Source organism: Macaca mulatta, chromosome 6 (genome assembly GCF_049350105.2).
Source record: "Macaca mulatta isolate MMU2019108-1 chromosome 6, T2T-MMU8v2.0, whole genome shotgun sequence".
Classification (NCBI taxonomy): domain Eukaryota; kingdom Metazoa; phylum Chordata; class Mammalia; order Primates; family Cercopithecidae; genus Macaca; species Macaca mulatta.
In genome coordinates, this window is record NC_133411.1 from 159,869,961 (window position 1) to 160,000,741 (window position 130,781).

The 130,781-nt window shown below is 47.0% G+C and overlaps 2 protein-coding genes across 28 annotated transcripts; one reads left to right on the forward strand and one right to left on the reverse strand.

Annotated features, from left to right (window-relative positions):
- The first annotated feature begins 53,467 nt into the window (after positions 1 to 53,467).
- GPX3 (glutathione peroxidase 3) lies at positions 53,468 to 62,048 on the forward strand. Its single transcript, NM_001159300.2, is given in 5 exon segments — positions 53,468 to 53,796; positions 58,385 to 58,538; positions 59,945 to 60,062; positions 60,483 to 60,582; positions 60,961 to 62,048. Coding segments are annotated over 5 exon segments (681 nt in total). The 5' UTR covers positions 53,468 to 53,709; the 3' UTR covers positions 61,183 to 62,048.
- Positions 62,049 to 62,963: 915 nt separating this feature from the next.
- Positions 62,964 to 121,013, reverse strand: TNIP1 (TNFAIP3 interacting protein 1). Of its 27 annotated transcripts, none has more exons than XR_013394958.1 (18): positions 120,756 to 120,999; positions 98,086 to 98,257; positions 96,747 to 96,881; positions 95,253 to 95,338; positions 93,444 to 93,524; positions 89,624 to 89,815; positions 85,045 to 85,139; positions 82,706 to 82,829; positions 78,723 to 78,812; positions 75,764 to 75,829; positions 75,405 to 75,536; positions 71,956 to 72,084; positions 69,607 to 69,738; positions 68,388 to 68,513; positions 67,812 to 67,877; positions 66,711 to 66,902; positions 65,331 to 66,156; positions 62,964 to 63,761 (listed from the first exon to the last, which is right to left on the reverse strand). XR_013394958.1 is itself a non-coding variant. In XM_002804583.4 (18 exons), the coding sequence occupies exons 2-18, from the start codon at positions 98,219 to 98,221 to the stop codon at positions 63,656 to 63,658; spliced, it is 1,911 nt and encodes a 636-aa protein (XP_002804629.2). In that variant the 5' UTR covers positions 98,222 to 98,257; positions 120,756 to 120,999; the 3' UTR covers positions 62,964 to 63,655. The 27 variants fall into 27 exon arrangements, 22 of the variants coding, with proteins under 22 accessions (XP_002804629.2, XP_014996730.3, XP_077793478.1 ...); XR_013394957.1 differs by lacking the exon at positions 120,756 to 120,999 and adding an exon at positions 114,553 to 114,757 and having other exon boundaries at positions 62,964 to 63,687; XR_013394956.1 differs by lacking the exon at positions 120,756 to 120,999 and adding an exon at positions 114,553 to 114,757.
- Between the last annotated feature and the right edge of the window lie 9,768 nt (positions 121,014 to 130,781).

Below are 130,781 nucleotides of genomic sequence, written 5' to 3' on the forward strand. Positions count from 1 at the left end.
TTTTGTTTAAAAAAAAATTTAAGTGCACTGTAAAAGCATCACATGGTCTAGCTTCATACTACTTCTCCCTTTTTGAAAACCCAGGATTCAGTGTGGGCTCTGCCCAAAGGTTAGAGATCTCAGTTAAAAGATAGGTAGTCCCTATCTAAATAAGATTGGTCTCCTTATAGAATCCTGTGATTGATTTCTATAATTTTATGTTTGATTTGGCATACATCTTTAATCTCCCTCTAGCACCACGAGACTTTCTCTCTGTACCTTGAGATGCAGATTTTGCTATCTGATTGTTCACCTGAAGGTAGTTTCCTTCAATATGCAGATTTAGGGCTATTTATCTGACAACTTCCAGGGTAATGAAACAGGTTATCAAGAGTTTGCAAGTCTATGGAGAAAAAAAAGTAGGTCTTATGAATCTATAAGTTGTACTTCTATCAGTATGCCTAATACGTCTATGTATTTATGTGTTGTATATATAGTTTCACTATTAAAAATATATAAAAGAGTTCCAGTTAGCTTAAAGAAAAATAAAAATGCTTAAATCAAATACTTTATCAGAAGAAGACTAGTCAAATGCTTTTTCAAGTTAATGTACCTTAAGAAAAATCTTTAATTAATAAGCTAGCTTTAAAATTATTGGTAAAGTAATATGAGAAATGTCTTAATAATTGCCTGTATAGATTTTTTTGTTTGCATTCATTGATCAAGCAATTTTATACTTATCCTTGCCAAATACTATAAAGTATCAAAATTTGGCATAGGGGTTACAAAACTATACACCTAGCTCAAAACAGAATATTTGCTTGTGTAATTTTTAATAAATAAGACATTGATATTGGTTTAATGAATGTAGTTAAATCTTGAATTATTTAGTAAAATAACCATAACTTCTAATCCTGAGGCTTTAGGCAGTGTAGTCCACAGGCAGGAAGGGGGTTTATTTTGGGAAAGGACTGTTATCATCTTTGTTTCAAAGCTAAACTATAAACTACGTTCCTCTCAAAGTTAGTATGGCGTACACCCAGGAATGAACAATGACACCTTGGAGGTTAGAAGCAAGATGGAGTCAGTTAGGTCAGAGCTTTTTCACTGTCTCAGTTATGATTTTGCAATGGTGGTTTCAAAATGATGATGACTTAAATGATGACTATAGCAGTTTTCATAAATAATATAGGTAAACAAAATAGGTAAATGTAATGGGATAAATACTTGTAGATAAACTTGTCATAATTTAGAATCTAAAGTTATATTAAATTAAGTAATAGATATTTCATTATTGAGTATTTTCAATAAAAATATATTGTAGGGAAACATTTTTTAAAAATATGTCATTTTTTAAAAGGTGAATTTTTGTCTAATTGAACGTTTTTTTAAAGGTTATATGTAAAACAATGCAAAAGGAACCAGGAAATAAGAGAGATGTAAAGAAAGGTGTAGAAATAAAAAAGTATTTTTTGGTAAGAAAGTTTAAAGAAAAATAATTTTATATTAGAAAGAATCTTGTATGGGAAATTCTGACCTAGAATAAAATGACTGGTTGTTTAAGAAAGAGGGATGTTCAGGGCCAACCAGAAAGTCCAAGCATGTCATAAATGGTCTGTGTAAGTCATAATAAGAGGATTTATTTTTAAAATATTTATGTGATCAAGTTGTCTATAATTAAACAGAGATTATAATGGTCTTTCTAGAAATTGGGTTTTGAGTAGAAAAGCATACACTAAGTAATTGGTTCAAACTATGAAAATTTCTTAAGGTATTGCTTTACTCTTAATAAGTTGCAAGACATTATAATTTATTTTATGCAAAGTTCAACTTTTGCTGCATCTCACTGTTTTCAGCTTTCTCTCCCCTCTTAAAAGGCCTGAAATAATAACTCTGTCCTGCAACTCATTTTCAGATCCTGTAAGTTTTTTTCTTCAGGTTCTAATTTGGGTCTGACACTTTAAAAAAATTTTTATATTAAAGCTCTAAAGGAAATGTTTCCTTCTAACATAATATTCCCCATAAGAAACAGCAGTCACCCTGCAGAAGGTCTTTTCTCTTGCCTTGAGTGACTGGCCTAATAAACAGATCTTAATCTTTATCTAAATAATTTCTATATCACTGCTACTAAGTTGGGTTTGCTTAGAAAAAACTGAGATAAAAATTTTTTTAATTAAAGTTATTATATTCCTATAACTTTCTACATGTCCATTTAAAGTCCTGTGCCATTAAGTTAAAGGGCTTTGACAACCTGGGTCTAAAAGCACACCAAGTCCTGCTAAATCTTAATACTGACAGCAGTTAAAGCCTCATCTTCAGACCCCATAGACGATGCCAATCAAAGTACACTGTGTTCATGAGACACAGAGCCAGAAATTAAAGCTATTCAACTCCTCCAAGGCCCAGAGACTATCACAGAAGAGGTGGGCAGATGAGATTGTAAGGGCTGATTTTGAGAGATAAAGTAACTTCAGTTTCTATATAAATTAACCATTAATATCAAAGGCACACTGATGCAACACTGGAATATTGGCCCTTGTGTCAGATTAACAAGGTTTTCTTGAAGTATTAACCAACTCCTTAATAAAGGTTATAAAGGTTTAAAAGGCTTATGGAAATTACATCTTATGGCCAAGATGATTAAAATTCTATAGATCATTTATAAAATTTTGAAAAACAAATTTAATTGGCTTCATGCTGTCTTAATTAGGGCTTATTTTTTGGAAAATTAAGTCTCCTCTCTCAAACAATGAAGGCTTTTTGCCTTTTTCGAAATCCTTGAGTTATCACTTTGGTTAAATAAATGACTTATTTTACAATGACCTGTGATCTCATTTTGTGATATCAAGTGTTTTAAACATTTGATATTTGACAAACTTCCCAAATCATGTCTTTTTCTGACGTAATTAATCCTTTAAGATTTAGGTTCTATAAAGTCCAAAAATTACATGTTTGGCTTATTTAGTATCAAAATCATACAGGAAGCATTGCCACATATGAAATGGTATTTGGCTTTCTTTGGGCTGTATTTGTATACATACATTATACATTTATATAATTTCTATACAATTATAGGAAACTCCTATAATTCTGATATGACTTTTAGTGTATGTTATCAGATATAATTGTCATGTTAAATTATTGTTTGCCACAGAGGTAACAGATTTCCTTGTCAATCGTTTCTTTGACTATGGTTGCCTAAAACTTTTTGTCATTCATGAACAATTGTTGTCTTGTTTTGGTCCTCTTTAGAAGGTGGTTTTATAATCACCTATAAAATTCTAACAGGTGTTCTTGAATGCAGGGTTCTGATAACTTTGGAGATTGTGACATGAGAATAGAGGAAAACCTTTCAGGACTCATGGGGAGCTGAAATGTTCATGACTATCAAGCAGAACAGGAATTAACTGCATAGACTGAACTAACAGAAGACCGAAGTAATCTTTTTTACTTTTTGCCTAAAATGTTGCTGATCCTTTGTTTTGTTTTTTCAGAGTTGAGGAAACTTTTTTTAAGCTATTGATAGCTTTTAACAACTTAATATACTCCTAAGAACAAAATGTGGAGCATATTTCTCTTTACCTGATTTCTCCAGAATTTGGAAACTATTTGTCAGTATTCCTAACTTATAACAATTTAGTTATTTGCACAAGCACAGTAAGAATGCTTTCTTTTGCAACAGGACACTATTGGAGAAACTTTATTTTACCAAGGCTTTGACTGGAATGGTTTGCTTTCATTTAAGGACTCAAACTTGATTTATAGAGCCAATAAAAGCCCCTTGGGAAAATTAGCCTCATACCTTACCTATACAGTTCCTCTACAGGGTTCCTGATTTGTGGTAAGTAAAGAATGTCACTTTCTGACAGGCTAAGGAGCCCCAAGTTATCATAGGACCTCAAAAGGAGAGGAATTTACCCAACTCATAGGTATTTGATGGTATAAATCCATGGCTGGGCTCAGCTTTAAAAAAAGTCTTATCTGAGATTCCTTCTATGGAACAAAGTTCCATCAAAGGCAATTTTAAAAACCTATATGAAAAATAATTATTCTTGCTACACCTTATACAAATATTCTGGCCAAGTATAATAAAGCAAGTTCGTCCTACCATGATTTGTCTTTAGAAAAAATGGGAAACTGGAGAGAGAAAAATTATGTTTCAAAAACTACAGTATACCTGTTGTTAGATTCTGGTCTTGCCTAATGTTTTTCTGTTTTTATTATTTTCTACAGTTTGGACTGAATTCTAACTTTTCCTGGCCATAAGTCTCCAAAATAATGTTTTCAATTTTTTTCCTTCTTTTCTTCTTATATTTTTTCTAATTTGAAATCACTGAAAACTAAGCTGTGTTTTCTTAAAGACCTGTGAACTGAAACTAGACAACTTATATGTCAGAAGAAAATAACAGCAACCTATTTATATACATAAGCCACTTTTATACCTGCCTACTGATGTATGGACCTAAGAGTAATATTACCTATGTTGATTTTCCAGAAGTGTTCTTTTTTTGTTGTTATTTTTCTCCCTTCCTCTCCTGTTTTTTTTTTATCTTCATAGAGCATGAGACTTCACAACCTGCTAAAAATGAGCTTTCCTAATAATGTGGGACCTACTCATCTAGGAATAAACCATCCTAGCTATAAGAGATGAGACAAAACCTGAAACCAGAGACTTGTTTTCTTCTAAAATGCTTTTTCCAAAAGATTTTCAAAAGAAAAGTGGGGAACGTGAAAGGAAAATAAATTTTGGGGCCCCCAAATCTCTATGCTAAAGGGAAAAATCAAGCTTGGAACTGCTTAGGGCAAACCTGCCTCCCATTCTATTCAAAGTCATCCCTTTGTTCACTGAGATAAATGCATATCTGATTGCCTTCTTTGGAGAGGCTAATCAGAAATTCAGAAGAATGCAAACCATTTGTCTCTTACCTATGACCTGGAAACCCCCTCCCCACTTTGAGTTGTCCTGTGTTTGCTTCTAATTGTCCTGCCTTTTCAGACCAAGACAATGTTCATCTTATATATATTGATTGATGTTTCATGTCTCCCTAAAATGTATAAATTCAAGCTGTGCTTGGACAACCTTGGGCACGTGTCATCAGGACCTCCTAAGGCTGTGTTATGGGCACGTGTCTTTCACTTTGGCAAAATGAACTTTCCAAATTGACTGAGATCTGTCTCAGATATTTGTGGTTCACAGGGTTAAGACTTTAACATACGAATTTTGTTGGGGAGAGTACAATTTAATCCATAGAAGTCAGGATGAAGCTACAGATTTTTCCATGGTGTTTCACTGCAGTACAGCAGTTATTTTTTATGAATTTTTTAAAGTTTTCTCTAGCTAAAGCAACAAGGCTTTTGAGAGGTGAGTTGGGGGTAGGACTTTTTAGTCTGCGTCAATTGATGTTTCTAGGTTACCATATTTTTCAACTCCAGGCCTGGGATATATAAGCCAAAAAGAAAACCTAGGAAACTCAGCACGTTGAATCCCAAAGTCCCTAACTAGTGTGCCTTCTCTTTACCTTTTGGAGTATTCTTTTGTTTGTTTCATCTGTGAAACACAGGGGACATGGGGGTTTAAGGAACTCCACAGACCTTCTCTTTCCAAAAAACTACCATAAATGGTAAGTAGAAAAAAATATAAAAAACAAACAACAACCAAAAAACATTTCAAAGCTCTGTAAATTGTCCTAAGGATCACTGAAAATGAAAAAAAAAATTATTTAAGAAAATCCAATAAATCTTGGTAAGAACTTTGAGATTCTGTGGCATTTAAGCCACAATCTCCTCTTCCCCTACCCATAGCTCAGCAAGATGAAAGCTTCATTCCAAGGAGATGTGGCCAAGAAACAGGGCTTCTTCTTTCTCATTTTCCAGTCTAGAACTGTGGCATCTCTCCATGATGGGCAGGCCTCCAACTTTTCTCATTCTCTTAGCTCTGTGTTACAGAAGCTTTATTGTAGGCAAGAATAGGGCTCTCACAAAGCACAATGTCTTACACCTATAATCCCAGCACTTTGGAAGGCCAAGGTGAAGGATTGCTTGAGCACAGGAGTTCAAGACCAGCTCTGGTAACATAGCCAGACTTTGTCTCTACAAAAGTAAAAAAAAAAAAAAAATTATCCAGGTATGGAGGTGTACACCTATAGTCCCAGCTACTTGTGAGGCTGAGGAGGGAGGACTGCTTGAGCCCAGGAGGTCAAGGCTGCAGTGAGTTGAGATGATGCCACTACACTCCAGCTTGGGCAACAGAATGAGACCCTGTCTCAGAAATAAAAAAACAATGGGGCTGTTTCTCCTCCCAGCCTCCACTCCTAAAGCAGAGGCTTTACCCCATGTGTTACAAGCCAAGAATACTGGAGACCTACTTGCCTTAGCTCACTGTTAGGGCAGAGTTTTCATGCCAGGAGAAGCAAGTCAAGAAGACCAGAGGCTATTGCCCCCATCCAGTGCTCTGCTAGTAAAGCAGAGGTATCATGCCAAGAGAAGGGGGCCACTGTCCCTGACTCCATCTCCAGAGAAGTGGCATGTAGGTTTGCCCAGACAGAGAGAGGAAGACTATAAGAACAGAGAGGAACTTTGAAGCTTTCCCCAAGGAACTGATTGTATTTGGAACAGTTGAGTGGGGAAGTTCAAGCATGAGGGTACTTTCAAATATAATAGGTATTTTAATTGTAAGCAATTAAGAGGAAGCTGATAGTGTTATGAGAGCAAGCTAAAGCCCAGATAGAAGTTTACCAGACAGATTGAGGGGGTAAGGGAAACATCTAAGCCCTCCTGGAATCAGAACAAATCTCAAGGAGGGGCCTCAAAGACTACTCTTGTAAGAACCTGAATTTAATTATATCAAACTGTGGAACACTTTGTGCCTTAGGGCACTGACAAAAACAATGAGGCAATGATCAAACAATTAGTGGAAGCCAAAAGCTAGGTGTGATACCAAGAGATGCAGATAGCTTAACAGGGAGATCAGGGAAAGAGATAGAGAGAGCTCTATTAAAAGTTGCTATCATTCACAGGATAACTCTGTCAATGCCCAAGGCTGCACTATCGGAAAAGTAACAGAAGTATAAAAGATGCTGTATACTACAGGGAAACAAACATTATTAAAATAGTCCAGCCAAGCCACTAAACACATATACAAGTAAAAAATAAAAACACCAAGCTCCTAGGGGAGAGAATCAGTATCCAGACTGCTACAACACATTATCTAAAATGTCTGGTTTTCAACAAAAATAAACATGAAATATGTGAAGAGACAGAAAAGTGTGATTCCTATACAGGAGAAAAAGGAGACAACAGAAAATGCCTTTGAAAGAGTCTATATTTTGAACACAGCAGACAAACACTTCAAAGCAGCTGTTATATACAGGAGCAGTAGCATGCACCTTTAGTTCCAGCTACTTGGAAGGGTAAGGTGGGATGATTGCTTGAGCCCAGGAGTTTGAGTCCAGCTTGGACAACATAGTGAGACCTCATCTCTACTGATTAATAATAATAATAATTCAGCTAGTATAAATATATTCAGATAATTCAATAAAATCATGATTAAACAAACAAGTGAAGGAACCCAACAAAAAAAGTCTGATGACAATGTGACATTAAATAGAGAATATCAACAAAGAAATAGAAATTATTTTTAAAAATGGGCCGGGCACAGTGGCTCACCCCTGTAATCCCAGCACTTTGGGAGGCCAAGGTGGGTAGATCACGAGGTCAGGAGATCGAGACCATCCTGGCTAACACGGTGAAACCCCGTCTCTAATAAAAACATAGGCTCAAAATAAAGGGATGGAAGAATATTTACCAAGCAAATGGAAAGCAAAAAAAAAGCAGGGGTTGCAATCCTAGTCTCTGATAAAACAGACTTTAAACCAACAAAGATCAAAAGAGACAAAGAAAGGCATTACATAATGGTAAAGGGATCAATGCAACAAGAAGAGCTAACTATCCTAAATATATATGCACCCAATACAGGAGCACCCAGATTCATAAAGCAAATTCTTAAAGACCTACAAACAGACTTAGACTCCCACATAATAATTGTGGGAGACTTTAACACCCCACTGTCAATATTAGACAGACCATCAAGACAGAAAATTAACAAGGATATTCAGGACTTGAACTCAGCTCTGGACCAAGCAGGCCTAATAGACATCTACAGCTTTCATGAGAACTCACTATCATGATGATAGGACCAAGTGTGGTGGTGTTAAACTATGAGAAACTGCCCCTCTGATCCAATCACCTCCCACCAGGCCCCACCTCCAACATTGAGGATTACAACTGGACATGACATTTGGCTGGACACATAGATCCAAACCATATCAGCATCTTTGAGAAATATTCTACAGGACTTTTTTAAAGGCCTTGGACCTTTGGGAATAATTGTCAATATTTGACATAACTCCTTATCTACTTGAGCACCATTGCCCTGAATTGGCTTCCCACATGAATGCTCTTCCTTGCATGGCTTTTAGAGAGTGAAACTGGCCTCTTTAGGTGTATTCTGTCCATGATGCCTATCAGTTTCATTTAGGACATTGAGAGGAGTCATCAAGGCCATGCTCCCCCTGAAAGCTCTAAGAAAGAATACTCGTCCTCTTCCAGCTTCTGGTGGCCCCAGGCATGTCTTAGCTTGTAGCTGCATAATTTCAATCTCTGCTTCAGTTTATATATGGCCATTTTCTCTGAGCCTCTGCATCCTCTCCCCCTTTTTATAAGGACACAAATAATTGTTTTTAGGTCCCACCCTAAACCCAGGATGATTTCATCTCAAGATCCTTAACGAATAACATCTGCAAAGACCCTATTTTCAAACAAGGTCATATTCTGAGGTTTTGAATAAACCTGAATATTTGGGGGAGGCTATTCAATCCACTACAAACAAAGCCAATTTCAAACATATACCTAAGCCTACAAAGGAGTAGGATAAACCTCTGTGTGCCCGTCACTCTGCTTCAACAACTATCAACCTAAGGCCAATATTTCATCTGTTCTCCACTCACTTACTCTCCTTTCTTTTCACATCATTTTGAAGCAAATTCCTGAGATCTTATTCCATCAATAAATATTAGTATAAATCTCTAATAGGTAATGGTATCTTTTAAATAGGGTCCTTGTCACCCCCAAAACAATTTAACATCATTATTTAATATCCTCAAGTATTTGGTAAATATATCTCCAAATCTTAGACCCTATATTTGTTGGAGCCATCATTTTATTCTAATTTATTATCCTCTATTTTATTTCTTGTAAAGTGCTTCAGATAATTAATTTCTACTCAACAATCACACTTCCCATTCTCTCCTTAATTCCTGCAGACAGTATTCTACCTTGCCCTCTGTTCCTACCGATATTGACCAAAACCAAGCCTCCACTCATACTTCTAAGTAATTACCTACATCCTGATGTACTTTCTGGTAACTATACTAGTGTATTACATAGTAGTTAAGAGCACAGACTCAAATCAGACTGCCTGGTTTAAATATCAGCTCCAGCACTATTCACACAATAGATGTATGAATTTTGGTAGGTTACTAACATTTATACCTCAGTTCCTCATCTATAAAACAAGAATAAAAGTAGTATCTAACTCATAAGGTTCCAATGAGATTTAAAAGAATTTATATGTAAAACATTTATGTGCCTAGCACATAATTAACACCATAAAAAGATTAGCAATAATTATTATATTTATTGTCATCTGTCCTAAAATTTGCCCCTACTTGAACTTGGGCAACCCCACACTCACATGGTCTCATTTCCGTTTCCTCATCACTTTTCTAATTTCACTGGATTGTCTCATTTTCCTTTGAGGGTATTCTGCTTTCTGACTTTCTCTGTGTTGGGTAACTCAGCAGGTTCATCAAGCTTCTTACCATGGAAGTCTCAATAATACACTCCAGATATGATCACCATTCACTTCCTCTACAGATTCCACCTATTCTAAGCCATCATCAGCTCTTGAATGAATGAGTGCAACAGATTACTAACTAGTCTCCCTGCTTTTCAAATATGTTCTCCAAAAGCCCATTTCCCACATAACATCTAGAGGAATCCTGTTAATTTTCAAGTTAACTTATGTCATTTCCCTAAATAAAATATTCCAGTAGCTTATTTCTCCCTAGTTTGTTTTTCCTTAACATTTGAAAAATGTTTTTATATTTATTTTTCTCTGTTCCCACTGACGTTAGCCAAAATGAGGCCAACGTTCTCTCTTCTTCTATTGTTCCAGTTGGATTTATTGATTTGATTCTGTAGATCTTCTTAAATGTTTCTGCCAGATATTTTTACCTAAAGCATTCTATTTATCCTATCAAGACCTTGATAAAATAAATCTGCAATTGTTCTCCATTATGTAACATATTTTTGTTTTGTTTTGTTTTGTTTTGAGATGGAGTTTCGCTCTTGTTGCCCAGTCTGGAGTGCAATGATACAATCTCTGCTCACCACAACCTCCGCGTCCCGAGTTCAAGGAATTCTCCTGCCTCAGCCTTCTGAGTAGCTGGGATTATAGGCATGCGCCACCATGCCTGGCTAATTTTGTATTTTTAGCAGAGACGGAGTTTCTCCATGTTGGTCAGGCTGGTCTTGAACTCCCGACCTCAAGTGATCTGCCTGCCTCAGCCTCCCAAAGTGCTGGGATTACAGGCGTTAGCCACCGTGCCCGGCCTATCTAACATACGGTTTTTAAATTATTCTTAAGTCCTTCAACTAACTAGCCTCTTTAATGTTACTTCTCCATCTCCCCCAAACTTAGCCTTACTCCTTTTGAAAATACAACTAATGGCCTAAAAGGGACAAAAGTTGTGTTGAGGCCTCTGAGGAACCAACACTGGATACAGAGTGTAAATCTATTCATATAAGCTAATGACTTACATGTTGGTAACTGGACCAGGAAGCTCAGTAGAATTGTAGAATGCTGAGCCAAGGAGTGACTTTATTGCTCTGGATGTAGATAGCACAAGTGTAACAGTAGTCAGGTACAGTCAGAAGTTTATAAAACAGGTGAAAATGAAGGTTGATAAGAATTTAGATCTACACTGAGAAATCTGCTACTTAAGGGCCCACATTGATGATATCCAGAAGTTGGGAAATCATGATATAAAGCAGAATTTAAAAAGTGAGAAGGGCTGGCCACAATGGCTCATGTCTGTAATCCCAGCATTGTGGGAGGCCGAAGCAGGCAGATCACTTGAGATCAGGAGTTTGAGACCAGCCTGGCCAACATGGTGAAACCCTGTCTCTACAAAAATATACAAAAATTAGCCAGGGGTGGTGGTACACAAGAGGCATAGGTGGAAGAATCGCTTGAACCCAGGAGGCAGAGGTTTCAGTGAGCCAAGATTACCCCAATGCACTCCAGCCTGGGTGATAGGGTGAGGCCGTGTCTCAAAAAAAAGAGGAAGGAAGGAAGGAGGGAGGGAGGGAGGGAGAAGGAAGTGAGGGAGGGAGGGAGGGAGGAAGGAAGGGGCACATACTTGTCTGAGGATCAGTAATAATACATGTAATAATAACACCTGACTTCCATTGAAAACATACTATGTGCCAGGTACTATTTTGAGTGCTTTAAATCTATTGACTCATTCTATCCTCACAATACTACAAGTAGTCACTGTTACTATTCTTTTTTATAGAAGAGGAAAGTGAGGCCCGAAGAGATCAAATAACTTACCCTGTCCCTAATTAGCAATGGAGCTAGGACTCAGACCATGGTATTCTGGATTCAGAGCCTTTGTACTTAATTGCAATGCCTCTTCCATATGTGCTAGGTAGGGAACAAGGTGATGGCAGAATTTAATAGTCAGGATTGATGCAGTATTCCTGAACTATTATAGAATGAGATAGATGATAAACTCAGCAATTAGAATTCAGTAGTGAAATCCTGAGATAAGTAGGATTTGACTTATCCTGTGGCCAATTTTCCTCTTATTAAACATCTAAATTCATGGGCCTTCACAGCCATAAAAGAACAAATTAGTATTTTAATTTTTACAGTTTGATTAAAATTAGTGCTTATTGAAGTATTGGTTAGGTGTTTCTTTTTGCAAAGATAATTTATGGTTTTGTAAAATTAGTTTAATGTTGATGGTGGAATAGACAAGACCCAAAAGAGACTAGAAGCAAACAGAAAATGAAGATTAAATTATAGCAATCCAGCAGCTAGTTAATAAGGCTGCAGCTCAGATATTTCTGTTCCTCATCCAGTCCTTACTTTATTTCTCTAATCACCTTTATCACCCTGCTCACTTTTAATTCTGCTAAATAAGCTCTCCCCACTGACCCTGTTGCAATTGTCCTTCTTTGTTCCTTTTTACTATTCCTCAAGATTATTTAGTGTTTCTGCCCAGTTTGCAAAATCCTATTTGTATATAGCCACATATACTTGTGTTCATTGTCATATTATGTTTCTGTTTCTACTACTGCAATTTTTTAAAAATGTGGCTTTCTTTCTTGCAGTGCTCAGGGAGATACACTCCATTTCTTGTGGGCCATATGTATATTATGCATGAAAGTAAAGATTCAATCTCATAATATGACAAAAAGTTATAAGTCATAATACATTAGCAGATATATTTACCAGTATATAGTTAATTGTGCTTCTTTCTAGAAGTCTGGCAAGACTTCCAACCACATGCAGAGGCACCAGGAGAACCAATAAACACTTTTGAGGCATGCTTCATTAATGGACCAGGGAACTGAGACCGAGGAAAGGGGTGACAACTGTAATGCTCTTGAAAATACATTTCATCTGAGCCCAGACTTTATTTCTTCAAAACAAAAATCCCAAAAATGTGGCTGTTATGGTAGTAATTTGAACTATTTGGATTTATTTAGCAGCAATAGAAGATATGTAAAAAAAGAGTGTAGTGAATGTGAAAAAGCCTCCTTCCAGAAGTCAGACCTCATTATGCAAAAGAGAATTCATACGAGAGAAAAGCCCTTAATACGTACTGAGTGTGGGAAAGCCTTCAGCAGGAAATCAAATCTCATTATACACCTGAGAATCCATACTCAAGAGAAAACCTGAATGTGTTGAATATAGAAAAGCTTTCTCCCATAAGTCACATCCATCGAACATTAGAGAATTCACACCAGGGAGAAACCCTATGAGTGTGATGAGTGTGGGAAAGCCTTTTTCCAAGACTTATACCTCAGCATTTACAGGAGAACTCATACTGGAGAAAAGCCCTATGTGTGTGATGAATGTGGGAGAGCCTTCAGCCTGAAGTCACACCTCTTTGTACATCAGAGAATACACACAAGAGAGAAATCTTCTGTGTGAACTAAGTGTGAGAGAGTTTTCAGTGTCATGCCTTATTAGACATCAGAAAATTTACACTAGAGAGAAACCATATAAATGTAATGAGTGTTAAAAAGTATTTTCTCAAAAGCCTGACCTCATACATTACAGAACTCACACAGGGAAAAAAAATCATGTAAATGCAGTCAATGTGTAAAAGCCTTCAGACATAGCTCAGCCCTCTGTCAACATAAGAGGACTCATAAAGAAAAAAATCCCTGAACAAGAAATTAATATGGGAATATCTTCAACTAGAACTTGTAGTGACAGCCTTCAGTCAAAAGCACATGTATCAAGAAATTATGTAGTTATTTATTATGTATGAAGAAATCTTACTGAGGATAAGCCTATTTAATATATTTATAAAAGTATATAGCTATGTCTCTATGGAAATCAAATTCCAGATGTGATTCCTAAATATTTCTAGATGATATTACAGAAAATACACTTTTTATTAGAGAATAACTGTTCACGGTGGACCACAAAAGCTTTTAAAATATTAATAAGTGAACGAGTCAGAAGAAACTTAGAAAACTATATGTGGACAATCCACAAAGTATGAATGTTACTATATGTGCCACTCCTTATTGCTATAAGTCCTGGCTGCACTACATTTTGTTATGCATCACATAAAATAAGTTGTATGTGTTAGAACTGCATATGTGAATCTAAAAATTTGTAAATGTAAAATAAGTACTATATATAGAATGCCATTTACTAAGATTTTCTACATTAAATATTACCATTTTTCCCCTAAAGAAAATATAAATTGTAACCAAAAATACAGTGTTCAGTAAGAGTTCTAAAGGGTAAAATAAACTTTTTTCTGTTGCTTGCTGGTATATATGACTTCTGCTGCTTCTTGATCAATGAGTAGTATATAAAGGTATTAATTACATAAAATATATAAATATAAGCTAGATATCATGTAAGTCTCAGTAGCAAAAGAAAATAGTCATGGCCTCTTACAAGACTCACTGCAATTTACAAAGGAGTTCTTGATGGGTACAATTACCCTTTTTACATACTGTTATGGACTGAATTGTACCCTCCCACCAAATTCATATGTTGAAGCCCTAATTGCCAGTACCTCAGAATATGACTGTATTTGGACATAGTGCCTCTAAAGACTAATTGAAATAAAACCATTAGGATGTGTCCTAATCTAATGCGACTGGTGTTCTTATAAGACCTAGAGAGTAGGACACACGAGGAGACATCAGGGGCAGGTGTATATAGAGAAATGACCATGTGAAGAGGCAGCAAGAGGGTTGCCATCTGCTAGACAAGAAGAGAGGCCCCCAAGGAAACCAACCCTGCTGCACATTAATCTCAGGCTTCCAGCCTCCAGAATTGTGAGAAAATAAATTTCTGTCATTTAAGCCACCCAGTCTAATATTTTGTAAGGCAGCCCTAGGAAACAAATACAAACACTACTGCTGTTTTTCCCTGGAGTACTTTGTAAGCTTGAGTATACAAATTATAAGTACTACATAAGCCAGTAATATGATAGAGTGCTTGCTACACTTCACGCCATCTCTATTTGGCATTTTCTAATTCACGTGACAGATTAGTAAAAGAGATATTTTCATAAGGATTTTACAATTCGCCAATATTATAAAGACTTGCAGAGAGAATTGTTCATTTTAAAAATTCCATTTAACAGTGGGGGTAGGTATTCTGTAAATTTCCATGTGAGTATCCATGCCATTAAAAATCAACCTGTTCCTTATTTATAAATTGAAAGTGGGGCTCTTCTAAAGCAAATGTTGACAGGGAGTTAAGATTACAAGGAAGAAACATACAAGAAGTGTTAAGAGCTCTCATTCTGGATTTAGACAGATGTAGATTCTGGATCTGCTCTGAGCCTCAATAGCACCTAGTCTGTTGGGTCATTGCAAGGATTATACAATATCATGTATGTATGGTGCTCATAAGATGTTAGCTATTTTATATTATTTAAAGATATAATTCCCATTATAGTTACGAAGACAGACAAGGAAACAACTCTAATTAGTATTATATTAGAACTGTAGGGAGTCGTGTGCATCATTCTGTTTCATTCTCACAATGATGTCAATCTTTCAGACTCAGGTGTGGGCCTGGAACCACTGCCCTGCACTGCCCCTCTACACCTATCCTATAATTGCTTGTTCAGAAGCAATACCATTTGCTGACACTCCAAACTCCTTGTCTTTATCTCATCTACTGATGAGACCCATTGCTTGGAGGGTAGTTACATGGAAAGCCATTCACAAAACACCTTATTAACTTTGTGGGTGAAAAAAAAGTGTATCTTCATTGTATTAAGCCATTGAGATTTAGGGATTGATTATTAATAGCAAATAGCAATCATTTTCTAGTACAAAGAAATTGATCCTGGAAGTGTCCTGCTAATATAATAAAAACCTAAAATATGGCATAGGCCCAGTAGTTGAGCAGTGAGAAAACTGATGTCAGAAGTGGAAAGATGTTTATCTATGTTTTGTACTAGCCAAACATTTGGTTTGGGCCAGGCGTGGTGGCTCATGCCTGTAATTCCAGCACTTTGGGTGGCCAAGGTAGGTGGATTGCTTGAGCCCAGGAGTTCAAGACCAGCCTAGGCAACATGATGAAACCCTGTCTCTATAAAAAATAAAAAATTAGCCAGATGTGGTCGTGCACACCCATAGTCCCAGTTACTCAAGAGTCTGAGGCGAGAGGATTTCTTGAGCCCAGGAGTTCAAGGCTACAATGAGCTGTGATTTTGTCGCTATACTCCAGCCTAGGTAACAGAGCAAGACCGTCTCAAAAAAAAACAAAACAAAACATTTGGTTTGATTTTCTCCTCTACACATGCTTACTTTGTTGACAGCTGCAGAAGATAATTAGAAAACAGAATATTAGTAATATTTGCTGTTTTATTGGCTATATTTGGAAGCCATTGTAAGAAAAAGATAAACTCAGAGAAAATTAGTGGTTTATAAGCAAAAATGAAAGAAAATAGAGTCCTGAAATTTGAGGCCTCATGAAGTTTTAAAAATTTGATTTCTAGACTTCAAATGGTAGGAGAATAATTTAAATGGCTTTGAGTGTATTAAAGACCTAATAAACATTTTCTAGTGAAATAAAGTGACTCAGAAGAAAGATTATATTAAGAAGCTAAAACCTTCTCATTCAGGCTTGATAACCTTACAGTAGTCTGTTATTCACCTATCCTCGCTCCATGATAGAGAAGTTCAATTTTAGGCAGCTACAGCCAAGAAGACTGGGGTTCCCATGCCCAACCTACCTCCCACTTGTAGAGCAGAGGCTCTTGCCAAGGTAAGAGAGGCTAAGAATATTGGGACCTCAATTGTTCTCCTCCTCAGCTTTTCTCTATAGAGTAGATGTTTCATGCCAAGAAAGGAAAGCCAAAAAAAAAGATCATTCTCCCAGCTCCCACTAATAGGACAGAGGTTCCAGGCTGGCAGGAGTACATTAAAAAGACCTCAGGCCTTCATCTTCCTACCAAGATCTCACTTGTAGGAAGGAGTATCCCTGCTAAGAAGCTTCCCCAGATCCCACTGGTAGGACAGAGATGTCACTTCAGGAAAATCAGGCTTTCCTCCTTTGTCCTCAGCTTCTGTGCAACAGTGTGGATGTTATACCCAGGGAAAGAAGCAAGATGGGAGGGCCAGAAGCTCCTCAACTCAGCTAGGGGGCTGACTGTATTTGATGCATAACATGAAGGGATGTATGAATTAAGGCATTGTTGAAAATAGAGATCTCAGTGGCAAGCACTTAAGAGAATTCTAATAGTTTCATAAAACAAAGTAGCAACAAATGAAACAGCAAGTCACCCAGCGTAACAGAGTGAACAAGAGAAAGAGCTAAAAAGTGCTAAGATTATAATAATCTCTATCTGTAAGGCTGTGTCTATGTCTGTTTCACACATTCAGTACCAACCATAACAGGTACTAGGTGAACTTGAGAGGAATTGAAAGAATTTCCCAAGCCACACACTGACATATTAGCAAAGGGTGGAAGTCTTACTAGCTCAAGGAGTATAAGCACAACCTCTAACCAAATACTGGCTAAATGTTAAGATATTTTGACCCAACAGTGACTTCTAGGAAGTCAGGCTTGGGGTAAAGGCTACACACTGTGTGTGTGTGGCGGGCGGTGGGGAGGAATAGAGTTTACAAAGTTGGTGCAGGTAAGCCACTAAACTAACAAAACAGAGCCACATCAATAATCCCTAAAGGGGATGTGTCAGAACCCAGAGTTGCTATAATATGTTATTTCAAAAACTATGAACACTTAAACTATAATTGATGAATTGCTAGAGACTAGCAATAAAGGTGCCAGCATTCTAGTTGATGAAAATGTTGTGACCAGAGGCTTACATGAACCTAACCCTGTATTCTTCTTGGAGCAGTTACTCAGTATTTACTAACACAGTGTTTGTGGTGGATTTATATAACATAAGTATTGTGAATAATGGAATCAACTGTATATGAAATCTTGGCTATCCATTTACATGTGGGAGAATCAACAAATGGTGTTCTCCACAAATGGAATCAACCCCCAGAAGTTCCTGAGAAGTCCCTGTTGAGTGGGAAAAGACCTAGAGCCAAGGAGACAAGGTTGGAGGTGACTGGTCCTCTCCCTTTGTTCTTCCATTGAAATTACTTGAGAAGCATCATGATACCTCCTTATACACAGGGTATGGTGGAAAAATAATTGGCAGCGTTGAAAAGACAAGTGTATGAAGCATTAAGCATGACACACATGGAGAAGGTGATGGTGTAAAGAATGATAATGGCATCTGAATAACATTCTGAAGAAGGAGGGAAGTTCAAAAGGTGGGATGATGTGCCTGGATGAGAGACATAAGGCAGAAAGATTTTCTACGGTGCTTCTGTTAGTTTAGCAGGTAGAATGCACCTGTGAGGGGTGCAGGAAGCATGTGGCAGAGTGGGTACATAAGTGTGGGTTTAGGGAGTCTTTAGAAAAAATTGAAATGCAGGGTCTTACCCTCTGTTCACCTCAGAGAACAGTAAAATCCCTTGGATCAGGCAAACCCTGATGAAAAACCCAGACCACCATCTCTTTCTCTCCCAGATGGCCAGTTTTCCTTCTGGTGCTGGCGAATGATGAAGTTGTCTTCAGGAGGGCAGAATTCTGCTGGGTGCTCTCCTCTTCTGAGGAGTTATACCACCACACAGCTTTTGCTCCCAGAAAGAGTCACCATCTTGTGTTCTAACGTGGATCCGTTGTAAGGCCATACAAACCACTCCATCCATACTTACAGCTTTCTCCACAAAGGCAGCTGAGTCTAGGAGCCAATGAACTATCTCACCTTATTTTTTAAAACTTACCCAGGGCACTGTTTCATGTTCTTTCTTCTCACTGGAACTTACCAGCCTTATGGAACACAAGGATGTGTTTGTGGTTGTCTTCTCTTTACAAGATAGGTCACATAGACCCACAAGTAGGCTGTGTATACTTTTCTTAAAAAGGAGGTGTCACTTACCTTGGGAATATCAGCCAGCCATATATGACATCCCAGACACAGGAGACCCCTAAGAAAAAGGCAAAGCTGTCTGTAACTGCCTTAGCAACTGAGCCACCAGTGGATTAGACTCCTAAAGTTATAGCACCATGGAAACACAGAATTTTGGATTTGGGTAACACTAGAGAGCTCACATAATTCAACACCTTAACAGAAAATTCTCATTTACTAATTAGAAGTTTTTAACCAGGTAGCGTAACTATGTATATACTATTCTCAAGGAGAGAGAATGGGAATATTTTCTTCAGTTACTTAACGAAAACATACAAGGAATCTGAAACCCTAACATACCAGAATCTATGGGACAAAAGGAAAATTATTTGATCATGAGACTCAGAAGCATTTACTGGATCAGGGTTTAGAGACGCTGAAAGTAGAGAATCAAAGTGTTAGGTTTTGGAGGGAAGGCAAGGGTTAAAGAAAGACAGAGAAAGACAGCGACTTAACAGCAAACACAGGTATATTGCAGACACCTGTGGAAGCGGGAGACCTGCCTAATGCCAGAGCCCACCACCACTTACAAGCAGGGGTACTTACAGGTATGGCTGGGAGAAGTCTGAATAGTATGGCTTGCTGCCCAGCAGGATATCGATAAGATGTGCCCATGAGAAGGCAGTTTGGCCCTTTTACTGGTGTGATGTCATCATGGTGTTCCTTGGGTCTTTGCCCAGTAAGATATGATAGGGAGGTTTCTTTAGTTGGGCCTTGGCCCAGTAAGGTATAATAAGAATTTTTTTTATTGGGCCTTTGTCTTCCTTGTGGTCAGGTGGCCAGATAGGATGTTTCTTATGGCCCAAACCCCCGTGGAATGTTTCACTTTGACCAAGGTCTGCAATAGCAGGGGACTTACAAAATGGTGCAGTTTGCACTAATGCAAAGGTGAATGGGATGGGGAACGGTAGGTCAAGAAAGCTGCTTCCTTTATTTATCCCTTCTCTTGAAATGGCTTCATTATTAAGACTTTCATTCTTCTGCCTTTGGAGTTAAAATATAAAATATGAATTTTAACACAGAAGTATGAATGCTGGTATTTCTGAAATCAAATTCTTATAATCCCCAGGCTAGTGACAGCTTGACTGGGCAACCAAGTAACTTAAGTTCATAAGTAAACACTGACTCTGCTGAAACTAAATAACTCATTTTAACTTCTGAACACTTTAAGCATTTCTCATTCTGGGTAAGAAAGAGAAATGCTGAAGCAGAATTTATTCCATCTGCTTTAGATGAATTTAGGAATTCCTTGCAAGGCATAAAATTAATTTTGTGATCCTTTGACTAATATGGATTTCTGAAGAAATTCTAGATTCAGAGACGGGCTGGCCCAGATTTTGGTTAAGGCAATGACACAGAAAGATTTTTCAAAGAAGAGGTAAAAAAAAGTAGTGGAGTTTTTTTTTCATAATCAGGAGTTTGAGAGGGTATAATGGAAGTTGTTAGGTTTTGACGGGAAGGCAAGGGTTAAAGAAAGAAAGGGAGAGAGAGTTGGCAGCTCTACAGCAAACACAAATTTTATGTCTAGCACGAGACCTGTGGAGGTTGGGGACCAGCTTAATGCCAGAACCCACTGCCGCGTACAGGTTGGGAGGGGTCTGGGCAGTATGGCTTGCTGCCTGGCAGGATGTTGATAAAATGTTCCCATGATGAGACGGTTTGGTCTTTGTCCTGGCAGAATGTGATAGTGATGTTCCTTGGACTTTTTCCCAGCAGAATATGGTAAGAAATTCAGGTGGTTGGGCAAAATGTTTCTCATGGCCCAAACCCCCATGCAATGTTTCACTTTGACCAATGTCTGCGAAATGATGGGGGGCTTACAAAGTGGTACAGTTTGGATTAACATTCTTGCCTTCTACTTTCGTCTAAAAGGAAGAGGGGCATTGTTGATTCCCCTGCTGAATAGGGGCACTGTAATCAGGGCTTGGGTTTTGAAGCAGTGGGTGTCCAACTTCAGAGCTGTTTTCCTGGAGGTGCTGATACGGGACTTGGTGGAGGAGAAGGATGGTATCACTGTGTTTCTGGGTGGCTGCCTGGACAAGGGAGTTCTGCCTTTGGGAGATAAAGCGGGATATGAAGGGAAGTATACATGGGCCAATTGTTAGTATTAGGAGGAAGATTAGGGGCCCTAAGAAAAGGGCAACAGGATTTCCCCATGCCACTTGGTGTGTATGGAGGAAATAGGGATTACTAAAGGAACCTGAATGGTTTGATTGTTAGGCAAAATGTTAACGTTCGGAGATGGAAACACCAGGGTGCATGTTCCTGACCAACTTGCAGGTAGGCAAAGAAGAGAGTTTGTTCTACACAGAAAGAAAAGACCAGGGGTTGACAGGCAAAGTTGTAGGTAAAGGTAGTGAGCTGTGAGAAGGTGGGGGTTGAATCCTGAACCAACTTTTGTCCCAACTTTTTTGTTTTTCCAGGTTGAATAAGGGTAGTCTTTGTTAGGGCCTGATAAGGATGTTGGTGGTGAAGGCTGTTTGGTTTTGGAGAGAGAAAGAGAAATGGGTTTTTGTTAACTAACAGCCATTGTGGTCCTGATAGGGAAGAAGGATAAAGGTTGCAGTTGAGGGAATTGTCTGTGCATTGTTATAGGGAGTTCCCTTAAGTTGGATACATGGAGAGCAGTGCCGGCAGAGAGGGGAGGGGTTGGGAAGGGATGTTTTACGGAATTCGGTTTGAAACATGTTTAGTTTACAGGCTATGAGGTGAAGGAGGGCGCCAGCCCTGCATGTGATGGTGCAGGTGGATTTGATGGATTGCAGGGAAAGGTGTTTCACCAAGCAAGATTATAAACAGGTTTTGGGAAGGGACTGGTTGAGTAGGTAAGATGCAGGTTTACTTTGGATCAAGTTTCTGTGGTTAGGTTAACAGGAAGGGCTGTGAACTGCTGGATTTGTGTGGACAAACAAATTTAACAATTGGAAGCAAGAGGAGAGTGTGACTGATTTAAGAGGTAATGTGTGAGGTTAACAAAGGAAGCCCAACTGCCAGAGGTTGTGGGACTTAGGTTGTGGGAGTATCCCACAGCAAAGAAGACAAAAGGGGAAAAAGGAGATTTGAGTAAGAGTGAAATTTTGGAAGGTGCCCTGTAGCCATAGCCCCTGGGTTAATGTGAGGAATTGGACTGGACTATCCAGGGACGTGGGGAGGGAATACCAGGAAAGATCTGAAACAAAGTGTGAGATAACAGATTTGAAATTGGAGGCAGAGAGTGTAATGGACCAGGGCCTTCTGGATTGGCAACTTCTGGAATTCCTGTTCAGCATAGTGAGGTTGGTCCTATGATGGAGGAAGAATATTTTGGGGGTGAGAAAATTTCTGGATGTAAGTCTGGTGGTGTTTTCAGTTTGGAATGGTGGATTTAGTGTGGAAAGGATGTTAGTTTTGTTGCCACAGGAGTAGTTAGGATAACCTGGTGAGGACCCGTCCACTTAGGTTGGAGAGGGGAGAAGGAATTGGTGATTTAGACCCAGTTCCCTCGTTGTAGAGGCAGGGAGGAGTGTTAGGAGGATGGACTTTTAGGCTGGGGCAAGTAAGTGTTTGCATACTGTCTTATTAGATGTTGAGTGAGGTATAATGCCAGCCAAGTATCCTGCATAGAAGCGGCGGAGGGGCAGGATGGGGGCAGATACAGGGAGATTCTGGAGGATAAAGGGGCATTGGTACATGAATTCAAATGGGCTTAGGCTGAGGGGCTTGTGAGCAACAGCTTGTGAATGCATGAGTGCCATTGGAAGACGTGAAATTCAGGCCATTTTAACCTCTAGGAAGTTTGGTTAGTTGTTGTTTTAAAAAGGCATTGACCCATTTAATTTTACCTGAAGACTGGGGGCAGTAAGGAACATGAAAGACCCATTTAATGTTTAGAGCCTCCACCAGCTGTTGGTTAACCTGTGAAACAAATGCTGGCCCATTGTCTAACTGGATAGAGGAGGGGAGTCCAAACCAGGGGATAATGTGGGTGAGGAGAATAGAAGTGACAGTGTGTGCCTTTTCGGTGGTGGTAGGAAAATCTTCTATCCATCCAGAGAATGTATCTACAATTGTCAGAAGGTACCAGGCCCATTTTATGGGGAGCATGAGGGAGAAGTTGATCTGCCAGTCCTGCCTTGGCAGGTGTCCTTGGGCTAGTGTGTGGAGAAAGGAGGTGGTTTGATAGCTCCCTGAGGGGAAGTTGTTTGAGTACAAATGGAATATGCCTTAGTAATACCTATGAGATTGGCAGCCATGGTGGGAAAATATATTTATATCTAGCTTTTAAGAGCTAGAGTAGGGGGCAGTAACCGGCATAGGAATGGTTGTGCATGTATGAAAGCACAGAAAGTTCCTGGGACTTGGGCAAGACAATTTTATTATTGAGGTAGAACCATCCTCCTCCCCAAATAGCACCAGCCCGGGTGAGTGAGGTTTGTTCCTCCTGGGTATACACAGGGTGTATGCTGGGAAAGATGGGCAATAGTGGTGAAGTTTTAAGAGCTGCCTGCTGGGCTGCTGAGTTTGCTGAGAGGTTGTCCTTGGTTATGGCATCTGTAGCCTTTTGATGTCCCTTACAATGGATAAAGGTGGCCTTTAGTGGTAGTTTAGCTGCCTTCAGCAGTTTGTGTATGAGTTTGCCATTTACTATGGGGGTTCCTTTTGTAGTTAGAATACCCCTTTCCTGCCAGATTAAGGCATGAGAGTGTAGGATGTGGTATGCATGTTTGGAATCGGTGGAAATGTTAACCCTCTTTCCCTTTTTTAGGGTGAGGGCCCTGGTTAAGACAACTAGCTCCACCTGTTGAGAGGTAGCATGGAGTGGGAGGAGTGCTGGATTCTAGGAGTGTATTTTCAGCAATGATAGCAGAGCCAGCTGCTGGACATGGCTCCCTAAAAGAGCTAAAAAGATCTTCCATTAATGAATCATGTGGCTGTTCCCTGCAAAGGGGCTTTTGAAATGTGTTGGAAGGGGGAGAAGAGGGAGTTTAAGAGGTCCAGGCAGGAGTGAGAGAGCTTAGAGTCAGAGATGTTTAAAGGGAAGAGGGTGGCCGGGTTGAGAGCTTTACATTTTTAGAAGGTGATTAGAGGGTTACCTATGAATAAGGCATCCTGTAAGCAGGACGGTGGGAGGGATAGAAGAGATCAATGGCTCATGAGATCCTATAGGTTATGGGAAGATGCAGTAGTAATGTGTTGGTAGAGAGTGAGTTTCTGTGCCTCTGAGGCCAGCAATGTGGCTGCACCCAAGATTTTTGGGCAGGGTGGCCAGCCTTGGATGACAGTCCACTTGTTTTGAGAGGTATGCAATGGCTGGTGGAGCACTGCCATATGTTTGGCAGAGTAGTCCAAGAGCAAGGCTTGGTCAGAATGTACATACAGTGAAGGGGGCCAGCCCCTCCACACCTGTGGGTATTTCTTGTCAGGTGGGACAAGAGACTGAGAAAAGCAACAAGACATAGAGACAAAATATAAAGAAAGAAAAGTGGGCCCAGGGGACGAGCACTCAGCATACGGAGGACCCGCACCGGCCCGGTCTCTGAGTTCCCTCAGTATTTATTAATTACTGTTTTCACTATCTCAGCAAGAGGAATGCGGCAGGAGAGCAGGGTGATAGTGGGGAGAAGGTCAGCAAGAAAACATGTGAGCAAAGGAATCTGTGTCACAAATAAGTTCAAGGGAAGGTACTATGCCTGGATGTGCACGTAGGCCAGATTTATGCTTTTCTCCACCCAAACATCTCAGTGGAGTAAAGAGTAACAGAGCAGCATTGCTGCCAACATGTCTCGCCTCCCACCACAGGGCGGCTTTTCTCCTATCTCAGAACTGAACAAATGTACAATCGGGTTTTATCCCTAGACATTCAGTTCCCAGGGGCAGGCAGGAGACAGTGGCCTTCCTCTGTCTCAACTGCAAGAGGCCGTCCTCTTTTACTAATCCTCCTCAGCACAGACCCTTCACAGGTGTCGGGCTGGGGAACGGTCAGGTCTTTCCCATCCCACAAGGCCATATTTCAGACTATCACATGGGGAGAAACTTTAGACAATACCCGGCTTTCCAGGGCAGAGGTCCCTGCGGCTCTCCACAGTGCATTGTGCCCCTGGTTTATGGAGACTGGAGAATGGCGATGACTTTTACCAAGCATGCTGTCTGTAAGCATTTTGTTAACAAGGCACATTTTGCACAGCCCTAGATCCCTTAAACCTTGATTCCATACAACACATGTTTTTGTGAGCTCAAGGTTGGGGCAAAGTTACAGATTAATAGCATCTCAGGGCAAAGCAATTGTTCAGGGTACAGGTCAAAATGGAGTTTCTTATGTCTTCCCTTTCTACATAGACACAGTAACAGTCTGATCTCTCTTTTCCCTACAATATAGAGTGAAAGGCTTGGTGGAGTTGGGCAGGCCCAGTGCTGGGGCCATTAAAAAGGGCATTTTTTAGTTTTTTAAAATGGGAGTTGATGGGGCAAGCTGGGTTGAGGGGTTTTAGAATGAGCCCATGTGAGGCCATATAGAACAGCTTGGCCAGCAAGCCAAAATTGGGAATCCGCAGATGGAAGTATCCCTTGGAGCCCGAGAAGCAGAGGAGGTTCTTTTTGGTGTGGGGAAGAGGCATGTCCCAAATTAGCTCCTTTCATTGGGTTGGAATGGCCTGAGAATTAGGAGTTAGGACAAGCCCAAGGTAAGTGACCTGCATTTGGGCTAACCTGAGCCTTGGGTGTCCCACCCCAAGATAGGGGTAGGGCACTGATGGATAACCAGGAAAGAGTGGGTGAAGAGGGTGATGAATAGGTTGCATAATAGAGAACCAGTCTGTTTGTGCCTAGAGGGGATTCTATCGACTCCCACAATAGAGATAGAAGAACTGAGGAGGGGCTCAGAATATTCTGGTAAAATTGAATAACTAGCCCCATATTTAATGGGAAAGACATGGGCTTAGCAGAGACTGACAGCGTTACTCTTGGTTCCAAGGTGGTGATGGTAGTGGGAGTGGTGGATTCTGGGCCCTATCAGTCTTCAGGTAGAGGTGGTGAAGTGGGATAAAGGGTTTTGCTGAGCACAGTCTGAGATGTGCTCCCTGTCCTCCAGGGTGAGGGAGGAGGAGAGGATGACATAAGTGTCATGCCAGGTAATTTATAAGATTGAGTGACATACAGAAATTTCTTGTGGAAGGAGGTGGGATCCATGGAAAAGAAGCCAAGTCTTTTTTCAAGCTGGAAGAGGTCAGCTAGGGAGAAGGAAACATAAACTCAGATTATACCTTCAGCCCCTACAACTCCCCGCAAGGGGAGGACTTTGGAAGGCCTTTGGGCGTATGCCTGGTTTTCAGCGGAAGGGGGTTAAGTGTGAGACTGGGTAAGTGGTGGAGAAGAAAGAGGGAACAGAGGGCAACAATAAGGGAGTGAAGGAGCCGGAGCCGAAGGAGGAGGAGGGGATAGTGGTGGGAGAGGGACTGAAGGAGGGGTTTTGTTGGCCAGGTTGAAATTAGAAGAGGAAGGCTTGTCTGAAGGAAGGGGCATTTTTGGGCTTGGAGGTTCCAGATTAGACATCTAAGAGTGGTGTCTGGAGGAAGTTTTGAGGAGCCTTGCCCCATACTGGTGGCTGGAAGGGTGAGAAATATAGAGGAGGGGTATGAGTACCCTGGAGGGGAGTTAAGTACCCTGATTTCTCTTGAGAGGAGGGACATAAGAAAGCCAGGGCATCCCTGCAGCTCTTCGTGGTCCCCTGGAGATCAGAGTGACTGGAGTGGCGAGCATTCTGAGGGCGACCCCTGAGAAGGCAGACCATGGTTACCTGGTGACCAGGGAGACCTCTCACCCAGCACTGGGATTTTCTGGTGAACCAGTAGAAGCATGAGAGGAATCTGGAGAGGAGGAAAAGGGAGACTCACCCACTAATTGGAGACTGGTGTTGGATGTGATGTTCTGCAATGGGGGATCCTTGCCCAAGCCACCCAGAAAGGGGGAGAAAGAAAAAAGAGGATAGAGAGTTTGAGCAGGATCTGGAGGTCAGCCCAGGGCCAAAGAAAAGAGAATAATAGAAACAGGGCTGCGAACAGGGAGTTCACTCAGGATCTGGAAGCAGGCCTCGGTCTCTAATTTTTGCTGCTTGCTGCTTTCCAGGTTGCAAGAGAAGACTTACCTGTTTAGAACCCAATCTATGTCCTGGGTTTCTGTGCCAAAATGTAGTGGAGTTTTTTTCATCATCAGGAATTTGAGAGGATACAGTGGAAGTTGTTAGGTTTTGAAGGGAAGGTGAGGGTTAAAGAAAGAGAGCTGGATGCTCTACAGCAAATGCAGGTTTTATGTCTAGCCGAAGACCTGTGGAGATGGGGGACCAGGTTAATGCCCGAGCCCACTGCCACTTACAGGCTGGTGTACTTACAGGTATGGGAGGGAGGGGTCTGGGCAGTATGGCTTGCTGCCCAACAGGCTATTGATAAGATGTTCCCATGATTAGGTGACTTGGTCCTTGTTCCAGCAGAGTGTGACAGTGATGTTCCTTGGACTTTTTCCCCGCAGAATGTGATCAGAAAGTCAGGTGGTCAGGCCAATGTTTCTCACACAGAGAACCACTTCTGCTAGATTAATTTCTACACTCCTTCCACCACTTGTTTGAACCTTCAGCTTTACCCTATTAAATTCAAAACAATCTTTTAACCCTACGCAAAAATTTACATTTCCATGCCTTCTTATAACCTTTTAGTAAAACACACACACACACAGACATTTTTCCTAATACACCTTGCATGTAAAAATACTTTTAGTAGTATCAATTACATGTTATAATGATGACTCTTAGCAATCTTACTTATAATGTAAACCTGGTAAGTTATGTTAATTATGTACTAGGTGCTGATAAAGTCTTACTATTCCAGCATAGCTAGGGGTGTGGCCACCTCCACATGTCCCCAGGCCTTACCTAGCTGTAAAGCAGGCAAGTCAATTTTCAAAAGCCAAAGCAGCAGTTTATGACCTTAAGGCATTTAGCAAACCTAATATTTGAACATAATTTAGACCACATGTTTATATTTTGAAGACATTTGTGAAAACTTTACGGAGGAGATAAACAGTGACTTTTACGTCTCATTTAACAAGTTTGCACAGAGAGAAAGAGGCCAGAGTCTGACTGGTAGGAAGTTCTTACCCTTTTGCCAGTAGGCCAGGTTTCTGGGTTCTCTCTCCCTGAGCAGCCCTAGCGACCCTGCCCAACTGTATGCAAACAAACACACTACCATGAATTAAGAACATTTACAAATAGCTTACAAATTTTGGAGAAATTAGGCAGAGAGAGAAATATGACTTAAATTCTGTTTACAAAAGTATACTCAACATACTTAAAGTATCAAGAAGCCTAAACTTCAAGAAGTTAAAGTTTAAAAAGCTGGTGTGTTCCATTAATTCCTGTGGGTCCAACAAATGGAAGGCTAGGAATTCCAGATAAATGGAACAAATGATGACTTGCTAGAAATGCACAGGAAACTAAATAACTATCCACAAAACCAAATAAAAGCTTTCTAGAAGCAAAAACAAATAAACAGGAAACCAACCCTAATTTTTTCTTACTCAATTTACCCTGGAGGCTAAAGTGTTGCTCAGAGCCCCAAAAGAGCCACATAATAAATATTTTATTCCTGATACACAATTCAATATCCTTAAGTTCACCAATATCATCATGACACATCCTGTGCAATCAAGAAGTTCATTTTAGGCACAAGACCAATAAGCACTCCAGTGCCAGCACTATCCACACAAAACAGTAAACATAGTGTGAAGCAATACAAGCATGTATGTGAAATTTGGCTCCACACTAAATCCAGCTTCAAGCTTTACTATATAAAAGAAAGAATTGCCAAACTGCCAATGCATTTCTTTACAATACTTATTATTTTACTTTAATCAAGACTAAGAGCTTTAACTATGAAAATGTTAACTAGCCAAATGTCTCCAGTTCTTTATCATGTTTTAAAGAATATTTTATTACCTAAACTTTTTCCACATCTTTCTCCCCTAATCACTGGTTCCTTACTACATTGGTTCATAAATAATTTTTTCAAATCTGTAATTTGAACTAACTTTTAGATAACTTATTAATTAGATAAAATTATTCTTTTTCTCACTAATAACACAACCTTTTTGGCACATTTTGTATACAGAACTCTGTGTTAACTAGAAGTATTATTCTTAGTAACCTAAAATTTTAGTGAAACCCTAAAAAGAAATCCTGAACTATCAGATATGGGCATTTATAGATAAGAAAAATTCCACAATTTTTAGAAACATATTTCCTCATATCACAACCCTTCCTTAATTGGAAATGACCCAAATATTCAATGAGCATCAAAATTAATTTTAAGCTTTTAATTCACACAAAAAGTTTACCTAAAACATTCATCCCATTTACTGTACTCAATTATTTCATTTTTAACAGTTTATCTAGATTACTTCTGTAAACTGAGATATTAGACACTATCATTTAAAGTTAGTTATTTTCTTGCTAACCATGTTTTTAATAGCCAGTGAACATCAAGTGCTCACCTAAACCTAAGAGTCTCAGAGTTAAATACATAAGTATTTTGCCAATAACTCAGAAGACGTAGCTAACATTAAATTACTCTTATTTTTCAAAAAAAAAGGCACACAAACCAAGATCATTTTGTTTTGGCTGGGTTTGTAGTTTTATAACCTTCTATGCCAAACAGTGACATCCAAAATATCTAGCAAAGACAAACATAAAATTCAGACAAAATGTACGATGACAATTCTGAAGGCATTTCTATTTTTAGTCTACCAATAATTTTAAAGCCAGCTTGTTTAGTATAAAGTTATACTTAAGTCACTTGAACTTGAAAATTGCTTAGACTTATTAATTTATGAGCGCTCTGTGACTTATAAGCCAATTTGGCAAACATAACATACAACAATAAGTGTACATACAAATAAACACATCTAGACATGTATACACACACACAAATGAAGATCTAATAGCTTGAAACCCTGGCCATGAGATAGCAACACAAGCTTACCCGTTTTACTTTGTTTGCCCCAATAGGTAATCCAATGAAGGCTGTGAACCAAAATTTTGGGCAAAGCAATTTCCATGGCAGTTTGATTTTTTTTTCTTTTTTTCTTTTTTTTTTTTCCTTTTGAGACGGAGTCTTGCTCTGTAGCCCAGGCTGGAGTGCAGTGGTGCAATCTCGGCTCTCTGCAACCTCTGCCTCCCAGGTCCCGGTTCAAGCAATTCTCCTGCCTCAGCCACCCAAGAAGCTGGGATTACAGGCACACACCACCACGCCCAGCTAATTTTTGTATTTTTAGCAGAGATGGGGTTTTACCATGTTGGCCAAGCTGACCTCGTGATCCGCCTGCCTCAGCCTCCCAAAGTGCAGGGATTACAGACGTGAGCCACCTTGCCCAGATGGCAGTTTGATTGTTTTTGTTTTTGAGACAGAGTTTCGCTCTGTTGCCCAGGCTGGAGTGCAGTGGTGTGATCTCAGCTCACTGCAGTCTCCGCCTCCCAGGTTCAAGCGATTCTCCTGCCTCAGCCTCCTGAGTAGCTGGGACTATAGGCACGTGCCACCAGGCCCGGCTAATTCTTTGTATTTTTAGTAGAGATGGGATTTCACCATGTTGGCCAGGATGGTCTCAATCTCCTGACCTAGTGATCCACCCACCTCGGCCTCCCAAAGTGCTGGGATTATAGGTATGGGCCACCATGCCCGGCCCGGCCAGTTTGATTTATAAAGATCAAACCTCCCCAGACTCCAAAGAACACTGGGACCAAACAGTACCAAAGGAGAGCATCACTCTTTAACCAGGCCCTCTGCTTAGAACAGCAGCACCAAAGCCTGGATATATGCAATGCCATCCCAGTTTTCCATTCAACAGTAAACTCCACGTTCCAAACAATATTGGGGCCAAACAGCATTGCAACTGCGAGATAAAATTCTAAGGACGGTTTTGTACTAGACCTCAGAACCTCTGCCAAGGGCATCCTCTTTGGAGAGGTTGAGGTCTGGAGGATTCCCCTCTGGGGCTTCCCCTAGTGGGGTCCAATCTTAGAATGTCAGGTGTCTCCGACCTTAGGCGGGCACCGGTGACGTTTGCATGTTTTCCCTCCAGAGGCAATGGCCTACTATGAGCTTTCATTTTGTCCCTGGATGAAGGCTTTGACTTTTAGCATCCTTATAATTTGATAAGGCCACACTTTCCCAAGCTTCCCATTCCATGAACTTAATAACTGGAGGCTGGATGTGTTTCTTTGGTCCCGAGCCAATTGAGTAGGGAAATAGAAGAATTTAGCATCAGAAAAGAAGGTGTAAGTTGCCTGAAACACAGGCAAATTTGCTCTGAGCTGTGCCACACATAGGGATCAGGGACCACACCCAGAAAAGATTAAAAAAAGAGTCCTTGCCCCCTCTGGGCAAGGCAATTATCCCCATTCACTCTGTGGTCTTCAAATACTGGGGTTTGACCCCAGCCAATTGCCCTCAACTTCCAACGAGCTACTAGGAAACAGCTGCTGAAAGACTAATAAAGAAGAAAGGGGGAAAAAATGAAAAAGACCCAGGTCCTTTAGGGAAACCAGGTGGTGGCGGTTAGGCTTCCTCACATGAAAACCCCTTAGTATTCATCAGCCACAGCCAGAAACCTGCAGTTACCTCCATGTTTACACACTGCCTACCAAGGGTCCCGAGTTGGAAAGGAAAAGTGAGAGAGAGACAGATTTCCCTGTATGTAAAAGGGGAAAGGAGAAAAATAAATCCCAAACTCTGGGCCTACCTTCTCCTGGCTGGCTCACCAAAATATGTTACCGGTGGAGGGTGTCCAGGTTCTTGGCATTTTGAACAAAGAATTGGACAAAATGCACAAACAAAGTAAGGAAAGAATAAAGTAACAAAAGCAGAGATTTACTGAGTACACTCCACAGTGGGAGCAGGCCCAAGCAGCCACTCCAGAGCTGGGATACAGGATCTTCTTGGGTCCAAATACCGGCTAGAGGTTTCCCATTGGCCACTTGGTGTTCACCCCACGTAAATAAAGTGGTAGCCCCCAATCAGTCTGATTGTTTGCAGATGGCAACCAATCAGAGGCTGAAGTGAAGTTACAAAGTTACACTCTTATGCAAACGTCTAGTTGCCAAAAGCAACCAATCAGAGGTACTTTCAATTAACCAACTGCCACGCAGAAAAGGTGGGAGTTTGCAAAGGGAGTAGCCTCTGGTCCTTTTTTTACTTAGGCATGGAAAGTTAGGGTTTTCCTTTCCATTTAGCTCTACGAAGTCAGCGTGAAATGGCCTTAGGTTTCCTGCCTCCAGACCCTATTCTCCTGCCTCACTGTTATCCAAGGGACTCTGCCATTAGGCTAGCTGTGGAGGGATGGAGAGAGAGCTGAGGCCTCAAATGCCAGTATTCCTTCCTTCCAGATTTACGTTTAAGACCAGATAAGCTTCCAGACCAAACAGTATCTGTTGATGAATATCAGGCGAGAATGAGGAGGGAGAAGTGGAGCCCTGGATTGAAGAGAAAGCAAAAAACCTTCCTAGATCAACAAGGAAATAGCCTCTTCTAGAATCCAGACAGGGCCCTGGACTCCTGTGGGATAATGTAGTGTGTGAGAAAATTGGTAATGAAGTCCTTGGATATGGGGATGCACTTGGAAGTCTTGGGAACAAGGAAGAGAGATATCCTGTGGTGGTGATTTTTAGATCCAACACCCAGGGGCTTGGGTGTCTTTTGGGGGGATTAGTAGGAGAGATTGACACATTGAGGGAGGTTCAGGGTAACTGTCTGAAAATGAGAGATTTTTATTGCTTCTACTGATGTCCCAATAGGGTCTGTATGTGGTTCAAATAGGTAGAAAAGAATGAAGTCCGAGGCTGAAGATAACATTATCAGTCAGAATTTTAGGATTGTGAATACCTGTCCACAGAAATAGCTGGGCCCTGAGCCTCTACTGATGATGTAGGAATGGAGGCAGTTAATAGGCTTTAAGGTCATAGGGTCTCAGGGTTGGGGTATGGTGAGGACACTTTGCCACCCCTAAGGTTCAAAGCCTCTTGGACTGGAGGAGGTTGTTAACAGATATCCTAGGCAGAAAAGCTGTGTCAGGTTGTGGTGTAAGAAGAGGGAGAATTTGACACCAAATGGTCAGCGGGTCATCTGCTCACCTGTTCCCCTGTGCTCCCTAACCCCACAGGGTCTGCTTACAGAACAAGGCACAGCAAGGACACAAGACACAAGCAGAAAATGTGCTTGATGTTACCCACTACAGTCCTTCCACTCCGGGAGATCCTGAAGACTCAGAAGAGGGACAGGCAATGGATTCTGTCTAAACCCCAAGGCCAGGACACTACCTCAGCTTCGAAGCCTGGATGCGATGCTCCAGGGTATAACCACTGCCCAGAAGCACAGCTGGTACAAGCTGCAGCCTCAATCCAGGCAAGGAGCCAGCTCCAATCAGGTCAGGCCCCAAGGGATGAAGACTGAAAACATGAATGTGTTGTGCCACTAACTCTAGTGTTTGCTTTTCCCTGTGTTTTTGCATGCATTGTAGACCTTGGCATCAGCATTTGGCTGGCTTTAAGACAGAAACGAGAAGCCTTTTGTGTTTTATGTGTCAACTTGACTGGGTCACAGCATACCCAAATATTTGGTTAAACACGATTTCTAGGTGCATCTGTGAGGATGTCTCTGGATGAGACTAATATTTGAGTTTGAATCAGTGGACTCAGTAAGGCAGACTGCCCTCCCCAGTGTGGGTGGTCCTCATCCTTCTCTCTGCCTGGCACTCTTCTAGCTGGAACATTTGTCTTCTTCTGCCTTCGGACTCAGACTATGAGTGGAATTGATATCATTGACTCTCCTAGTTCTTCAGACTCAGATTGCTCTCCTAGGTCTAGACTTCTCAGCTTCCAAATCACATGAACCAATTTGTTACAGAAAATTTTTTTTATATATCCTATTAATTCTGTTTCTCTGGAGAACCCTGATTAATACAGATTTATTTTCCTGCATTCCAATAACTCCTCTACTCCCTCAACCCCTGGTAACTATCCTACTTTCTGTTTCTATAAATTTGACTATTCTCAGTACCTCATATAAGTGGAATCATGTAATGTTGTCCTTTTGTGACTGGCTTATTTCATTAGCATAATGTTTTCAAGGTTTATTCATGTTGTAGCACATATCCAAATTTAATTCCTTTTTGAGGCTGAATGATATTCCATTGTATTATACATACTTTGTATGTATAATGTTTTGTTTATTAATTCTTATTTTGTTTATTCATTCATCCATTGATAAACATGTTGTTCCCAGATCTTGGCTATTATGAAGAATGTTGCTGTGAACATGGGTGTACAAATATCTGAGTCCTTGCTTTTTTTTTTTTTTGGACACAGACTGGCTCTGTCGCCCAGGCTGGAGTGAAGTGGTGCGATTTTCGGCTCACAGCAACCTCCGCCTCCCGGGTTCAAGTGATTCTCGTGCCTCAGCCTCCCCAGTAGGTGGGATTACAGGGGCGTGCCACCACGCCTGGCTAATTTTTTGTATTTTTAATAGAGATGGGATTCGTCATGTTGCCTAGGCTGGTCTCAAACTCCTGAGGTCAGGCAATTCACCCACCTTGACCTCCTAAGGTGCTAGGATTACAGGCGTGAGCCACCATGCCTGGATCCTTGCTTTTCATTATTTTGGATATATACCTAGAAGTGGGATTGCTGGATCATAACATCATTCTAATTTTTTCAGGAACCATCATACTGTTCTCCACAGTGTCTGATGACCTACAGTTTTGAGCTCAGACTTTCTAAAATAGCAGGAAATAAATGAAAAGAAAACAAATAGAAGTGGAAGTAATTTGTCCTTCATTAAGCCAAATATACCCACCCTGATTGAAGCTTGAAAACAATATCACCTCTTTCGCTGATATGTAAGTACCTTTTTATCATTTAAATTTTAAGGTGTGATTAATTAAAAACTTAAAATGTATAGTCTTTATATGCATTGGATGTCCATAAGGTGACCCTTGGTTGCCAAATCTTTGAGAAAGGCTGAGTAGACACTGAACGAATGTATATCCAACTTACTTGTCAACTCCTCCAAGAATATTCCCCACCCGCTGACCCAAGACCTGCTTTCTGTGAGCTCCAGCAGTGCTCCTAGTCTTCAACAGCTACCGCATCTGTGCTCTTCACACTCTTGTCCTTCCCCAGTCTCAACTGTGAGCCATGAATGGCAGAGGCCGGTTTTTACCCTTCAGGTCTCCAGTTAGGCCTGTGATGGTTCTAGGGTTTTGTCTAGGCTGCGAGTCTGATTGGGGGCTAGGACAAAGGGTCAAATTCAGGACGAAAATCAGCCTGGCCAAGAGCAGTGGATATATAGCCCCCATCATCCCACTTCTCAGATGCTCCTAGAACTCCAGCCCAGGATCCTTTATTCTCTGTACACTCCACCTTCTCCCCACACAAGACCCTCTGCAGAGAGCAGGCACAGAGAGCAGATAAATGATGGTCGATGCTGCCTCTCAATTCAGATGGGTCTGGCATAACAGTTAACTAATGGGTTTCTTGTTTTATTGATAGGTTCTCCCAAAACTAAAGGAGTTAAATTTCTTTAATAGCAATACATGCTCATTGTTAAAAACTCAGATCAACTGCATTTCCCTTGAACACTATTAACATTTAGCTTATTATCCTTTCACGTTTGTATAGATATTTAGAACAATGGGATGTAGTTTATACGTTTATACATTTTGGCTTAGCAGTACATCACAGACATCTATTTCATTATATCCAAATGGCTCAATAATATTCCCCTGTGTAACTGTGCCATCATCCAGCCAAACTCCTAGTGGGGGCCTGGTTTGTTTTTGATTTCTCAGTAATATAAACAATGCTGAGATAAACCTCTGGCTATCAGCTCGATGATTTCTAGTGACTGATTTTAATACGTGATTGGAATGTTAACCACAAGGGGGAAGCAGGCAACCATGGGAAGACAGGCTAAGATTTAGAAAAAAGAAAAAGAGGCTGGGTGCAGTGGCTCACGCCTATAATCCCAGCACTTTGGGAGGCTGAGGCAGGAGGACAGCTCAAGCCTAGGAGTTTGAGGTTACACAGAGCTATAATCACGCCACTGCACTCCAGCCTGGGTGACAGAGCAAAGCCCTCTTTCAAAAATAAAAACAAAAACAAAAAACCTATTTAGAAAGTTCCCATATCTCACATACATAAGCTCACCCCAACCTTGTGAGCAGGTAGTAGCATTAGTATTAGCCCCGTTTTTTGGATGTGAAGCCGTCTTCTGATTTCATTATCAGGCGCTCTTCTCTTCACAGTATTTCTGAATAAACTGACAGCAGTACAATATTCTGCCTACATTCAAGTCCAGGCGCTGTGCTGGGGACACTATGAGGCATGCAGAAATAAAGAAGACAATCCCTGCCCCTCGGGGGGGTCATTATCAGGTGTGAGGACAGACACACCTAAATAACCAAGTGCCCACCGTAACAGAGAGGAGAGCCCAGGAAGGCAGGAAATTCACTTCGACAGTGAGGCTGGGCACAGCTTTATGGAAGAGATATGCTAACAATAAGAGGTAAGGTGTATTTAGCCTTTACTCTGTGCATGCCACTGTGCTAAGTGCTTTACCTGCATAATCTCATTAAAACCAAAACAAGAGGATCAAAGGCCTCTTGTTTAACAAGAGGATCGCTTAAGCCCAAGAGTTTGCAACCAGCATGGGCAACATAGCAAGGCCCTGTCTCTTAAAAAACAAACAAACAAAAAAATCCCCATAGACCTGAAAGGTTTCATACCCATTTTTAGAGAGAAGAAAACCGATGGTCAGAGAGGTAAAGAAACCGACTACTGTGGCACAACACTGGAACGCACGTCCTTAATGTGAATTCAGGGGGCCCTAGAAGGGTTGGTAGACTTTCAACAGGCAGGGCTGGGAGAGAGACTTCTAAGAGAGGAAACACAGAAACGAAGCCTTAGAGGCAAGAAATACAGGCACATCTGGGAATGGCAAGGGGATCAGCGTGCCTGGTGTGTGAAAAAGGAGGAATCTGAAGAGAACAAAACTAGAGAAATAAAACTGAGAGTGGTGAAGACCGCGAGTAGCAAGTGAAGGAGATCCTACTGTATTTTGTATTCAGGGGAAACCAACTGAAGAGAATGACATCATGTGTGCTTTATGAGGATTAATTTGGTGCACTGCATAAGAGAACAAGGAGACTAGTTAGGGGCTTGTTAAAATAGTCCTGACCAAAGATAACTAGCGAAGGAATGAGAACCAGAAGACATTACAGAGATAAAATCCACGAGATCTTATTAGATGCTGGGGAAAAAGAGGAAAGAATCGTGATTAAGATTTTCATGTTTGGGCAACGAGAATGTGAGTGTGTACACGAGGAGAGGAACTGGACAGAAGGGACAGGCGAGTTCACTTTTATGAGCTGGAGGGACCTCAGGGACCTTTGATTGGAGATGTTTAGTGGAGAGTTAGAAACAGGAAGCTGGTGATTTAGACATGGTACCTGAGAATCAGAAGAAACGACCCAGGGTATGGTGTCTCACGCCTGTAATCCTAGCACTTTGGGAGGCTAAGATGGGAGGGTTGCTTGAGGCCAGGAGTTCAAGACCAGCCTGGTCAACATAGTAAGACCCTCTCTCTATAGAATAAAATAAAATTTAAAAAAAGAAGAAGGCTGGGTGCAGTGGCTCACATCTGTAATCCCAACACTTTAGGAGGTCGAGGCAGATGGATCACCTGAGGTCAGGAGTTCAAGACCAGCCTGACCAACGTGGTGAAACCCCGTCTCTACTAAAATACAAAAATTAGTGGGGTGTAGTTGCAGGTGTCTGTAATCCCAGCTACTCGGGAGGCTGAGGCAGGAGAATCACTTGAACCCAGGAGACAGTGAGCCAAGATTGCGCCATTGCATTCTAGCCTGGGTGACAGAACGAGACTCTGTCTCAAAAAAAAAAAGAAGAAGAAATGACCAAGGGAGCCGGCCAGGGAAAAACCTATACTTAAGATTCAGCAAGGCATGTTAGATCCTGATAACCAGCAATTCCACAGCCAGGTTTCTATCCCAGAGAAACAAAATCACACGTGCACAAGAAAGCGTATGAAGGGTGTTCACAGCAGCATTGTCTGTCTTGGTGAAAGGCTGGGTCGGGGAGGAGCAGGCAAATAAACCATTAAACATCCACATTGTGCAATAGTTACAAATTAAGTAGATCAAAGGTATTGACATGACAGATCTGCAGAATATACAGTGGATGAGAAAAACAACTTGTAGCCAGGCACGGTGGCTTACGCCTATAATCCCAGCACTTTGGGGGGCTGAGGTGGGCGGATCACCAGAGGGCAGGAGTTCGAGACCAACCTGCCAAATATGGTGAAACCCCGTCTCTACTAAAAATACAAAAATTAGCTGGGCACGGTGGCAGGTGCCTGTAATCCCAGCTACATGGGAGGCTGAGGCAGGAGAATCGCTTGAACTCAGGAGGCAGAGGTTACAGTGAGCCGAGATCGCGCCATTGCACTCCATCCTGGGTGACAGAGCGAGACGCCATCTCAAAAAAAAAAAAAAGAAAGAAAGAAAAGAAAAACAACTTGTAATAATAATGTATAACAATACTTATGAAAAAAGAAGAAAAGCCAAACAATGCTGTCACATATATATTTTAAATGATGTATGTGTAGGCATAGAGAAAATTCTAGAAGGCTAAACCCATGCTAATTGTGATAAAGGGGAGGAGTTGGGACAAACATGGAGAGCAGAAGGGATTAAATGGGGTTTTAGCATAGTTGTCAGGTATGTAAGAAAAATGTAATCATCTATAACTTACGTGAATAAAAATTCTCAAACTTTTTTTAAAAAGAAAGATTCAATGGGAAGAGGAAGCAATTGAATAGACAGGAATATATTCCGAGACTCTAGGTAGGACACTGTTACTGGGAACACTGGGAGAAGTTTCTGGAATGCAAGATGAAGGATCCACTGCACTCAGCAATGCTGCGGAGACAGCAGCCAGCAGGATGAGTCCTGTGAGCTTGACTGGTTGTCAACACCTTTTGCTTACAGCCGCTAGCTCCTGTGTCCTTGAAAGATCGCCATGTCCCACCACTGCCCTTGAATGAGATGGAGATTTTCTGTTCTTTTTTGAGTTGTAAACATCATAAAGTATTTCGTCAATTTCTTGTATTTAGACATTCCCTTCCTTTCCCAGAAATTCCACAGCGATATTCTCAGTGTTCTCTTTCCAGTCCTTCAAGCTGTGTATGAAATCTACTTCTTCCCAGTCCAGATCCTGCAAATACCTGCCTCCTCTCCTGTTCTCCATTCAAAAAACTTCCAATTTGAGGTCATTTTTAAGAGCATTAACTGTGGTGGTGGTGGTGGTGGTGGTGGAGTTTATAGAATTTCTCATGGGACCCACAGCATAGATGTGGCAAACACTGACTGAGCACACAAAGGTGCCAGGCACTGTGCTAACTTCATAGGAAGTAACTCGGTTAATCCTTTCAGCAACCCCAGTAGGTCACTACTATTATAACCTTCATTTCACAGCTGGGACTTAGTGTGGCTGAGTGACCTAAGGTAGTAAGTGGCGGTAAGCTTGTGGTGGGTGACTCTGTGTTTGTCTCACTATGTGAGTCTGTCCTAAGTGATCAACAGGGGTGGGGACTGGACTAGGAACAAGGTCTCAGGTATACAAGGGGGTTCAGTTTGCCAAATGCCTTTATGACCATTAATTCATTTGATGTCACCACAGTGCTTTAATGACATGGGTCATTAGGGAAAATAATGAGATGAATCAAGCTTTGTAATTCCCTTAAAGTGGTCAAGTCTGGGTTAAGGGCTTTTAGGGCGCATTAACTCACTATGTGGTCTTGAGCAACTCTGCAAGGGGTAGGAGAAGAGGGGGCCCCCTTTGGCCATGCTCTCTACAGATCATCGAGTTCCTAGCAGCCACTCCTCCTGGTCTGCAAATTCTTGGCAAGGCACCCTCCTGCTCTCCAAACCCACCCATTCCAGGCAATCCCTTAAGTGGCAGAGGAGCCAGGTTCCTGGGGTTAATAAGCAGGCTGTTTATAGCCAGCAGCAGTCACGGGACAGCCAGCTGGAAGGTCATGCTCCTTCTGAATGTTGAGGTTTCTCATAAACATTTCCCCAGTAAGCCTTCTGGGAGATGAGGATGACTCTGGGTCCATTGCCCTTGCTGGGGCAGAGCGCCAAGGCCCCATACTCACTTTCTTCTCCTTTCTCCTGAATCTGGCTCTCTTCCTCTTTCCTCCTTCCTCTCCTGCTCTGCTGTCATTCCTTCCCTTTCTTCAGTGGCAAGAGGATACGTTTCACAGTAGACACACAGGATCACTCATCCTTCTGAGTCTCAGTTTCCTTCTTTGTAAAATGGGGTAACAATGGGGCCATCATCTCAGGATGTACGGGAAAGTGCCTAGCACTGTGTTAGGCACACACAGTGGACATTTAAAACATATTGGTCATCCCTTTCCCCCTCCACCCTATCCTTTTGCCCTAATCCGGGCTACTGCCCTGTTTTCGTTCTATTTTCCTGCTCCAGCCCTGCTCCCATCTCTACCCTGGACACTTCCACCCCACTGACTGCGGTGCTGCTGCCTGGGAGGGTGAACGAAGAAGCCAGCTTTTATTCAGAGGAGGGCTGACCACCTCGGGGCCCGCCTGTCCTTGGCACTTCCCCACAAGACCACACCCTAGGCCTCTCTGCTTTTAGTAAATAGCCCATGGGAACTGGGAGTGGAAGGAGGATGTAGAATGGGTGAGGCCAAGATGTTTTAACCTTTGGCTTATATTTGCCCTTAATCTGGCTCTTCCAATGGCTTAATGGTCAGAGATCACTGTGTAAATTGCTGTGTGACTTCGGGCAAGTCCCCTTCACTCTCTGGGCTTCAGTGAAGTGTGGGAAGGAAACGAAGAGCAGAAGTTGGGTAGAAGTGCAGGTCCTGGAACCAGACCATCTCCACCACTTACTAGCTTGGATTACATAACTCCTCTGTGCCTCAGTTTCCTCAACCATAAAATGGAATTTATAGTATATCTAATTTATAAAAGCACTTTTATAAATAGCATACCTAATTTATAAAAGCACTTTTAAAAGTACTTAGAATAGTGCCTAGCTCATAGTTGGTACTAAATTAATCTCAGCTATGATACGCAAATGGAGAGGTAGAACAGGGGTATGCGTGCATGAGAGGAGAGCTGGACCTTCTCTGAAGGTATTCTAAAGTCCTGAAAACCCACATTCCTCCTTTTCGGATAAGAACAAGACAGAATCTTGAACACAAAGTACTTCTCCCAGGGAGACCACAGGAAACTTGTCAAAGGCTTTCAAAGCCAGATGGACCCCTTAGAGGTCATCTGGTCCAACTTGTCATGCTACAGTAAGAACAGGGCAGACCAGAGAGATTCGGATTTATCTGGTACCATAGAGCTTTTGACGAGTTATAGAACTGCAAGTGGTGCATTGCAGGGAAGGGAGGCACTTTAAGGGGACAGTGAGATGGGCTGCCAGAGGGCTGGTGGGATGCTGGAGGTCAGATTCCCAGGCTCCATGACCTCCAGGATTCTTAATTCAGGCACTTCCCCATGACTAAAGCACTGATGTCACCACTGGCATCTTTAATAATTATAACCCTGTAATGAGAAGGGACTATATCCCAAGCACTGCACCAGATGCTTTCACATGCATTACTTAGTCCATACAAAATCCCCTTGACAAATGAGGAACCATACCTTGCCCAAGCTGCAACAATTAGAAGGGAGCAGAGCTGGGCTTTGAATCCAGGTTTCTCTGATGCCAAAACCAGGGTTCTCATGCAACACTCTTTTCATGTTTCCCAGAGCCTAGTTTGAGGTTTGAGCCTCAATAAATAAGGATCTTGTATTTGTCTGACTGGGCTGGCCAAGCAGATAACACTAATGAATCAGCCTGGGTCCTAGTCACCTTTCCAGCCCTTTCCACCCTGGCCCACAAGCCACGATGAGAGACCAGACCCTGTGTAGGAGATCTTTCTTCCAGGGGCCCTGCCTCTGTGTTATCTGTCCCCACTGTCAATGGGAGAAGCAGTGGCTGCTTTCAGAACAGGCAGGGGAGGAGGGCTTAGAGCCTGGGGTGACGCTTCTGGCTGCTAGGCCTGACCCCCCCCAGACTTCAGCCAGGGCCCTGACTTGAATGGGAGGAGCAGGAACAAACAGAAGGTGGTAGGAGAAGCAAGAAACCAGGTAAGGTGAAAAAGAACTTTTCCCCTCCCCAAATATGAAGTTTATAGTTGACATGAATTTGTCAACTTAATATAGTGTAAGAAGCATAGGGTTTAATACAGTCTTCTTCCCCAAGACTGCAGGAACCACATCTGTTGTATTCACTACCACATGCTTAGTGCTCCACCCAAGGCCTGACTAGAGTCAGTGCTCAATAAATAAATACATGGAAAATGAACGAAAAGAAATGGAAGGACATAAGGAAAAGCACTGAAACATGGGTCAGAAAACCTGCATTACAGTTTTTAGCTTCATGGCTCACTGCAACCCTTGGACAAGTCACTTTGGCTCTGTAAACCTTGGTTTCCACATGTGTAAAATAGATACCATGGCAATTCCTACCGCACAGGGCTTTGAAATCAGACTTCCATAGGAGTCATGTTCCATAAACCCTGAATGTCAAGTTGAAAATTCTATTTCTTCAGAGTGAGGCTGGCTTTAGCAATCTATGCAAGGGGTCTTGCTGAACCAGGGCCAGGGGAAGGCCAGAGGTATGGTTCTAAGAATGAGGATTAATGAGAGAGACTATAAATCTGCTTGGAGAACCACAGCATTAGGAGGGTACAGTGGACCAGGCAGGCATCACAGATACTCTCTGCCCTGGAGAGTCTACAGCCCTGCCCATGCAAGGTGTCATTAGTATCAGCGGGAGCACAGATGGGCTTAAATCAGAAGATGTTACAGATTATCTAGTACACACTGAGGGGTTAAAGGCTGAGAGACAAAGACCCAGATATTCTAATTCCCAGCTCAATGCTACTCCTCCCACGCCACCATCAAAGGAGGTGGGGTGGTGTGAGGGGGAATTTGAAGAGAAACAGATTGGACCAAGGAATGAATGCCTCCATGTAGCAACAGCTTCAAAGGGGTTTCAAAATAGGAGATATCTTGTTAAAGAAGGAGGAACAAGAGGGGGAAATGGTTAAAAATAATGTCTTCCATCTATGTGGATTATGTTTCCAACTATATCATGTGTAATAGCTTATTGCATGTTGTGAGGTACTGTGGTGGAGAGTTACTGATGCGGCATCAGAAAGCCCATTTCATTACCCAGCCCTGCCATGTATAAGCTCTGTGACCTCGGGCAAATCCTCTCTCTGATCCTCAAATTTTCATGTGAAGCATGAGGCAATAGTGCCTACCCCATAGACCTATCCTGGGGACCAGGTTAGGAAAGGGAAGTGGAGGGAGGTTGTATCCTCTCGAAAGTGCTCTGCAAATGGGCAACATGGCAAAGTGGTCACAAGCAAGCGTGTGAGGTAGACCATCACTTAGCCTTTCTTTTTTTTTTTTTTCTTTTTTTTCTTTTTGAGATGGAGTTTTGCTCTTGTCATCCAGGCTGGCTGCAATGGTGTCATTTCGGCTCACTGCAACCTCCGCCTCCTGGGTTCAAGCAATTCTCCTGCCTCAGTCCCTTGAGTAGCTGGGATTACAAGCGCATGCCACCACACCTGAGTAATTTTTGTATTTTTAGTAAAGACGGGGTTTCACCATGTTGGCCAGGCTGGTCTCGAACTCCTGACCTCAGGTGATCCACCTCCCTCAGCCTCCCAGAGTGCTGGGATTACAGGCATGAGCCACTGCGCCTGGCCCCACTTAGCCTTTCTATGAATTTGGATCCTCATCTGTAAAATGGATGTGGTGGGAATCAAATATAATGCTTCTGCAGCCTTTAGCACAGTCCTTGACACATACAAAGCCTGCAACATACTGTTAGTTACTATCACTAGTTGGGTTTAAGGAATTTTCTCATGTAATCTTCACAATAATCCTATGAGGTAGGATTATTATTAGTCTCATATTGCAGATGGGGAAACCAAGACCTAAAGAGAATTGCTTACCCAAATCAATAGCTAATTAGTAGACAGCAAAACCAACTAGAACCCAGATGCCCTGACTGTCAGACCAGGCAGGCAAAGATCAGAATTAGTGAGTAGGGCAGGCAACAGTGGAAATGTCTATCTGTGGAGTCCAGACAGTAATGCAGCCACAAAGCCAGAGTTCTGGTAGCTGCAGAGACATTTCCAATTTTAAACTCCAATCAGTCTGGAGCTCAGTCAGAACAAACCTTGTTTCATCTTTGATTTAAGGAGCTGAGGAAAAATAAGCTCTGGAAAGAGAAGAGGGGACCCTGTGTTCCACCATCATCTGAGTTATTTATTCACTAGGCTAATTGCTTCTCCTCTCTGGGCCTCAGTTTCCCCAGCTGTATATGAAAGATTGAACAAGATTAATGCTTCTCAAACTTGAATGAGGCTCTGAGTCACCTGATGATCTTGTTCGAATGGAGATTCTGATTCTCAGTAGGTCTGGGAAAGAGCCTGAGATTCTGAATGTCTGACAAGCTCCCAGGCCATGCCAGTCCGCAGAGCTAAGGATCACTCTCTGAGGAGCAAGGAACTAGATCAGCTCGAAGGACATTTCTGGTAATGATAATGCCTATGAGCACGATACAACCAAAGACTGAGAAGTAGAGCAAAAACAAATTCTGCCCCAGGTGTCCCACAGTATTTGGGGGTCCAGTGTGAGGGCCAGGCTATTTCCCATGAACCACAGATCCCTTTAAAAAGGAGCTTGATGTGCACAACTCAGTCAGGCATTCAGCCGCAGAGCCAGCTCCCTGGACTCTTCTTCCCAGCCCATCTCCCACCCTCACCTGCACTTCCCCTCCTGAAACGGAAGAGACAAAATTTTCTAAGCCACTTCCCTAGCCTATCAGGGCTGGGGAGGGAGAAGCTTGTTCCTAATCAAGACAAAGAACAAGGCTTAAGAGACACTTGAGAATCTTTTTCTGTCCTTCCTTTCTCTCACTCATTCATTCATTAGTCATGATTCAACTATTTACTGAGTACTCTCTGTGTGCCTGGTATTCTCCTAGGGGCTGAGGTTACAGCAGAGAAAATAAGACAGATGGGGTCTCTAACCTCATGTTGCTTACATTCTAATTGGGAGGAAAATGGGACAGGTCATACATAAATAGGTAGATTTTAAAAATGAATGAGATCATCTAAAATCACAAAAAGCAATGAAAGAATAATGAAACAAAGTGGTGGGGTAGGGGGGCTTCCTCTGTCTATTGTTCTCAGGACAAAGTCCAAGGCTGGAAAAGCTCATCTCCACTTGCCCTTGTTTGCTTCTCCAGCCTTATCTCCTGTCACTTTTTACCTTGAACTTTCCATTCCAGCCACACAGGACATGGAGTATCAAGGCTGGAAGAGGCCAAACAGCCTTTGATGCAGTGGTTCTCTCAGCCCCAATCACTCTTTCTCTTTGTCCCTACCTCCTCCTCTTTTTCCCTCTTTCTCACCCAACTAACCCCTCCTGCTCTTTCCCAGCTTACTCGCCACTCCCACTGGAAGCTGGCCCTGCTGCCACTGATCTGGGCTAGGAATCCCTCTGTGCCACCTTCCCCTATGACAGCATCCATCACCTGTGAAGTCATGTTAGTTGGCTGTGTTTCCCCTACCAGACTGTAAGCTCCTCAAGGGCAGGAGTCCTGTCTTATTCACTCTGAATCCTGAATCCTCAGCAGTTGCTGCAATGCATAGCACAGAGCAGGTGCTTAAGGAATACCTGTTGAATTAACTGACACTAAGTTTAGTACATTTAAGAGCTCAGTAATGGGCTGGGTATGGTGGCTCATGCTTGTAATCACAGCACTTTGGGAGGCCAAGGCAGGCAGATCACCTGAGGTCAGGAGTTCAAGACCAGCCTGGTTAACATGGTGAAACCCCGTCTCTATTAAAAATACAAAAAATTAGCTTGGTGTGGTGGCAGGTACCTGTAATCCCAGCTACTCGGGAGGCTGAGGCAGGAGAATCGCTTAAACCCAGGAAGCGGAGGTTGCAGTGAGCTGAGATAGCACCACTGCACTCCAGCCTGGGCTACAAGAGCAAAACTCCATCTCAAAAAAAAAAAAAAAAAAAAAAAATGCTCAGTAATATAAGACAAAGGCATCTACAAGACATGGCTTTGGAGACAAAGAATAAATTGATAAATTGGAAGGAAAAGAATATAACAATTCCTCAGTCCTTTCTGGAGTCCACATTCTAGTGACTTTCAGCTCTACACTGTATTGGGCCTCCTACAAGGCTTAGCAGGCAGACTGGGGAGAAATTATTGACCTCCATTCAACAGCTGGGGAAGGTCATGCCTCAGAGAGGTGAACCTACTTCAGCTGAAGTTACCCAGCCAGGTGGTGGCAAAGCATGTCCGAAGAAAGTTAGGGACCAGAGACATCAGATCCAACTCCTCCCTCTTGTAGGGGATGGGGTGGGGGTGGTCACCAGCAGACTCTGAACTAAGTGCTCTAGCTCATTTCAAACTCAAAATAACCATTTGAGGTAAATAGTAGCTATTGCCACAAAAAAAGTAGACACATGATTTGCCCATCGTCCACCTTCCCCCTCTAGCCCAACTGCTCCTGGGCAGACTGTGCAGAGTACCACCCCATTCGTCCTCAAGGACTCCCCGCCCGGGGGCAACTCATGAGAAACTCTCCACCCATAGATTGACTGGGACAGACAAAATCCTAGACTTCTAATTTCCTTATTTCACAGTTGGGGGCAATCCAAAGTTTAGACAGAAGGAACTAGTCTATGGCACATACTGAGATAGGCTCAGAACTCCAGCGTCAGAACTTTCTGAAGTAAGTCTCACAAGTGCCCTTGACACGAACCTTCTAAGTTGGGAAAGGGCTAAGAATGATGTGGACATGACCTAACCATTTGTTAGCTGTAGTCAGGCTGGGCGAAGAGAGGCAGCTCCTCTGGTAGTTTACTCTAGAACTCATTAGTTCCCTCTACTCCTCAATGGTTTGTGCATTGGTAGGTAGCCCACGGGAAGTAGGATGTGGGTCGCTTACTACTTAGTGACTGTTTATGAAGATTATTATTGCTACTATAGCAGTATAGTCTCCCAGCTGAACAATAACCTAGAAAGTATGGAGAGTGGCCAGGCGCGGTGGCTCACGCCTGTAATCCCAGCACTTTGGGAGGCCGAGGCGGGTGAATCACAAAGTCAGGAGTTTGAGACCAGCCTGGCCAACATGGTGAAACCCCATCTCTACTAAAAATACAAAAAAATTAGCTGGGCATGGTGGGGGGCACCTATAATCCCAGCTACTCAAAGGGCTTGGGCAGGAGAATTGCTTGAACCTGGGAGGCACAGGTTGCAGGGAGCTGAGATCACACCATTGCACTCCAGTGTGGGAGACAGTGTGAGACTCCGTTGCCCCCCCCCCCAAAAAAAAGTATGGAGAGTAGGTGGAGTAGGGCTAGCAGAAATAAATGTGTTATTTACATGCCACCCAGTTTATAGAATTGTATTATAGCAGCCCAAACGGATTAGGACAACTCCATCTCAGGTAAGCCCAACAAACCTAGTATTTGCCAGGCCAGGTCCTGTTGAGGCCTCATTGGGAAATCTGTAGCAAATTGTTGGTAGTACAGGCCCGAGACTGTGATCCTTAGAAAGACCACTACGCTTGGCCTGGGGTCAGCACTTGGGAACTTCTATTTCAGAAGGATTTCCACCATTCCCCAAACTAATAAGAGTAGCTCATTATGCCTAAACTGTACAAACAATGCAGTTTCTGTTGACTGCCTACGTTTCTTCTGGGAGTTTGGAATTCTGGTATGTGCTTAGCCAAGGATGCCTATGTGACCAGCCCCTAATAAAAACCCTGGCATTGAGTCTCCAGTGAACTTCCTTGGTAAACAACATTTTTACACATGCTGTTACAGTTCATTGACAAAGGAATTAAGCACATCCTGTGTGCTTAATTCAGCTGGGGGATGATTCTTGGAATCTCGTGGCTATTTTCCTCCAGACTTTGTCCCATGCACCTTTTCCCTTTGCTGATTTTGTAACCTTGTGCTATAATAAATCATAGTGTCAGTATAATTATATGCTGAGTGCTGTGAGTCCTCCTCGCAAATCACTGAACCTAGAGGTGATCTGGGGACCCCCAACAGGAGATAAGCCTAGATTTCACAGAGTCAATCATAATCCTGTGCCAATCCCTTAAGAGTATACAGCTTAAGCCAGCGCTATCCAACAGAGATATAATGTGAGTCACATGTAATTTTAAATTTTCTGGTGGCTATATTTTCAAAAGCAAAAAGAAACAGGCAAAAATAATTTTAAGCATATGTTTTCTTTAACCCAATGCATTATTATTTTTTTATTTTTATTTTTGAGACAGAGTCTCACTCTGTCACCCAGGCTGGAGTACAGTGGTACAATCACCACTCACTGCAACCTCAATTTCTTGGGCTCCAGTGATTCGCTAATTTTTAAAATTTTTGTAGAGATGTGGTCTCACTATGTTGCCCAGGCTGGTCTCAAACCCCTGGGCTCAAGGTATCCTCTCACTTCGGCCTCCCAAAGCGTTGAGATTATAGGCATGAGCCACTGTGCTCAGCTAATCCATTATATTAAAAATATGTTTTAAATATTTCCATATGTAATTTTATTAAAATTATTGAGATATTTTATATTCTTTTATCAAACTAAGTCTTCAGAGAACACTGTGTGTTTTATACTCACAGCACAGATCAGTTTGTACTAGCCCCGCTCCCAGCACGCAATAGCCACACACCGCTACGGCCTGCCTGCTATATTGGCTCAGAGGTTAATGGCAAGGGCTCTGGAGACAGTATATGCGGAGACTAAAGACACTCTGTCTGGGATGCCGATTCAACCATGTTGATTTCTGACTAACTCCAGTTCCAGAAAAGCCTCTAAGATTGTCAGTTTATCTACTGTTCCTTGTGTAAGAGCATGTCCTTATCAAAAATATTCTCCTTAGGTGAAAACAACCTTAATATTATCACACTTTGGTTGGCCTGCACATCCCTTCGATAGGGAGATCACCCCTTCCCTATGCTATATAAGCCCTGGGCTGGGAAGGGGTAAATAGCTCGGGGATCCACTATCTCACTTCACAGTCACCTAAGACTTCTGTGGCTTCTGTCTGTAAGTGCCTAATAAATGCTTCTTTCTGAGGAACTGGGTATGTCAGCTTCTTTCTTCAGCTTCTCAGCCTCCTCTGACTTTGGCGGGGGCCAGGGGTAGGGTAGGTTTACAGAGACCTGCTCACAGCAGAATAGTATGTGTGGGTCAGAAGCCTGGTTCTGTGACTTACCAACTGCATAACCCTAAGCAAAGTTGCTTAATCTCTCTATGTATTAGTTTCCTCATTTGCAAAATGGGGATAATAATGTTGGCTACCTCATGAGGTTGCAGAGATTAATTAAGGCAGTACCTGGTATGGATAGGATATTGAGTGAATGCTGGCTGCTACTCTCTTTATGCTAAAGCCTGGCCCTTTGAGACCAACTTGTCTAACACCTTATCCCATAAATGAGAAAACTGCAGCCCAGAGTTTGGAAGGCACTAGTTTCACAAGCAAAGACTACAGCCGCCCATCTCTCCTCTTGATGAACTCCCTGTCTTCTGGCTGGCCCTCAGATCAAATTTGCTAATTGTTTAGGAAACTGGCAGCTCCAGGGCCCCAGCTCAGTTCTGCAATTTCTTCTTGACTGCAAAACAAGGGCTACTGTTGGAAGTTGGCACTGAATTGACGCAGGCTGGGCCTCATTTCTGCTTCCACCTAGGCTCATCAGTTAGAGTGGCTGATCCCATCTTTGAGTCCAGAACCTGAAGTGTTTACTAAGCAATAATAAGGCTGGCTTTCATTGTTTTAACTTTTTACAATCCTTTGAGTTTATTAACTTGTGTTCTATCTTCCTCGAAGACACAGTGCATCAGCACTTTTTGTGAAACCTCCTTTTAAGTCATCTTCAGTCTCTGTTCACCTACCAAGTAGGTAAGTAGTGAGCTCCCTGTAGAGGTCTCTAACAAATAGGATGAAGAGGTTCCGAGTGCTCACTTGTCTGGGTTGTGGAAGACGTGTTCTCAGAATGGAAGCAAAACTAGCTTACGATTCTTCTACAGCTTCTCTTTCTATCCCTCCCTTCTCATTTTGCCCAATGCAAATCATCCACTCTCCTCTGACAAGCCTACTCAGCATAATCCACACGTCTTGACTCTTCCTAGAAGATGAAATCAGACCAGTCTTGCGGGCTCTACATGGTTAGAACTTGCTGACTTGAAGCTCTCCTTATTCTGTATGCCAAATATTGTTTTATCTGACATTAATTTATTTGATAGATATGTATCAAGCAACTACTATGTATTAGGCTCTGTGCTGGTGCTGGTGCCTTTTTGGATCTTATAATTTAGTGCAGAAAACAGACAAACAAGACATGATGATAAAGTACAACAAAGGGTTGATGTAGAAAGTGTCACATACTCTAGGAACTATAGGAAGACAAGGGGACCACCACGAAACTCCTTTCTTAAGACGTGACATTAGTGGAGACATGAAAAATGAGTAGGATAGAACCAGTTGAAGGGAGATAACCTCTGTTCCGAGCAGAGGGAACAGCAGAGATGAAACCTGGAAGTGAGGGAGAATGGCAGACTGCAAGAACTGAAAAATGTCCAGTATAGCGGAGGCAGAGAGAATATGGAGAGTGTGGCAAAAGATGAAGAAGCAGATGGATTTTGAGGGTACTGTCTGAAGTGCTAAGGAATTTAGACTTTAACCTGAGGGCAGTCGGAAGCAGCCTGGTGGAGAACGACGTATTTCAAAACATAGGGTCCTTGAGAACAAGTCAACCAAATGTATTTAAAAGGCTGCTGATGAAAATATTGGGAAGTATTGTTTTCATTCTCATTGTTTTCATTGTCATGCTCTTTGTGCCAATGGTTAGACCTCCTTTAAAAGCTGACTGCAGCATAAAGGCCCTTCTTAATGCCAGGGCAGGCTCCCCCACCCTCCCCACCCCACTGTCCATGTCATCAGTTTTGTACTCCTGTTCTGTATGGCTCAGGCTATCCTTATACCCTTAGGAATGAAGAGCCACAGACACCACCACTGAGAGACTGTCAAAGATCCTTGATAGATAGGTGGACAACTGAGATCAGAGAAGGAAAGTAACTTTATTACCTTCCGTAGCAATCCAGGGGTAGCATCTCAGGTATCTGGCTCCTTCTTGTCTCCCCCAAAGAAAGAGACCACCAGGGCTGGGATTAAGGTGAGACAAGTGAGACACAGAAGATGCAAAATGTAGAGAGATGCCCGCTGCCAGGTGCCAGCCTGCGCTTGTGTGACCCTAGGTACCTTCCCTTCCCTCACCCTGCTGGTCTCTGCTGGAAACACCTTTAAGGGCAGGGACTTTGGCTTCTAGACAACTCTTTAGCATCTCTCATGGTGTTAACATGTTGCTAGGTGACATGTTGAGGGTCACTAGATGCCAACTGATGCTAATGAACAATGGATTTCTGACAAACTGATGTGTACACAGATGTTTATAATTTTGGGTAAATACAAACCTCAAAAGACAACAGAACAACATGGAGAGGGCCTGAGACTGAGTCTAGAGACCTGGATTCTGATTCCCTCCCTGCCATCAGTTGGTTATGGGAACTTGGGTAAATTGCTCCTCGTCTCTAGGATTCAGTGAAGTGAGGTGGTTAAATAAAACGTATTGGCCGGGCGCGGTGGCTCAAGCCTGTAATCCCAGCACTTTGGGAGGCCGAGACGGGCGGATCACGAGGTCAGGAGCTCGAGACCATCCTGGCTAACACAGTGAAACCCCGTCTCTACTAAAAAATACAAAAAACTAGCCGGGCGAGGTGGCGGGCGCCTGTAGTCCCGGCTATTCGGGAGGCTGAGGCAGGAGAATGGCGTAAACCCAGGAGGCGGAGCTTGCAGTGAGCTGAGATCCGGCCACTGCACTCCAGCCTGGGCGACAGAGCAAGACTCCGTCTCAAAAAATAATAATAATAAAAATAAAAATAAAAAATAAATAAAACGTATTGAGCACTTACTGTGTGTCAGCCATTGTTCATATGCTCCCAGGCTGTAACTCAGCTAAAGACTTCCTGGCCTCTGAGGTTCCTTCCACTTCAACAGGCTGTGGTTCGAGGTGGGAAGACTTCACAGAGAAGGCAAAACTTGAGAGACATCTTCCAAATTCCAATGGGGATGTTAATACCTTTAATCATAGTAAAGGCATGGTTTCTCAAGGCATTTCTTGGTCAGAAGAAAGTTCTAGAAGGCACTTAATCCTAGGACTCACACTATCAAGGCTACAGCCAGGCCAACTGCCTCACAATAACCTTTAGAACATGTCTGAAGGCAGATTCTCAGCTTCTGCCCCTAGAGATTCTAATGCAATGACTCCAAAGTGGGGTCCAGGAATCTGTATTAAAGGCTTCCCAGTTGACTCTGGTGGTCAGATTTGAGACTGATTCCAAACACATTCCCCATCTGTGGACAGGATCATACCTAGACAGCCCAGCCCTAGAACTGCCTGGCCTGATCATAAGTGTTCCATGGAGATTTTGTTTTTTAATGTAATGAATGATTAAGTCAGCAAATATTTTACATCTGTTGTGTGCTAGGTCCTGTGCCAGGTAGTGATTATGGGCTCTATTCTCAAAGGACTGCCGGTCTCGGTCTGTCACTTACTTTAGAAACAAGTCATCTAGTCAGAGTCAGAAGGGCACTGGAGATCACAAATCTATCCTATCATTACACAGCTGAGGAAACTGAGGCCCAGAGAGGAACTGCCACATGTTAAAGACTACACAGGGAGCAAATTTATTTTCTGCTTCTAAACCAGGTGGTTTAGCCACAGATAGGCCAAGAATACAAACAGACAAGCCTTGCTGGGTTTCCCACTCAGTTGATTACTATTAGACCATTCCCTTTTTCTCCACTCACATTTCTGCGCATTTCCATGGTCTTCATAGAATTTAAGCCTAAAAATAAACAGTTTTCCTTGAGTTTTTGGGTCTTCATTTCTGAAGACTCTCATGTCACAGAAACCTTTAATTAAATAAATCTGTTATGCTTTTTTCTTGCTAACCTGTCTTTTGCTACAGGTGTGTCAGCTGTGACCCTTATGATGGGGAGGAAAGGCACCCCACCTTCTCTGTCCCTACAGTCCCAGTGCCCTAACCAGACTGGGGTTTTCAAAATCCCGGGACACCCACTCTTTGTTTCTTAAGCACTAAACCTATATATAGTAAATGTTTCTGGAAGTTTAACTTCAGATCTTGCTGAAATTTTAAACCCTCAATTTCCAGAGGACCATCGCAAGGTGTTTTTAAAGCCTGGATAGGAATAAGGAATGCTTCCCAGAATGGAGACTTCCAGCAGTTCTTGGGTGCTATTAGCCCCCTTGCCTTCGCTGTAACGGAGACCGCTGTGCCTGCCTCCATTCGCACTTTGGAGCCAAAAGAGGAAGGGACTGCCTCCCACGTCCACAGGGACCTGACTTCCACCTCTCTGCCCAGATTTGCTTATGTCACTGTCGCCCCGGGCCGGGGAAGGGGGAGCTGAGGGCAAGTCGCGCCCGCCCCTGAAATCCCAGCCGCCTAGCGATTGGCTGCAAGGGCCCCGGCTTGGCCGCGGATTGGTCACACCCGAGGGCTTGAAAGGTGGCTGGGAGCGCCGGACACCTCAGACGGACGGTGGCCAGGGATCAGGCAGCGACTCAGGCGCCCCTGAGTGTGCCCCCAGCCCGCCATGGCCCGGCTGCTGCAGGCGTCCTGCCTGCTCTCCCTGCTCCTGGCCGGCTTCCTCCCGCAGAGCCGGGGACAAGATAAGTCGAAGGTGAGTGAGCCTCCGGGCGGGGGGCCAGGAGAACAAACCTAGCCCCTCGGTGTCCAGCGCTTAGTGCAATGCACCCCTTTTCCCAGGCTCCCCGCCAGATGGGCGATCCCCAGGTGCGAGGGACCCCCTGAACCCCTTTTGCCGCCGCGACCCCGCCCCCGACCGTCGTCGTCTTGTAGTTCCATCTGTTGGAGAGCTGAAACCTGGTGCTTCAGGCGGGCAGAATGACTAAGGGAGGAAGGTCTCTTTCCCCCGAGCTCGCACTTTCTCCCCACTGCCACCTCGGGGATCGCCTTGCTACATCTATGTCACCTCCGTGCCTGAGCTGCTCCCCTTCAGTAGGACCTGAGAGGGAGGGCGTCACAGAAAAAATGCCTGGCGTCTGGGTGGGCTGTGCAAGTTCCAAGGGAGACAGACAACGAGAAAGGGGAGAGGCAGCTGGGTGAGCCTGGTCCTGAAGAACTGCTGTGGGGGCTCTTCTAGTCCAGGAATGATACAGGCGGGTAGAAATGGCCACTTGGATTCAGGGCATTGGTAGAAGAGGCAGAGATCAGTGCTAGAAAGAGCTCTGGAGTGGCAGTGCCGAACATTCAGGACCCTGAGTCCTTACCTGTTCCTGGACCCCCGTTTCTCCATCTGCAGGGGGGAGTTTGGGGGTGGGAGTGCATGGGGCACAATGAAGCTGAGGGCCTCAGAGGGGATGCTTGGAGAAGCTGAAAAATCCACAAGCTGTTCTCTGCAATTTCCTCCTCTGGGGCAGCCTCACTACCCAGGACCCACTGTCATTAGCCTGAGGAAACCTGGTAGTTGGAGAAAGCTGGGGACTGCTAATTCAGAAGGAGAGGTAGAATTCTCTGGAGCCTCGGTCTATTTCCAGCAGGTGTGTGGCCCATACCTGGAGTGGGGATATTGAGGCCAAGAGCGGGAAGAGCCAGCATGCTGATCTCCTTGGACAGTGTGTGCCGGGGTGGGCTCTGTAGACCTCTCCTCTACCCACTGAGTGGGAGTGGGTGGGGAAGGAGGCAGAAACCAGGTGTAGGGATAGACTCAAAGAGAGCAATTTCTGTCTCCAACCTCCCAACACGCATAACTCACATTTTTGCAAGCTCTGAGCTTGTGTTTCTAAAATCCTCTGGGCCTTCACTTTAATTAAGATCTTACGAGTCTAGGAGTCCGTTTCCAAAATTCTATCCACTTCTCAGGAAGCCCATTGCAAGCACAGGCTTCCTTCCATGTTACTCACCCCCTTTCTGTCCTCAGCCTAAATCCCATTAATCAGCCTCTCCTTGGAGTCAGTCTAAATGGATGTGAAGCCACTTTGTCCAAGCCCCCTCCTTTTTTATCCATCCCTGTTCATAATCCCCAACTCAGAAGGCATTTTCCAGGTCAGGAATGGGGTCAATTTTCAACACTGATGTTGGGGGTGGGCCATAGACAGGCCAGCACCATGGAGTGAGTCCCAACCTCTCAGACTGGGGAGGGTCAAAGAAGGTACGAATTGGGCCCTGCCTCAAGAAGGCTAGCGGGGAGAACCTGGACTCTATGAATAACTCATCATAGCTATGTCTTCTCTGCAGAACTCTGGGGAGGGATAAATGGACTCAGAGAGAATAGGATGGGGATGGTCTAGAAAAGTTTTAGGGTGAGGTATAATCATATCACATACAACTAGTCAGGACTTGCTGGCTAATGAAAGCCTGGACATGCCCATCTCTGCTCCCAAGTTCTTACAGTTGAGATGTCTTAGCTCTGGGTTAGGACCCAACCACTCATTTCACCCCCAACCCCAGGGTAAAGGGATAGGGTTATGGGGCATGTGGAGAATGGAATGGATGAAAGGGGACTCAGCCCCAGAGAGGTGTTTGCCTCCTACCAATTCAAAGGAAGAGGCTAGGGAACAGATGGGGTCCTCCTCTTCTTGCTGCATCCCCTCCCCAGTCCAACTTCAGGCTGCCCAGGCTCCTTGTCTCTACAAAAGGACTGCAGAAGCCGGAAAGAGTGACAACTGCTGACGTGCATGGGATCCTAGTAACCGCTGGTTTCTAGGTGACTAAACCTGACAGAGAGAATCATGGAACCACAGGCTGACAGAGTTAAAGGGCCTTTAAGACAGCCCTGAACCTGACTCCATCTTACAATGGAGGAGCCGGAGCCCCAGGAAAGGGGGTCACATGGCATCAGAGACACAGCAAAGCCCAGCACTCAGGTCTCCAGCCTCCCAGACCACTTCTCACAGATCATATTGATAGCAGTGGTAAGACAGGAGAGGAGAAAGACACAAGACCAGCAGCCCCAGCCAGCCAGAGTCCTGGCTGAGTCCCATCATCCAACTTTCAAGCCACCAGAACCCTCCTCTCTTGCCCAGCTATGGGAGGATTGAGGCACTGTCATGGCCTCTCCCCGTTATCTCCTTCAGCCACTGTTTCAGATGCAGTGCTCTGGGATTCCATGTGCCCAGAGAAGGGAAGGGGACTCATAGAGGACTGAGTTGCAGTGGTCAGTGGGGAGCACAGCTGTGGCTTCTCCACCCGTGGGCCACCTTCTGACCCCCACTATCCCTTGACATGGGATTTTGTCCCAAGAGATTCTATGCCTGTTTTGTTCTGCCAATAGATTCTCCCAACCGTTCTGGGCAGCAGCATGCTTATCTCCCTGGACATTATATGCCCGGACAGTGAAAGTGACTTGCTCAGAGCCACGCAGCCAGCAAAAACCAGAAGCGAATGAAATAGGGTTCTCCTTGCCACACCCCCAAACTGAAACTGTGCCCAGAAGCTGGTCCTTCTGTTTACAAGCTCCCATTATTAGGACAACCTGTCATCTCTTTTTCTTCCATGTCTCGGAGTTCATTTTTGGGTCATGGCAGAGTTAAAAAAGTGAACAGGCTATAGAGATGCCCGGCTTTCTGGCCACTAGACCTTTGTGGCGGTCTAGGGTATATGTGTTGTGCCCCAGTCTGTCTGCATTTTAAGGTGGAAATGGCCCCAGCTGGAACGAGGAGCTCCAGGAGCAGGAGGAATGTTGATCTTAGGTCTTGGGCCTGCCTCCAGCACCCACCAAAAGTCACAGGGTGTGGAATATTAGACTCATGTAAAGCAGGAAGTTTGCACCAGTGCCAAGAAGAGAGCTTGCAGCTGCCAGGGAATGGCCTGGCGGAGGAAGCGCAGCCTCGCCCGGCTCAGCAGGCCTGCTTCATGACAGAGGTATCTCTTCTGCATCCTGTGCAGGGGCCACACCCTGCCAGCATGGATCACTCCCTTCACCTGGTCAGGCCCAGGTTCCTTGCCTCAACAGCAAGTTCTCCAGAACTGAGGGGAAGAGAGGGAGTGAATTTGCTGTTCTAACTCCAGCCACCTGTCTCTGCCCTCTCGTGGTCTATAATGCTGCTTTGCATTCCATTTGTTTATTGTCTGCCCACCTTTCAAAGGATATCAAGGCCACAAAGGACCTTAAAGATCACCTTATACAATGGTTTCAAGGTTTTTCCTTTCCCATCACGACCAGCCCACCTGCCAAATTATGTCAATGATGCAATGACAGACATCCTTTCAAGGGTAGTCTCAGAGTTTTGTTGTCTGTGTCAGGGATGAGGTAGAGGCAGAGTAGGCTCATAAGCCACATCCTACTAGCCAGCAGCGAGCCCAGTCCCCCCTTTCCCACTGATCATGATCCTATCAAGCCATCATGGTTGACCTGGTTGAAGAGTTGGTTCGGTTCAAGGTTCTCATTTTATAAACGAGGAAACTCAGGTCCGAAGAAAAGAAAGGGTCAGTCCAAGACCACACAGGGAGTTAATGGCAGACGGACGTGGAGCCCAGGTCTCCCAGCCCACAGTCCACTGTACTCTGTCCCTCCTTGTCCTGGAGGCTGACTGTGAGCAGCAGCTGGGGAGGGAGGAAGGCATAAGGGTCATCACCAGCCTGCTCAGGCCCGGAACATTAACACCTGCAGGTATTGTTGCTTTTCCCTACCTTGCCCAGCCCTTTCCCCCATGCCTGGCTCTCAGTCCTGCTTCCCTATTTGGTAACAACAGCCTCATCTTTCCTGTCCTCCAGATTGGGAGCCTCTGAATGACCATGTCCATACTGCCTCTGCCTCCTTTCTGTTCAGTTTTTCCTTCACACTGGCCTAGTTCAGGCTCTCATCCTCAATGGCCTGGAGTATCCCAACAGCCACCCGACCAGTCTCCATCAGCCCGTCCAGGAACCCAGCCATCAGCTTTAGGGCAGTCTCCCTAAATAACTTCAGTAAATATTCTGAAGTTGACATGTGATGTGGAAGTAATTAGCAAAGTAAGTCATTCTCTAGGGTTCCATAGCACTCACTTATTAAGTGCTTATTAAGCACTTAAGCACTCACGTATTAAGCACTTAATAGTAAGCACCTAATAAGCACTTATTAAGTGCTTTCAAAATCATTATCTTACACAAGGAATTAGGAGACCTCAGTGCTAGTCCAGTTCCAATTCTCGGGGATGATTTTGAGAAAGTCACTTTCCCTGTTGGGATCTTTCATTCTTTTGAAAATGGAGATGTCCAAGTTCCCTTCCAGCTCTAACTGCTCCTTTTATGGCCTTTCTGTGTTCCAGATGGACTGCCATGGTGGCGTGAGCGGCACCATTTACGAGTACGGAGCCCTCACCATTGATGGGGAGGAGTACATCCCCTTCAAGCAGTACATTGGCAAATACGTCCTCTTTGTCAACGTGGCCAGCTACTGAGGCCTGACGGGCCAATACATTGGTAAGAGCCCACCCTTCCTCCCTGCTTTATTTGGGGCTGTATGGCATATTTCAATCACAGGATCTTTTCTGGTGCACAGGGGGAAGGGTGATGGCAATCATGAGAGTCCAAGCCCCTTTTCCCAGCTCCACCGTGTTCTGTGGTTTTGTGAAGATGATTATATAAGCCTGAGGTCTGATTGCCTCTGGACATGTTCTAGGAGATTCCCAGTTATCTGTCTTCATCTCTGGGCACCTCAACCACCCTAAAGGCAGAGGGATGGAGATTCGGTTTGTGATTAGAGCTCCCTTTGGCTGGAGCATGAGATGGTAACTGGAGCTCCATCTTGCTGAGAATGTCTCATTTTCCCTCAGCCCCATCTGCTTTGGTGCTTCTCTTGGCAGCTCTCTGGAACTCTGGCCTCTGGCAAATTGCCTTGAGGCCCCAGAGTGTATGCATGGTGTAGTGGGATGAAGGGGCAGGCTACATTTCTAATGCCCATTCTAAAATAAACTTTGAAGATGATCTAGTTTAGCCTTCCCCCCTTCTCAATTTACAGATAGGAGACCAAGACTCAGAGTGAAACACAACTTAAGCAGAGTCACAAAGCTATTAGTGGCGGAATGGGGCATTTGGCCCAGGTTTCATGATCTCCTCATATGCTTACTCCTTTCTCCCTAGCTGGGGTAGAATACAGAGGCTAGGGGAACAGGCAACCAAAGGCAAGCGACAGCACCCAGGGGAAAACGCTCTGGGGCTGAGCAGTCTGCTGGCAGGGGGTCAGGGAGGCAAGGACAATTTGACCCTCTATGCTCTGCCTGGCAATCAGGCGAATTCCCGTAAGCGGAAGGACGGTGGTCGCGTGGTCCAGTGGCTGTGAGTGCTCTGTCTGGGATGCTTCTCTCTAGCCTTGGACCAGAGCACAGTGTGTTTGGGCAAGAGATGGGCTGGGTGCTGCTGCAAAAGAGACCAGGGGACACTGAGGAAACTGGGGAGCTGGGCCAGGGCCTCATCTGTGTTCCTGATTTGCCAAAGATTATGGGAGGGTTGTAACCTCACCCCAAAGGTCTCTGCCTTGTATCCAGGGATGGATAGTTCTTGTTCCAGGAAACTCAATCCTGAGGGCCCTGAATGAGTGCTCCAATTGGCCCAGGTGGAGGGCCTTGGCAATGGGCAGGTGACTGACAGCTGATTTGAGGAAGGGTATTCTTTTCCCCCAAACCTCCAATCCATCCTGATTTAGAGTCAAGAGGATAGGACCTGAGTCCCAGCATTGCTGTGAACTCACTGGTGATCTTGGGCAAGTCCCTCCCTTTCTCGGGCCTCAGTAGTTCCAGTGGCACAGCAGGTGAGCTGGGGGAGTGGTGTGGATGAGACAGGGCTCCTTGCCAGGATACTCCCATGTCTGCTCTTTCTCTTTGGCCCAGAACTGAATGCACTACAAGAAGAGCTTGCACCATTTGGTCTGGTCCTTCTCGGCTTTCCCTGCAACCAATTTGGAAAACAGGAACCAGGCGAGAACTCAGAGATCCTTCCCAGCCTCAAGTGAGTGCTCACTCAGCATCCTAAGAAAGCACCTCTCACATGGCCCATGTGTCTTGTATCAACCCCAATTCATGGTGAACATTTATCAGCCACCAAGAACCACTCTCCTCTTCTAGGATCCCCAGTGAAATGAGGGAATGGAAGGGAAGGGACAAAAGAGGGAAAAGGACAGACATGACTAGTTGTGATGTGCATCTGCGGGGAGCACCGAGGTGGGGTACACTGAAAAGGGACCAGGCTGGAAAGGAAGACCGCGGACTCACATTATGCCTACACCCACTGCACATTCACTGGCTCCTGCTTCCCACTGCGGAATAAATCCAGACCCCCAACACCCCCCTCCCCTGTTCTGTCCCTTCCTCTCATTTCTGAGCCCTGTGCCCACCTCCTTGGAACCCACCTAAGAACATTCCTCAACAGGTATGTCCGACCAGGTGGAGGCTTTGTCCCTAATTTCCAGCTCTTTGAGAAAGGGGATGTGAATGGAGAGAAAGAGCAGAAATTCTACACTTTCCTAAAGGTGAGTGAGCTCCCACCTGTGTTGGCTGGGACTGCAGCCCCTCTTGGCTCCAGTCCACACCATGAAGGCCATGCCACCTCCCCTGCTCCTGGGCTCTTAGGGAATTTCTTGGTATCTATTGTTCCAGCTAGAGGGCTCTGCAGACCCTGACTATTGGCCCATTTTACAGGAAAGGCCCAGAAGGAGGACCCAGAGTGAACATACTAAGGGTTTCACAATCTTCTAGAGCCACAGCTGGCACTGGCAGTCAGTCTTCTAACTCCCAAACTGGGGCTCTTTTCTCAGGGCCAGGCTGTTCTCCCACCCCAGGAAGGTCTAGGAAGGAAGAGGGTCGGGTGGCCTCAAGCAAGGTTGACACTCCTCTCATCCCTGCTCTAGAACTCCTGTCCTCCCACCTCGGAGCTCCTGGGTACATCTGACCGCCTCTTCTGGGAACCCATGAAGGTCCACGACATCCGCTGGAACTTTGAGAAGTTCCTGGTGGGGCCAGATGGTATACCTGTCATGCGCTGGCACCACCGGACCACGATCAGCAATGTCAAGATGGACATCCTATCCTACATGAGGCGGCAGGCAGCCCTGGGGGTCAAGAGGAAGTAACTGAAGGCTGTCTCATCCCATGTCCACCATGTAGGGGAGGGACTTTGTTCAGGAAGGAATCCGTGTCTCCAACCACACTATCTACCCACCACAGACCCCTTTCCTATCACTCAAGGCCCCAGCCTGGTACAAATGGATGCATACAGTTCTGTGTCTGTACTGCCAGGCATGTGAGTGTGGGTGCATGTGGGTGTTTACACACAGGCCTACAGGTGTGCGTGACTGTGTGTGTGTATGGGTGTACAGCCACGTGTCTACCTATGTGTCTTTCTGGGAATGTGTGCCATCTGTGTGCCTGCAGCTGTGTAATGCTGGAGAATAACCACCTTTCTCTCCAGTTCTCCATTCCAATGATGATAGTTCACTTACACCTAAACCCAAAGGAAAAACCAGCTCGAGGTCCAATTGTTCTGCTGTAATCGATACCTCAACCTTGGGGCCAGCATCTCCCACTGCCTCCAAATATTAGTAACTACCACTGACGTCCCCAGAAGTTTCTGGGTCTACCACACTGCCCAATCCCCAACTCCTCCTTCCTGAAGGGCCCTCCCAAGGCTACATCCCCAGCCCACAGTTCTCCCTGAGAGAGATCAACCTCCCTGAGATCAGCCAAGACAGATGTGAGAGCAAGGGCCACGTACCCCATGTCAGGGGTGGCGTCTTCATGAGGGAGGGGCCCAAAGCCCTTGTGGGCGGACCTCCCCTGAGCCTGTCTGAGGGGCCAGCTCTTAGTGCATTCAGGCTAAGGCCCCTGGGCAGGGATGCCACCCCTGCTGCTTCAGAGGATGTGCCCTCTCCCCTCACTGGTCCATTGGCATGAGACTCACCCCCTGTCTGCCCAGTAAAAGCCTTTCTGCAGCAGCTGAGCCTACTGTGTGTGGTGCTTTTTCAATGGTGGCTGCCCCCGCCTGGGTGGGGAGTGAGGAGGAGAAGGTGGGGCAGGGTAAAGTGGGGAGGATGAGAAAAGAACAAATACAACAACAAAAACTTTTTACAGTGGGTGCAAAGGTAACTGTGGTTTTCGCCATATGGCAAAATCCAAGGCTACCTCCCCACCCCACAATTCTCCGAGATCAGCCAAAGCAGAGTGCAAGGACCACATAACCCTGTCAGGGGTGGCATCTTCATGAGGGAGGCCCCCTCCGCCACAAAAAAGGGGCAAAAATCACAATTACTTTTGCAACAACCTAATAGCTGGGTGCAGTGGCGCACTCCTATAGCCCCAGCTACTTGGGAGGCTGATGTGGGATTTTGAGGCTATAGTGTGCCGTGACTGAGTCTGTGAATAGCCACTGCACTCCAACCTGGGCAACATAGTGAGACTGTCTCTTTAAAAAAAAAGAGAGAGAAATTAGAGAATTTGGGTCTCTGCTTTTGGCTCCTACCTTGGCCCACTCTGCTTCTGTCACTCAGCATTGGGAATTTATAAAACCAGTTCTGATCTACTCTCATTCCCTCCCACAGTTCTTCAAGTCAGTTAAGATGAGGTGTTCTGTTTGACAGATGAGGAAACTGAGGCTCACAGAAGGGCCGCGCCTTGCCCCAGGTCTCCTGATGAGTGAGGGGCAGGACTGGAATTTAAACCCAAGTCCCCTGATTCCTGGCCTAGGCTCCTTCGACTGTCCCTGGTTGCCCTACCCTCAGGGAGGCCCTGATATGTCACCATTACTCAAGAGAAAGTAAGAAAGGGAAAGGAAGAAAAGGGGAACAGAAGGAGGGACCCAGGAAAGCAGGGGGTTGATAGGGGAACATTAGTGCATAAATGAACATGAGTCAGAATGTTGATCTTCAACTTGGATTTATGTCCATGATTCGTGCAAATAGCTATCCAGGGATGGACAGCCACCCTAATCTGGGCTTCTGGCACCACAGGCCTCCAGCTGCAGGGTCCAGGGTCTGAACCTCAGGGCCTGGCAGCTTCAGGCTGGGGCCCCTCATCGGACCTGGCTGGCATGACCTTCTCCCATCTGCAATGGCTTCAGCAAGGCTACTGTGAGTGGAGGTGGAGAAGGCCCCAGAGCCAGAACATCCATCATTCTCTTCTGTTCCGGAAACAAACCCACACTTCCCACAGCTCCTCACAGAGGGGTAGGGGTGTGCGTGGGGCAGGTCCTGCTAGAGCTTGAAGCAAAAATTAAACACACACACAAATTGGTCATGGCACCAGAGGGCCTGAAACCATTTCCAGGAGATTTTGAAGGAAGGGGATCTTCACTGCACCCCACTCTTAGGATTGCTGCTCCTGGAGGCTTCTGCAACAGATGGCAGGTCAAAGCTGGACGAGGCCTCTCTCCACTCAGCAGCAGGGAAGTGAGTTTTTCCCAGTCACTCCCATCAGAGTACAAATGAAAGCCTTCTGGGTGGAGCCTCCCCAGTCTTGTAAACAGCTCGGTTCAGGGACTGGTGTACAAGCTGGCCACCCATCTCAGCCTCTCATCCAGCTGAGGCTCTGGCCACACCGTGCAAGTGGCTTCTAGTTTTTCAGCAATCTGAGGTCAGCTGGCTCTGCAAGATGAAGGTGGAGCCAAATGACACAATCTGGTCTCACTGAGGCCTCTCACGGTCATTTTTTGGAGACTCTAAATAAACAAAAATTTTGAGGACTTCATGATTATGTGGTCGAGTGAGTTTCAAAGTCTTTTATGGAATGCAATATGGGAACAGTGAAAATAACAGCTAGGGTTACGGGGTGCTACCAAGCGCCAGGGCTAAGTACCTTAGGTACGCTGGTCATGTAATCTTCCCCCAGCCCTATGAAGAAGGCAGGTTATTACCCCATTGTAGAAGAGGGAACTGGGACACTAAGAGGTTTTGAATGACTTGCTCATAGCTCCAGGTCCAGGAAGTAGTGGGGCTAGGATTTGAACCCAATCTGGCTCCAGACCCCGGAAGTGGAGCAGTTCTGGGGAGGGAGCCCCTCCCCTTAAACCAACCTCTACCACTCATCAAAGCAGCCTCTAAGGGGTTCCACTGAACTCGTGGGGCTCTTCAGGGAAAAACAGAAAATGACCGAGCAGTCCAATCCTTTCTTCCAAACACCAAATCCTCCAAATCACAACCCCTCCAAGGTATCCATCCCATGGCCTTTACTCACACACCTTCTGCAAAGGGACACTCGCTACCTCCCAGAGCTGGTTCCATTTCTGCACAACTGTGTCCCTTAGAAAGTTCCTCTTCATGCTGCGATGGACCTGACCTCCCTGTCATTCCCACCCACTAGTTATAATTGTGTTCCCAGAAGTCCCACAGGCGAGGCAGTGCCTTGTGTCCCATGAGAGCTCTGCAGGGAGCAATGGCAGTTGCTAAGGTCCCAGTCTTTTGACGAGTGGACACAACTCCCGGCCCTTCAGCCTTTCATGGTGGACACCATGGTCAGGGGAGCTTTTCAAACAGAAATATGGTCATACCACTCTGCCTTAAAAATGTCCAGTGACTACACATTACGCTGAGGATAAGACCCAGGCCTCCCACCAAGCTCTGCAGGCCTGCACGGTCAGGGCCTGGCTATATCCTGAACCTTGCATTGCCCCTCTCTTTCCCCACCTTGTTCTTGGCTCCAGCCACACTGGTCTTCCCTCTGATCCTCAAATCGGCTTCCCTACTTCCCCTCCTCCCACCAAGGCCTCTGCATTTGTCGTGTTCTCTGCAAAAGCATGACACTCCTACCTCTCCACCTAACTAGCGCCACTCATTCTGAGAGTCTCAACTCAAATGCTGCCGCCTATGGGAAGCTCTCCTAAGCCCCCAGTCTAGGTCGGCTTCCTCTGCTATTTTCTCCCACAGAAACCTGCTCTTCTTCCTTTAGGGCACTCGAGTGCAGCCTGTCTGTGTGGTGTCTGTTTAGCCATTTCTGCCTCCCTCATTAGACATTATGCTGTATAAGGGCAAGGACCGTATCTGCTTCTGTTCTCTTGGCATCCATAGCACCTAGCACAATGCCTGGCATTTAGATAATGCACTAGAATGAATGGTTTCAGCCCCCCTCACTCTGTGGCTGCCATCGCTCTCCATTCAACACTGTTTTGAAAAGCTGGGCCTCTCCTCCACCAAGATTAGAAAGTAACAATATCACCCCAGACTTAGGCAATGCTGGCAGATGAGACGTTATCTCCCCCAGGGAGGACCAAGACTCAGGACTCGGGGCTCACCTGGTTCTGTAGGCCTGGCTGTGGGAGAGTCCATCATTTGGGAGCTCTGATTTGGATTTCGAACCCCTCCACAGGGTAGACGCCAGGTGTATTCCGGCTGCGACAAAACTGGTGCTTAATAATCAATAACCACACCCGAAAATTACAATAGCACCTACTGTGCCAGGACAATACTAAATCTATATTAGTCAAGTATAAGTGAATCTTTATAACAACTCAGGCTGGCACTCCCATTTCACAGGTAAGGAATCTGAGGCTCAGAGGGGATAACTTGCTGAAGGTCATCCAGCAAGGAGAATGGCTAAGCTTGGATTTGAATCCAGATCTTTCTAAATCCAGAGCCAACCTCTTAAGCGCCGTACTATACTCTGGTGTTTAAAGATGTGTACCAAGAATGTTCATATGGGAGAAGCTGAAAAGGAGGCCAGCCAGGAGGTTTCCGTAATGGTCCAGGGGAGAGCTGGGACGCCTAAGGTGGGGCTGTGGCAGAGGACTGGGGAAAAGTAATAGCAGATCTTTGGAGGAAGAATGGTAAGAAGGGAAAAGAGGCCAGGCGCAGTGGTGCACGCCTGTAATCCTAGCACTTTGGGAGGCCGAGGCAGGTGGATCACCTGATGTCAGGAGTTCGAGACCAGCCTGGCCAACATGGAGAAACCCTGTATCTACCAAAAATACAAAAAATTAGCCAAGCGTGGTGGTGCATGCCTGTAATCCCAGCTACTTGGGAGGCTGAGGCAGAACAGCTTGAACCTGGGAGGCAGAGGTTGCAATGAGCTGAGATCACGTCACTGCACTCCAGCATGGGCAAAGAAGAGTGAAACTCCATCTCGAAAAAAAAAAAAAAGAAAAGAAAAAGGGAAAAGAAAATAAAAAAAGAGAGAGAGGAGGAAAGGAGGGGAGGGGAAGGGAGGGGAGGGAAGGGGAGGGGACAGGAGGAGACAGGAGGGGACAGGAGGGGAGAGGAGGGGAGATGAGGGGAAGGAGGGGAGTGGAGAGAAAAGGGAAGGAAAGAGAGAGAAACATGGTGAGGTTCTGGAACCTGGTTACATGCGGAAGTTATAAGAAAAAGCAAACCCAAACTCTGATACCCCTGGCCTGGGGCCTGGAGGGAGTCCTCCTTCCTACCCTGCACTGTTACTCAGCCTTCTCTGTCCTACACCAGTGACCCTGAACAGCTGTGGGGCAGCCTGCGGGATGGTGGCCAGATCCCTGCCCCTGGGTAGCAGGCCAGAGCCAGGCCCTGGACACCCACCTGCCACCATGGTGCTGTTTAGCTCAGAAGGATGCAGTTTCTGACCCCCTCACTTAACCTTCCTCTCTGGAAGGTGTCTGGGGCAGCCTCTGTGTGTGCCCTGGAGCAAGGGAGGGACACAGACTCACCAGATGGAAGAGGCGGGAGTTGGGGAGTGGGGGCGGGTGCTCCATGGCCATGGGGGGAGGTGGGTAGCGGATCTGGGACCAGTCCTCAAAGCCATGGTGTGGCACCATGGCTGGCATGGGCGGGTAGGCGTAGGGGTAGGCCCCGCAGAGATGTTCCGGGTGGGGCTCCACGTGGTAGCGCTCTCCCGAGGCCTGCAAGAAAGGCTCACATCTGGCTTTGGCCTGCAACAGGCTGTACGGGACACCCACCTCATCACCGTATCTCTAATTAGAACGTTAGCTCTCTGAAGGCCAGCAGGCTAGGTACCAAAGGCTGGTACGTGGTCATGAAAGGCTGCTACATGGGTACAGAAATCTGGATACATGGGTATAGAAGGCTGGATATATGAGCATGGAAGGCTGCATGGGCATGGAAGGCTGGGTACATATGCATGGAAGGTTGTGACATGGGCACAGAAGGCTGGTACATGGGCACGGAAGGCTGGTACATGGGCGCAGAAGGCTGGTACATGGGCAGGGAAGGCTGGTACATGGACACGGATGTCTGGGTACATGGGCATGGAAGGCTGGGCACATGAGCATGGGGGGCTGGGCACATGGGCACAGAAGGCTCATACACGGGCATGGAAGGCTGGTAAATGGACACAGAAGGCTGGGCACATGGGCACGGAAGGCTGGTACATGCAAATGGAAGGCTTGTACATGGACACGGAAGGCTGGGCATGGGCACAAAAGGCTGGTACATGGCACGGAGAGCTGGTACATGGGCACAGAAAGTTAGATACATGGGCATGGAAGGCTCACACTTGGGCACAGAAGGTGGGTACATGGACACGGAAGGCTCATACAAAGCCAAAGAAGGCTAGTCACATGGGCACAGAAGGGTGCCACCTGGACACAGAATGTCAACATTGATGACAGCTAACGCATCGTAAGCACTGTCTCTGTACCAATACCGCTCTAAGGCTCTTCCTGTATTACTCATCAGTTAGTTAGTAGAGAATGTCCCCACACCTGAGCACACACTGTGCGTCCATCAGGCTAGTTCCCTGAGGAAGGTGAGATGATGTCAGTGCTGCCACCTCCCTCAGGCCTCCTCACCTTTGCTTTCCTCTTCTGCTGTCTGTTTGCTTCTCTTGCCTTCTCCTCATCTTTGAATGCTTTTAGCTGAGAGAAGGGAGAGAGAAAAGACTGTCAGCAAGGTGGTTTCTGGCCAGGCCCAGATCCAGGGCCTAACCAGTGGAGAGCACTGCCCGGCTGACGCTTCCCGCCAGGCCACCATGCATGGGCCAGGCCTGGGAAAGGGCCCTGAGGGCCGAGCGCAGCCCAGGCTGTTGCTGCAGGCCACCTGCTCGTCACAGTGGTCTGTGCGCAGGTCAAGAGGGTTCACGTGAACCTCGCTGCTTCTGTGCTAACATCTTTTAGTTCCATTCTGGGAGAGTAAAGCCCTAGAACTGACTGTGGAAAGTCAGAGGTACAGGTATCTTAGAGTAAACCTCGTCATTGTACAAGGCAAGAGTCAGAGAGGGGAAGGGCCTTGCCGAGGTCAAATATGATTGCAGAGCTGGAGAGAAGCAGTGAGTGTCCCGACATCCAGCCTCACCAGGGCCCTCCAATCCATACCCCTCTCCCAATGAGGACAGGCCAGTCGCCCTTCCTGGGTCCAGTCACTCTCACCTGGGCATTCGACAGGGTGACCTGGGCCTGCAGCTTCTCCACTTGCTTCTTCAGCTCTTCCTTCTCCTCATTCATGCGCTCACGATCACTGCGCTCTCTCTGGAAGTCCTCCTCGAAGATCTTCACCTGGTGTGGAGGGAGGATGAAGAGAGGGAGTGGGATGGCCTGAGTGGGGATTTCTCCTCAGGCCCAGACTCCCATGCGTCCTACTGGGGTCACAGATGGCAGAGCTGGGGGTCGCCATGGAGAGTGGGACAGGTGCGCCTCCAGCCCCCACCTTAACTTCAAACAGAGTAGTTCTGTGTCCCTCTATTTTACATTCTGGGCCCCAAGGTAGGACTTTATTTGAACAAAGGATATACGGCTTTAAAAGCAAGGTTGAAAGCCATCAACCAGTACAATCCTTTCACTCTGCTGAGAACCACAGGGGCAGTGACCACAGAACCAGAGTTTGGTGGAGACCGGAGTTTGGGTCTGCTGGCTCTGAGGGTAGAGACCCTACAAACTCTGCTCGGGCTCCGGGGTGCCCCGGCAGAGGTAGGTTGGGTGGGGCCTGCCTCTGTCTCTTAGCCTGTAGTTTCACATGCTTAGTGCAGATCAGCTGAGACACTGGCTAGGTTCAAGGCGGTTTAGGAGGATCAAAAGCATAGGATTAAATAGCAGGGAGACAATGGGAGAGCCACAACCTTTTCATTTCCTTTCACCCCAATCCTTCTGTGTCCCTCAGGGCTAGTAAGTCTTTAATACCATTCTAGTACCTGCCAATCTCCTTTAAAAAAAGGGGAAAAGAACTCTAGTTCAGAGTCTTCATCTGGCAAGAGTATCTGGCTAGAGTTTAATAACATTGTTTTTATTGTGTTTATCGCTTACAGTTACTTTCTACTTGTGACAAATAATAAATGTGTTTTTCCATTTACAGTAGTGATATACAGCTCCCTTTTAAATTCATTTATTTAGAATGTATTTTTTAAATACTAGGTAAATGATAGCATGTGTGGGGCGCAGAGATGGCTAAATCATAAAGGTGGTAGAGGAATGACTTAAGCTAGGGCTATGGTGCTGGAAAGGATAAACGTAGAGCCAGACGGGGGCCCTGGCCAATGACCAGAAAGTGGATTACTAATTACAAGTTCCACGCGATTCCAAGCCGTCTGGGCCCTCAGGAAAGCTCCAGCTCCCACTGAGCACCTCCCACCTGATTTCCTCCCGGAAGCCTCACCTGCTGTTTCAGCAACTCATTCTGCGTGACCAGCTCCTGTTTCCTTAGGAGGGCCCCTGCTCCTTCTGGGCTACCAAATGCTGTTGGTGGAGAGGATGGTGGGGTTTGGATGCTCAGTGCTTCCTCCAGGGCCTGGAATCAGGGAAAGAAAAGACAGGACCATCAGCAGGAACCCCTGGAAATCAGGGCCCTTTGGAGGGGTCATCCTCAGGGACCTCCTTCCTAATAATAATGATACTAATAATAGCCACCACCATTAATGGCACTGTGCAGAAGATCCAATGAAATATGTGTAGAATGCTAAACAATAGGGTAGCACTGGATCTTCTGCACGGTGCCATGAAGAAAAAAAGTTTATGATCATCATCCTCATTTTACAGATGTGAAAACCGAGGCTCAGAGACCTGAAGGGACTTGTCCAAGGTCACACAGTTAGTAAGCGGCAGAGCACAGACTCAAGCTCAGCACATGCTCTTACCCAGCAGGCTAAACTGGTTGTCATGTAGAAGGGGAAATCTCCCCTTCCCTGAACAGGTGTGGCTCAATTCTTAGCATCCAGACCTAGAAGGAAGATTAAGTCCTCCGGGGGAAGCTTGAGTCTCCCCAACAGCTGGCCTGCCCTGAGATTCTTCAGCTTCAGCAACCCATTCCCATCCAAACCACCCCTTCCATCCCCAACACTTCCGTATGTAGAGAAGACTGGATTTAATTTCTACTTAGTTAATATTTTCCCTTTCTAACCCTGAAAGTGGGCTGAAATATCACCAGATAACATTTTGAAAATAAAAAAAAGTACTCTTAATCTATCAGGTTCACAAAATACTTTTCTTTATATAAACAGTGTGCTCACATCTCCTTAAAGGTTTCAGTTAACCGTGTTTCCCCTTTAACTCTGTTAACATGTTACTCAGAACTCTGGAACACGTCTCAAGACTGGTCACCCTGGACTTCAGCCCCAGGACAGCAGGGCTGCCCCTCGCATGCCTTAGCATCACCCATGGGCCTCCCTGGACCATGGGGAGATAGAGACCTGGCCCAACTTGGACTCAGGCTTCCACTTGGTCTCCTCAGCTCCCCTAGACATGCAAAGAAACTGCAGGACCGAGATTAAATTCAGGATGCTTCGAGGGGAAGTTATGGCTCCACTTTATCTTCCTACTCCACCCCACTTTTTAGATGAAAAGACTGAGGTCCAGGGACAGGGAGATGCCTGAGGTCATGAGCAAAGAAGGCCACATGCCCTGCATTACTCATCCACATGGTGTCTGTCCCCAGCTCTGCCAAGAAAACCTCCAAGGTCATCTTTATGATCAGCAGCACGGACAATTCTCTGCCTCTATTTAGAGCCCCAAGTCCCCCAGCTCAGGACAGATGGCTTTTCTTTCTCTGGAAACAGGTCAAGGGCCCCAGACTTGGCATAATCAGTGTTTACAAAACACCAAAACCAAAAAGAAAGGGTGTCCCCAGCAGGCCTAGGAATGCTCAACTCATGCCAGAGTCCACTGTGACCAGGGTCAGGAGGCAGAGGGAAAGAAAAACAACTAGCACGAAAGGAAAAGCTGAGCCATGAACTTAACTCCTCCAGGCCCTCAGAGAACGTTTCCTTTCAAAGCTCCCTCCTGTCAGCTTGCATCTTTGAAACCCTGCTGGAAGGTAGGCAGAGCCAGAGCCATTCCCACCAGGGCTCAGATGGCAAAACAACTGGAGAGGCTGGAGAGGCTAAGGGGACTAGACCACTCCGCTTGGCTCAGACCACACGGTTTCTGGTTTCCCCAGCCTCCACCCTGGGGGCCCCGTCTCCCTGGATCCCACTGCACAAGGGCGGGCCCCTCAGCCCGTGCTCCTCCACTCCCTTCAGTGTTTGCTGAACACGTGCTCAATGGCAGGAGCTGTGCAAGGCACCCAGGGTGTACACCTTGGTGAAGGTGTGCACCTCCCACCGCCAGATGGGAAGACAGAATTAAATAAGTGATGACGAGCCATGAGACGGAGTGTCAGAGAAGTTGCTGGGACCTCAGGAGCACAGACCAGGGCAACCTGAATGAGGTTCAGGGAAGGCTTTGCTGAGCAAGTGAAGGTAAAGCAAACCCTGACAAGCAGGGTGGGCAGGTGAGGCATAAGAGGAAGAGTGTACCTCCAGAGGGATGGGTGACACAAGCTCATCCAAGGGCTGAGTCACTCTGAGTGTGGGAGGCAATGGCAGAGCAGGCGGGAAACAGGATGCCAGTTCACTGACTGGGGGTTACCCTTCCTGAGCTGAATGGTTGGGGGTGCCAGTGATGGGGTAGGCATTGCAGCTGGATTCAAGGGACCCCTGCCCAGCCAAGGGACCCGGGCCAAGACACCCACCTTGTTGAGCCGCTGGATCTCCTTTTCCTGGTACTCACGCTGCCGGGTGAGCGGGCTCAGCTGATCCTGCAGGTACTTGACCTTTTGGCGCAGCTCCTTGGCCTCTGCTGTCAGCTGCTCCTTGTCGGTCTGCAGGGAACACAGGATTGGTAAGCTGGCTAGGGATGGCCTCTCCAGGAGGCCTCGGACTCCGTCCTGCCTGGCCCAGCTCCTACCTTCTCCCCTGGCCATCACTCCACAATGCTCACATGCAAGGCACCTGGGGTCGGTGCAGTAATGTCCATCTGGTCCTGCCCTCAATTATTGTGTGTCAATTTAAAATAATAATTTAAAAAAAGAAAAAGCAGCAGCTCAGTTGAGTAGAAGACCCTGGATTCTGACACCAGTTCATTCACTAAGCAGTTGAGACCCCCGGCACTGCCACAGCCCTCTCTTGTCTAAACTTAGCTACCTGTCACAGGTACGGGGTTCCTAACGTGAGTCACACAGAGGCCTCAGGAGGGCTGTGAGCCCCAAAACTGAAAGCAGAATTTTGTCTGTGTGTAATCTGCTAGAAAGAAAAGCCATAGTTCCGACCATATTCACATGGGGGTCTTCCGTGATCCACAGAAAGTGATAAACTACTGATAATCCCTAACAGACACTTCAGCTCGTATAGCCTTGGAGCCTAGAGGGGAGATGACACGCCCAGAGAGCACTGTGGCGTAAGGCAGAGCGTGCTCCTCCAGAAAGAAACGAAGTACTGAGGGGCTAAAAGAAAGATCACCACAGCTGAGGGAAGGCTTCCAGGAGGCGGTTCCATACCCTCTATGGAACCAGCAGGGCTTCGCCACAGACAGCCAAGACTGGGATGGCCTTTAGACAGCATCAAGTCCCAGCCCTGTAATACGATGGAAAACAAATGTCCAGAGAGGGGAAGTGACAAACCCAAGGCCACATAGTGAGCTGGGGCTAGAGCCCAGGTTTCCTATTCCCTTGTACTCTCCCCTTCCATGTCAAAGGAGGTGTTTAAACGAGGGGATGGCAGCACAGTGCAGTGGAAAGACAAGGCACATCCCAAAATAAACTATACATTCCTATGTGTACATATATGCGAGAAAGGTCTGGAAACGGATGCACCAAAACGGTAACAGTGGTTCCCTCTGGGGAGGGCCTGGGATCGTGGCAGGGGGAGGTAGTCCAGGGAAACTTTCACTTTGTAGTGTGTGGACATTTCCTAACTGTGTATTCACAGCATGTGATTAGGAGACCAGTCGCAGGGGTTAGTTTTCACCCAGCCCTGTGTGACCTTTAGTCAGTATGGACTGCGGAGGGCAGCCTTGGTCAGAACTCCGTGGGAATCGTTCTGGACTCCCCATCAAGAGGCTCCCAGACGGGCATGGCCTTTACCAAAATGCGTACTTATCTACAGGGCCACACCTTGTCACGAAATGCCCTACCTTCCTTGCAGCTGATAGGGAAGAGCCCTCAGATTCCAGGGATTTCTCTCACCTATCACTGTTAACAAGGCAGAGAGGCCAAAGATCCAGGATGTCTCGCTGTGAGTCACCAGATGTGACTGTGCACTCGTGAGGAAAGACAGAAGTGTTCTCCCTACCACACCTCCAAGGTGAGGGGGTGTCACAGACGCAGGCTGACTGCTCAAATAAGGCCCCTGGTGTCCCATGCTGATGGGAGGAACTCTGAAAGGCAATCCATGTTGAAAACGTCCATTTTGAAGCTAGGCAAAAGACCATGTCCAGTTCCCATGAAGGGGGAAACATGGTGACATAAATAAAATCTCCCGAGAGTCTGGCAGTCAAGTGGCCTTTCCTCTTTAAGCTGCTCCAAGGTCCTGATGGGCCTCGGCTGGTCTCAGTCATACATATGACTGGGCAGATACTGCTACTTAGGGGACCTGTTGTTTCCCCCCTAAGAAAGAATCTGGTCCCACTTATGCCCACTCTCAGATCTCTGTAACTTCTTCCTCATCGTACTTTTTTTCTGAGACAGGGTCTCATTCTGTTGCCCAGGCTAGAGTGCAGTGACGCAATCTCAGTTCACCGCAACCTCCACCTTCCGGGTTCAAGCGATTCTCGTGCCTCAGTCTCCCGAGTAGCTGGGACTACAGACATGCGCCACCACACCCGGTTCATTTTTGTATTTTTATTAGAGATGGGGTTTCACCATGTTGGCCAGGCTGGTCTCGAGCTCCTGACCTCAAGTGATCTGCCCACCTTGGCCTCCCAAAATGCTGGGATTACAGGCATGAGCCACCATGCCCGGCCATACATTTTTCTTTTAAAGAAACAGGGTTTCACTCTGTTGTCCAGTCTGGAGTGCAGCGGCACGATCGCAGCTCACTGCAGCTTCCAACTCCTGGGCTCAAGCAATCCTCCTACCTTAGCCTGAGTAGCGAGGTCTACAGCTGCACGCTACCACACCCAGCTAATTTTTAATTTTTGTAGAGACAAGGTGTGGCTGTGTCACCGAGGTTGGTCTCAAACTCCTGGCCTCAAGCAATCCTCCCACCTCGACATCCCAAAGTGCCAGGATCACAGGTACAAGCCACCCAACCTGGTCTTCTTTGCAATACTTAACACACTTTTACTTGATTTGCTTCTGTAATTAGTTGTCTGGCACCTCTTTCCCAGCCAGGGCAGGGTTGAGCTGTTCCTGTGGACTCTATGCCCAAGCATAATGCCTGAGACAGGCTCTGAGGACAAATGCCTGCATGAATGGATAAGTGAAGCTCTGTCTCATGTTGTAGCCCATCCCTGGCATATCACCATCACTACGCTGAACACTTAGCAGCATCCCACCCCACCAAGTGCCACAGAGCAGGCCTGCTTGGATCTTTTTTTTTTTTTTTTTTTTTTTTTGAGAAAGAATTTCACTGTTGTTGCCTAGGCTGGAGTGCGATGGTGCAATCTTGACTCACTGCAACCTCCGCCTCCCAGGTTCAAGCGATTCTCCTGCCTCAGCTACCTGAGTAGCTGGGATTGCAGGTGCCTGCCGCCACACCCAGCTAAGTTTTGTTTTTTTAGTAGAGACGGGGTTTCATCGTGTTGGCCACACTGATCTTGAACTCCTGACCTCAGGTAATCCATCTGCCTAGGCCTCCCCAAGTGCTGGGATTACAGGTGTGAGTCATCGTGCCTGGCCGCCTGCTTGGATCTTTTATACAGTGTGCTTCCCTGTACAGTTCCCCAGTCCCTACGATTTTAATGGAACAAAAAGTTCTGAATAAAAACAAGAAAATGTGCAAAGCTGCAGTTAATGCAACCTTCTCAATTTTCAGATGGGAAACTGCAGTGCAGGGAAGGAACGTGCCTGTGTTTTTGGTCACAGAGCTCTTTGGCACTAGACCCCCAGGTCTCCTGACTCCTGCTCCCGGCTTGTTTGCTCCAGTGAACTCTCTGCTAATGTGGAGGGGAGCTGACTCTGCAGGGACCAACAGTCACACTTGCCTCCTCCATTTCAATCTTGGACTTGGCCAGGAGAAGCTTGCGGTCAAAGTCACGCTGCTTCTGCTCCCGCTCGGCCTCCAGGTCAGTCACCTGCTTCTGCAAATCAGCCAGCTTCTGACGCAGCTCAGTGATCTGGGTTCAGAGGCAGAGAGAAGGAGTGTATAAGGCAAGGATGTAGAGCACTTCCAGGATGTGGGCAGGGCCTGGCTGCCCCTGGGCCCTCCAACACTGCCCCCACCTTCTCCTCTGGGCCATACTGGGGCTCAGCGTGGCCACTCCCCAAGGTTCAAAGCTGCTAAAGAGGCAGTGAGATGAAGACCAGGCATGCCCTGTGGGCGTGGCCAGGAACCCCACATTACCTTCTGCTCATACTGCTGCTTCATGGACCGGAAATGCTGGTCCCACTGCTTGTTCACTTCCAGCAGCTGTGGGGAGAGACTGGAGTTAGCAGGAGATGAGCAGAGAAGGAATAAGGAGAGCCAACTCCTGCCCCATGTACACCAGCGTCCCAAGGTGCGCTCAGTGTGTGTGAATAGTGGCTACGTCTCCAGCCCTCACCTCTCAAAAACTCAATGTTACTCAAAGTCATTTACCTTTATCCACTGCTGCATTTTACCTTGCCAGGAAAGCAAGATTAACACTAAGACATGGAAACCACATCATTCTGGTGAATAGTTGTGGAACACACACACACCTCTTTGGAGGGCAGTCTGGGGTGATGTATTGAAATTTCACATTTTCATCAACTTTAACCCAATAATTCCACTCTGAATAATTTAACCAATAGAAACACTTACACAAGTGTGCAAAAATATATACACAAGGCTAATCATCTCAGCAATATCTCTATTACAAAAAAATCCAGAGGCCAGTCTAACCACAGAAGATAGGTTAAGTAAATGATAGTTTAAACAGACAATATGCAGCTGTTAAGAAAATAAGAAAACAGGCGGCCAGGTGCAGTGGCTCATGCCTATAATTCCAGCACTCTGGGAGGCCAAGGTGGGCCAATTGCTTGAGTTCAGGAGTTCAAGACCAGCCTGGAGAATATGGCAAAACCCCATCTCTACAAAAAACACAAAAATTAGCCAGGCATGGTGGCACGCATCTACAGTCCCAACTATTCGGGAGGCTGAGATGGGAGGATCACCTAAACTTAGGAGGCGGAGGTGGCAGTAAGCTGAGATCATGCCACTGCACTCCAGCCTGGGCAACCAAAGTGAGACCCTGTTTTAAAAAAAGAAAACAGAAAATAAGGCATCTACCACACTTCCTCAGTTAGAAGATGACACTAATTATCCACCATACTCTTGATATAACAATGCCTCAGGGAAGAAAAACAAATCTACATCATCAACTAAATAAAACAAAAGGAGTATTGGCCCTGACCCTTAAGATGCGTCATAAGGATCCACACCAATTTCAAAAACACTGCATATGATAAAAAATTACTAAGAATTGAAGGAATATAGTATATGTTATAGATATGAATAGACACTCTCAAAGGCAGTTAATTTTTTTTTGGAGGCAGGTCCAGGCTGGAGTGCAGGGGTGTGATCATGGCTCACTGCAGCCTCCTGAGCTCAAGTGATCCTCCCACCTCAGCCCCCCGAGTAGCTGAGACTACAGGTGTGTACTACCACACCCAGCTAATTTATTTTTTTGTAGAGACAGGGTCTTGGTATGTTGCCCAGGCTGGTCTCAAACTTCTGGATGCAAGTAATCTTCCTGCATCAGCCTCCCAAAGTGCTGGGATTACAGGTGTGAGCCACCAGGCCTGACCCAGTTAATTTTATAAAAAAGAAAAGAAAAAATAATCTGTAAAGCAGTGTGTGTATATACATATACATATACACACATGTATATGTGTAATTTTATTCTACTTTGAAAAAAACTGAGGGATATGCAACAAACTGTAATCAGTTGTGGTCTTCTCTAGGAGGTGGTGTTCTTGATCTTTTTGTAATGAGCATTATATCACTTTTGAAATCAGAAAAAAAAAACGCTTATAACAATACAAAAAGAAATCTAAAACTAACATGCACATCAAGAAGCTTTCAAATGTGCGGGAGGACGAGGACAGGCAGGCTCGGGGTTCTAGAGAAGCACCTAGGCAGTGTGGAAAGGGGCTAGATGGAACACACAGAACAAGTGTCTACCAAAAAGGAGCTGCACTTCGACCTCGAGTCTGGAAAGACTGGACTAGACTAGGGGTGTGAGGAGGAGGAGGAGGAGGAACACATGTGGGATCCACGGGAAAAGGCGGAATGGACTGCAGCACAGGGACTCTGCGGTGTGGCTTCTCTCTTGGCAGCAGAAGGAAACTAAGAGCCTCTTACGAACCGGCTCCTGCACCTTAGTGGTACTGGGGGACATTTAAACTACCTAAAGACCTGGCCATCGCCCTAATGGAGTTTAGGAATCCACTCAGTATTCTGTGGCAGGCTTCAGCTGCTGGCTGGTCTTTTTCATTCTTGCCTATGAAAATTCTTGAAATGGGAGTCTCAAAATACCTGCAAAGTAGCTACACCAATAGAGGTAGGTAGCTTTTTTTTTTTTTTTTTCCGAGACAGGGTCTTGTTCTGTTTCCCAGGCTGGCATGCGATGGCATGGTCTCAGCTCATTGCAACCTTGGCCTCCCGGGTTCAAGTAATTCTCCCTGCCTCAGCCTGGGTAGCTGGGATTAATAGGCATGTGCCACCACGCCCACTAATTTTTTGTATTTTTAGTAGGGACAGGGTTTTGCCATGTTGGCCAGGCTGCTCCCAAACCCTTGACCTCAGGTGATCCGCCTGCCTCAGCCTCCCAAAGTGCTGGGATTGCAGGCATGAGCCACCACACCCAGCCGAGGTAGCTTTTAACATTAAAAATTTTGACAGTAAATTTATGGAGCCTCCAGACTAGTGGGAAGAGGCCTTAATTCCCTCCTTCCATGATGGGCCCTCCCTAAACCACCTCTCGAGGGTCCCTCCACTCCTCATCAGTGATGCTAAAACTTGCCTAACTTATCACAACCTCTTTCTACCATCCAAGGTCTACCATGGGAGCCTGCCTAAACTCTACCCCCAACAATGTTAGGCCATGCCCCACATGCCGCCTCCTCAGAGTGACTGCTGTAGGCAAACGGACTGATCAAGAGAGGGCAGTCCAGGGCAAGGAGGCAGACCTCATCCATGGGCAGGTGGGTCAGTGGTCACCATGCCAACTCCTCATGGTGACCTGGGACCTGCCAGAGCCAGGAGGCCAGGGCAAGCCTTTGTGCTGCTGGTCCTGGGAGGGAAGAGGGATCCTCCCACTACGGCCACCCCGGCCACCTACCTCACTGCGCTGCTGCTCCAGCATCTTCACCTTCTTCTCAGCTGCGCCCAAGGCCGCCACCTCTGGGACCTTACCTGCCGTCACACTAGCCTGGGGAGAAGCACAGAGGGGCCTTCACCAAAATCTCAATACAAATTATCTCACCCACTCAGTGCTCCTCTAAGGCCCCTCACCCCTGTGGCCCCAGTTCTCTGTCTCCTATCTCCCTACTCCTCCCACCCACCAGGACAGCACTAACCGTCCCAGTCATGACTACGTCCCCTTCTAGAAGTCTACAAGGTGATGATTCCCCCTCCCTGACTCAGGGTGGCTGCCAGGCCCTCTCCCCTTCCCTTCTGCCCTCCCCATAGCCACTCTCCCTGCTTAGGTACAACCTCTAAGGTACTACCAGCCACTCTCCTCACCCCCTACACACATTGGCCAAAAAACTCTGTGGCCTGGAAGGTAAGACATTTGAGATATAGATATAGACAGATATAGCTATATTCATTCTATAAAACATATGTTTTATAAAACTTTCATAAAAGTTAAAGTTACATAAAATGTTTATTTAAAAACACTTTTAGAAAGATGCAGAAATAAAGATCTGTGTAGTACACATAGATGTTTCCCAGCTCTGTCCTCTGTAAGGGGCTAAAGCAGAGACATCCAGCAGCACTGAGTACACCTAGTGCTCAGTTGGTTTCTAAATATCATTTTCTTTTTATTAAAAAGAAAAAAGAAATAGGGCTGCTTTGAGGGGCTGGAGCAGATAAAATATAAGGTGGAGCAGATAAAATATAAGGTGGAGCAGATAAAATATAAGGTGAGTTTGGTACATCTTACAGTGCCAGAAAGTAAGGAAGTGCTCACATGAATAATACTAATAACAATAATAATAAAAGGGCACAGGAGACAACCTGAAAAAAACTTCTATGGCCAAAACGGGAACACTTTGAACAGCAAAATACATCACAATAGTATTAGATTGTAAGTCACAGTATGAAATAAATATTCTTGAGTTCATACTGATAGAACAAAATAGCTGAATACATAAATAAATGGGGAGAAGGGACAGCTCTTCCTTACAAAAGAATTCCGATTAATAATAGGAAGAATGAGTAAAGTACAAAATCACCATTCCATTACTACAGGAATAACTGTTGCAGGTGGAGATCCACCAATGGACACTAAAATCAGTGAGTGAAAGTTTAAGGAAAAATAGAGTACTTGCATAGTCTCAAAAGTTGCTTCTCAAAAATAAACATTTATTAATTACAAAGGGAAAATTGGTCACTTGTTTGCAGAGAAACTTGAAAGGCAGCACTTGAGCAAGTGATGAAGGTTAACAGTAGTAAAACATTGACGTCATGTACCCCTGGTCTGCTGGATTGAGAAATGTTCTGCACACTCTGATGTAAATAGAACGCGACCTCCGTGAAATTCTTGCCAAAACACATAACCTCAATCTCATCATGAGATCCAATCACTTGTGAGGCATCAATCTTGACAGCAAATAAGCCCAAACTGAAGAACATTCTACAGAGTAACTTGCCAGTACAACTCAAAAGTGTCAAGGTCATGAAAAGCAAGGAACAACTAGGAACTGTCACAGACTAGAGGAAACGAGAGAGATGAGATAACTGAATGCAATATGAGATCCCAGACTCCAAGCCGGCACGCGACAGGACGTGAGTGCAAATCTGGTGAAATCTGAATAAAGTCTGTAGTTTACTAAGTAGTACATGCCGTTAATTCCTAGTTTTGATCATTCAACCAGGGTTCTATAAGATGTTGCCATTAGGGGAAGTAGAGGAAGGGGATAGGGGAACTCTCTGGACTATTTTTGCAACTCTTCTGTAAGTCTAGTTATATCAAAATAAAAAGGTTTAAAGGTTAAAAAAAATAGCAAGTGCTGGAGTGAAACAGCAGACAAGGCCAGTAGTCCAAAGGGTGTGTGTCGACTCTATCTCCAAGTCCCTCTGTGATGGACACCAAGACCCTCGTCTTCTCTGGGCTTCATACAATGAGAAGCTCAAACAGAAGAAGTTTCTGACATTGTCCTGGACTTCTGACATTGTCCGCCATCATCCTGGAATCAGACTCTCTCTATTCTCAGCGTTCTCTTTCCCTCCACACTGCACCCCCTAGAGGCTTCGGGGAGGGCTGGGGGCAGAGCTTGCCCCCTACAGGCTCAGGCTTGTAAGCACACCATAGCACCAAGGAACAAGGTGAGGGGGAGCCCTCCATGGAAGGTCACCCCCTTTGAGAAAGGGGACAGACAGGCCTGCCCACTTGAAATCTGCGGCATCTTGGATGGGAGCTGTGCTTGGCAAAAAGGTCAACAAGTTACTGGGGAAGGAGGAAGCGGGTGGACTCCAGGTTCTAGGGTGGAGCACCCTGAACCTCCACAAGGGAGAGAGGAGTCCACGTGGAGTCAGCAGAGCTGGCTGCTGGCACCAAATCTCCCCTAAAGAGCAACAGCTAATGTTCACTGTTTATGACACTAAACCTACTTTATAAGCATTGCATCACTGAATCCTCACAACCACCCCTTGAGGTAGGTGTTACTATCTTCATTTTACAGAGGAAACTGAGGCCTAGGAGTCTTATATGACCTATCCAAGGCTGCAGTGCTGGTAAAAGGTGGAGCTAGTATTCTACCTGCATGCAATTCCAAGGCACACTTGTTGCCCCTCTGTAACACACGCCTCTTATGGGACAGGAGACCCTGGGGCAGAAGGGAAAGTTGCTCCCACTCTCAGATAGGGCAGGAAGAGCATCTGGCTCGGGGCTTTCAAGGAAGATGAGTGGAGATTAAAGGGCACAGGAAAAGTAAAGAGACCTGCCCAGGGAATTCCACACCTGAGGCAGCTCAGAGAACCCAGGGCAGAACAACTGAGTCCACAAGTCCCTTCCACAAGATGGCAGACAAGGCAGGATCTGATGTGGGGAATAAAGGGAAGAAAAGAGGATCTCCATGGGCTGGGATTCAGAAGACCAGGGAAGAGCAGACTTTTGCCATTTATCAGCATGTTTCCCTGGCCGTACCCTACATCTGCCTGACAGCAGGTCACGCAGAAATCCTGATTATATGATGTTACATGACCTCCCCAAACCTACGGCCATCGCTACAGAATGGAATAATAGTCCCAGCCTTGCCTACTCTATATGTAGAGATGAGGCCCAAGTAAGATAATAGATTTGCAAGTCCTGGATAAACTCTACATTGCCACACAGTAATAAGAAATTAAGCCATTACGGTAATTACTACTATTGCATAGGTGTAGGGTGGGTTAAAGACACTGAGCCCTACTGTTCAGCTATTAAACCCCATTAAAGGGTGAAATTAAAACATGTTGGTAAAGAGTTGGGACTCAGCTCTGCAGCAAGGCGAATGGTAACAACTGGGCAAGCGGTGCAGAGTCTGCTCCTGCTTGGGACCTGGATGTGGCCAGTGCTGGGACTAGAGGAGGATGGGGGAGTGGGCCAGCCCTGCAGCATCACCAGACCACACCAAAACTGGCCAGCACCCTCCCCTGTCCACTTTAGAGGCTCCAGAGACACAATCCCAGGAGCTTAGCAGAATCCAAGGGAGCTTGCTCAACCAAACAACCTAATTCTGCCAGGAATATCAAAGATGTTAAATTGACTTTTGGGAACCACTCTCTAAGACAGACTTTGACAAACTGGAATGTGTTTAGGGAATGCACCCAGACTGAGCAAATAACTCAACACTGCCTTCTATGAGCAATGGCTGAAGGAACTGGAGTTATTTAGCCAGGAGAAGAGAAGGCTTATGAGGCCCACAGAGCCACAGTGACTACCAGCAGCCTCTAAGCATGGAGGTCAGGCCAAGTAAAGAAAAAAACATGTAACAGCTACAACCTTCTACCAGTGGCACTGGCTGCAGGAGGAAGTAGGCTCACTGTCACTGGAGGTGGTAAGCAGAGGCTGAGTACCAGCAACCAAGGATGCTACAGAAGGAATTTCTGACCACATACCTGCTGCTGTCCAGCCACCGCCTTCTTGCCTGCCCCTTCCATCTTCGGTGAGCCTGGCTGCCCAGACGCACCCTCTTTGTTGCCATTGCTCATCAATAACTTCTTGAGCTCCAAATTTTCCTCTCTGGGATGGAGGTAAACAGAGAAGTCACAACGCTGGCCCTGAGTTAAGAAACCTACAGGGTTCCTTAATGCTCACTGTCGCATGAGTTGCAGCTGAGCCCCAGGGAGTACTGCAGGATCCTGAAACCTGCCCTCAGGGAAAACCAAAAAGGGCATCTTCAGCCACCTTGCTCTCAATCTGTGGGCTTCCCTGGAGGCCTCTGATTGTCAACGGCAGGGTTTCCCTAGCTGTGGAATTTCTATGCACATAAGACCTTCAGGATAAATTAAATAACCCTGGATCACATTCTAGTGAGAAAGTGACACCCTTTCCAATTATCTTCACATTTCCTGTGTAGACCATGGAGACAGTGCGAACTTGGTGCTAACAGACCCTGGGCACTTCTCTAGTTACTCGCCAGTCTCCCTTGTTAACACAGAAGTGCAGGCTGCAGGCTCAGAGCCTTCAATGTGCAATGATACTTAGCCTGAATTTATTAACGTCCTTTCATTTTCCTTGTATTTAGAGTTATCTTCTGTTTATCATAGATAACGCTGTTTTCCACTTACTCTAAAGTTTTTTTTATAATTTTAAGTAAAAATATGAATCAAATTAAAGTAAAATTCTAAGTAACTAATAAGGCAGGTGATAGAGGATATTGTAAAATTAGTGATTTTAGTCAGGTCTGACTAAAATGTTTCTTTCTTTTTTTTTTTTTTTTGAGATAGGGTCTCATTCTGTCACCCAGGCTGGAGTACAGTGGCCCAATCTCAGCTCGCCACAGCCTCGACTGCTCCTACTCAAGTAATCCTCCCACCTCAGCCACTCCCCACCTCCCCCACCACACACCCCCACCCTCTTGAGTAGCTAGGACTATAGGCACACCACCATACCTGGCTAATTTTTTTGCTACTTTTTGTTGGGGCTGAGGGAGGGGTGGTGATGCATTTCACCAGGCTGGTCTCAAACTCATGGACTCAAAGCAATCCTCCCACCTTAGCCTCCCAAAGTACTGGGATTACTGGTGTGAGCCACCATGCCCGGTCACCATTTCTTTATGTTCTATTTGCCAGCTGAGTTTCCACTTGAAATGCCAATAAGTAAAGTGACTTTCCCAAAGTCATACAGGAAAGACTTGCATTCTTGCCTTCTAATCCGTGAGTCTTTTCCCCAGCTTCGGTTTTTGAATCCATGGATGGGGTCAGTAGGGCTATAAAAACCCCAAAACTGCATCCTTGGCCATCCAAAAGCAAATAAATTACACACTGATTCAAAATAACCAATGGCTCAGTAGTTAAACATTACTTCTGTGGCCATACTTAAGAAGTTTATATTCCTTCTCTTTCTGTTGATTCTAATAAGAAAAAGAGGACGAGGAAAAAATAGTGGCAAGTCTTGTCTATAACAAAGGCCTTTCCTATATGTGCCTGAGCCCAACTGGCACCCAACAGATGACTCATCCCCCAAATTGTCCAGGGCCACAGTGCAGGCAGGAATTGTGGCCACTCAGAGGATGGAGAGCAAGGAGGCCCAAGTTCATGTTGTAAGACTCCAATCAAGTCCCTGCCTCTCCCTGGGCCTCAGTTTCCCCTCTGCACAGTGAGGGGTCTGGCCTGCATGATCTCCAAGGGCTTGTCAAGCCCTGACAGTCAAGATCAGTGTTTCCCAAGGCATGATCCTGGGCCTACCTCCGTCATAATTACAGAGACTCCTGGTGAAATGCAGGCTCCTAGGTCTTGCCTAAGACCTGTCAATTCAGAATCTTGCAAAGGAAGGAAGGGAAGGCATATAAACTTGTAATGCCTTTCCCTGACCCTCAACCCTCAGTTAAGTCTAAGCCCGCTAGTCCAGAGGCGGACCTCTGATGTTCTCAGGAAGACAGAGCAGGTCAGGATGGTGACCAGCAGGAGGCAGCAAAGTCCTGAGTCCTCTGGCACAGCCAGTTCACGGTTAACAGGGGAGAGAGGCGAGTGTTGGAGGAGGAAGTAAGTGCAATCTATGCTGATTTTCTTCTGAAGCTCTCAAAGCACTCTATATACTTCCCAAGGTGGCAAAAGGGCCAGAGAGAAAATACCAAAGGAGCCAAGGAGAAGGATCAAGAGACATAACCTCCAAACAGGGCTCTGGGCACAGGGCCCCGGAGCCACGGTCCTCAACCCAGGAATCAGTGCTGCACACCAGCCCCTCCTCCTGCAGCCCCCACTCCTCACCCCTTCTCTGAGGGGCCTGAACTTACCGCAGCCTCTCGGCAGCCTGATCCCGCTGTTCCAGGCCCTTGTCCAACTTGGCCTTCAGAGCCTCGTTCTCCTTCCGAAGCTGCTCACACAGGGTCTGCCGGCAAGGGAACAGGCAGGGTGAGGGGAAGGAGGGGACACCTCCCAGGTGCAGGCGGAACTAGAGGACAGGGACGGGCTGCAGCCACTCCAGGGCCCAGCTCCTTATTCCCTTTGCCTGGCCTCACCCAATCCCTGTCTAAGGAGCTAAGCCACTTGGCCACCCACGTGTCCTCTCCCCTGGGAGCCAACTACAGAGAAGCCTGACCAAGAATCAGCGGTGGGGCCTTCTGCTCCTCCAAGACAGACAGCTCCATCCCTTGTCCTTCGTCCCTGCTCCCACTGCCGAGACCCCTGTTCCCCACCGGCCTTCCCTGGCTGACTTCTACTCTTCCTTTGAAGTCTTAGTTTAAATCTGTCTCCTCAGAGAAGTCCTCCCTGACTCCCCCATCCAGCTACATTAGGCCAACTCTGTTATCCTTGCTCACAGCCCCCTGCTTTTATGCTTCTCAGCACCTGTGACAGATACAGCTAAAGAACTGTTTGTGCTGCTATTTTCTTAATATCTACCCCCCTTACTCCCAATGAATTCCTGAGCTCCTGGAGGGCTGGGACCCCTAACCATTCTCTTGTTCACGGTCAGATCCCCAGCCCCCAGCTCAAAGTCTGTGGAAGGAACAACGTGACTGAAGAGCCGAATGGACAAATGAACAGGCGAGTCGTGGGGGGCCTGGAAGACACATCAGTTTGCAGGTGTGAGAGGTACCCAGTGTTGCCAAGGGGAAAGTCAGAAGACGGGGCATTCAGTCAGGACCTCACTATGCCCTCACGCCCTCACAATGTGGCTGTAACACTTGGTTCCCTCCTCTACAAAAGAAAGACAACTGTTTCTTTCTTTTTTTTTTTTTTTTGGAGACAGAGTCTCGCTCTGTTGCCCAGGCTGGACTGCAGTAGCATGATCTCAGCTCACTGCAACCTCCACCTCCCAGGTTCAAGAGATTCTCCTGCCTCAGCCTCCTGAGTAGCTGGGACTACAGGCATGTGCCACCACGCCTGGCTAATTTTTGTATTTTTAGTAGAGACGGGTTTCACCATGTTGGCCAGGCTGGTATCAAACTCCTGACCTCAAGTGATCCTGCCTCAGTCTCCCAAAGTGCTGGGATTACAGGCGTGAGCCACCACACCCAGCCCAGGGACAACTGTTTCTTCTCTGCCTCCTCTATAGGGCTGCTGAGAGGGACAGATGAGACAGTGAGAGTGGAAGTGTCCATGAACCATCAGCCACTTGCTTATGTGTGGGGACTCATGTTGGAAGCTCTGTGAACTGGGGATGAAAGAGGGGTCACCAGACTCAGGACCTCACAGGCTGCAGGGAAGGAAAGGTGCTGACTAGCAACGCTAACATGCACAGAGTTGTTCAATCTTTCCACAAATCCTCACTGAACACCTGACCTGTGCCAGGTACACGGCTGGGTGCTTCTTCATATACTACCTCACTGGTGCCTCACGACTTCCCCAAAGCTAAGTCACTCATCTCTATGTTAAAGGTGGGGAAACCAGGTAAAATGATACAGTCTAACAGGTGCACAGCTGCTAAGACTCATCACTGGGAGTAAAACTCCATCTGGCAGACCCTACACTGGTGTCTCTTTCCCCTGTGATGAAAGATCAGAGAAGGGAGAGAGATGGTGCCCAAAGGAGGGGACAGTCTTTGAGCTGGGCCAGCACCAGGGCCATTCACTAAACAGCCATCTGCTGCCTTCCATCTCCCAGGCCCGTTGCAGGTAGATGCAATCATGTGACTAGTTCTGGCCAACAGAAGAGGTGCGGAAGGGACAAGCATCACTCCTGGGTTGTCCTATGCACAATTCCCCAGTCTCTTCTTCCTGGTAGCAGGGGCTGATGTGGATGCCTCGTTCTCTAAAGGACACTGGAAGGTGGGGCCCCTTTCTCCCTGGGATTCTGAGGAACTGTGTAGAGCAGAAACAAACCCCTGCCACACGGAATAGGAGCGAAAACTTTTGTTGTGTAATCCAGGGAGATTTCAGAGTTGTTTCATTTCTGACTCACACAGGAGACTCTTGGGAAGGCTGAATGGAGGACACAGCCTTAAACTGGAGGTGGTTGGACAATGAGGGAGATGAGGCTCAGAAAACAGAAAACTGGCTGGGCATGGTGGCTCACGCCAGTAATCCCAGCACTTTGGGAGGCTGAGGCAGGAGGATCACTTGAGCCCAGGAGTTCAATACCAGCCTGGGCAACATGGCAAAACCCTGTCTCTACTAAAAATACCAAAAAATTGGCCAGGCATAATGGCGTATGCATGTAGTCTCAGCTATTCAGGGAACTGAGGTGGGAGGACTGAGCCCAGGAGATCAAGGCTGCAGTGAGCTGTGGTCGCACCACTGCACTCTAGCCTGGGTGGCAGAGCAAGACCCTGTCCCCCACCACCCCTCAAAAAAAAAGAAATTGAAAAATTATTGTTGAGTCCATTCAATGCCTAGCAGAGAGCCTTATGCTATACCTGACCTTGAACATGTTTAGTGAACCAAGAAACAAATCAGTGAATGAATGAGGAGGAACTGGATTAATATACCTCCACCCAGGCAGTAAAAATACCCGAGATGCCATGTCTCTGGGTGAGGCCTCCAGGGAACAGAATGGCCTGCTCCTGGTCCCTAAGGGAAGGCCAGGACAAGGCCTCACTTACTGTTCTACCATTGCAGTCTAGAGGGCTGTTTCCTTGGAGTCTCTGGGTCAATGCCCTGGGTGCAAACCGGCCAATGCATAGAATCATCAGAGGTCATAAAGATCATCACCTTCCATCCAAGGCGCTACAAGAGCTAACCTCTGAGTTCATTTGATCATTTATTCTTTTGTTCATTCATTCATTCACCAAATGTGTATGAAGTAGCAGGAACTGGGATGCAACAGTGAATATAACAGACATGGTGCCTGCCCCCCTCAAGCTTACCTTCTAGCAGAGAGTATAAGAAAAAAAAAGAGTATAAGAAAAAATTTATTAAATAAAATTATTACAAACTATGATAAGAGCTAAGAAGGAAATAAATAGGGAGGGGCCTGAAATAAAGAATAACAGAGGTTGGCAGGACCCCTTTTAGGGGACCTGGGATCTATCCCCATCTCAAAGCTGAAAAGTGGATGCACAAAGTGCTCTCACCCCAGACACCTTCCCACCCTGCCCACAGCCCAGGCACTGTGCCAGGCTCACCTTGCCAGGGTTCGGCCTGGATACCTTGAAGCCTCACTGACATCTTAAAGGGGTTCCTTTCTCTCAGCCTGGCCCTCCAGGCCTCTGCCTCTCGTTCAGCCTCACCTCCCAAAACACCCCTCCCCTCCAGGTAGGATAAGCGTCCTGCGTGCTCCTCTGCCCCCACACTTCTCCTCACACTGCGTCTCCAACCTGGTTGCCCTTCCTGCTTTTGGCAACCCAAGGTCACGCAAGGGGGACTCCCCCTTCTGCCATCAGTGGGGCACTTGAGTGCCTGCTGACATGAATGAGACCATAGACCAGAGGTAGACCATAGACCATAGACCAGAGGGCCTGCAGGGAGTAAGGAGGCTTCAAGTCACGGCTCTGTCACTAAGGTGGCGGGCGCTCAGATCACAAGCAGTCCCTCAGAAGCCTCTGTATTGCCATCTTTAGAATGGTCACCAATTATAACTGAACACTTTCTTGCTGCCAAAGCCTGCAAGGCTAAGACCCTCCGCCCAGTGTGGATGCCCATCATGAATTCCGAATGGGGACCTCTCTTCCAGCATGGACTAGGCTCTGGACCACACTGGGGGCATCCTGTACATGGCCTCATTTAATGCAGCAATCTAACCATGGAGGCACTCCTAGCTCATGTTACTGATAGGAACATTGGGGGACAGAGAGGATGAGTGACTTGTCCAAGGTCATGTAGCGATAAAGGGTCATACTGGAACCAAGGACCATATAACTCCAAGGTCTGGTCTGGCCTAGCAAGGAAATCTGGCCATTCCCCACAGCCCAGGGAAGCTTTTAAAAGGAAGTCAATAGGGGAGTCAGGTTGGGATGGTGGTCAAGAGTATGGGCTTTGGAATGCAAGAGATCGAGATTCCAATCCCAACTTCACCATTTATCAGCTAGGTGACCTTGGGCAAAAAAAAGGGATGCTTCCCCACCTGTGAAGTGGTGAAAATGAGGGTGCCTACCCTGGGGGGAAAGGGGCATAACAAAAGGAGCTGACCTTTGTTCCCTCCCTTCCCATCCCTCCACCCTGCACATGAGAAAGAAAGGCAGGACTGCTGGGGGTATCCCCAACCATGACACTCACATTGCCCATCCCATATTTCCCCATTTCCTTCCTCTTCCTCATCCCTCCCCACAACTTCCTTATCCTGTTCATCACCCTGAACAAAAAGCCCAAAGTCTGCCCACAACACAGCCTTCAGAAGTCCCCACAGTACCCGTGGATTCCCAGGAGCGGGAAGGCGGGAAGAGCTCGGGGGGAAGCACGCCTGCCTGTCTCGGGCCGCCCTCCCCGTGTGCCTCACCTGCAGGATGGAGGTGCGCTGCTCATTCTTGTGCACCTTGGATGCCAGTCGGTTGAACTCCAGGGCCATGCGGCCCAGGTGGGTGAAGAGCTGGCTGTGGTCCGGCTCCTCAGCACACACACTCAGTGTGGTCTCCAGGCGCTGCAGGTGCAGCATCAGGTTGCCGTCCTCATGGGGCAGGGGACCCAGCACCTGGAGAGGGAAAGGGCACATGGCCCACTCTTCACCAAGGCCTGAGTAGGCGCCGCCAGTCCATTCTCCCTCTGCTTCCCCATTTCTCATGACTCAGTTTCCCCCTGTAACCCCAGCTCAGCCCAGGGAAATTCTCCAGTTATGCAGGTTCCCTGTCTGGGGCTGACTCACAGGGCAGGACCCAGGACCCACAGGCCACTGGTGGCTCCACAGCAGCGGGGCCACCATCCTCCCACACACTGGGCCTTGCAGAGTGCCTGACAGTAAGTCACTTGTCTGCCGGACCTCAGCATCCTCATCTACCAAATGTCCGCACAACCCTTCTCTCCCTTCAACCTCACAGGGTTCTTAGGACCATGAATTGACCCCTGGGAGCAGCAAGCCCAGAGAATGGACATCACTGTACAGTCAGCCCTCCATATCCATGGGTTCCGCATCCATGGATTCAACCAACCACAGATCAAAAACGTTGTAAAAAAACAAACAGGCCGGGCGTGGTGGCTCACGCCTGTAATTCCACCACTTTGGGAGGCTGAGGCGGGCAGATCACAAGGTCAGGAGATCAAGATGGCCTGAGTGGTTAAACCCTGTCTCTACTGAAAATACAAAAATTAGCTGGGCATGGTGGCACGTGCCTATAATCCCAGCTACTCGGGAGGCTGAGGAAGGAGAATTGTTTGAACCAGGGAGTCGGAGGTTGCAGTGAGCAGAGATCGCACCACAGCACTCCAGCCTTGGCAACAGAGTAAGACTCTGTCTCAAAACAAAACAAACAAACAAACAACAACAAAAAAAACTGTATTGAACATGTACAGAATTTTTTTCTTGTCATTATTCCCTAAACAATATAGTATAACAAAATTTAGCATTTACATTGTATTAGATATCATAAGTAACCTAGAGATGATTTAAAGTATACAGGAGGATGTGCATAAGTTATAGGGAACTACTACACCATTTGACATAAGGGACTTGAGCATCCATGGATTTTGGTATCCTCAGGGAGTTCTGGAACCACTCTCCCATGGATACCAAGGGACATCTGCATATACATCCTGCAACCTCCGCCTCCTGGGTTCAAGCGATTCTCCTGCCTCAGCCTCCTGAGAAGCTGGGATCACAGGTGTGCACCACTACACCGGGCTAACTTTTGTATTTTAAGTAGAGATGGGGTTTCACTGCAACGGCCAGGCTGGTCTTGAACTCCTGACCTCAGGTGATCCACCCACCTCAGCGTCACAAAGTACTGAGATTACAGGCGTAAGCCACCATGCCTGGCCTACATGTGTGTCTTCTGGGGAATAGTCCAAGCATTCATCAGCTTCTGAGGACCGAAGACTCAAAACCGTTTAAGAACCACAGCTTCAGATATTTCAGAAAATCCCAACTAGTACAGTATATAAGAAATAAAGCACACCGTGGGCAAGATAGTCCATTCCCTCTCTAGTCTATCTGGAATACTCCTACTAAAGACAATTGCCTTTGTTACACCAATTCCATACCCAAGGACCTACAGTGTTACCCTACCGCAGACGGCACTGGGCCCAGCTCCCCTGATGGGCATCTAAGGCCCTACAGCCGCAGGTCCCATCTGCAGCAGCATCCTGTTGGGCTCCCCACTTTACCCTGCCTGAACCCACACACACCAGGTCCGGTGCCTCTGCAGGCTTCACCCCAAGTGTCCTCTCTGCCTCTGCAAGTTCTGCTCATCCTTCCCACCCTGCCCATGGCTCAGCTCCTCCAGCAGCCTCCCAGAAACAGTTATGCGAATCACAGGACATCAGAGCTACAGGGAGCCTCAGAAATCAGACTGGGAAACCAAGCTACGGGGAGGAGGAACTTGCCCAAAGTCGCCCAGTAAGTCAGAGGCAGAGGTATAATGAGAACTGAGGTTTCCTGACTCGCTATCCAGTGCTCTGCTGCACTGACCTCGCATTTCTCTGAACTCTGGAGGAATGGCAATGACTATAACCACAACTTCAGGCATTCCCTGAACACCTGTGTAACGGCGTCAGTGCCACATTCTAACAAGAGGAAATGCTGCTGTTTCAACTCTGCATCCATTCCCCCACTGCCTCTTTCCATAAACGAGCTGAGGTGGCAGATGCTGCTCTATTTAGGGCTCATGCAATGCTTCCCATGCCAGCGACTTCTCCAGACTACAAGCTTCAGAGCACGGGGGGCCTGTGTTGTCTTGGCTCAGTGGCTCAGCAAAGACAGGGCACACCGTAGAGCTAATGAGGAACTTACTAAGTGAGTTAAAGTTATCGGTCCAAAGTCAGAGCGAAACGCTTTCTGAGCAAGGGATCCTGCCTCCATGGCCAGCATCTCAGAGCCCTCAGGGACAGAACAGGACAAGGGGACAGAAGGTTCCAGCAGACAGAACATAAAGAGCCTTTCTAATACTCAGAGCTGCCTGAGGCCGTGGTGAACCTCTCAACACTGAAGACGTGCTAGTTAGCTAGACAACCACCTGAGGGGGCCTTGCACTGAGCACTGACAGGTACACGGGGCAACCAGTGAACACAAGCACATTTGTCAGCCAAACCTTTGTGAAGGGAGGCAGCAGGGATCAACATATCAGTGAAGGGCTAGAGCACTTACTGCTTGCATAACAACAATTAAAGAAAAAAACTTGGCCGGATGCGGTGGCTCAAGCCTGTAATCCCAGCACTTTGGGAGGCCGAGACAGGCGGATCACGAGGTCAGGAGATCGAGACCATCCTGGCTAACATGGTGAAACCCTGTCTCTACTTAAAAAAATACAAAAAATTAGCTGGGCGTGCTGGCGGGCGCCTGTAGTCCCAGCTACTCGGGAGGCTGAGCCAGGAGAATGGCGTGAACCTGGGAGGCGGAGCTTCCAGTGAGCCGAGATCACGCCACTGCACTCCAGCCTGGGCAACAGAGGGAGACTCCTTCTCAAAAAAAAAAAAAAAAAAGAAAGAAAGAAAGAAAAAACTTAAAAGTGGGAAGGAAGAGAGAAGGGAGAAGGTAGGAATTTAGGACGTTTAAAGAATCTTCCAGACTTTTCACAATGGTTCTTCAATAAGTCTGTCATTTTAAGAGAGAACAGAAGGGATATAGTTAGGATAAAGGCAGCCAGCATTGTAAGCTGTGGAAAGAGGATGCTGGGCAGACGCTCCAGAGCTGTAGGAGAAAGAGAGAGAGAGAGAGTGTGCGTGTGTGTGCATGCATGCGTGTAAGTGGAAGGCTGAACCTCCTAACTGTGTACTCCAAGAGTCTGCACAAAGGGTAAATCACCTGTCTTACAGGGCCCCGGGCCTTCCTGACCCTTCTTTCTCCCCCAGGGTTGGAAGCCCACAGACCCAAAGGGCTGAGTCATAGTGTGCGGAGGTGCCTGGCCCCTGGTAGAAGGCAACAGGGCTGGCAAAGAGCCCAGGCTTTCACAACGGTCGGGTGCCTGTGTGCCCCAAGTCGGGGAAGTCACTAGCCCAGGAATTTGCATATGTGAGCGAGAAGTACCCTCTGCTCCTGCCCCTCGTGCATCCCCAAGTGACTCCAGGGTACCTAAGAGATCTGAACAGGTTCTGTGTCTATCACATGGTAGCAAGTGACAAGACAGAAAGGGGGCAGCAGGTCAAGGCCGGGGGCCTGCCCGTCCACTCACCGTTTCATTGGCATGGCTGCTGTTCTCTGGTGGAGAACTCTGCTCCTCAGGAGTGACCACTTCAAATTCAGAGGAGGTGCCCTGTGCAGAAAGGAAGTCAGGTGCTGACCGAGAGAAAAACAGCTCAGCCCTCCTCTGCGGCCCTGCGGCTGAGAGCAGCAAGGGGGACAGAATCTCTTCCCACTTTGAGTTCACAGGGACCGTTACATATCATCTCACATGAGATCACAAAGCAGGATTCTCGACAAGCCTGTCATAGCCCTTTACGTAATGTGAGGTCATATCCCCTCGATGGCCAATCCTCTTCTGTAGAAGGGAGATGTGGGATTAGCTGACCTTGAGCCAGCAGCACTGTAGGATTGCATTTTTTAAGGCCATGTACTTTTTAAATGCTTTCATGAGCTCTATTATTTCTCACAGTGACCCATGGAGTGGCTCAGAAGGTTATATCCTCTTTGGAAAGATGAAGAAACTACAGTATACAGTTGGTTAATGCAAAAGCAGGGACCGAACCCAAGACTGCAGATCCAGCATTCCTGCCACAGCCCCAGAGTTGTCTCTTAGGCCCAGATGTCTCTGATCGGTTTCCCAGAACACAGATGGCAGCTGTTACAGCCACCACCAAGCACGGCCCTGTGCTGGCCTTCCCAACTCCGTCCTGGAGATCCCAGAGGAGTGAACTCATCTGAGAAAAGTCCCAGAGACGATTCAACAAATCTGGAGACTCTTTCAGGATTCAACCAAATCCAGGGTGGCCAAGGAATCCCAGATTTTTTCACATCTTTCCGTCATTCAACCAACCAAGATGCCAATGGCCCACCTGAACCAGCCGTTAGCTCTGGGATCCGGGATTTCCATGTCCCCCTTAAAACCGGTGTGCAGCCTCCCTTCATCCCAGAAAGGGGCAGGATAGATGAGAGGAGTCAGTGCTCAGCTTCCGGCTGACCCTCAGGGCCACCAAGAACTCACCTCTGGCTCTTGGCCCTGCCCTAGAAAGTCTCTCTCCTCCATCTACATTTTCCCATTACCCACGTAACCTCAAAACAGGTCCTTCTTTCCCTGCACCTGACCTGTAGGATAAGGATGCTGAACTATACAATCCCTTGTAGGATACCAAGCAAAACTTCTCCAGCCAGATCTGTAGATGGTTTCTTTCTTTCTTTCTTTTTTTTTTTTTTATGAGAGGGTCTCACTCTGTCACCGAGGCTGGAGTCGTGGCATCAACATGGCTCACTGCAGCTTTGACTTCCTGGGCTCAAGTGACCCTTCTGCCTCAGTCAACCTCCCAAGTAGCTGGAACCACAGGAACATACCACCACACTCGACTACTTTTTTTTCTTAGAGAGATGGAGTCTCTCTATCCTGCCCAGGCTGGTCTCAAACTCCTGGGTTCAAGCAATCCTCCTGCCCCAGCCTCCCCAAATCCTGGGATTATAGGCATGAGCCACTGTGCCCAGCCTGTAGAAGATAGTTTCTGAGCCCTCTTTGAGAATGTGAGCTCCATGTCACATCTGTCTGTTTTCCTAGCACTGTGCACACTCAGTGATACTTAACAGTATACAACTTAGTAAGTGAGAAGAATTCCTTGTACATACCAGGGTCTTCCTGGTAAGTTTTAACTATGACCTTCATTTCAAAATGGGGAGGCTGAGGCCCCAGAGGGCTTGCGATGGACTTGCCCAATATCACCCAGTGAGTCGGAACACAGTTTCTTGACCTCGACCCTCTTTCTTTATGTTCTTGTATCTGTCAGTAGGACCTTGAGGTCCATCCAGACAACCTCCACCCATGACTCCAAATAAAACTTACACTGGATGGAGGCTTCTGGACTGGTGCTGGCTTGTCACTGGGGCACGCAGGGGCTGTGGGAGGTGCTGTGACATTTGAGTCCTTTCCTGGAGGAATGAAGAGAGCACAGATGAACTGACTGGGAAGGGGAAAAGCCCAGGTACCACCCTCACAAGGACAGCCCTTGACAAAAGAGTTCTCAGACAGGATTCCCCACTTGAGTCTAGGAGAATGGGAGGTGGTCTCATCAGGGCCAGGTAGTCTGGGAAAATGGCCTGCCGTGGAGTGACAGAGCAGAGCCTCAGCAGAGAGACCATGCTCCCTGGGCTTACTGGGAAAATCCCAAGTTGGCTGCTGCTCCTTGCTGCCCCAGACAGGCCTCAATGATAAAGACAATGATTTACAATTTTAAAAGTCTTTATGCATCTATTATCCCAGCCATTCTCATAAAAGCCCCATGTGCCCATTTTAAAGGTCAGGACACTGAGGCTTGGGAAGGTCATCAACGTGCCCACAGCCATATGGCCAGCAATTGCAAACTCAGGACTGAGCCTTGGACCTCCCTCCCTGACTTCCTGCGGTTCTTGCTGCAGGGAGCTCCTTGAAGGTACCTTCACTTCTCACTCTGGGAGTGGACCTGGCACCAATCAGGAACTCAGGAACACTGCCAAATAGACAAGCAGAGAGTGGAAATGCCCACTGACTGAAGCACAGTGGACTCTGAGACCATCAGTTTCCTCCATTTGTCCATTCAGCAAATGCAACCACCAGCCAATAGAAGGCTGTCACATTGGCCTGGGCCAGACACCATGCAGTAGAGCTGCAGCAGGAGGCATCTGAGTCCAGCTGGGGTGGGGATCATTTCCATCCTGGTCCCAGACCTTGCCCTGGACTTGGAGACATGCCAGAGTAATGCACACTCTGTATGCATGGTAATGCCTCTACCATACATGGGACTTCAAACCCGAGTCACAGTCACCCTTTCCTTTAACAGGCAGCACACGTAACCTTACATCTGAAATACGCTGCAGCAGGCTAACAGGCAAGTCCAGCTTCTTCCCGGGCCTCAGCTTCCCTAATTGTAAAATGGAAGCGCAGGCCATGACCAGGGAGCTTTCAACTCATATGCCAGCTCCAAGTGACAGGGAGTAACTGCTTAGAGCGCTATGCCTGGCGCATAGTAGCTGCTCATTAAATATTTGTTCACTAAATATGTTGATAAAGCCCCCAGGCCACAGGTCTGCAATGCAGTCAACTGTTGTGATCTATTACTCATGTCTGCTGGGGCCTCAGGAGTGCTGAGTCACTGGCTATTTTTAACAAGATTGTTTTGAAGTCCCTTCCAAATCTGACCTTCTGGGGGAATGTGGCAGCCAAAACACGAATGGAAGTGTAGCCTGTGACCTAAGGATACACCAGGGGATGTGGGTTTTGGCATAAGAAGGGAGTTCACTGTGAAGGATTTGGGCAGTTTAGTTTCAGGGACAGTCAGAGGTACCCAGACTCCTCTTATACCTGTGAGCTCAGCCAGGGGGTCGAAGGAGCCCAAGGAGGGAGAAGGTGGTGGGAGCAGCTCATTGTCCTTCACTAGCTCCTCTGCCTTCTGCCGGAGCCTGGTCGCTTCCATCTGGGACTCTTCCAAAAGCTCCCCTAGAGGTATTGGGGAAGAGGAAGCAAAAGCATTTATTCAGTTCACTGTGCTGCTTCTCCCTGTCCCAGGCCCCTAACCCTGCTGCTGCCTGGCTTCCGAGGCTCCAGGCCCTGGACTTCACTCCCACCATTGCTCTGTGGGCCAAATGGGACAAACTCCATGCTGGCCCACCACAAGAAACAGGCTAGAGCAAGGAAGAGGGCCCAGCAATCGGGGGACACAGGAGCGGAAGGAATCTATGAGAAACTCCTCGCCCCGCCCCCCCACCAGCATTCTCTTTCTGCCCCACTCCCTTCACACCCAGCCAGGGGCCCCCCACCCTACCACCATAGCAGCCGGGGCTACCCACAGCCTGAGCCTCCAGGGCAAAGGGCTGCCTGCAGGGTGGAGACCTTGGATAATTCCAACCAGCCCTCTAGGCCTCCATTTGCCTTCTCCTACAAGCGGAGATGGGGAAACTTGACTCCTCCCTCCCCAGTCGGCTATCCCAAGCAAGGATCTGCAAGCAAGGAGAAAGCATTTTAAAAATCAGGGAGCCGTGCTCCCCTCTAAAACTTGAGACTAGAAAAGGGAGCAGCAAGGCAAAGGAAGAGTTTCAGGAGTGTGGAAGAAAGAGCCCCCTCTGGATGGGAAAATCAATGAAAGCCTTGCCTGGAGGAGAAGGGGATACAGCAACTGGGTGCTGAGGCACAGGGACTGTCGGTCATGTGGAGGGAGGTGGGGTTGTTCTAAAGTGGGGACGGCTTGAGCAAGAGCCAGGAGAAGAGAACTGGGGGATCTACCACCTCCTTGCTTCAAGCCAAACTCTGTTCCCTGCTCCAACACCTGGGAACACGTGCCCCAGTTGCCCTGGTGATGCCAGCTCTCCCCATCTCTCATGCCCCAGAAAGAGGAGGCCATTCTAGTTCCATGGCCACAAACTGGGCCTTCCAGCCCCCTCTCCCTGAGCCCACACCTCCCTCTTGGACCTGAGTCCTGTCATCCTGGTTTCAGGGTGCTGAGGAATCGGGGTTGGGAATACTGTCACCATGCTACACGGTGCATAGAGACAACTGTGAGGCAGGAGCCAGTGCTGGGCCAGGAGGGATGGGGATGACTTGGGCAGAGGCATATGCCAGCTTCATTCTCCGCTGCTGGTAGACGGACTGGCATCACACTCTGCAGGGAGGGGCGCTCGCAGGGAGGGGACAGGGTCTGCTTTACCTAACATCTTTATCCCTTGCATTTTTTCCTTCAGCCGGGAATTCTCCTTCACTAGGCGCTCAAAAGCTGTGGATGCCTCTCCTGAGGGCACGCTGCCCCCAGGGTCGTAGATCCGGTACGGTCCTCTCCCTTCCATGAGGGTAGCTCAGCCCCTGCCGTGGTGCCCGCCTGGCTGTAAGGACAACAGCAGCATATCAGCAGGCTGGCCAGGCCATGGGGGCATTCTTTGCAGAGAAGCTCTACTGTGTCAATGCCCCAGAAGGCAGTCCCCCGCTTTAGGCTGGTCTGACCATATTACAGCAAAGCAGGACAGTCACCTCCTTTTATCTGGACACTTTGCGTCTATTAATACAACCTTAGAATGGCATTAGTTTCTCTTAGCAGCCTCAATGCATTGTTGACTTGTTTGGAACAGGAGTCCAAATAAACAGTAGGGTGCAATGTGGGATACAAGAAAGAACCTGGACTTGGGGAAAAAAAAAACCAAATCTGAGTTCATGTCCTGTCTGTGAGGTCCAGAAGAACAGGAATCCCATATGTTTTACCCATCATTGCATCCTCAGAGCCTACCACAGTATTAGCTATGAATTTTGCCCAATAAACACTAACTCAATTAAAGGCCTAGCCATTAATTTACTACGGGATTGTGGGCAGTCCCTTCCCCTCTCTGAGGGAGGGAAATGAAAGTCTTAAGTTAATTCAGTAATCTTTAAAGTGAAATGCTTGTACCCTAAGGGATAAGCAAGTCAACCCAGTCCAAAGTTCCATTTTTATGTGTATCATCTTCTTCAAAAAAAGAAAAGAAAAAACACCCTGACTAATATTTAATACACCGTCACCCTCCTCCGTGAGTCTCATATCATGTATGGTCTGTCCCTTGCAGTTCTAAGGAACAGAGAATTTTTCATCAAACCACTGTCTATTTGCGCACCAAGGTTTTTTTAGTAATCTGTTCAGTTTCATCTGCTTTATGTCATTGAAACCAGTTGGAAAGGTGATTTTAGAATCCTAGCTCCGTGACTTGGCAGAGCAGCTCTCTGTCCATCCACTCATCCATTCAACAATTACTTACTGAGCATCGACTCTGTGCTAGGCACCCGTCTGGGTGCTGAGGAATTATCAGCAAACAAAACAGACAAAACTGCTTCATGGAGTTTATAGTCTAGTGGTGAAAGCAGAGGAGGGTGGTGGGGAACACATTATTTCAGGTGATCAAAAAGTCTATGGACAAAAATTTGGCAGGGAAGGGTGAGGCAAGGAATTTCATGTTAAATGGAGCTGGCACGAAAGGCCCCATGGAGAAGGAGCTATTTTAGCAAAGACCTGAAAGGGGTGAGGGAACTAGCCATGAAGATATCTGAAGGAAGAACACTCTTGGCAGAGAGAACAGTAAGGGCAGAGGCCCTAAGGCTGAAACACCGAGCCAGCCTCCAGCCCTCCAAACAGCTCTCCAGCATGAAAGGGCCCCCAAGGCCTCCACTGGGGACCTCAGAAGGGTTTGGGGGCTCGGCATCTTCCTCCCAAGGTCACCACCCCCAAGACAAAAACTGTTTCATCAGGAATCCTCAAAGACCCTCCCAAGTCCACACCATGCTCCGCGGGTCCTTGGCTCTGCCAGGCGACTACGACCGTACCACCCTGTTCCCCGAATGGAAATGAAAGATCAGAGTGAGAAAGGATTAATGGCAACACCACCATCCTTGAGTCATCTCCTTGCCAGGCACTGCATTAAACCCTTCAGATATACAATCTTGGTGGAGCTGCACAGTATCTAACATGCATACTAATCTATCTGCATTTTACAAAGAAGAAGCTGAGGTTCAGAGAGGTTAAGTAACTCAGCCACGATGACCCGGCCAGCAATAAGAGCCAAGATGCAAAGTCAGCTCTGCCTGCTGTGACTCTAACCCCCACCACACTCACACAGCCAGGAGGGGCAGACAGGGAGTTCAAGCCTGTTTGTAGTGCAGCACCACGCTATCGGGTCACCTCTGGGCAGTTTCCCTTGCCCTGCAGCATGAGAACCAATAAGGACTTTTCCAAGAGCATCCATAGGATGGATTGGGCCAGACCAGAAAGAAAAACGAAGTTCTGATGAGCAGGACCCCCGCTCCCAAAGACTGACAGACACAAGATGAATACACCATGTGGGAGGCACCCACACCCTGCTGAGCCCGAGAGGCAAAGGACGGCTACCCACACGCCCATCACAAGTCATCACCCGGCTTAGGGGTGACTTGTTTTTAACCTGAAAGGTCAATGTTCTACAGCAAAGCACAAAGCACAGATGTTTCCACTGAACTAAGAAACAGTGTGGGGGCAGCACTTAGCACTGTAACTGGCACAAAGTAAAGTACTCAAAAATGTTGACAGATGTTGGGGGTCCTTCCCCTCTGCTCGCCTCTGTCCTCACGGGCCTTGCCACCCGGTACAGCATGTGTCTGACGGGTGCGGGCATTGGCCATCCGGCTGGGAACTTCCTGAGGCAGGAGCATACTCTGCACATTTTTATATCCTGTCGGGAGCACAGGAAGGTGGGCCTTCCTTGAGAACTGCTTGGAGTTCAAGAACAGTGAAACAGAGGACTAGAAGGGGCCTGGAGCCACCTTGCATGAAAAGGACAGCAGTGTCCTAGTTCCTGTCCACCACTATGCATGCACCCCACGTGGAACTCACAGTCAACACCACAAGAAGGCGTGGGGAATTTCTTACTCAATGTCTGCCTTGTCCTGTAGATTAGAGGCTGCATCAGGACAGAGAGCAAGTCCATTCTGTGTGCCAGGGTATCTTCAGAGTGGCCCAGAGTAGGGCCTCGGCAAACCTTGAATTCAGAGAAGTCAGACTGAAGGGAACGAGCCCTTGACCCTGAGCCCGCCTCCTGCAAGGCCATGTCCAGCATCCCAGAGAGAGCCTAACCCTGACCCACTGACCAGATGCACTTGGATACCCAGACACTTCTAGAATCGGGGCTGGGCCAGCCATGCTCCCTCAGAGAGGCCCAGATGTAAGGTCAAGGGACAAAGCAGGATGCAGGATGTGGGAACTGAAACCCACCCCATGTCCTCTGAAACACGCAACACTCGGTTTCTCTTGGCACTGGGGAGTCAACAGGGAAAGGGGTTCATGAGAAGCAAAAAGGGGGCAGACAGAGCTATGCTCCCCTACTTTAGCCTCAGGGGGCACAGCTTGGGGAGAAAGAAAGGCAGCGGGCAGAGGACACGCAGGAGAAATATCCTATTGTGGGAAAACCCTCTCTGGAGATCAGAGGAGCCGCCCCGGAGGGCCTGGACTTCTGGAGGAAAGAAAGACAAAGAGGGAAACAGGGAATTTCCAGGTCCTGCTGACTTCATGCCCAGATGGTCAGCGGCAGTCCCTGGATGACCACTGGGCAGACAGGAACTCTCCCTCTGATCAGTGAGGTTTTTATAACTTCTAGAGAGAGGACTCATTCTCAGGATGACACAGCTGGAGGGGACTCTCCAAGGGCAATGAGGCGAATCCTGCATTATCAGGTGGAGAGAAATGCGCCCAGAAACACTCAGTGGATGAGGGGCTGCATGAGAACATGATGACGGCATGTACTCCCCTCTGCTGTCCTCAAACCACGAGTGTGTTTTCAAAGGCGAAAAGGAACCACTGACCACCCCCCTCCATACAGCAGTATCTGGAGTTCAGAGCCCAGGAGTCCTTGGGCATGAGCTCATCTGATTCTCACTCATGGCACAGGCAGTGCAGCAAGGCAAGGCCCTGAGCAGGGAAGGCCAAGGTCACAAAGGAGTCAGGATGGAGCTGGGACCAGAAGATCCCTGCTCTCCCTCCAGGGTGCCCACAGCCCATCCTCCATTTCCCTTCCTGCCCAGCAATCCAATGACACACCACAGGCCCCCGCCACATCTTCTCGCGGAGTCTCTATCCACCTGGCCTGGTTCCACAAACTACAAATCAGCAGGTGCTCCACCAGCAGTGGGACTCCAGCCCGCCTTGCCCAAACCAGAAACAGCTGGTGGTATAGAAGCAGCCAGCGCAGACTTTCTTCCAAAACAAGACCTCAGCCAGGGGGGCCTCCACAGCCCGCCCCAGAGGGGCCCTGGGGCTGCCCACCGGAACCAGAAAGGCCCAGTTTGGGGGCAGAAAGGGGCCCAGACAGACTGCAGGTCAGGCAACGACCACAGAGCGTGAAGATGGAAGTGATGCTGCTGAAACCGAAGGAGCCACCCACTAGCAGGCAAGCACTTGTGGGTGGCAGGGAGGCAGTAGTCTCCAGGACTCAACTCTCAGCCCTACCCCAGAAAGAGAGGGGTGTGATAGAGACTACATTCAGAATTAAATTTACATTCCAGCTTTTGCACTGAAATGCTTTGGTCTGTCAGATTATCTTGCCATTAGCCATGTTCTGGTGGCTGCGTAGTGGGGTGGCCCCAGACCCCCCAAATGATATTCACTTGCATAGCCACTAACATTTGCAAAATACTTCATCGTGTCCCAAGCATTGTTTTTCCGTCTGATTATCACAAGAGCCCTGGGAAGAAGGCAGGGCTGATACCTGCATGATGGATAAGGAAACTGAAGTCCAGCTTGGGGACTTAATCAGCCCAACTGAATGCCTCTGGTCACTGGCAGCATCCTGGGGTCAGCTATCCCTGCAACCCTGGAGCAGGCGATGCCCTCCCTGGCCCAGAGGGAAAAGTGGAAGCAAATCTCTGGTACAGGGAGGTGGAAGGTCATGGAGGCCAACATCTACCTCCCCAGCAGAGGCAAAGGCTGCCAGGGACGCTGGCAGGTGGGCTGGCAGAGGGGGCATAGGGAAGGGTCTCCAGGAAAGACGGCACAGAACAGAATGTCAGAGAGGTCTGTCCTAGTGTCTACTCCGCTGTGTATGGAACCAGGGGCTCATTCCCTCACATGCAAGGGGAGGAGCATGGGCCACAGAGAACCCGGGTGACGGCTAAAGCTGGCCACAGGATCAAGAAGACCCAAGCCTCAGGAGCTAGCAGCAAGCTGCAGAAAGAGAGGGAGCCAGCACCATGGAAACATCGCTGCCCTGGAGGCAGGAAGAAAGGTCCACACAGGGAACGTGCTCAAGGCCAACCTTGCAAACACAAGGCCTGAGAGGGGGCATTCACCTGTACTAGCCTCAGCTCCGTACACCCTGTGGGCTGTGAGACCCTGGACCAGCCACTCACCTTTCCTGAGCCTCAGTTGCCTCATCTGTAAAACAGGAGTAATAATAGAACCTACCTGATAGAAGATCAAACAAATCAAATGAAACAATGTGTATAGTTGGAAGGGAATTCTCACTTTCTACTTTATGCAATACTCCCTGATTATCTGATTTAACAAGAAACACATCCTTGTTTTATAATAAGATTTCCAAAATAATAAGCATATACAGTAACTAGCTCAGTACTTGGCACACAGCAGATGCTTAACAAAAGGCTGAGGCAACCCCACAACCGTGCCCAGCTGATCTAAGGGCCAAGGCTTTTCCCATATGTTCCCTCCTTTAACAGGGGATTTTAGGCTCTTCATTCAGCTCAGTAAGCTAGGTTCTGGCCTCCACTTATTCTCTAGTGATCTCAAATCACCATTTAACTGTGGTTCAGCAGGGTGCCCGGGCACACCACAGCTAGTGAAGATATAGCTATAAGATGCCCTTGAACCACGATGCCACACTCACCAACGACTGAGAATCTGAGCCTCATTTCCTCTGTTGTAAACGGGAATATCCTGCAATTCCACCCAAGGATGAAAGGAAGTGAGACGCCATGATATCACATTGCACACATAGACAAAAAACTGTCCACATATTTGTGTTATGATGACCTCCAGTCCTCCCCCACCAATTTCCAGGCTGGGGAGACTGCAGCCTCAGGCCCATCCATCAAAGGCCAGGTTGGATTTTTCGGGCAGTGAAACCACTCTGTTCAATACTGTAATGGTGGACACCTGCCATTCCACATTTGCCCAAACCCACAGAACATGCACCACCAAGAGGGAACCCGGATGTAAACCATGGACTCCAGGTGACAGTGGTGTCCATGTAGATTCATCAGCTGTAACAAATCTACCACTCTGGTAGAGGATATTGATAATGGGGGAAGCTATGCATGTTGGGGGTGGGGGGCGGGGCGCAGTATATGGAAAATCTCTGTACCTTCATCTCAATTTTGCTGTGAACCAAAACTGCTCTATAAAAAATACGGTCTTTAATTTAAAAGAGAAAAGGACCAGGCTGCGCTCTCCTGATGGCTGTCAGGTTCACACATCAGTGAGGACACTGCACCTACTTGAGACAGTGTGTATTCAAGGGCTCCACCCTGGCATCCTCACCAATAAGGAGCCCAGACTTAACTCCTCCGTCCTTGCAATCAACTGAGCAATAATGAGGCTGCAGGCACAGAGTCTCATATAAACAGCTGGGGCTCCAGAACTGTGGGATCAAGCCAACGTACACTAGGGTAAACATCTTAACCCTCACTAGGCCTCAGTTACCTAAAAAGAGGGAGCTGCAAAAATAGTAATAACATGGGGGGTTGCACAGACAATCTTTAAGGCCCCTTCTAATTCTAACATTTCAGGATCTGAAATTTATTAGCACTACTTTCTTTAACCTTTTAACCTTAAGACGGCTCCAGTTCCCAGCTCCAATCCCTTCTAAGGCCCAGGTGGATTTCCCTAACCCAGCAGTCCTCCCATAAGAGCTTTCATGGGTGCTATCCCCTCCCCGAGTGCAGTCAGAGACCCTCAGCTGACATCCACAGCCCTGTGCCAGGTCCTCCCCTCCTGCCTAACTTGTACCAGGCTCCGGCCAAGCTTGCTCTGTGTTCCTCAACATGGCACATATCTTCCCATGTCCTTCATTCTCCCCTCCCCTGAGTCACCCACAAAGGAGGCCCCACTGTCTCCACTCAGCCTCCGAGGCCCAGGTTACACACCACCTGCTGAACACCTGAGCCAGAATTCACACTGCAAAAGAGGACGGGAGAGCACCTAACTAAGCCAGAGAGAGGGTGACAGTTTGTTAGGTGCTACCCTATGCCAGGCGCTGGGCTGCACCATTATGCACATGACCTCATTTTCTTCTTGCCACAGAGATGGAAATTATCATCCACACATTCCAGCAAGGAAACCAACAGACGCGGTACATGGATGAGGAAGCAGACTCAGAGAAGTTAAGTCATTTGCCTGAGAATACACAGCTGGTTAGTGGTAGAACAAATAATGCAGCCTCAATCTGTCAGGTTCCAAAACCGGTGCCCTTTCCACTGCTCTGCACTGCCTGGAGAGGCGGCAGGCTGACGCTCAGAGGTAGGAAACCAGACCTGCTTTCCAGTTCTCCAGAACATGCCCCAAGTTCCTAGCCCCTGCCTTTATATGTCTCTAGCTTTATATGCAACCAGGTGGCAATCTGCCCCTCATCACCTGCAGTCAACAGGGTTTAGAATCTCAGGCTGGAAGGGAGCTCAGAGGACATTCCATCCTGTGCTTACCCAGTCCTCTGAGGAGCCCAGGGACTCCAGCTGGCCAACTTCAGCAATCCAGATCTCACCAACTTCCTCCCCAAAACAATTCCTGGGGCAGCCAGCACTGGCTATAGTTAGGCTGCTCCCAGTTCTGTTTCTACTGGCCCTTCTCTCCCCTCTGTGGTCCCCTGGAATAAGGAACAAGATGCCCATCTTCAGCAGGACAACCCTGAAGACATGTGGAACCTGCAGCCTTCTCTTGAGGTTGATCAGCCCTTTCCCCTGTACTGTTCCACATAGGGGCTGCCCCCTCTCCAGCCCCCCACCAACCCTCTACCCCACACTATCTCTAGCTGGTTCTAGCACTGGACCCAACACTCCAGGTATGGCTTGCCTGACCAAATGCAGAGTGACTTTCACCTCCACCCTTTTAGGTAGTATATTCCTACTGAGGTAGCCTGAGTATACATTTGCTTTTCTTACAGCTGAGTCACCCACTGAAGAATGTCCTTTCTCAATGACAACAACCTGCATGTATGCCTAACTGGTGAGAACAAAGTTCTCGTGTAGCAAAGTGTGCTTGAGGGCTGGGTGCGGTGGTTCATGCCTGTAATCCCACACTTTGGGAGGCTGAGGCGGGCGGATCACCTGAGGTCAGGAGTTCGAGACCAGCCTGGTCAATGTGGCGAAACCCAGTCTCTACTAAAAATACAAAAATTAGCCAGGTGTGGTGGCACACTCCTGTAGTCCCAGCTACTGGGGAGGCTGAGGTAGAAGAATTGCTTGAACTCGGGAGGCGGAGATTGCAGTAAGCTGAGATCATGCCACAGCACTCCAGCCTGGAAGACAGAGTGAGACTCCATCTCAAAAAAAAAAAAAAGTGTGCTTGAGGAGGTGTGACTTACCTAACAGGGCAGAAGTCTGATTGATTCAGTAATGCCCTATGTAGGAATCCAGAGATCTTTGCATCAGTACACACAGAAGCTGGACAAAAATGTACACTGCCACATGCTTTGTAATAGACATTTTTGCTATTCTTGAATGTCCATCAAGAAGGGACTGGTTAAACAAACTACCATTCATTTCATGGAATACTATACAGCCACCAAAAAGAACAGGGTAGATTGCTTGGCAGTGATACAGGAAAATGCCCATAAAATACAAACCAAAGTGCAGATTTATATGTGTAACAGGACGCTATTTTTTTCAAAAACACGTAACTGTGTGTGTGTGTGTGTGTGTGTGTGTGTGTGTGTGTGTGTGTGTGTGTATGTATGTGTACGGAATCTTAAATGTGCATAGAAAAAGGCCTGGAAGCCCAGTGCTTTGGGAGGACAAGGTGGGAGGATTGCCTGAGGCCAGGAGTTCAAGACCAGCCTGGGCAAAAAGCAAGATCCGGACTCTATTAAAAAATTTTTTTTACATTAGTGGAGCATGGTAGCCCATGCCTGGAGTCCCAGCTACTTGGAAAGCTGAGGTGGGAGGATCACTTGAGCCCAGGAGTTCAGGCTACAGTGAGCTATGATCATGCCACTGAACTCCAGCCTGAGTGATACTCTTGTCTCTTAAAAAAAAAAAAAAGAAAGAAAGAAAGAAAAGAAGAAAAGAAAAAAGTCTCAAAGGATACATACCAAACTGCTACTAGTATACTGCTCTACAGAAGGACCTGGGTAAGGAACTAAAACCAAAAGAAACTTTTGCTTTACCTATGCTATTTTAACTTTTCACATGGGAAAACTAGTCCTGTTCTTATACAATTACAAAATTAATTTTTAAACACAGTGGGGACAGAGGAAGGGGAAAGGAAGGAGAGAGAAGACAACTGTCACTTTTTTACTTTATATCTTTTGCACTGCTTGAGTTTTGGGGGGTTTTTCCCCAATAATCATGTGTTATTTGGTAATTTTTTTAAAGGGAAACTTTAAAATATTTTTTTAAAAAAATTTAAGTGAGCTGGGTGCAGTGGTGCATGGCTGTAGTCCCAGCTACTCCAGAGACAGAGGCAGGAGGATAGCTTGAAACCAGAGTTTAACCCTGTAACGCCCCTGCCTCCAAGAGGTAAGATGCCAATTTTGGGGATTCCCCTTACACAAAATACGGTGGAAAGAGGGTTTCACAGATTCAAATCCAGGCTATGATCCCTTCCCGAATGACCCTCGGCAGGCCTCACTTTCCTTGTTTCTCCCTATGGAAATGTTGTGAGGACCAAGTAGGAACCATAGAGTTCTCTGTAAACCTTAAAATGCTACCCAGACAGGAGCAATAATGGCTGTCAAGGAGCTAGAAAGGAAAAGGCTGGATAGGGGCTGAGGTACTCAGATAAAAGCCAAAGATGCCTTGTGTTAGCAACAAAAAGCTGAAAGCTACCTAAAATGAAGAGGAAAATGAATAAATACACTGTGGCAATTTCCTATCAGGGAATACTATACAGCAGTGAAAAAAGATGAGCCACAGCTGGAGATACGAATGGAATGATCTGGGTCTCGCTCTGTCGCCCAGGCTGGAATGCAGTGGCATGATCTCAGTTCAGTGCAACTTAAACCTCCCGGCTCAAGTCATCCTCCCACCTTCCTTCTCAAGTAGCTGGGACTACAGGCATGCGTCACCACACCCAGCTAATTTTTGTATTCTTTGCAGAGATGGGATTTCGCCATGTTTCCCAGGCTGGTCTCAAACTCTGGGGTCAAGAGATCCACCTGCCTGCTCTGCCTCCCAAAGTGCCAGGATTACAGGCATGAGCCACAGCGCTCAGCCTAAATAACGTCTTCAAATATAAAAAAACCTATGTATTATTTAGGGATGCACACATTTATTTAAAAAAAAAAAAAACTTTAAAGAAATGCAAGAAAAAAAAAAGCCACTAAATTCAGAACACGTTTCTTGTTGGTGGCTGATGAAGGAGAAATTCGAGGTGATTGGAAAATGTGTTATTTCTTTTTTTTTTTTTTTTTTTGAGACGGAGTCTCGCTCTGTCGCCCAGGCTGGAGTGTAGTGGCCGGATCTCAGCTCACTGCAAGCTCTGCCTCCCGGGTTCACGCCATTCTCCTGCCTCAGCCTCCTGAGTAGCTGGGACTACAGGCGCCCGCCACCTCGCCCGGCTAGTTTTTTTTTTTTTTTTTGAGACGGAGTCTTGCTCTGTCGCCCAGGCTGGAGTGCAGTGGCCGGATCTCAGCTCACTGCAAGCTCCGCCTCCCGGGTTTACGCCATTCTCCTGCCTCAGCCTCCCAAGTAGCTGGGACTACAGGCGCCCGCCACCTCGCCCGGCTAGTTTTTTTTTTGTATTTTTAGTAGAGACGGGGTTTCACCGTGTTAGCCAGGATGGTCGTGATCTCCTGACCTCGTGATCCACCCGTCTCGGCCTCCCAAAGTGCTGGGATTACAGGCTTGAGCCACCGCGCCCGGCCTGGAAAATGTGTTATTTCTTAAACCAGATGAGTGAGCGTGCAGGTGCCTGCATGGTACCCTCTATATCTGACAGACTCCTTCATTTTTTCTCTTTTCTTTTTACTGTATTTTTTGCTTTTTTTCTGCTTCAACTTTTATTTTAGATTCAGGGGGTACATGTGCAGGTTTGCTACCTGGGTGTACTGCGTGATTAGGGCAGGGACGATCCCATCACCTGGGTACTGAAAACAGTTCCCAACAGTTTTTCAACCCTGCCTCCCTCCCTCCCCACTCTAGTAGTCCCCAGTGTCTACTGTTGCCATCTTTATGTCCATGAGTGCCTGTATTTAGTTCCACTTATAAGTGAGAAAATGCAGCATTTGGTTTTCTGTTCCTGTGTTAATGTGCTTAGGACAATATTTTCTAAAAGTCTATGTTGCCAGTTTCCTGGGGACCGGATCAGGCAGGAGTTGCACCTGCAGAGACAGAAATGGGTGGAGAGGCACCAAGGCTCCTGAGACTGCTGCTGAAGCTGACTGTAATGAAGGCAGGGGATGAGCGGCCTGAAGGCCAACAGAGGGCCTGGCCAGTGCTCTGCCGAGTAGGTGGAGACCGAGCCAAAGGCCCTTGACTCATAGGGCAGTCCCATACCTGCCCTGGCCTCTCAGCGTGACTCCTTGGTGACACAACTCCCACAGTACCCACACACCTACACCCACTTCCCCCCCACACATACCCCTGCCTGGGCTGCCCGGTTTGTCCACTGTGTAGGTGCTCAAGGACACAGAGCTCCTGCCTCTCAAAGAACAGCCTCAGGGTGAGGTCCTTGGGAGAGAAGAGTTCAGCTCTGCACAGAGCAGCCCTCAGACAAAGAGCCAGCTGCTGCTCGCCAGTCATCCGTTCCAATCTGAAGAGTGACTGTCCTGGGCCAGTCATGGGAAAATCATCAAGAACTTCCCACAACGGTCATGGTGGCTGCCAAGGTCTTTCCAGAGCACAGAACAAGGGGACGCAGCTACCCTGTGCCTTCCTGTGGCAACTCTCTGGAGGATGCCCGGATACCCTCCCTACAGATGGCCAGGGATAGGAGGGGCAGGCACTGCGGGCATGTGGGGACATAGCAGCAAGAATCTAGGAGGGCAGGCACAGCAAGGCCTGGCCCAGGGGGAAACCAGGAGCTGCCAGAGCCAAAGAGAGGGTGACCCAATCATTGGTTGTTGGTTGTTACAGAGGTTTTAAGACTTGGAAGAGAATGCCCTGAGATGCCAGACAGTGAAACGTTTTCATTCTGCAGCTGGGAAACCAAAGCCGACAAAGGGGAACAGACATGCTCACAGCTGCATGGGACAGCAGTAGCACAGAAGAGATGCATACCCCGTCCTCTGGTGGCCACTGTGCACTCTCTTACCACACCATGCTACTGCTCAGCCTCTCTCCGTCCCTCACAGTGGTCAGGTAAGCAATGAGGGAGAATGATGGAGGTGAGAAAGGGAGAACCCGCGCTGATGTCGGCCCACAAAAGAAAGAAGTCTGGAACAGCACTGGAAGGGGCTGCCTACAAGGTGGAGAGTGCCCTGATCCCAGGAGTCAGGGCCACGCAGAGGGGCACCAGGGCTGTTGAGGGAATTCAGGCCAGGTGTCTTCAAAGCCCCACCCACATCTGAGTTTCTACCACTCCAAACAGGGACGGATGCTTGAGACAAAGCCAAAGACAACTCATCCAGAGGGGACACGGCATGGTCCACAGGTGGCAGAGGGTTGAAAGCAAGTGTCTTAGTCTCCTTTCTGCTACTATTCTGTTGAATATCACAGACTGGTAATTTATGAAGAACGAGTTTATTTGGCTCACGGTTCTGGATGATGAGAAATCCAAGTGCATGACACCACCATCTGGCAAGGGTCATGCCAAGGTGGAAGACAAAAGAAGAAAATCAGTGATTGAAATAGAGAGAGTACTGACCAAACTGGCCCCTTTTATAACTAACCTCCCCCTCCCCCCGCCCCGTGATAGTGACAGTAATCTATTTATGAGGGCAGAGCTGACAATCCATTCATGAAGCATAGGGATTATGTTTCCAACACATGAACTTTTGGGGGACACAGTCAAACCTTAGCAGCAAGTTATCCAGAGCACAGAACATCAAACCAGTCTCATCATCTCCTACTGGAATCCTGTTCATGATTAGCATCATTAACGATAATAGCAATGACCATTTACTGAGCGCTTACCACACTGTTGGCCCGTGCTGAGTGCTTGCCACATACTGTCCCATTAATTCCCACCATTCTAGGAGGTAGCACTGATGTCATACAGAGCTGACAGGTGAGGATGCAGAGGCCCAGAGTGACAGACACAGCTACCCAGGTCTGCCAAGTACTGAATCATGTGCTCTTCACCAGGGGTGCTCAAGGAGCAGCCCGGACCAGCGGCACTGGCACCGCCACCATCCACTGGATCAGATGCTCTGGAGTTGCAGCCCAGCAATCTGTGTTTAACAACCACCCTCCACCTCCACCCCCAGGATTCTGATGCATGCTCAAGTTTGTGTACCAACTGCTCTGACCATTTCCCCATGCTGCTAAGGAGAAAAATCAGTATTTCTGTGTCTGGTATCAAAATCTTCTAGGGTATTTCCCAGGCCAACTTGTCAATTCTCTCAACCTAGGAGAGGCCGATTCCAGATATTCTGACTAGTCTACTAAGTCCCAGAACAGACCCAGGTTCCACTCTGCACTTCGTCATTTTTTTAGGGTCCGACCTTGAAGTCACTTCCCTCCAGAAGACCCCCCCCCAACCATCTGGTGCCCCCAAATTACTCTGCACTCCAGTTATACCTATGCCAATCCGACTCATTTGGCACTTACTGGCACACAATGCCTTTCAGGTCTCACTCATAGCACATCTTCCCATTTGACCAAAAGTTCCTGGAAGGCAAAGCCAGCTCCTTATGCACCTGTGCATCAAGGACACTGCATGGTACTGGGCGCAGGAGCCATCAGGAAATGATGCTTGGGAGAGCGCTGGGAGAGCAGACTCTGGTTCTACTTCTGCCTTCTCATCTCTAGGCCTTAGTTTCCTCATTTGTGAAATGTGCCATTATTCTACTCATTCATTGAACAAACTCAGAAAAGCCATCCACCAGGCACTCTTCTCCCGCTACAGAAATACACTCGAGAGGACTACACTCACCCCCTTCTATTCTAGGAAAAGAGAAAGACAATAAACACTAAAAATAATTTGCCAGACACTAAGTTCTATGCATATGCTTTCACATCAGCAAATAAACGAGATTCTTTCATAGCATGATACATGCATGAGAAAAGTAAAATAGTAATGACAGAAAGTGAAAAAAGGGGCTGCTTTGCATAAAAAGATCAGGGAAGGCCCCTCTGAGGAGCTGACATTTGAGCTGAGACTTGATCGATAAGGAAAAACCAGTCATGGGAAAAGCTGGGGAAAGATGTTCTGGGCAGAGGGAGCAGCACGTTTGAAAGCCTAAGGATGAGAACAAGCTTGACTTGCTGGAGGGGGAAAAGCAGGCCAGCATGGTGTGGCCAAATCACAGCGGGTAAAACAGTAACCAGTGGGTTGGAGAGAGAGGCAGACAAACAACCACCTACAACGCTGCCTCACTCAAATCAGGTCGGCCTGACCCAACCGGGACATCCGGGCCCCAAGTCACAGGCAGCACTGGGGGTAAGGGTATGACTCAGACCCCACAGCTTCCTGGGGCCCCGAAAAACCTGGTGGGGGTATCCAGGGGTAGGCATCAACCCTCAGCATGAGTGCCATGCTATACCCATGGAACACCCAAGACTGGGAGACAAACATGGTTACATAAGCGTGTAGAACACTGCACACTCCCAGTGGCAGCTTCCAGAGAGGCATGATCAATTGCTTCCATGAAGTGCCAGTCCTTGATCACATTATTTTCCCGGGACACAGCAGGACAGCAGCCTTGGTCAGGGGAAAGGGAACACACTCCAGGATTCAAGGGTTGCTAGTCTTGGGAGTCTTAACCTTCTCTAGGCCTCAGTTTCCTCATCTGAAAATTAAGAGTTGTTAGAAAGATTAAGAGAGGCTGGGCGCGGCAGCTCACACTTGTAATCCCAGCACTTTGGGAGGCTGAGGAGGGCAGATCACTTGAGGTCAGGAGTTTGAGACCAGCCTGGCCAACATGGTGAAACCCCGTCTCTAAAAAATCAAAAAATTAGCCGGGCATGCTGGCGGGTACCTGTAATCCCAGCTACTTGGGAGGCTGAGGTAGCAGAATAGTTTGAACCTGAGAGGCAAGTTGTAGTGAGCCGAGATTGCGCCACTGTACTCCAGCCTGGGTAACAAAGTGAGACTCTGTTTCAAAAAAAAAAAGAAGATTAAATGAGATACAGAATGTAAGCACTGTGCCTGGCATATAGTAAGCTATTAGCATTAGCATTAGCAGTTTTTTCACTGCCTCAGTTTCTTCTGTTGCAAAACAGAAAACACCACGGGGATGCTGAGTTTGTACTAATTAATATTCTACCCTCCTAATACAATTCTACCCTCCTTTGTCAAGGATTTTTCTTAAAAATTCTGAGTCTCCTTTTCTGACCTCTCATCAGATGCCAAATTCCCCTCTATCACACCCCATTGTTTGGAAAATGAGTAAGTGCTGATTAAATCCCATTTTGACGGCACTGTGAAAAAAAAAAATGATGCATTAGGAATCTACACATTTCCCTGCACTGTCATTCTGCAAGGGGGTGGGGAAGGACGTTGCTGATTCTTCTGCATCATCCACAAAAGTCCCTCCCTCCCCCTACCAAAACACAATCTCTCACCCAGTCGCACAAAATTCCCATCTGCTCCTGTACACACAATGAATGTACAACGCACACGTGCACACAAATGTCCTACAGTGGAAAGCTCAGCCTTCAAACTCCATCCCCAGAAGCACTCCTGGACACTCATCTATCCTGCACATGTACACAAATGTCTCCAACAATGTGCCCGCAAAACATGTTCAGCAGAAATCGTATAATAGGAACTCTGGAGTCAAATGCCTGAGTTCAGATCTGACTTTGCAACTCACAGCTGTGTGACCTCAAGCTCCAAGTACCTCGGTTTCCTAAAGCATAAAATGGAGATAAAAACAATGTTTAGGATGGAAGTGACAATTAAATGAGTCTAATACACGTACAGCGTTAAGATCAGCACTTGGAAAGCACCCAATAAGAATTATTATTTTCCTCCTCGTGACATATGTACACTGCTTCCACAACTTTATACGAAACTCCTGACGCCGCGTAGGAAACTCGTCTCCACAGGGTAGACACCCAAACGGCCGCAGCGCCGCCCGCACCCGGAGGGTCTGCACGCTGTACAGCCGCCCCACGCCGTTCTCAGGCGCGCTGCCCCGCGCAGTGCGCACGCGCGCCCCCCACCAGCCCCAGCGCCAAGCAGGGAGTCCCCTCGCTGCCCTGCCTGGCAGCTGGCGGAGAGGCCCCGGGACCTCGCGCGCGGGGCCCGGGTGCACAAACCATCTTCCCAGCTCGCGCCCCGCCACCACCGATGCTCTGGACGATTTGGGCCCGGCCTCCCTTCTTCCCCTCCATCCCCGCTCCGGCCCGACCAGCTTACCCGAGGACCGGGAACTTTGGGACACAGCGCCCCGCTTGCTGCGTCCAGCCCCGAATCCAGGGACTGGGCAGCGGCCAGGGACAGGCTCCGGCCCCCCGTAGCACTCCTCCGGCTCCTGGGCGGGGGCAGGGGGACCCGGCCGAGGACTAGGAAGTGCCGGGGGCCTAGCCGGGCCGCCCCACCCCTGGGAAAGTCCCCGGAGACTGGCAGACCGCTCGCCCAATCGTGCCGCGCGCTCCGGGCGGGCCCACGGCCGCCAGGGGTGGAACCGAGCGAGGTAAACACAGGCTGCCCGCGGTTCCGGGGGCCCTCGGTGTTATCACGTCCCCTCGGCGGCCTCCCCCTCTAGGAGCGACCTCGCTGGCGCCACCGTCCCGGGCCCGCGCGGCCCCTTGCCGCACTCCCAGCCCCGGAAGCCCCTGGCGGAGGCCTGGGGCCACCTTGAAAGTCGGAGTTTCAGAGCGGAGGCGAGCCACAGAGACCACCCAGCCCCTTCCTTGTGCCGAGTGGCGAGAGCGGGGAGGGGACCTGCCAAAAGGCACGTAAGCATTTGGCACTAAGCCAGAGCTGGAGCTCAGGGCCCGAGTTCCGTCCAGGGAGCTCCAGGACTCTTCTTAACGAAACTATAGAAATTCCGAGCTGAAAGGACCCGTAAAGACACTTACCACTAACATTTTTTGCTCCAGACATCGTAAAGGATTCCCAGACATTGTAAACGCTTTGCTCCTGGCATTGTAAATGCTTTGCGTGCATTATTTTCTTTGCACAATCACCCTAGTGAGGTGGGTTTTACTGCCTTTTCTTAAAATAAATAATATTTGAGTCACAAAAAGCTTAGATGACCTTAGTAAAGGGCTGAACCAAGATTCAAACCCAGGTGGGCAAATCCGGAAGCCGCCTTCCACCCTACCTACCTATATGTGGGCTAGATAATCCCAACAGACTGGAATTTCCTAGACCGGTAAGGAACAGAAACTTGCTTTAAGGGTAGGAAAGCTTTTTAAAAGTTTATCCTTTTATTTTTAAAAAGAGAGAAAGGTAAATTTTAATTCCAAAAAGTAGAAGGCCTAACCTTGGAATAAAGAACGGGGCTCTTTAAACTAAATATAGCTTTATGAAAAACCTATTGCAAAAGATTCATTTCACTGGTACTGTTGAAAACTTAGTCATTGACAGGCCCTCATCCTCGAAAAGAATTAGGGGAAAGGATTTGGGGAACTGTTTAATACACACCCTCATTTTACAGAAGAGAGACTCATCAATCAACTGTGACTTCGCGATAATACACAGGCAGACGCTTGACCAAATTAGATACCTAATCTGGGGATTCTCTAAGGTTTTGTAACGTCCTAGGGTTCCTTCAGTTACTTCAATGGTGTTATCAGATCTTCAAAACTATATTCATTCTAGTTTAATTATGAGAAGAATTACACTTATGGCTCGATTCAAAAGGGAGGAAGGGAGGGAGGAAGCGATGCAAACACCAAAGCACCACTGAGTGTCACCACTGGGGGGATCCTACAGAGAAATTGGGAATCCTGGCCCTGGTATCATCTCCCAGGCATCATCTCCACCCATCAGGTCCCCACCTGCCAGTTTTCTTCCTGCTCTTTGCCTGTACTTCCCAATTCTCTTCCTGCAATGCTGTGTTCCTATTCCCAACCCACATCTTCTCCACCCCCACCCTCTATCCACTGAAAACTAAAATTCACCTAAAAATGACTGGTCTCTAATTACTTGCATTTTGTTTCCACACTATTTCAGCTGTTTTTGTAGCATGTCTGGCCTTAGCTGGGCAGTTTCATTTCTCAAAGTGCCCGCTAGGAATTCTCAAGCTTGACGTAAAAATGGCATTCAGTCATCTCTTTGTCTGATTTCCTAGTTCTGGATCCTTTTTCTTAACAGTTACAATTTGTGAGAAAACTTGTTTATTTATAAGTCGTGACTAACCCCACCCCTTCCATTCTTTTAAGTCTTGGTTTGTCTTCAGGGTATTCCACCCTGATAGAGGCCCTGGAGCCCATTGATAACAAACCCCTATTTGACAGATAGGTAAATTCAGTCCTCTGTCTAGAAAAGGACTTGCTCTAGGCCACACACACTGAGTGACACAACCGGGATTGGAATCCAGGGCCTTGGCTCCCAGTCCTGTGTGCTTGGTCCGCTGTACCAGGTTGTCTTCACAATGACATGATTTTTCTCACTGTCTTGCAGAAACTCACCACTGTCATAAACACAGGCTATGAATCGAACTAATGGGATTCCAGTCCCTGCTCAGCCACTTACTACCTGGGTGGCCCCTCTAAGCCTGAGGCTTCTGTCTGGAAAATGGGGGATAATATACCTATTCCTCATGTGATCATGAGGATAAATTGGATAATGCAAATAAAGCCCAAGGCTCAGCACACAGTAGGCATTCAAGAAATGATAGTGGTGTCTAGCTGTGGGCTGCATGCATTGGGTAGAACTTTGCTGTTAAACTCTGCAGTGCAACCTCACCAGGCTCCATCCCACCATACACATCCTCTCTGAGACCCTAGCCTCTGGGGGCGTGGCAGGAATGGGAGACAGGCCCCCTAGCCTGGCACTGCCTGCTACCTTGTGGTCTGGAAGGGGATTTCCAAGTCAAGAAGCTGGGCCTGACACTGGGAGCTGAGTGACTCAGGCAGGTGCAACCTCTTGTTCTTCCAGAGTAATGACAAGCACTCGCACAAAGCCACACCCAGAAGGAAGATCAAACTGCCTTTGTTTTGTTTTGTTTTATTTGGTTTTGTTTTAAAGCGCACAACTTCTCAGTCTCCTTTCTGCTACTCCCTTCTCCACCACCTCTACTAAGGTAGCTACAGAGTCAGACCCAGATACACATTTGAAGGAAATAAAAAACATACAAAAAATCCATCTATAACCAACTTAACTCTAGACCAAGTGCCAGAAGAGGGGTGGAGGCCGCATAATGAAAGCATTAAAAGGTAACATATGGAGTATTTGCTGTGTGCTAGCTCTGCGCTTTTATTCATAATTTGTCTCCCAACCAGCTTATGAGGTTGGTACCATTATCATCCACATTTCACAGATGAAACTGAAGCTTTGAGGTATTAGATGACTTGCCCAAGGTCTTACAGCGCAGCAAGTAACCAGAGCTTGAAGATCCAGGCTCTTAAATGCTTAACACTCTTAAGCATCATGCTCCAAAGTCCTGCCAGCTAGCAAGACATAGAACTCAGAATGCCAGGCTTGAAGGGTCTTTTGAAATGGGCAACCCAGGCGGGGCATGCGGTGGCTCATGCCTGTAGTCCCAACACTTTGGGAGGCTGAGCCAGGCGGATCTCCTGAGATCTGGAGTTCAAGACCAGCCTGGCCAACATGGTGAAACCCCGTCTCTACTAAAAATACAAAAATTAGCCAGGCGTGGTGGCGGGCACCTGTAATCCCAACTACTCGAGAGGCTGAGGCAGGAGAATCACTTGAACCTGGGAGGCGGAGTTTGCAATGAGCCAAGATCACACCATTGCACTCCAGCTTGGGGACAAGAACAAGACTTCGTCTCAAAAAAAAAAAAAAAAAAAAAAAAAGAAATGATCAACTCAGTCTTTTCATTGTAGGGCTGGAACCACACCAAGGGCCAGAGAAGGGCAGGGATTTGCGGGAGGTCTTACGTTGAGTTTATGATTCATACACAGGACAGAACCCAAGTATCCTGCTCCCAGCGCAGTGCTGTTTCCACATACCCCACTGATTGGAAATGGAGCATCTAAATCAAACAAGCACATGCCTCATTCCATTAGGAGAATGAGTGAATCAGGGCCTTGGCTAGGGGAGAATGGAACTCAGGGGGAGCAGCTAATGAACTAGGAAAAGAGCAGCCTTTCCTTAGATCCATAGCCTGAGGCAATCTCAGGAGTGTAAAACCCTCCAGTGGATTCTAGGTACTTTTTGGTGCTGGGTGTAAGTGTATATTAGAGAGAGATTTTGATGATAGTTAAATGAGATAATGCACGTCAAGCACATGATACTAAAATTGTTCTAGGCAATTGTGGCAGTTTTTGGTAAAAAGTAAATAAATGAGCAGGGTCCATGGTCCCAGCTTCTCTCCTCTGCCTAAGAACACATTTTTAATTCTCTCTATCCACCTCCCAAATACCTGCATGAGGAGGTAGTTGTATCTTCAGAAGTTTTCACATTCATTCAGCACCTTAAGGTGAATGAAACCATTTCATATCCACAACTTGCCCGTCTCCTAAGAGACTGTCATGCAGAGGATAAGGTGTGGGCTCTGGCCTCTGGGCTTAAATCACAGCCCTGCCACTTATAACTCTGTGCCTTGGTTTCTTTATCAATGACATGAAGGTTATAACTGTGCCCAATTCACAGGATGGTGACAATCAAATGCCACAGGACTTGGCCTCAGTGAAAGGTGGCGATGATCATTATGATCATCCATCCTGTGAGGCAGCAGGGATTGCTTCTCTCCTTTCCCCAGGAGGACCCCAAGGCCTGGAGCTGGGGAGCAGCTTGCCCTGGACATCACACTGTCCTCTGAGGAGCTGGGCCTAGAAGGCATTGCTCTGACTACTCTCCAGGCTCTTTCCCCTCTTCCCCCTTCTCCATCCCAACTATGTTCCCTGTGTCCCTGGGCCTGCCTGTTACACTTCAGTTTCTAGGGCACCACTGGAGGAGAGGAAAGGCAAAGTGACACTGGGGGAAATTCCCAGCCTCGTCACATAGTCATATACGCGGCCTAGCCAAGCCCCTCCCACAGTTCCTAGGAACCCTGGGTCCTCCGACTCCAGCTTCTCTCCCCCTGGCCTCTCCGTCTCCAGGTCAGGGTGTCAAGCTGGATCTGGGCTTGCATCCAGGGTTGCCCCTCGTCATCCTCCTGGAAGTGGGAACAGGTCAGCCAGGCTCAGCCCGGCCCAGCCTCTCAGGAAGTTAGACCCACAAAACCAGAGCATTTCCTAATCCTGGGAAGCCCTAACAGGGCCCTGAGAGCAACCCTCTTTCAGTCCCACCCACCTTCCTCCCTGTCCTCTCCCACAGCCTCTTCTTCTATGGCCCCTCCCCGCTCTCCCTCCATTCCTCTGTAGCCTAGAAGCCACCATCAGACTTGGCCTCTGTTCCTTGCCTCTTCTAGCCAGGGACTTCCCTGGACTGTGAAAACATGCCTGGGGAGGAGATGAAGAGGGCCATTTGGATGAGCTGGCCTTTTCTTCATCATTCCTGGTTCCAGAGTTTCCTCATTCTTACGGTAATTTTTATGGACCACTCAGGATACAGGAGTGGACCAATCAGACCCGCTTCCTGCTCTCTCAGAGCTAACAGACTCTCAGGAGCCATATGGGGCTATCTAAATAAGTAGAATTAAACTAAAATTAAATAGAATTTTAGTCCAGATTTTCTAAGTAATCAAAGAGGAAGCTGCATCAGCTGTATCTGCCTGCCCTTGGCCCACTCCCTGTGCCCTGGGCTCTCTGTTAAAGGTTCCACCACAAAAGAGTCCAGCGGCCCTAGAAGCAGAGCAGGCAGGAGAGAAGCAAGAGATCCTTTTGCTCCAGTGTTAAGGAGGGCCTCAGCCTCCATTGTGTTCCCCTCGGAGGCAGCATCGATTCTTGGTCTCTTCCTATCTAGCTGCAGACTTCTAACGTGCCCAATACACACCTGTACACTCCCCATCAAAAATTCACACACACACACACACACACACACAGACCGTACACACAGATACACAAACAAATACAGTCACCAACTTACACCCACACAGACACATACACACCTCAGGGATCTGACACAACACAGGCATTCTCACACACACAAACACCCACATCCATGTTCACACTCGCACACCTCCCTTTTCTTGAGGGAAGAAGACAAAAATAGGCTTTTCTTTTTCCTTTGGAAAAGCTAGTAACAACTAGAGAGAAAGAGCCTGGCCAAGAAAGCAAGGCCAGAAGAAGAGGGGCAGGAAGAAGAAACGAGATGGAGGAGAGAAGACAGCGGAGAAGGAGGCTGGGTGAGGAGCAGGGGCTGGGAACCCAGGACTTGGGTGGGAAGAGCAAGCTGGGCTGGGAGCAGCAGACCCTGACTGGCAGGACATGGGAGGCCAGGTGGCTCTTGGCATGGAGCTGGGGGTGTCTGCTGACCCCAGCACCCTTGTGCGGTGGGTCCTTTCCCCTGTCCTGGCCACCCACCCCCATCTGGTCACTCACCTGGGGAAGGGCAGGAGAATACCAGGGTGTGTGCACCGGGGGCGGCTGTCCCTGCGAAGGCTCCTCAGCTCACTGTGCTTCTGCAGGAAGGAGGGCTGGGCTGAGCTGACTTTTAGGCAGGAGGGGAATTCCCCGAGATGGAGGAGCCGCCACCAGGCAGCCCCGCAAGGCCCAGCTGAGGCCCCATCCTGCCCCCTGGCAGAGCAGAGGGCCCTTATTTGTCAGCCTCCACCTGTCACTTCCCAGACTGGCTGTCCCGTGCTGTGAATTACAGAGAGTTGGCAGGGGAGTGGGGGGAATATGGGGGGAAGAGCTGGAAGCCTGATGCTTCCTCAGCTGGGCTGGGAAGAGGCACCCGAGGGTGGGCTGGGGCAACCTGGCCTGGCCTCCCTGGGTTCTCCTGAAGACCTCCATTTCCTCCTTCGCCTAAGGTGGGGGATTCCAGTGTTCAGGGCCCTGAGGAAGCTGCCAGATGCCCAGCCCACATCCTCCCACCCCGTTCCTATCCCACCTGTTTCCACTTACTCTCTGAGACTTCTCCATCCATAGTGAAGGAGGGGCCCACTCCTTTCTTGGTGCATGCCGAGTCACATTTGGATGTCAGGTAAGGCCTTAGAAACTGCAGCCCAAGGAATTCTGCACTGACCAGCTGGAGATCCTGAACAAGTCACCTCGTCATCCTAAGCCCCAGTAATTCCTTGCTTAATGAGTCCTGCTTTGCCTGACTCCTGCCATTTAATGGTAATTAAAATGATGGGCCGGCACAGTGGCTCATGCCTATTAATCTCAGCACTATGTGAGGCCCGAGGCAGACTTGAGCCCAGGAGTTTGAGACCAGCCTGTGCAACATGGCAAAAACACTGTCTCTACAAAAAATACAAAAATTAGCTGGGCGTGGTGGCGCTTGCCTGTAGTCCCAGCTACTTGGGAGGCTGAGGTGGGAGAATTGCTTGAGCCCAGGAGATTGAGGCTGCAGTGAACCATGATGGTGCCACTACACTGTAGCCTGGGCAACAGCGTGAAACCCTGTCTCAAAAATAATAATAGCTTTAGAAATAAAAATCATGATTTGTAGACATCCTTTGTAAACTACTGACTGCTTTACAAACATAATGTCTTTGTTCCTTATCCCCTGAAAAGATGCCTGGGGAGGGGATGAAGAGGGCTGTTTGGATGAGCTGTGGCCTTTCTTCATCATCCTGGTTCCAGAGTTTCCTCATTCTTATGGTAACATTTATGGACCACTGAGTATACAAGAGTGGACTAATGAGACCCGCTTCCTGCCTTCTCAGAGCTCACAGACTCTCAGGAGCCATATGGGGCTCTTTAAATATAAATCAAGTAGAATTAAACTAAAATTAAATAGAATTAACAGTTCAATTCCTCAGCAGCACAAGCTGCATTTCAAGTGCTCAACCACCACGTGTACCTACTACATTAGATTACATGCATATATGACATTTCCATTATTACAGAAAGTTCTATTGGATAGCACTGCTCTGGGGGCCATAGGTAAATGAACAGGCGATTACAATAAAGTATAGGAAAGATGTGTTTTGGCAGGAGAAATGCAGGGGTCTTTGGGAGCCTGGACAAAAGAGTATCTGGTCAGGATATAGGGATCTGGGAAGTCTTCCTGGAGGAAGTGACATCTAAACTGAGACCTGAAAGTAGCCAAGAACGAATATAAGGAAGAGTGTTCTCCACAAAGGGAATAGAATATACAAAGAGAAGAGAGAACATGTTCCGAGAACAGAAAGAGGAGAGAATATTCCATGAACTGTTCACTCTGAGTAGACCAAGGGGTTTGAGGCAGATTGGGGGAAGTGACAGAGGTAGACCTGGAGAAATAAACAGGTCCAGGTCGCAAGGGGCCACATGCAGCCTCTGCGGGAGGAGAGGGACGATAAGAGGTGGGGGTGGAGAAGGGTCCATTGAATCCCATCCAACTGCATCTGTGCCCTTCAGATCAGGATTATACGGGGATGCTAAATCTAGCCCAATTGCCTCACTTTACAGGTAAGGAAGTGGAGGCCAGACAGGGGAAATACATTTCCATGTGAGTAAACAGACGGACTTCCTGACTCCTAGTCCAGTGCTCTTTCCCATACCACACTCAGCCCCTCAGTGGCACTGCTACTTTTCAAGCTCGATTGCCACACGTGGCAAGCAGCTACCATACCAGACTGCACAGATATTTCCATCATCACAGAAAGTGCAGTTGGATGAATGACACCGACCCTTGAGCTAGACCAGGGGCAAAAAGATGATATGTTTGCCTGTACATAGACCCTTTTCTCTGCAGGGGGTGAAAATGTGTGTAGCTCAGCCCTAATGCTCCTGGATTGCAATTTCCCCCCCATATACAATATTTTCACTTTGGAGTCCACTGTAATCACATATTCTCTGTAAATTCGCAGAGCCTGGCTTAGACCAGTTCCTGCCCATGGAATCTTAGATGGCTAAGGGACCTTGAAGGACTAAGGAGTTTCAAGGAGCTGGAGTGAATATGAGCTGGGATTTCCAGTTAGGATACTTGACTGTCACATCCTGTGAGGAGAATGGCTCTGAGCTCTCCCTGCTGAAATGCTGACAGCAATCAGTTTCTCTCTCTTACCCCTTCCAGCCATGGATTCCCTGAAGTTGCCTTCTCTGTTCAGGCCAGGGGATAGACACCAAGGAAGAAGAGGCCCTCAGACTGGGAATCAGTAGAGCTGACTTTGAGTCCTGGCTCTGCCATATGGCCCCAGGCAAGTCTTTGGTCCCCAACTCCTCCTTCTATAATGTAAAAAATCAGGCTAGATGACCACTAAGGGACCTTCCATTCTGACACTTTAAGGAAGTCCAAAAGTTCAGAGGAAGGAGAAATCAGGAGGAATAAAGGTAGATTGCCAATAGGTAGTTAGGAAATAAAAACACTAATAGTTAATATTTAAGCTTATCATGTGCCAGGCACAGTACTCAGTGCTCTTAAGTGAATTATTTCATGCAGCTCTCTTAAGAACTGTATAAGACTGGTACTACTATTCTGCAAAAGAAGAAATGAGGCTTCTAGTGAGTTAAGTCAACTGCTAATAAATGGCACAAGTAGAGTTCAAACCCAAGTAATGTCTCCAGCGCGAATGTGGAGGAGATGAGACCTATACTGGATCTTAAAAGAGGGCAAAATTTGGATATACTCAAGGAAACTCTCACAGGACCACTCTTTTGATACTTTTTATCCAGCCCTACCTCACCCATTTTGACATCTTTGGTCTTGCTGCTGATGTTGTAGGGACAGGATTGGGCCAGTCTCTCAAAAGCTATTTGATACTTATTTAGGGAATGAATGAATTTGACTCTGAGTTTCCTGGTTCACCAATTCTGTTGAAAGTTCCCCAAGGATAGAAACTCTTCATGCCGTTAGCCCAAGGTTTGGCAGATTTCTGGACCCCATCATAGAGCTAAGAAATCAGACTCTCTAACGAGGGGATCCCGAAAGGCAGCAGTTTAATTAAACTCCCTGATACTCCCCATAGAGTTTGAGAAGCCAAAACTCTCTGAGCTGGATCTTCCAACTCCAAAGCGAGAATTATCTGCTCACATATAGGCAGCCAGGTCGAACTTACTGTCAGGAACCTGAGGATGCGTTCACTTCTCTGAGTCACCCAAGCATGAAATCTATGATTTTTTCAAAGTCCCACTCAAGCCAATGAAGTTACCTTCTTATCTGAACTTTGAGGACAGGCAGCTAGAAGAGGTCAGAGAATCACAGTTTTTCAGATGTCTGCTGGCTCAATAGCCTACCCAGAGCCAGCACATCCTCCCCCACCATTGGCAAGTGGTCAGTCAAGTTTTGCCACCATACTTCAATGACGGAGAGCTCACTACCTTACAGGTAGTCCATTGCATTGTCAGTCGGCTCTTATTTAAAGCTCAGGTCTGCCTTTTTCTCCTTTGGATGAGTGCCTATCAATGGCTGACAAATTCTTCCAAGGCCGTTCATGATCTAGCCTCTACTTACCATCCCTTTCCACTCTAAACACCCCTAAGGGTTCCTCAAATGTGCAATGGTGCAATCTTGGCTCACTGCAACCTCCGCCTCCCAGGTTCAAGTGATTCTCCTACCTCAGCCTTCTGAGTAGCTGGGATTACAGGCACGCACCAACACGCCCGGCTAATGTTTTGTATCTTTAGTAGAGACGGGGTTTCACCACGTTGGCCGGGCTGGTCTCGAACTCCTGACCTCATGATCCACCCACCTCAGCCTCACAAAGTGCTGGGGTTACAGGCGTGAGCCACCATGCCTGGTCTTCCTTTCTGCTTCTTTTGCATGTGCCTTGGCCGCTGGCTGTAGCACCTCCCCCCACTGTGCCCTTCACCTGGCCAATGCCTGCTTATTTTCTCTGTCTCGACTTAAGTGTGCCTCTTCTAGGAAGTTTCCCTGACCTTCCCCATTCCTGCACTCCCCTCCAGACCATAGCAGGCCCCTCGTTCTGCATTTTCAGGCCCTCCCTTTCTCTCTCTCTGCAACTAGTTGTAATAAAATGATTATTGGTGCAGTTAATTTAGCATCTGATGAGAGAAATGGTTTTCAACCAGGGATGATTTTGGCCCCCACAGGACAACTGGCAATATCTGGAGACATTTTTCATTGTCACAACTGAGGAGGGAGTATACTACTGGCATTTAGTGGACAGAAGTCAGGGATGTTGCCAAGCAGCTTACCATGCACAGGACAGATCCCCATAACAAAAAATGATCCAACCTAACACATCACTGGTGTTCTCAACATGTCCATAGAGAAAACTTGTGCTGGAGTACAAGCCCAGTGTAGTCAGGGACTATTTCTTCTTTGATTGTCACAATTTCACCAGTGCCTAGCAAACAGCAGACAATCCATGAATGCTTGTGGAGGGAAGGAGAGAAGAAGGAAGTGGGTCATAGAATGAACTGCTAGAATCCCATCGAGTGAGGCTGATGCGTACAATGTCCCTGAGGTTGGGGAGAGTAGAGGACTGGGGAGACACATGTAAAGTGAGCTGAGACTGGGCAGACAGACCTCGGGAGCCTTGAACACTGGGTTAAAGAATGTTGCCTCTGGCCGAGCGTGGTGGCTCACGCCTGTAATCCCAGCACTTTGGGAGGCTGAGGTGGGCGAATCACAAGGTCAGGAGATCGAGACCATCCTGGCTAACATGGTGAAACCCCGTTTCTACTAAAAATACAAAAAATTAGCTGGACGTGGTGGTGGGCACCTGTAGTCCCAGCTACTTGGGAGGCTGAGGGAGAAGAATAGCGTGAACCCAGGAGGCAGAGCTTACAGTGAGCCAAGATCATGCCACTGCACTCCAGCCGGAGCAACAGAGCAAGACTCTATCTCGAAAAAAAAAAAAAAATTGTCACCTCCATTCAATAAGCAATGGGGAGGCCATAGGAGTCTTTCTTTCCACTAATATTAACAAAATATTTTTGTGGCCAAAAATGATCTGATCAAACTGGCACCTCAGGAAGAGATCTGGAGACAGTGAGAAGTATGTCTTGCGAAAGGGGATTTGAATTGTTAGTGACAGAGGCAGGTCTTAAATCCACAAATATCCCTCCTTATTTTACTGGTGCACATGGGGTAACCCTGATTGCAAACAGCTGTCTGGAGAGCCAGCAGCACCCTTTTTCAGACTATGAGTAAATGGACAGGTCTCAAACTTTGAGGCCACAGGCATCTGCTTGGTGCCAGGCCAGCCGCTGTTACTGACTCACCTTGTGGCCTCATCAGTACTTCCTCTCTCCATCCCTCACCTTCCTCATCTGTAAAAGGGAGTACATTCTCTTCGCCATTTATAACACTGAGCACAGCTGTGTGCACACAAGGGCATCCATTAGGATAATTTCATAGAGAACAGTATAGGCCAGGGGTTTGTTAACTTTAGTGTCCTTTTACGGGGGTTCTCAGTCCTGACTGCACATTTAAATCACCTGGGGAGCTTTCTAAACACACAGCCCCTCCAGGCCCCACCCCAGATTAATTAAATCAGAATCTTCCTGGGGTGTGGCCTGGGCATTTATTGATAAAGCTCCTCAGGTGATTTTAAGGTGTCAAGTTGTGACCACTGACCTAGAAGTTGCCTTTTTTTTTTTTTTTTTTTTGAGACAAAGCTGCCCTTTTAACAGCTGGTTCTGATGCAGGTGATCCCAAGACCTTACTGTCCTTGAGTCACTGTGGTCTCCCAACTTGTTCCCTCTTTTTGTATCAGGAAGGTGACTTCTCAATACCAGGATAGGGACAACACATTTCAGAATGTAGAGAGAATCCCTCTTTTGGGGAGTCACAGAACATATGATGAGTGTGAAAGGAAAAGTTAAAACGCAAGCTAAGCCACTAAGTGGAGAGGAGGTTTGTGTAATTCTATCAGCATTTGAAAAATGGGATTCAGGGAGGCATTTTGCACAATTGTGCTTCCCAAGGAAATTGATACAGGGTGGTATGTTGCAAGATTCTTGTCAGAGGAAGAGGATCCAAGTACAAATGTTGCAACACTGTGCAGCCAAAGGAAGTGGAAGCAAAGGAAGTGGCTTCTTAGTCTATCAGATCAGGAACAAAGCTTAGAGATTATCTCGACCAATCTTCTCACTGGATAGAAGGGGAAACTAAGGTTCAGAGAAGGGAAGGCTCATGCCCAGGGGCAGCCAGGGAGTTACTGATGAGTTCAAATTGCAATCCCGGCTTCCTATCCACCACCTACCTGCTGCCCTTTCCTCTTCTCCCCCAGTCTCTATCCCCTCACTGTTTTACTCTGGGTCCCTAGCCCAGCCTCCACATCCCCACCCTCTGGACAGCACCCAAGGTCAAAGGATGAGCCTAAATCTGTGTGCCGGGATCTAACCCTGCCAGATGTCAGGGGCGAAAGCCAGCGGTGACAGTGGCAAGCTGGAGAGGAAGGAGCAGTGTCTGATGATGTGGCCTGACCTCAGAAAGGAAGCCTGGTTGGTCACCAGGGGGAATTTCCCCGGGTGAGGTCTCATGTCTATGCAAATATGGCACTGCAATTAACCTGGACTCTGGGATGGCAGAGAGAAAAGAGGAGAGAGGACACTGGGAAAGACAGAAGGGCAGGTAATAGGACCTGAACATCCCCAGGGTACCAGGCACTGTGCAAGGCTCCTCATGAAATTAATCTCATTTTGCCTCTACAGTATCCTCCAATGCAGGAGAATTGAGAGTCTGAGGCCCAGTGAGAGGGTGTGTTGCCCAAGCAAAATCAGCACATTCCTACCCCAGTGGGAGACCAGGCCTTAGGGAGAAGTGATGATGGTGATGATAGATTTGGTGCTGCTGCTGCTGACAAAGGTGACGGTAATGAGGCTTGAGTCCGGGAGTCTAGCAAGGTTTCATTTTAGGTTTCCATCTCACTCACCAGGGGAGTTTTATCCTGGGAACAGCCAAAGGCAGCAGGAAGGTAGTGACCCTGACTCACCTTGGGCAAATCCCAGCACTCTGGTTTTTCACAGCCTTATGGGGGCAAGGGATGTGGTAGCTGTCACAGTTAACCCCTTCACCACCAGTTTCTAGAATGCTCCTGGAAAAGTGAACGGAATGGGATCCATGCTTTTGAAGGAGAATCAATCTTTCTCTGCTACCTCTTTAAATTTCACTCACTCTGTGCCTCACCATATCCACAAAGCCTTCCCTGGGGACTTCGCTCCTTTCCCAAGGCTTGATCTCCATTTACTGCCTGGTTCTCCAGGGAGCTAATCTTGTCTCCCAGAACAGGATGCCAAGTAGGATCAGAGTTCAAGTTAGGGCTGTTGGGCTCAAAGTCTGCCCTCCACACAGCCTGGTTGATTGTTCTCTCCAATGGGCCTACACAACAACAGGCAGACTCCTGATTTCTGGAGGTGTGTGGGGCACACTAAGGCTGTGCACTAAGAAAAATGTGAGTGTGCACATGCCTCAGTGTGTGTGAAGAACAAGTTAGGATATATACGCGAGGTGTTTCCCATGCGGACAGCAATACACACACACACACACACACACACACACACGCACAATGTCTGTATTTTTGGATGTTATCAGCAAATTTAAAAAGTTATTTTCTCTATATGGTCAACAATGTGTGTCTCTGTATGTGTTACCAGCAGAATACCTTACATTCCTTTGTGTTACCGGCAATGTGTTTCTCATTCTACTGTGTGCTCTGCGGGTATGGCTGGCAGTGACTGTAATTCTGTGTGTGACAAGCAGTATTTATGGGCCTTGAGTGGATAGCAGGCACATGGGAAAGTGGGGGAAAGAAATGTCAGTTCCCCACCCTCCCTGCTTTCCTTTCAGACCCCGCCAGGTCAAGGTCCATGGCCTTCAAGAGGGCCAGGGAGGGGCTCTGTATGCAGCTGGCAGCGCAATAGCCAGATGGTGGTAGTTGGGAGGAAGGGGCGGGGCCATCCCACAGAGGGAAATGCATGTTCTGGAAACTTTAACAGCTGGGCCTGTGTGTGTGGTAGGGGGACATTCTCAGATGGCTCTCGTTTAGGGTTTTGTCAGTCCTTACCTAGATGAGAGGAGGGCAGTGGGACAGCCTACATCAGGGACCTCTGTTCTCATGTCCTTGTCTGGGTTCTTAGGGAATGGAACCTGGTTTCACATCTGCTTCCTCCCCGCTCACTCCCCATAGCACTTTAGGGCCCTTTCCCCTGTTTTCTCGCTCCCCAGTGTCCCTCTCTTTTCTCCATCTCTGCTTCCTCTGTGCTGGCTTGTGTCCTCATCCTTCTCACACCTAGGGACCCCAGCTGCTGGTCCTGTCTCCTCCACACTGGTCCCTGGGGACGTCTTTTCTAATGGACATCTCTGATCATATACTCTTCCTCCCTAGCATATTCAGGGGCTAGCCAGTGCCTGGAGGATAAAGTCCACACTCCAGCCTGGACTCAGTGACCTTCCCAGAGGGCGTCCTCGCACAGCCGGTGATGGGCTCCCACACTCCCATGCACCTCTCCTTTCCCAGCTCTGCACCTTTGCTTCAGCGGTTGCCTCTGCCTGAATCCCACCTCCCTCCTTCAGTAGTTTCTAATGTGAGAGCTTCTCTAACCATCTGTTGAGGGGCTCTCAAATGTCCCCTTCTCCAAGGAGCCTTTGTTAGTCTTCCCTGTGGTTAACTCATTGCCTGTGCACTCAGTGTCCCTTGCTTGGTTGAGATTTTTCTTTTTTTTTTTTGTTTTAAGACAGTTTTGCTCTTGTCGCCCAGGCCGCAGTGCAGTGGTGTGAGCTTGGCTCACTGTAATCGCCGCTTCCGGGTTCAAGCGATTCTCCTGCCTCAGCATCTCAAGTAGCTGGGATTACAGGTGCCCGCCACCACATTCGGCTAAACTTTTTTGTGTATTTTTAGTAAAGACGGGGTTTCACCTTGTTGGCCAGGCTGGTCTGGAACTCTTGACCTCAGGTGATCCACCCGCCTCAGCCTCCCAAAGTGCTGGGATTACAGGCGTAGCCACTGAGCCTGGTCTGGTTGAGATTTTTCTAATAATCTTTCCCCACTTAGCTCTCCGTGTAGCAGGCATAGTGTAGAGCATCAGACTCCCCACTCTGACCCTGATTACTCTTCTCTAAAATAGAATCCTGCCTACTATTGATAATAAAGAGCTGATATACATACTGAGTCCTTCGTATGTTCTAGACAGTGTGCTCAGAAATAAATGTGTATTGCCAGTACAGACAGGTCAAGTTACTTATTTACTTCTATTAATAGTGGTGGATGGGATTTGAACCCAGGCCTGCCTACCTCCACAGACTTAACCACTGAACAGAGGGCTCAGTTATGTAACTACAATTTCCCACTTGCCTCATATCAACCCTAAAGTGGGGAAATCTGTAGGAAACCCAAGTTCTGGTGGGGAATGAGGAGGCATGTTAGAGCGCTGGTTTACCGTTTCTGGGTTCCAAATTTCAGGTTGAGCAACCCGACAACACTTCTCCCTCCCATGCTCAGCTCAGTCTGGCTTCCTCATCAATAGGTAAAGGAGGAAGTGTCAGCAGAGAGAGCAGAGCCTGGAATC

Excerpts from the sequence above, each read along its gene's own strand:
- TNIP1 (XM_015141244.3), bottom strand. The coding sequence starts at position 98,221 with ATGGAAGGGAGAGGACCGTACCGGATCTACGACCCTGGGGGCAGCGTG. Across the intron at positions 72,085-75,404 it reads CCAAGATTGAAATGGAGGAG|ACCGACAAGGAGCAGCTGAC; the intron begins GCAAGTGTGACT and ends TGTTCCCTGCAG. Across the intron at positions 69,739-71,955 it reads AGATCCAGCGGCTCAACAAG|GCCCTGGAGGAAGCACTGAG; the intron begins GTGGGTGTCTTG and ends CCCTGATTCCAG.